The sequence below is a fragment of the Tyto alba genome, unplaced genomic scaffold (assembly GCF_018691265.1).
Source record: "Tyto alba isolate M040663 unplaced genomic scaffold, T.alba_DEE_v4.0 Super-Scaffold_26, whole genome shotgun sequence".
Lineage (NCBI taxonomy): Eukaryota > Metazoa > Chordata > Aves > Strigiformes > Tytonidae > Tyto > Tyto alba.
Window position 1 is genome coordinate 3,993,056 of NW_024881300.1, and position 122,500 is coordinate 4,115,555.

The following is a 122,500-nucleotide window of genomic DNA, read 5'->3' on the forward strand; positions in this document are numbered from 1 at the left end:
CACTTCTTACACACTTATGTGCTGCCATGGTCTAGCTGGTCACCTCTTGGTTATGGCTTTGCAATCAGTTGAAACATCTTATTTTTCTTTTAAGAGCCTGTATGGAACTTGTAGTTTTCTGTTAGCTAAAATGTTGCTTCATCTACTAAAAGGGTCTAGTCTTTTTATAGCTGCTTCTGTTGCTTATTTGGGCTCTGCTCCTTCCTTGGCAGGTTGGGAAAGCTGAGCCTGGGGCTTAAATAGAGCCACTGAAGTAATGCATCAGCCATGTTTTCAGATGTACACATTCCCCTTGCTCTTTTAAGACCTTTATGGTGTAGTCAGCGATCACAGTTTAAGTGCAGTCCCATGCTAACATGAACTGTATTTACTTACAGACTCTGCCACATCTATTAAAAAAGAGGCTTAGCTACCACCAACTGCTGTTTTAATCCCAATTTAGCATGAGATGGCAGAAACCAGTCAAAGAAATTGATCTCTATTTCAAGGTGTGCGTTTGTGTATAAAACATAACCCAGAGGATGGGCGAGTAGCGTGCATTTTTTTTTTTTATTGGACGTTATCTGTGCTAAACGACTGCAGAGGCGGTGGTAGCATTGGGATTAGACCCGAGCCCCCCCCGGGGGGTGTTTGACAGCAGGCCAGAGCTGGAGACACGTGCTCTGAATTGTCTTGCTTGGATGGAGAACTCCGTGATCTTGCCTAAGACAACCATGAAAGAAAATAAAGTATGGGAATAAACAGTGGAGTAGCTGACGTAGATGCATTTTGCTCCAGTATAATAAAAATCGTAATAAAAAGTAGGGTAATAACGAGAGGGTCTGGCTGTGGGCAGGGGGGCGGCGGGGCCCAGCCCGCCTCGCGCCGGCGGCTCGCGCGGCCGCCGCTCCCCTCAGCCGGGCCGCGCCCGCCCTCCCCGGCCCCTCCGGGCGCCCAGCGCAGGGTTGAACGCAGGGTCCTGCCTCTGCCGCCCGTTGTTTTACCCTTTTCTGCCTTAAAAACGAGGCGGGCCCGTCCTTGGGGGGGCGCGGAGGAGCCCGGGGACGGCGCGGCAGGTGTCCCTGGGCCCGGCGGGCCCGTCTGCCCGCCGTGTCGGAGGGCACGGCCACCGCGCCCCAAGGCCTGACACCTGATCGCAGCCAGTTCATCCCCGGCCGTTTGCACAACTAAAGCGTGTTCGCAGTTGGCGTTTGAAGTTTTTCTCGCAGTAGGCTGCAGGACGAATCCCACGTACCTCATCCCCCCCTTTCCCGCCCGGTGGAGGTGAGCCGGCCGGCGGGCTACCCCCGGCAGTTATGGGCCTCAGCTGTGGGCGGGCGGGGCGGGGGTTCTGCCCCGAGGCCAGGAGGAGGGGCTGTGTTGAGGCAGGTGTATTTTAAATGCTGGAGAGCGCAGGTATGGTGGATCACTTTGGGAAGTCAAGGTGTGCTCACGTTCACACCTTAGGTGCGTTTCTGGAAGCAGCACGCACCCGAGGTGATGGCGGTTTGGAGCTGCTCGCCTGCAATTTGGTGGTAGGGGCTTTATAGCTGATGAGCTGCCTTCTGAATCCAAGTGTTCTCCTTTACAAACGGAACATAAACACCTGCATCGCACATCTTTAAATGATGGCTTACATCACTGGAGAAGGCTGGGAAGTTGGGGTAAGGCCTAAATATTTTTTTGTTCTCTTTAATGTATGCATGTATTTCTTGTGATGAAGTTTTTAGACCACGCTTTGTTGCGGAAGCTTTTACGTGCGTGTGGTTTAATGGAATATGAAAAATAAATATAGAAAGTGTGAAGTTTTAACTGTTTCACCAAAGAAGTGAAGTTTGGGAAGGAACTGTGATTTGATTGTTATTGTTAAGAAAGAGTCCTCACGCTCTGTTCATCAATCATAAAACTTGTTTGTCAAGAAGCACTTATTCTGTGGTCACAGTCAGCAAAATGCTTTACTTGCACTTGTGTTGCCATATTATATAACTGAAGAACAGAATTAGCCTTGTTTGTATTTTGTCTCTTAGTTTCATGTTTCTGACCAGTGTTACTTTGGAGATGATACCTTTACTCATCTATTTCTGCTTGCATTCTCTTGATATTGATAGTTTTACCTAGAAATTACTTACATCTTGGTCCATCCCACAGGGTATTCCTTTCCAGTTTAGGAAGAAGATAGTTTATTCTTATTACTTTTGTTTGAGAGAAGGTGGGACTGAAGAGTTTGAAATGGCCATTCTCTATTTTAGTAGTTGCAGCTGTGCTTCCGGATCAGGTTTTTTGTGTTGGAATTTCTTAATCTGCAGAGCAGACAAGTTTTTCTTGTTTATGTGAACTAAGATATTTTCAACCAAGTCTTATTAGTGTAACTCAATTCCTGATGTTTTTAAAAGAAAAAAAAAAAAAAAGCCTTTCAAGACCTTTATTTTTTGAAGTGATATTTGTTTTATTTCAGTCAGTTAAAACAAATCGCAAGGCTTGCTATTTTACCAGTTGCATCCTGTTTTGTACAGATCTGTATTAGGCAAAAGTTCATGGTAATGAATTTGGAGTCTATCGTAGGATCTTCTAAAAGCTAATTGCATCTAGAAATAACCTGAAATATCATAAAGCAGAAAATTCTCCTGATATGTGCAAAGGTTTGCTTGTAGTCAACTTAAAATTTTGCCTTTTTAGATCTACGTGTTATATGTATTTTTAAAAAGTAAATGCAAAATAAACCAGAGGCCTCATTTAATTTTAACTTTTTTTATTTTAATATCATCAGGTGAGAGCTACTATATCATGTAGCTGGACATGTAAATAATCAAATAATGATGGCATGTTAATCTAGACTTGCCACTTGCCATTTTTTGTATTGGTGTGTTTTGATGTTCCTCTTTCACTTTATATACGTGATGAATTTTAAAAAAATATCTAGGTATTTGATGTTGCTTTCTGTGTGCTTGCTGATAATAAAAAGTAGAGCTTAAATAAAATATCTTTTATTCTGTAAATATTACTAAAGTTATAATTTTAAAATAATTACTAATTTTATAATTTTACTATTATTTATAATTTTATAACAATTACTAAAGTTCATAATTTTGTCTACTTAATGTTAGTTTGTGTCCTTGAGAGAATATATTTTGCTGTGTTCTGGTTTGTTTTTTGTTTTGCTTTTTTCTAGTGTTTATTTGGTGGCAGGAGTAGAAGTTTGCAGAATAGTCAGGAGCACTAGTGGATTTTTAGTTTGGTATTGCAATTTTGTTGAACTGTTGGTTTGGTGTTTACTGCTTACACTAATCTTTGCTACCAGCAGATGTCCTCTCTCCATCAGGGTTTGCAAGGGGTGTTCCTGAAACTCAAATGCTTAGGGGCTGGGGAGTTTCTTATTAGTAATTGTGGTAGATGCTTCTGCATACAAAAGCCAGTAAATAGTCTGATGTCCATTAGTCTTAAAATCGGAGGTTGTTATGTTTCCTGTAAAACAGCTGTAAAACCAGATTTATTTATTTTTTAAAATTTATTCTTGGTTTTCTGTTTTAAATGTTTTCCATGTAGTGTGGCTTGTTCATTGTTATCTGATAGGGTTGCTTTGAAATGTACAAATCTCTTTCAAATTGTGAAAATTACAGTAGCATCTGACTCTAATTGGAAAAATAAACTTTTAGAAACTGCTCTACAAAAAGAAATCATTGAAGTATCTAACAATCCAGTGGAAATGGTTGGACAAACAGAATGCTGTAAGTGTGACCCAAATGTGAATATGCTATGTTAGAACTTGAGAAACTAAGGGGCCATGAAATGAAAGGAAAATGGCTCTTTAATCTTTTGTGTTTAAGAAAGAAACAAATTGTATCAGTAGTGTAAAGCTAAGGGTTTATGACCGATTACATTTGGTAGCAAAAAAGATGATTGCAGCTTAAGTTGGACATGTGTTTGACTGCAATGGCTTTCTGCTGGTTCGCGCTTTGCCGAGTGATTTCCTTGCTCTTGGCCCTGCGGTTGGCTCTTGGTTTCCTTGTGCAGTGTAGTGGCCTCAACACTGGCAGGGTTTCTCTCGAAGAGGTGGTGACTTTCTCAAGCCACTTGTTCAGCTCCTCATTGCTGGGGGTTGTAAACCATTGTTGGCAGAGAGCAGCTTTGCTGTTCTTCGGTTTGAATCCTGTTTCCAGCCTACTCCAGATCCACAGCTGCTGAGTGTATCCTGGCGCAGTGGCCAGACATACAGGGACACGGGTGCTTGCCCTCCTGGCTCTGCCTTTGTCTGGGGTGGGGGAGCTGGACCTCAGCATGAACAGAACTAGACTTTACATTTACTTTGCCCCTCCATCTAAGGCCCATGTCTGATGTTCTGAATCACCCTGTAGGTGTTAGTTTCTTCTTGTAAAGAAAAAGCCAAATTGATTATGTAGGTTTGTTTTAATTTTCAGCCTTTCCCCCTCTCTCAGGTCATTTCCTTTGTTTGTATTGAGCACCATGATCTGACAGTCCTCAGAAGTTCTCTTCGCAGGGGATCTCATGCATGTTAGTCACTCTCACATAGTATAGAAAGAAGTATCATAAAAATGGGAAGTGGTTTTTAATGTTTAGTATTAGATTCTCATGTGTAGCTCTGGCATTTGCCACATTTTGGGACTTGTCTCATTTGTTCAAGAGAGAATTCTGTGAAATTAGGAATGGTTAGGGGCAGTGGGGAGTTGTATGTCATGCTTCCGCTATTTAAAAAAAATTAAACAAGCAAACACTCTCTCCCACAACCCTTGACCTTCAAACACGTGAGTTGTCTTTGTAGATTTTTACTGCTTTGAAGCACTCACTGTATTGAGTGTCATGATGTTTCCCACACAGTTCAAGAATAAGTTGAGGTATTTTTAACTCATTTAAAATGTGAAAGTAACAGTAGAACTGTGAGGGAAAAATCATTAGCTCTTGAAGTGAAGAGTTTATAAAAGAAACTTGTGTTTCATTAAAAAAAAAAATAAATACAATAAGCTCATTTGCAAGGTATGTTTTTAAGTGAAAGCATATAAGCCCCTAATTTTTGACATTAGAAATTCTAGTTTTAAAATGCTGGGGTTTTTTCCATGTCTTTTTTTTTTTTTTTTTTCCTGTAAGTGTAATGAGTATCTATTTACTCAGACCTCTGACCCTGCCCTAAGAATGTTGAGGTAACAAAGTACAAAGGAATGATTAGAAACAAAAGAGTTTAGAGAAAAGGTAGCAAGGTTCAGTCAATACCAATAGAATAAAAAATTTAGGCTTATGAGAATGCAACCCACCTTGTGTCAAAAGCCTGGGAACATTCAACAGGGCATTTTACTACTGCTTGTAGACCTTCAAGGATATTCTTCCCTTGTTGAGCAATAAGTAAAAATGTGAACAACAACATGTGTTGCTTTTATTTTGGGAAAGCAGCTTTTACAATAGACCTGATGAATGTACAATTGTTGGGGTTTATATCAATCTCTTATACTGGTCTCTACCTTCTGGCTGGGCTGCTGCAGCACTGACTTTTGAAAGTTTTTTTTGTTGTTGCTGTTTTGTTTGTTTGTAATCATCACCTGCTGTCAGCACTTAATTTTCTGCTTGGTGTGGGAGAAGCTAATGTGCTACTGCCATGGGCCACTTGTACGTGTATATTCCCTTTTAAAATAATTCAGGATGTTTAAAATTCATGCAAATGTAGCTTTAAAAATATCTATTTATGTGCGAAAAGATTGAAAATATTTAATCTGGGTGCTTTTAGAAAGTATGCAAGAGCAAAATGAAAGGAACATTGTTATATTCTTACCACCATCTGCAAGAACAGGACTAGAGGTGGAAAGAAACAACATCGGAGTAACAGGAGAGGAAGAGTGAAATGTATGATGGTGTTTTGGGGAGATGGAAACTTACAGGAATTTTTTTCCAGAAGCTCTGAAAAACTGTTGGAAAAATCTCTGACGTGTGCAATGGAGTAGCAGTACAATTTAGCTTTCTTTGCTGCATTGGAAGATAGCGCTTGTGGGCTTGTCAGGAAAAATAAAATCTTTTCCTGATGTTTTCTCCACTATTTTGCTGTTAGGCATCTGTCTTCATAGGTCCAGGTGTGTACTGCCTGCCTTATGCACAACAGATACAGAGACCTGCAGTGGGAGAGAAGTGAAGGTGTGGAGTAACTGGACAGCAGAAGGGCAAGCAAGGAATAGGTGCTTTCTCGTCTCTAGTCAGGGCATGAGAGGTTAAGTGAGGAAACAACAGTTTTAGTCTCATCCTGAGTGTAACATTTATTTCTACAATTTAATCCAACAAACTCTTATTTAAATATGCTCTGAAAAGTGCGGATCATGTTCCCATTGGATTAGGTGTGTCTTTCTCATTTGATGCAGTGCAATCCTTGTGCAATCATGTATTTTACTGTGAGAATCCCCACAAACTACATGGAATATTAATTTAAAATGTCCTTGAAAAAGTCAGGACTACCTTTTTTGAAAAGCAAGGCAGAAAATTAAAAATACAACCAGTTTTGCATAATTTTTACTGTCACTGAAGTAATCTGTGCCTGATGCGTATAAATTATAAGATTGCTTACGATGCTGTATGCTTGTATGTGGTATTTACCTCTTATATCCTTCTGAAATGACTCATTAGAAGTCAAGTACATCATATTCCTGATGGGATCTGGAGCACAGGTTAGATGAGGGTCTGCAGGCCATGAGTGTGTATATCCTATGCAAGTACTAGAAAGTTGGAATTATACCTGTTAATGCTGATATTACTAGTAAACCAATTCTCTTGCCTGTGAGGAGGAAAAGGCTTATAAGGATGGCTGCTTTCATGTTTTCAATGAAATACAACTTCTGCTTGTCTTTAAGTTTAATCTTTTTGCTGAGCTAAAAGATTGGTGACTGAGAGATAACAGCATGTCAGTGTTTTTATTAGACTAACCCGATCCTGCTTTGTAAGAACTAAGCCCCCAGAAAAAGGATTCTGTGTTTTCAGGTTGTGGGGAAAGTTTTGGAGCTGGTTTGGAAAAGAAAATAAATTACAATGCCATGGGCCTAGACACTGATAATGGCATCCGAGCATTATTGTGCTTAACAATAAGGGAAATTGTGCGTGCAGTGAAGGCAATATTGAGTGGTTTGGGGGTTTTTGTGTGTTTTTTTTTTTTTTTCTATTCACTAGCACCAGGAGATCATCCAATTGTTCTTTTAAAAATATAGCCACTCTGAGGAAGTAACACGGTGGTGTTGTAGTGTAAGAACTCACAACTGAAGTGGGCTTGAAGACCTTCCAACTACCGGGCAAGTTCAATTTTGGATATTGTGGATTTCAGAGGGGTTTTAATTACTGTTGTGCCTAGTGGCGTGGGGATTAACATTTCTCTTCTATGGATTTAGAAGGTAGTGTGATTTTTCTGACTGGTTTTGAACAGGAAAACCAGGTTGGAAATATGCTGAAGAGGCAGTCTGCAGCGTTAGCCAATACTATGGATAGGATGGGCTGAGCTGGAGGCAAAGGACACGACTGCTGTCAGACTAGTTTGGGGTAATTCTGGATGAGCCAGAAATGGTGCAGTGAAGGTGAGGAGAAAAATCAGTCAAAGCACTTTGTAGATTTAACTAAACGAGCTTTGAGCTGGGCAGCTCTGGAGCACAACACAGCCTTAGCAGCGCTGGGTGTAGTTACATCAAAAAGCTGGGCAAGTAGGGATGCAGTTAACAGCCCAGAGGTGGTTCTGCTCATGTTGCTACTCTCATGAGTAACAACTGCTTATAAAATCATGGACTCCAGATTTTTTTTTTTTTTTTTTTGAGATGATTAAGATAAATCAAAGTAGGGGAAAGGTTGCTGGGTACAGTTGCAGTTTGTTCATTGCATGTCTGTCATTGAGCATACATGAAGGTTTAGTCTCTAGGTATAGAATAGGAAGCAAGAGGGAACATGTATTATTTGTATTGATGTAACTGTAAAAAGCACTTAAATTTAAAGGTATAATTACGGAGTTGGTAACAAAGCAGACACCCTTAGATCTTAGAACCCTTGAATTTGTAACTCTGGCATTTGAGTCAGAAATTCTTCAGAAAAGCTGTTACTGAATTAATGAATAACTTGTGAATTCTATTTAGCAAGCACAGCATGTCTCTTCAGAAATTCTTCTAATTCCGATGTATTGTTACAGATTTCAGAAATCTTCAGTTTCATGTTAGCTATAGATATAAAATTTGCAGAATACACAGGAAAAATATGGTTGCTGCCTAACAGGCTATGCCACTAATAGTCGAACTTTAAAAACTTTAAGAAGACTTGCATTTTTTCCTGAATGCTCAAAACCACTGCCCTCCCTGCCCCCACTTGAATGTTCTTCTCTATTGTTCAGTGTACCCAGGAAAAATAAGATTCTGTGGTTTATAACTCATTTTTATTTTTTACCCACATTAACCATAGGGTGTTTTTTGAAATTTCTTATTAAAAACACTCCATCCTTAGTCCCCTGCAGTGGTTGACGGTGGAACACTGACACCTAAGAGACTAGTTTTTCAGTTCCTTTGTTGCTGTAACACACAGTGCTCTGCAGATACATGTTTAGATAGTACTGTGAGTGAGTAGCCATGCTGTGCAGCTTGGTAAGCAATATGACAATGCTGCACTGGAACATACAATGTTGGAGAGAATACCAGTTACCCTCTCTTCTCTCTTAAATGGGTTCTACCGATGTGCTTTAGGAATTATATAATAAAGTTTCATGCTTACTACCCTTCAATCACTCCAAATTTGATAGATGTTTTTTGTGAATGACAAAATCTAAGATCTGAAACTCAATCTTACTGCTTCTTCACCAATGGAAAGGTTTGCAAATAGATAACCATAAGTAACATGAAAAATAATCCAAACTATGCCCTGTCACGGTGGTAGCTTTGCTGTGCTAACAGGAATAAACCGTGGTAGGTTTGGGGTTTTTTAATGTGAAAATGGAAGTGGCAATTTATACCAAGAGTGATATAATAAAATGGTGCAAAAGGAGAGCTTTTGTCCTACCTTTCGATGTTCAAGTAGCTCCTCAGACTGTGCTTCCAGAACACTTTTGTGGCACAGCCTAGACTGTGTTTTAGATTTAAGGGTCTTGCATTTCTTTGGCCTGTTCTTTATATATTCCCTCTTCAGAATATACCCCACTTCTGTATGGTGGACATGTTGTAACCTCTGCAGAGCAAGCTTTTATATCAAGTTACCTGTTGTGTGTTCTTTTTTTTTTTTTCTTGAACCTTTCTTTGACTGGATTGCACGAGGAGGTTAGGCCAGCATTCTGACCAAAGCAACAACCATCACTGCCTGGATTTCCTCTGATATTACCTAAATCTAGGCTTCATTTGTGAAACGAGCTCATGTAGTTTGGGGTGCATTTGAAACATAATTTTAACATGTAGTTTAAAATTATTTTTGTTTTCCACATAGTATTTCAGCAGTCACTAGGATCAGTAACTTGTGATTTTTTTTTTTTTTTTTTTTTAATATTCACTCCCTCCTCCCCCATAGATTGTTCATACTTTGATTTAGAAACACAAAGAAAGAACTTTTTTTTTAATGTTATTTTCTAGGTGAATACAGTAAATGCAGTCCATTTCAGACCAATAGTCAAACCGCACGTATAGCCTTTAGACTCAAATGTATTAAAGTATTGAAGATAATGTTCTCATGATAATGGTTCGTGATGGGAAAGCATTCCTCCCTTTCAAAAAGTGCCCTTGCACTTATCTTACTGCAGTATTCCCTAAAAGATTGCTAATGTGGATCTTTATAAATAATCCTTTCTGCACTGCTGTAAGAGTAATTTAATGGACGTTTCTGGGAGGATGTGCTGATGAGAAGATGTTTATAGGAGGTATCAAGGGGTGCCTGACAAGCTGAGGTGCACGGTTTGGCTTTGAAGTGGGCACTCGGAGCCAAGCGCAGGGCGTTGCTGGTGGTGAACAGGCCGTTTGCCGCTGTGCAGCCTGAGCACACTTTGTGCCTAGTGTTCCCAGCCCACCCACCATGTTCTGAGAAGAGCTCAGCTCTTCAACTCTGGTAAACATTGCTCCAGCTGTGTGAAGCCAGTGGTGTGGCTACAGTAGTTGCTGGAAGGCCAACCAAGGCCAGCCTTAATTATGCACGCTTTTTAGAGAAAATAATTTAAATATTCCCAACAGTGAGCAAACAAAGATTTCCTCTTAACCCTACTATAGTAGGAAGCCTTTTTCCTGAAGGACAAGTTTTTTTCTTTTCAGAATGGCTCCTCTTCCTGAAAGCCCTTGCTGACTCATCAGTCCTACCTGGCTGTGCCTCTGAATCCAGCCCCTTTTGCCAAGTATCTTCTTTCTTATAGAGAGAGATTTCTCTATGCAAAATTCTGCACTCCTTCTTAGACAGACAAGGCAGTAGAGGGTGTTTGGTTTGGTATGGTCTGTTTTTTTTTCCTCACTTAAGTTTTTTGAGATGTGTACTGTTGTAAATTTGGGGATACCAGGAATCTGTTCTGTAAAATTTAATGCTGCCTTTCATAAATACACCTTCACACATCCTTTTCTTTAGCTGTGCATTTGTTTTGTGGAGACAACCAGTTGTGCAATACCATCTTTCAGGTAGTATGTTTTGTGTCAGGGGGAGGCTGAAGGCTTTCTGAGCAGTTGTTTAACATGGCTGGTGTTTGAGGCAATTGTTTCATGTGGTCTGGATGGTTCTGTGCTGTTGTAGGAACAAGAGAGGGACATTGAATTAATTGTTTATATATGAATTATTGATTACTTTTAAACTGATGAAACTGAGAAGGGAAGGACGTGTTGAAATTTTCTAGGGTTCATCAACCACCATCTGTTACTTTATTGAATTTGTTGTTGGGACATAAATAAGGCATTAGGTGAACCTGACTATCTTTCAGTAACAACAGAATTTTGGAGCTGAAAAGGAGGACTGTAAATATGAAATAATAGCCACAGAATGGAGTGAGATAACGCTCTCTAACCTAAGAGCTGACAGGAGGCATTACTGTCTTTGCAGATTAATGTTACAGATAGTATAAGCAGTTGCACAGCACTCCCCTGCACCCCTCCCCACACATTTGCTGCCTAGTAGCTTCCTTCATGAGTACAGCTGGAGCTGAGGATCTGTTGTGAGTGCATTATCCCAACCTGCCTCATCTTGGCTTTTGAATTTGAGTTCCTAACTGGGAGGGTCCGTATCACTGGTCCTTCTCTACTCCTCCCCAGTGGAATCTGATATGGATTCACTAAGTGGCATGGAGGGGGAAAGAAGCAATTATCCTTCCATTAGCACCGTAAATTTCCTCTGGTTTGGAACTAACTTTAAATGGTGAATCTATCTGGGGGTAGGGAGGGAAATCACTGATAAATCTGTGAATGGCTGAAAGTTTGAGTTACGGGAAAGATTGGTGACAGAACAACTCGTGATCAATATGTGGTAAGTTGTCAAATACTGAGACTAAAAGGTGCACATCATAACTGACAAGACTCTCAAATGCTTTATGTACGTGACCTGAAATGTCAACCAAAACATATAGTGAGTTCTGGGAACTGGGGATCACAGTACTTAACAGAGATTTTATGTTATCTCTGTGGGATATAGTGGAAAATAACTTGATGGAATTCAAATGATGATTGCTTCAGAAAACATTTACCTTAGTGGCCTGCACAAATTCAGATAAGTATGTAATACCTACTTGAAACTCATCTGTATTTCATCTAGCTATGATATTTCTTAATTTCTTGACTTCCTCTGATTAATATTAAACACTTGCTGCATTCTACCTGAGTGGAGGTTGTTTCCTTGGTGACTAACATGATTTTTTTTTTTTTTTTGCATTTATTTGAAATACTTTATAATGGAAAGTGAGTTAAAACCAAAACTCTAGCACAAATAGTCTATGATAGTGATACTGAAAAATAAGTATGTCCAAAAGACATCTTGGTCCGTTTTACCAAAGCTTATTCAGTGCTGTGATGTTCTGCCTCCTCTGTGAGCCTTGGGCTTCAAGTATGTATCAGATAACCGGTTCACCGATTAACCCAATAACCAGCAGACAGCCTGCAGTATGGCCAACGGTTACTAGCAGTTCTTGCGGTTATTTTTGCCTCTCTGGCCAATGTGTTATCAGTTCTTCCCTGAGCTGTGCCTTTTGAACTGGGACCTTGTCATGGTTTAGGCCTGGTTGGCAGCCAACCACAATGCAGCAGCTCTCTCTCCCTTCCCCTCTGGCAATGAGAAGGGACAGAGAGCTAGGCTTGGGGTTCAAGATAGGACTGGGATGGGGAAAAATCCCCCTTTTGTGGTCACGAGCAAAAGGCAGACTTGTTGGGGAAGAAAAAAAAAAAACCATACATTTATTACAGACACTAACAACACATAACAGAGTAGGTCAGTGAGAAGCATTGCCACATCTTGAGAACACCTTCCCCCCACCCCTCCCTTCTTCCCGGGCTCAGCTCTGCTCCCGATATCTCTACCTCCTCCCCCAGTGGCGCAGGGGCAGGGAATGGGGGGGGCAGTCAGCGCTGCCACTTCCTTCATCTTCGGTGAGGGGAGTGTCCGAAACTTGTTCCTCCTGCTCCATCGTGGTCCCCCTCTCACAGGAGACAGTCCTCCACAAACTTTCTCTGACTTGAATTCCTCCCACGGGCCGCAGTGTTCCCCACACTGCTCCGTCATGGGTCACTAACTTCCTCTGGCTGGATTCCCTCCCACGGCTGCAGCCCTTCCCGAGCTGCTCCGGTGTGGGACTCCCCCGCATGCTGCAATCCTCCCAGCACTGAATTACAGCAGCAGGGCTGCCTTTTCCCATGAGACTCTGGCCTTCTTCAGGCGCAGAACCTTGATCATCTGACCAGGAGCCACAGGCCATAAATCAATGTCTGCTTCACTGTAGATCTTCATGGGTGGCAGGGGGGGGCCGCCCTGCCGTCTCCCCACAGGGTACAGGGGGGTCTCTGCTCCGGCACACCTCCCCCCTCCTTTCTTCCTCCGTTCCTCCACTGACCTTGGTGTTCATGCAGCTGCAGCAACTCCTCCTCACAAGTCCCACTGCTCGTCACCACGTCACTTCTTAAATACGTTATCGCAGAGGCGCAGCCGATGGGCTCAATTTCCCAAACAGAAGTGGAGCTGGCTTGGAGCTGGGGGAGCTTTGAGAAGCTTCTCACAGGGGGCAGCCCCGATAGCCCCCTCCCCTGCTACCAAAATACTCCACCACTCACTCAACCCAGAACAGACCTGCTCTGTAACTATATCAGTTAGGTGGATGAAGTTCTGGGCAGCTGGGTCACTCACTGAGGTGTCCTGAAGTCTCATTTTATAGATTTACCGTGTGTTAGTGTTAGGATGAGGAATGACTTGCTGTTACCCAGGTTACTTTAACTAGCATGAGTTAATTGTGATTGAGGTTGAGTACTGTGTTTAATCATATTGCTCAGAACAAGCAGGTTTGTTTGTTTTGTTTTTTAATAAAAGACATAGGAGTAGAAATAAACAGACAACACTGTGTTTAGTCTAGTTGTATTTATACTATGTGAGCAAGTTCTCTGTGCAGTAAAGAGCTTTGCTCTTTCCCCTTCTGATGAGCTACTTAAGGGCTTAGCCTTTGTGTCTTCCATCTTTTTGGTGGGACATCTTTAGCTTTTACAGCCATTATTCAAGTCTTCTAGAAGATTTATACCAGTTTAATTTCTCCTGTTGGCCCCCTTCTTCCAGATCCTGTTTGTTTCTTGATTAGGAGACAGTTCGGCCACCCTCTTAGAGTAAAGGCTGTTTTCCCTTCCATATGTATGTAAATGTTTCCACACATTAGTTCTTTTACTCAACTGCTTAGTTTTTGCCTCAATGAAGTGTTAAATTCTCTCCTCTCCCTTTGATGGACACTGCCCCTTGGTGCAGAGCAGTTTCACTGAGGCCCTGTGTTCTGTACGGGCCTGGACAGAAAGCAGCATGCTGGCTGTAGTTATGTGTCGCTAATTACTGGCTCTTGATAGAGACCAGACGCTGCCCACCACTCAGGAGTAGCAGATTTCCAACCTTTTCCTCTTTGTAGGCTCCCTAGCGTTTTCTCATTTTCAAAGCAAGTCTCCACTGAACTCTCCTGCTTTGTTCTCCTCAGCCCTGTGACCGTGACTGCCCTATTAGCAGTGGTATCAGAAATTCGGACTTGGCTTTTGGTTGGAGACATTTTATCTTCGTTAGCTGTCATTCCGTTAGCGCCTTCGGGGAAGGGCTAATTTCTGTCCCTGTTTATGGTCGGCAGAAGGTAGAAGATAGTCCAGCCCTTAATTAATTAGAAGTAGAAGCAGCAGTGGCTTCACTGGAGTTTGGTACAGAGGGACGCTGTGAAGATTGTGAACCTCCTGGTTAGCTGTTTGGTTCACTGCAGGCGTGCCAAAGCTATTTTCCTCAGTGACCTTTCAGCATGTGAGATTTCATCTCCTATGCCTGCTTGCTTATGTTCATTTTGTGGGAGTCATACTGAGAATAAAGTGACTCAAAATATACAAATGGGGAGAAATAATTCAAATTGCATGTGATCCTAAACCTCCCTCTCAGTTGCAAATAGGAAGCTAAACTGGTGTGCCATTGACTTCTCACTTTATGCCCAATGTCTGTGCCTTTGGGAAGCTCATAAAGTATAAGCTGGATTCAGCTATGTGTTTTGTGAGCGTTCGCACCTCATTTTCTAGACAAAAGATGGAAAAGCGTCCTCAAAACTGTGAAAAGATGAGTTCTGTCTAATGGTTTATGAACCTCTTTCTTACCCCTGACTTTTCTTGGGGGGGAATTAGAACAGTAGGCATAAAGATGAGATCTCTACGTTGATGACGTGTTGTAGCAACCCCGCTCCCACTTCCCAAGCTGCAGTTTGTCTTCTAAAAAAAAAAAAAAAAAAAAAAAAAAAAAAGTAATGCTAAAAAAGAGTATGCTGTTAAGAGTAGAAAACTTGATTGTATTTGTATCACTCGGTAGAGTGCCAGCAATACCAACTGAAGATTTGAAGGTGCTTGTTTTAAACAAGTTTGAGAGCTTGAAAACCACTTCCAGAACAGCTGAACAAGTGAGTTCCGTATAACTCCATAATGTGATTGTTTTGTTTTTTAAAAACATCACTACTGATCTTTTTTATGTTGCATGATATCCAGTTCTGATTCTGCTTGCGTTGGCCCATCTGCTGCAGATCTCTACTGTCTCTGCAAAGTGGCCTTCAGTGATGCATAAGCTACCCGAGCGTATTTTGGATGAGAGAAACACAATGTAGCTTAAACTTTCTTACAAGCTGAGAGGACAGATAGAATTTAATTGCCATTTTCATTAATGGTGTTTTTTTATGAAAGACTTAGTCACTGTTTAAATATTTAATGTCACTCAGTATTGTACTGTATTTAGGCCGTGTCTTTCCAATCACTTTTTTTTGTTACAACTGGTAGAATTCCATTTTACTCAGCTAGTCTGAACGTTGTTCGAACTGCTAAGAGTTCATGTACTGCTGGAAAAAATCTTGAGCATGGTGTAATATATGTGCAAGTGATATAAAGCAATGAAGGCACAGTCCCTGTAGGGGGGGATCCAGGAGGGAGGGCAAAAAAGGCACAGAGAAATTGAACAATAAACACCATAACATGTCCTGTTTAGCCAGTGATGTTTAACTCTTGCTTATCTAAAGGATGTTTTATACATCTTAAGTGTTATCCAAAAAGTATTGCTAAGAACTTTGCAGGAGATTTTTCTGTTTTCTGCTATGAAGTAGGAGTTGAGGTTAACCTTTTGTAGTAGTGGAAGACTGCAACTGGAGACAAAGCTGCTCTGTAACTAAAATATTTTTTTCTCTTTGTTTGCTTCTTTTTCTTTTGTGTTTTGTATTCTTATCCCTAGCTAGGGAAACCTTATTGGTCTCCAGTGTCATTTTAGCAGCTGGATTAATTCCAAAGGGTTTAGTCTCAGACAATCAGCATTTTAGACTCTCAGTGAAACTCTGCTGACAGCCACAAAATGTATGTCTGTCTCTCCAAACCACGATGTCATTCAGCCCAGTATTTGGCCAGTGTTGGGTTGCTTGTTTCCTTCATTGTTTGTGCAACTTTTCCGTTAGAACTTCTGTCAGTGGTGAGGTCAGATGGCAATGATGACATTCTTGGCATAGCTTCTTTTTTTCATATCCTTAGAAAAAATAATCCCATAGTAGCACTTAATTCAGTTTCAGTATTGCCTTATTTGTCCTACTGGCTTGATGACTTGTACTCCTTATCCAGCTACTGTGACTACAGCCAGGCAAATGTCACAGGGCAGTATTTGCTGTTACTTGAATAAAGTTACCCGTGACCTCTCATATTTGCTTTCTGTTGGAGATTTTATAAGCAAATTTTTATTCCTGGTAAGGGAAGAAGTGGTGGGAACATGGAATTGCGCAAATGCATGTATCAGCAAAACAGTAAGTGTGTCAATTAGTGCAGCTAGAGACACAAACAATTACTACAAGAGTTTAAGAGGATCACACAGCACAGACCTGAACAGGAACTGTTATGAGTAAGAGGTAGTTGTAAGGACTGATGTCTAATGAGCAGCCAGTACGCAGAGACGCAGCACAAAAAGCACACAGTGTACGTGTTGAATTAGTGGCAGTTGAACTGGAAATCTGCACATGTGCTGTGAACTGAAACTGTCTCTGATTTGTAAATGGTTGCACCTTTATTACGATGCGTTTCTTACAATGCCAGACCCTAAAACTAGAATGTAATTCATTAAATCATAGAAAAACAGTGCTTTGGAGCAGGCTGTGCAGCAGCTTTGAAGGCATGTTTTCAAATGACAGAAGACTGGAAACATCTGTTCTTACATCATACTCACAGAATTTCCTACTTGAAAACAGTGACATACCAACTTCTAAAAGTTTGTCTTGTCCTTTTCCAATACACTGTAGGAAAAACTTGGCTGGTGGATGCACCAGGGAGCCCCATGGAATATTTACAAACAGATCCTTTTATTGCAGTGAGGAAAAATTCACGTTGCATGTAATAGAAGTGGGAGAAGGCTCAGCTCTTCTGTGTTATGTGTGTTGCAGTGCTGTTGCTGCCTTGGCAGAGAGAATCCATCGCGCCTTTTGTACCAAGCTATACTACATTTAGGAGAGCGATGCTGATCTGTCATGCCTTGTCCTAAAAAATCCTGAAAGCCAGTATTAAATCCTGAAGTTATTGTTAAAGCCAGCGCTATGCTGGCTTCAGTCCTGCTACTTGCAGAACATCTAGTATGTTAAGAAGTTTGGCTTTGGAACATGTATGTGTGGTACTAGGTGCTACAGTTGTTAAGGTGTAGAGTTGTTTCATGTTTTCTAAAACTGCTTCATGTTTTCTAAAACTACCTGTTTTCTAGAAATGTTCACGTTCCCAACTGTCAGGATTTTCAACAGTCTGTTCCTTGTCTTCTGCTTTCATTTAAAAGGAGAATCTTTCCAAGTGATCAGTCATTTCTCATTCCACTGACACAAGAACTTCTAAAAGCTCTCTCTTCCCTCCAACTTATTTCATGTCATACCACTGAATATCCAACACTGTGTTCCCAAGCAATGTTTTCATCAATGTCTGTGTCCTATTTAGGTGCATCACTTTTCTTTGAAAATTATGACACGAGCAAAAATTGCAGAAAAGAACAGGCTGACAGTAGATTTTTCTCATACGCTAGAAGTCAGGTGGATAGGAAAGAGTACAAGTGCATGGGAGGATGGAACTGCACTGATGCTGGAAACAAAAGTAGTGTCTGATTATTAAGACAGGTGGAATAAACAAACAAACAAAGCGAACACCCAACAAACAGCATTTGGGGTTCAAATACTCCCTCTCAGTTACGAACTGTCAGAGTTGCCTGTTGGCACTGAACTTCTTGATGCAAGGGACAGGACCTGTCTGATCAGAACTGCTCTTTATTATTTTCAGACTGTCTCATATATATAATTTTCAGGCCCTTTAGCTCATACTGTCCACCTTCTTACCTAGAGAATCAGTCTGTCTGACCTTCGGGAAGCTTCCGTGCTGTACATATTTTTGATTTCTTCCAGACACAACTTATTATACTTTCATTGGTTCCCTTTTATCTTTATGGATAACACAGCTCCTGCATGAAGTGTTTTGTCATCAGTACATTTGTCCTTTTTTTTTTTTTATTTGCTTTCACAGTGAATCTTTCAGTAAGAAAAGATGATAGCAACATCATCTTTTGAAATAATTCTGCAAAGGCTGAGGCCCTTGGGCATCAAATAGCTGATTTGAGAAAGATATGTGTATGTTGTAGATGTCACAAAAATGACTTAACAAGGGTGGGTTGGTTAATGAATGATCTTGCACCAAAACATGGCCTTGCTGAAAAAACAAGCCGTGACTTTGACTGTTCTGTTGTTTGTTTGCCCACCCAGTTTTGTTATTCTCCTCTTAAATGCTTGCATTTCCTTATCACCATATATATGTGATTGGGTTTGAGAGATGTTCCAAGTGTTTCTTTATGGAAGGTTTACCTCTTCCTGCAGTGTATTAAGAGGCCAGGACTAAATTATTAATGGGTGCAGAAGTTAACACAGGTTGCTAAAAGGCTAAACTGTGTACGGGCAGCTTGGTGTGACTTCTGTTTGGCTTGTTTAGGCATGAGCTATTGAAGTTTTTTTCTATCTACGACTGTATTTCTCTGTGATAGACCTCAATTGCACCAACACTTAACTAGGTGTTTTTATGAATAAAGGTGTCAAATGAGAGATGTCATAGAATGACTTTTTTTTTGGAGGGAGAGCCCTTGTAATGGGAGCAAGCACAGACTACAAACACTCTTCCAGTTCTTGCCAGCAGATGTCACAACAATGACAGTAAGGAGGAGAAGTTGTGTTTTTGTTTTCCCAGACAAGATTTAAAGATGATAAACTTAAATAATAATTAATAATAAACCAACAAAATCTTCACTATAAATTTGCAGAAACAACTGAGAGAACTTGTATAGCTCAACTTTTGCTAGCAGATGAATCTTTTCTGAAACAAAAATCATGGTACATACAAGCCTTTGCAAAGCAAGTGTCCTATATTTATTGCTTCTTTATCTAAAAGTCTGGTTAATTTTTTTTCCTTCTGGTCTCTTTTACATGTAGCAAATGTTACTGGTAACAAAGGTAACAGTAGGTTATTGTGAAATAATTAATTTCTTAGAGAATCTTGGCAAATGAAAATGCGTTTGCATTTTGTGTTAAGAATGACTGATAAACATTAACCTTTTTAGTAGGCAGAATAAAGTTCTGTGTAACTTCTATTACTGAAGAAGTTTGTATGCACAACTATGCATGAATTTAAATATATTAGAAATGCTTTTTCATTTCCACATTGGACTGAGTATGCTCTTAATGGCCTTTCACATACCTTAATCACTATGGCAGTGGCAAGTTCCTGAATATTATTCTTATAAGTTAATTAAAGCCAGGGGGAAGGGGGTGGGGTGGGGGGGTGGAGTGTGGGGGGACCAGCTGGAAGAGATCTCAATCCTCACCTAATTCACTACAGTGGACTAAGAGTTGGATTCAAAGCATACAGTGGTATTTTGAGTTAGGAGGGGTGGCAGACAGAGGGGTGGCAGTCCAGAAACAAGCAGAGGGAAGCAGATGATGGCGTAAGTAATGCTGTGGAACACTGTAAGGAAGTACTAGGTACAATAAAAGAATGAAGACCTTGGTTTCTGCCAGCACTTCCTTTGGGTTTGGGTCCTAAATGAACAGAAACTTCTGATTACTCTTCTAAAGGAACTGACTTTAACAAGACTTTCTTTTTCTCTGACTACCCGAAAGGACAAACCAGTGTGTTGCCAGGTAGAAGTGATGTTTTTGTGGTGCCTGGAATGGAGTCAGCTGGCTGCAGGACAACAATCAGGGGTGGCAGTGTGAGTGCCCAGGGTTAGCTGTGCTCAGCTTTAAATGCCCTGGCGTGACTGCGTATCCTTCATCTCGCCTGTCCTGTTCCTGTCAACCTTAGTCAATCAGTCTTCAGCCTGTTTGCATCTGAAAGACTTGAATTGACAGCAAAGTATACGCAGTCAATCCATGGATTATTACTAGTGTTGGTATATGCTAATTATATACTGGGTAATCATACTAGAAAGCATGTGGAAGAGCTTTCAAACTGCTTGTGCTATTTTTAGTAAAACTCAGATATAATTACTTTGCATTCAGTTACTGGCACTGTAGCTACCCGTTTCTGCTGTATTTACAGACAAAACCCACAGGTGAAGGTAATCGGTCGGGACATGCCCTCTGGGGAGGAGGCTCATCCTGAGCTGGCCCCTGTTCTTCCCACCCGTGCTGTGTGGGCAGGAGATCACTGGGGGCTCTTTGCTCCCCTGCTCTCTTGGGCAGGTGCATTGGTAACCAAGGCCAGAGCTTTTTCTTCAGCACTGAATTTGGAACACTTGCACACCTTAATACACCCAAGGATTCCACAGATAAGTAAAAGACAGTGTAACAAAACTGCTAGGTCGATAAAAATCATCTCAGTAGAGCTGCTATCACTGAGATGAGAGACAGATTTTAAGGCCTGAATCTACCGTAGCATTCCCAAAGGCATTTCCCTCAGTACTGCTTGATCAGCCAAGATTTGGCAAATAATTTAGACCTTGTAGGAATTTTACATCTATTTCTGAAACAGTTTAACTGCATTTTGCCTATGATGATATCCCTCCAGGAATGGAAATTTCTGTTTATGATGTGCTTCTTGAATAATGCTTTCTCAAAATAATCTTGTGATTGTCTAATTGAAGTGATACTTGCAAGTAGGAAATCACTAATTATTGTGCGAACTGATGCGCTCTCAGCACTGCTGATCATTCATTAAATGTGTTGCTGGACTCTTACCACAGTGCTTCAAAATTGCTACTCTTCCAGGGGGAATATTAAATGTCCCTCATTTCATGTGTCACAAACAGAGCATAGCTGCTTACCGCTGCATCGCAAATAGGGAGTTTCTTCCTGCTCTGCATTTGGGTCTGCATTTTAAATAAATGACAATGCATCTGCATTCTTTTTATTTATTCGAACACTATGATTTAAGAGCCTAAATGCAAGTTTTTTCCCTTTATTTCTGCAAGTAGCACTGCAATCATAACTTACAAAAATGTTTAAAATACAAAATGTACATGAAATTACAATACAAGGCTCTGTAAACATCTAGAACTTAATCTTTATTGTCCCACATTTTTAAATATAAAACTTCAATTTGAACAATTTCCGAACCTCAAGGAATGACATCCATTATGAGTATCAAAAATAGAGTTTCAAAGCTTTGTTTGTATCAGAACAAAACTTCATGTTATTTTCATTCTTTGGTTTAAAAAGGACGGCAGTTCCCCTGATAACATGAAAGTTTTACTACAGAAATTCAGATTGCTAGTTTATGGTAATTTCAGAAATTACCCCCCCTCCCCCACCAGATGAATATACTACTTCTTAAATTTGTTTTTAGCATTGATCTTTGACCCTCCTTATAGAAAAGCTACCTCATCATTAAGGCTTTCCTTCAGGATAATCTACATTATTAAAAAGTTTTGGAAAAGTACTTGGGGAGAAGAGAGGACTTAAGGGCAAGGAAGTGGATGCCAACAAAATATCAACAGTTGCCGGGTTCTTTTGTTTAATTAAATTTGCATAGTCCAATAGAGATTGTGTGCTTTTTATATCACTAAAATTATACAAGATTAACAGTCTTTACCTACATTATCACACAAGCTAAAATAAAATTAAGACCCTTGTACTGAAGCTTTTACAAGGCAAATACAAAACTGCTTTAGTATCCAAAGGTGTATTTTTTTTACTTAATTTTTAAATAGGAAAGCATCTCTATGTCTACAGGCATCAAGGTATTTAAAGGCATCAGAAAATTTAGTGCATAGCAACTCCGGATTGTTTGGGCTCCTATATTTTAGGTACAGTGTGAATTCCAGCTACTTGGAGAACTTGCAAGGAGAGTCTGTACCAGTAGGATAAAGGAGCATAAATCCCATACAGTATGAAAAGCTTTTAAGTTAGAATTCTCCTACAAACAATGGTTAATGCAAAAGACCCAATACATGAATGAAACTGGAACGTGCCTTGCCACCAGCACACAGTCTGAAGACAATTACATAGTTTACAGTGTTGTGTGGTTTTGGGGGTGGTTTTTGTTTTGTTTTCTTTCTGTGGTGTGGTTTTGTTTTCCTTTTTTTTTTTTTTTTTTTTTTTTTAAGGTATTAAAAACATCAGATGTGTTTCTGAGCATGTTAATCCTTTTCCAGGATCTTTAATGTAAATGAGTAGAGGACAGAGTAAAGCACCATCGCTGAGGGACAATTACAATATCACACTCTTGAGATTACAGCCCTGCTAATTTGTTTCTTGCAAATTTAAAGATTTTCATCATTGAACAATACATTCACAAAAGGATGCTTAAGATTCCCAGCACGCACATAGTGGCCTTGCATTAAGTTGTGTGAAATAACCATGAAACTGCAGCCTTAAGCTGCATTCTTAAAAGGAAGTATATGATAAAGACTTATATTTTCACCCGCTTAATGTATGGTCTATTTAAAAGTTCATAATTCAGCTATTAGAAAGATGCAGTTATAGCTACTTTAATGGTATTGCTTGAGCACTGACTTAAATTTAGGTGTAATGTTTTGCCTGCAAAAGGCTCCATAGAAAGTTTTCCCCATGACTGTCTGCCAAAATGAGCATCAGTAGAATCTGTGTTTACTCTTACAGGTATTATAATTCAGTAATGGTATCCACTTTAAGACCATTTTACTGTAAATTTAAGTCTTTAGTAGTTTTCTGTAGAAAGAGGCATGTGCTCCACAGGTGTTAAACCACTAGCATGTTCACAATTGTCTGAACTAGTTTCAATGCAAATACGTTTTCTACGTTGCAAAATCTTTTGAGTGTATTCAGTCTTAAATTTCATTAGAGCATCATGGCTCCCCCAAATGAGGAACTAAAACTAATGTCTTAAATATTGTGAGGTTCAGTGTATTTCTGATCTTATGTTGCTGCGACTGTTGTACCCTGTATGTTCCATATCAGCAAGCTCTGTAAACGACAGTGTCTTCTGGGGGAGGGAAATGGTTATGGCCTCAGCAGGCAGTTTCAGATCCTCTCCTAGGTTTCTAATCATAGAGGCCTGAGATTTTTAATAGCCATGTAAACAGATTGTTTCAAATGTACCAGATTACGTGGGTAAGGGAAATGCATCCTTTGAGCACATCTCGTGTATTTCTTTGGTAGCTTCTACTTCACACGCTTACAATTAAACATGGGCAAATGATACCACCTAATCACTAATTCACAGTAAATAACTTCTTAGCAAACTGACATTTATAAACAGATTAAGTGGTTAAGGAACTGTAATTGTCATCTCCTTAGCACTTCCAAGTGGCAGGTCAGGCATACGGCATATAAAAGATACAGATGTGATCAAATGATTTATTGCATGGAAAACTTGAATGCCACTGAATTGGTGATTTCAAAACCATATTCTGCAGGGGTAACAGGAACACTTAGATCCTCAGCAAATATGAAAACTTCGCCTGGCTTTGATGTTGCTGTTCTTTAATCTAAAATCCTACTGCTCAAATTTGATTACAAATGTAACGTTCTAAGAAAAAGCTATTTCAAGAAGGAGCCTGTGCTAATAAAGAACAGGAAGATTATCCACAAAGTTATAAAAGTTTAAATTTTGGAATGTCATTTCTATCCCAACACTTTCATGATGGAATGGTCTTTTTGCAGCCTATCAAGTAACATTTTCAGTTTATAAACAAGTGCAGATCTACATTTGGCTTTGCTTCCTATGAATCTAAGAAAGAAAACACTACAGTATTTGTATACACAATGGCTTCCATGGCATTGGCTTCAGATGACAGGTATGATTTGCCACTGGAAGATCGTATTAAAAAAAAAAATAAACAATAGAAGCTTTAAAGGCTTTCCAAAATGACCAAAAGGTGTTGCAAATCATCAGTTACAAACTATACTATCTCTAAGGGAAAGCAGCACACTGAAGATGTGTATTAAAATCTTCTTCCACATTCAGTACTGTGAATATTATAAGAGCAAACTAACATCTCCACACATCTGAAGCACTTACAGTATAAAAGTATTCTATTTAAATGCAAAAAGCAAAGCTTGTTTGTAACTTTAAAACAGTTAAAATATCTGGTGTAGATTCTGTGTGTCCATTTTAAGAAGTCTCTTTACAGCATCTGAGGAACTATAATTAAAATGCTCTGTCTCTACATCAAAAATGTAACCCGCTAAAAGGGCTTTGCAAGGATCCACTGTTCCAGTTCATAAAGGCCACAGAGTTGGAAGCACAGTAAGTCTAAAGAGGAAGAGGACGAAGAAATATTCAGAGAAACTGTTAAGTTTTCATGGACGTTTAGTTGTAAGCTTATCCGTTACTGGATTCCATCAGATATTCTTGTCTCCAGAGATCCAGGACATGTACGTGCAGACTGGCTGGCCACTGTTGTTCCATGTGACACTGAGATCTGTGACATATCTCTTCCTATGATCTCATTCACTACAGTAAAAAAAAAAAAATTAAGAAGTGATTGTTTTTATGATTTTCAAAAGGCAAAATTCATCAGTGTATCCCTTTTTAAAATAAATTTTTCACTCCTACGTCTTGATGCAGTTAAGCAACAGAGGATGAACTTCACTAACAGTCGAGCAAGGGAAAAAATAAAGTCCTAGTTTCTTGTAGTATTACACAGCATTATACTTTGTACTTACCATAATCCATGTTGGAGAATCCCTAAAACACTAGAAAAAAATAAGCACGTACATATTCATATACATACAGATACAAATGAAGGGCAAAGCATAGGTCAGTCCAGTACAGATCTCCCCACAGAACTCGTTCTGTTCAAGAGTGTTACAGGCCCAACAAATAACTAATAACTCTTGGCTCTTTCAAGCTACTTACAGAACTTCCTCAGAACTTGGATTTGCATTAATAGAATATTCTTTTTAATCCTATATGTTTATTTAATCGGCCAGTTTTCTGAATACTTGCATTTCTGAAACTGCAATAACAGAATCTTCCTTAGTTACCAGTCAGCTTTTCTACAGTGAAGAATTAAGATTGACTGATATGCATGTCACATCAGTTTGTGTGCCTGTGTGTGTGTGTCAAACTCAAAGATTAGTCAACTATTACTATTTACAAGTGAGGGACGCCACTGAGTATGACAAAGTAGCACTTAACTTGCCAACCAATGACAATTTTGCAGTGTTACTGTAAAGCCTAGATAACTGACTGCAGCGGAGTTGAGTTTAGCAGAGGCAGTCAGTCATGTTGTTTTCCATGACCGAGTGTCAGTACATACACAGAATCTCTTCTTCAGCAAGACTTTGAATATGCTGAATTGTAGTAATAAGAGAAAAGCCTCTGACATGAGTTTGTTTGGACCTTCTATAAACAAGCATTTAATGGGATCCTTTTGTTGAGTAAGGACCATTTCTAGTAAAAATAATAACTTTGGTTTTGCTAGTAAGCTGCTTCTATTGAAGTCATAACAGATTTGGAACACAGGCTTTTGCTCTTTTGCTCTCCCTTGGGTAACTTCACAAAACAATATTGATATACTTCGCCACCCTTCTTAATGCTTCCTTAATTTTCCATAGCAGGATTTAGCTTTCTACTAACCATTCCTGTCTGGCAGAAGCATAACAAACTCAGTCTACAGGTAGTGTAAAGCGTTCTTTATAAAGCGTTCAACAGTCTGAGCACTGCCTTTTGCTGCAGCAGCAGCATGAATGGGTCCAAGAGAAAATGCAGTAATGTTATGAATGCTCTGAAGTATGTATAATGTGTATAAAATCCAACTCTGAGAACAAGTTTTGTCTATACTTGTTTAGTTTACTTAGGAAAGCTTTAAAATCCCCTTATTGCATATACCCGTATGTAACCATGGAGGAGGTATTTGTTATCTAAAAGTCAATCAATGGCAATGGTATTCTCTTGCATGAATGCAAGGACAGCTTGTTAAAATTACACATTATTGTAGCCCAAAGGTTAAAACTGTTCAGTTGAGCTACGTAATAACCAATTCCCTGGAGCATTACAAGACTTGAAATTTATTGAGCTTCAAATAAATCTCTCATTCAATTAACTTAACAGGCACTACGACACTGAAAACTGTGTGACTACCGGTAGGATACTTTTTAAAGTATTTTTATTATGCCCACACAATGCATAAATCAAGATTTTCATTTTTTTTAAATCGAAAGTTAGATGTTTACTTAGGAGAACTATGCTCCCTCAGTTTCTGTCAGGGCACTCGCCAGCTTGCTCTAACTATAGGCCCTCCAACAGCTATTATCCACTGTATGCTACAGAACAGTTGCTTTGCGCAAATCAAATATTGCAGCTGTTCAGTACTACTAAAACTTTGATGAGCAGTAGCACAGAAAGCAACACGGCCAAATACCTTTTGTATTCTGAAATTATTAGGTGGTTACTTCTTTTAAGTTTTGATAGATGATGTGTACCTGTACTGGCAACATCAGAACAAACTGGTCTAGGTTGTTGCAACATTTTGTAGTTCCCACAGGCAAAGGTGTTTCACTGAGCGGCATGTACCCACGTGGCATTGAATTTTCCTTAAATCACATTACACGGTGAATACAATAGCTGGTCAGGTGGTGTTTTATTTGCCAGAGTTCTGCATAATTCATTATGTAGAGTATTAAATTTAAGTTAAAGGTTATTTTGTGTTGGTTTAGTTTTTTAAAGTAATCATAGATTTGTTTACAAGAAGCTGTTTTATAGCTCTGTCGTACCTTTCATTTTGCCGCTGGAGAACTTGTTTTTGGCAACATTTTTAGCATGTGGGCCAATACAGATTTATCTGGTTTATATAGATTTACATCAGAAACATCTACCGTTTCTAAGGGAAATGCAGTACGCCTTGTCTTCTTTCCGACAGAAAATTCTAGCAGAGTAGTTTTACTTGCTACAGGGATTTTGTTAGGATCGCTAAATTTTAAACCCAACCAGTATTCAAGTGGGCACTTTTAAAAATAAAAAGTAGTATCTAAATTTATGTTGTGTCAGAGCACTGTGCAGGCCTAAATAAAAGGCCAGAATCCTTTTTCTGCTGTCTGGCAAAGATGTCTTCACACTTTTTCACAGACTACAGCCTCCTGACTAACACATCTTCCTATTTTATACTTTCCACGTGTGCCCATTTCAGCTGCGTGGAAGTCTGTAAGCAACAAATGCATGGGGGAAGCTTGCAGACTCCGGAAGACTATACATGGATTTAGATTATGTACAGATGATGGTGAAAATGCTTCAAAGCAAGCAGAGCCTGCGGAAGCCAGCAGCTGAGATCAAAGTGCTCTAACCTTCTGTGCCATGGTAGTCTGGCTGCCAGGTTTGAGAGGCCGGGGCAGGGCAGCGTTGGGGGCCGGGCAGGCAGTGCCAGAGGTGCCTGTGAGGGATGGAAGGGATCCCCCTGGGGACAGCAGGGAGTGCTGCCCCAGCTGCAGGCTAGCAGGTGGAGGAATGGGCATTTAAACCAAGAGAGCAGCCTTTCCAGAGAAGGCTGGTCTGTTAAAGCCTGAAAAAAACCTTGTAAAGAAGCCGTACTGAATATTTACCAAAAGTAGGCAGCCTGGAAGTCCTTTGGAACAGCTCACTGAAGGGATGTACAACTCAGTTTTAAGGCAGCAAATAATGAGATGCCTGCATATGCCTAAATTGGGAAGCATTTGGCTTTATATGAAGGACATCCTGTGTTTACCAGCATTATTGTCATTAACATGGCTTTCTGACAGGGCAGTGGTATAAATTAAAGAAGCTTAAAATCTAAATCATGTATTCAGAAGAAGAGTTAAAATCCTGCATAGATGTGTACAAGACGGAAGGTGAAGTAATGCAGTGTTTTCCTTTCTGTATTAATTTGTGATGGAGAAGACCGTTTTAGTTGAAAGACTGAAGTAGCAATCCAAAGGTTAGTATGTGAGTGCATGACACGTTACCTTCTTCCACACAGGGTCAATCACAGGACATTTTAGTGGTCTGCGATTAAAACTGAAAATGTAATTCATGATCATAAACACAGGTTTTCTACAACGTTGTCTAGCAAAATCCAAGTTCTTAGGTGACAAACTGGGAGAGGAAGGCAATTTCAGCAGTCCTGAGAAAGGGCAGAGCTCCGGCTATACTGATGATGCTTTACAAACAAAAGAAAACATACTTTATGTACTTCCAGACGACCACTTTATCCCGCCTTTCCTAATTTTGACTGGATTACCTGGGCTATGCTGTCCTAGGAACAGTCAGGAAGACTTTAAATGTCCTTTTGCTTAACCCTAAAAGGCACTCAGTTACCAAATAGATACTGGGAAGCCACGATGCATGGCTTCGGTAATACATGTACTTCTTAAATTTCCTTTCTTTTCTCAGCACAAGTTCCTAGGGGAAGGCTGCAGAGCTATTTCAGGATTCAGTAAGAGCGATCTCACATATGTCGTTAAGGCTCTGTGGTCTGTCTGCCAGGTTCAGTTGTGTTGTATAGCTGATGCTTCTGTTGCCTTTTTGAAAAGAGCCAATCTCATGAGACTTAAGATGGAGGTGAACAGTTATGAGAAGGACCTTGACTCTTTCCGTCTACTACCTTTGTCCTGCCTCCTTCCCCAGCTGGATCAGTGCTGTTTTGGTGCCAGGTGTTCTGACTGCTAATCCCAGGCCCTGGGCCTCTACTGTCAAGAGCTAAGGAACCAGAAATATTTTACATACTAAATAACTACAGAGGTCTAGCTAATATTTAGGACTCACTTAGTACCTACTGATCACTTAAAATTGTTTTGGATGCTCAATGTCAATTGAGTGGTAACATCGAAAGTGTTATTGAATATTTTATGTGCTAACAATCCAGGTTGCTGATCTTGAAATAATGACTGGCTCAGATTAGGCACATGCTACACTGTATAGCAATGTGGCAGATTCTTCCACTACAGAAAACGATGCAATACAGCTTTTTTTTTTTCTTCTTTTTTCTTTTTAAATTGGGCTCTAAAATGGAAATTATTTCAACAACTTTCCTATTTCTATTTAATTGACATCTTTGGCAGTTATCCCAGATTTCAGAATCTCAGCTGATACTTTATTTGCAGTAGTTTCACCTTTTTCTTTCCTAATATTTATACATAGTATAAACTGGCTGGTAAATTTATGCTAATAGTTAAAAATAGATTGTGCAGAACAGAATTTAACATGGTGGGGAGAAAACCTCCTGCTACAGACAGATCAGATTGGACCTGTCAATACTGGTGATACTGCAGTGTTGTATTCCAAAGTTGGTTTCTGTGGTTTTGTTCTTCTCTTTCTGTGCTGCATCAAAACCCCATGAACATACTGCATTGAAAAAGCACTGGAAGTCAGCTGGAGGCTCAAGCCCCTATAACCTTTCAAAAAAATTAAGCAGCATACTGACATCAGTACCAGTGGAACAGAGAAGATGATGACTAGCTCTGACTTTTGGATCTGCTGTTAAGCTTGTAAAATGGAAGCAACCACATACTCTGTTTTACGGGGTTGTTCCCACTGTTTTGATTTCACATAGTGTTCTGTTTGCTTTTTCAAGTCCCTACTGACTGCACACATGAAAGACAGCTGAGCCTGTGAGATTGACAGGAAACTGGGCCACAGCTCCTTGGAGGCCTCTTCTCCCCCGCCTCCCCTTTATCTTTCAGGCCGAGGCTTTGGCTCTTGGTCACTGAAGACTTGCACTGAGACAGCTGATAAAGTTACCGCTCCAGCTGTTTGCTGCATGAACAGCCAGACTGTTCATGAAGATCTCTTAAAACTGTTGCAATTTGCAATCCACAGTTTCAAGATAAACTAAAATTAGGTTGAACAGCTCAGCCATTTGTGCAGCGAGTGACACACGTGGCGAGGGGCAGTAACCCTAGCAGCAGCTGTTCCAGGGGCGCTGGGGCCGGGGAGCAGGGCTGACCAGCCTCGTGGGAGAGGTGCTCGCCTACAAAAGATGACCCGTGTGAGCTGATTTGAACAGATCAAAGCTCTTGTGTTATGAAGCGTGACAACATCGTGAAAGCTGATGCTTTCAATAAGTTGCTGAGTGTTTTGGATAAAGTAAAAAAATGTGCTGATGTATAGTAACAAGTTCTTAAAAGAGGAACTGGTGCTTTGATACATTGGTAAGATACATGCTTCTCTCCCACTGGTTTGTTTAATCAATTCTACAATGCCACCTTAAGTTAATCTCTCAGGGAGAGACCAATCCATAATCGGCAGTCAACTTGTGTACCTGTACCACCTTACTGAATATTTTATATTAGAATAAAACCACATGCAGATGTAGCACAATCTCTAACATAAGTGTTTGAAATTCTAACAGCAGAAGTAAAGGCACTATCTTTTAAAATCAAGTATCAACCAAATAACATGCTTCTAAATTGCTCTGTACTTAATTCCCCCTATCTCTGTGAATGCTAAGAGACAAATATTTTTGTGCTAGAGCACAAGGGAAAATATAAGCAACTCCTGAACCTAGGGGCCTTTCTGGGAATAGTGCAAGTGATCTGTTTTCCCTTACAGGAAGCTGGTAATCTATAATCGGCATTTATACTTTCTACAGGACAAGAGAATCTCTCTAGTAGGCAGTTTCCAAGCATTTTAGATTTTGTAGGTCAAAAATACTGCCTGAAAACCTCTGGAGAACTACAAGCAAACCAGTTCAGATTAGAAGCCATTAGGTAGGTAATGAGCAATAGTAGAGGCTGAGGGAAAACACATGATGATGCTTCCCCAGGGTGTTCCACCAGCCTCCAAAATGTGTTTGGCACAGGGCATTGACAGTATCTTGTGGTGAATAGTCCCATTTAGATTTTTCTCCCCAGGGTCTTTATTGTCTGTGCAAAATTCAGTTATCTGCAACTTCCTGAGACAGTAAGTTCCAAAGGCTAACAACATATAGCTGTTGCAATGCTTTTTTATAGGTGTTGAACTTGCTGCACGATTACCTGGTGGCTACTTTTATTATTTTCTCTCCTCAGAAGTATTTTTCATTACCTTTTCCATGCCACCCATTTGTTTTATTGTACTTAGCCTCCTCATTCAGTTTTCTGGCTGCAGAGTCCCAGCTGATTCAATGTAACTTCTGTGCCAAATCTTTGGTCATTCTAGTTGTCCTTAACCACAACACCCCACACAACAGCATGTAGGCATCTGATTCTTTTGTAACATTGGGGACAAGATGTGGGCACGTAACAGAACTATACAGTAGCATTTTTTCATTCTCTGCTGGTTTCCTCAATACTCATAGCATTTATTCGCCCCTCTAAGACTACTTTTAACACTACTGAGCAATTTTTCATAGACTTGTCCATTTTAAATACAAGAGGGCTTTAAATGAGAATAGTTCAGAGAGCTTGGCGCTGTATGTATAGAATTAAGGCAGGTTTTTTTCTCCTTCCCTTACCTTAATTTCCACTCCTTTATAACTAAAGATTTTCTTTAATCACAAGGTATTCCTGTAGAGGTTTCTAGACAGTTTTTGTTTTTCACGCCTCATTAGCTGAGCAGCAGCCATGTCACATTTACCAACTTCCAGTACCCTGGCTCCAAATCAGATTTAAGCAAGCGGTTATATAGCTACCAACATTACACTTGATGGTTCAACTGTTGCTTACTCTTTCAGAGCTCGTCTGGTGTGTCATCTAGTTGAGGTGAGTTGTCACAGTCTGTTTATCCATTTGTTCTGAAACCTTTTTACTTGAGACAGGTCCTGCAACATCTCCCTTTTTCAGAGGGCTTTGGCATGAGAATCTCTAGCTCCTCACCTATGAGCATCAGTACAAAAATCTGTCAAAGTTCATTTATCTAATTTTAACTGAATTCTTCATTTGTCATCTGCCAGCCAGGTTTCACACTTGAACTCATAATTTTAATGTGTTGTTTTTTTTCTGTTTTCTGCATTTGTAAGCAGCTTGTAGTCTCTCACTCCAGTGTAGTTGTACACTTAATCTGAGTCTTCATAAATAGTTTGCAGACTACTTGCAACTGTTTTACCCTTGACCACCTATTTTTAAAGCAAGTTTTATTGTTTTCTTATGGTTCCCCTTTTAAAGTTTGTCACAGCATGTAGTATTGAAACTGCTACAAAATGAAGATGGATTTTTTTTTTTTTTATTGTAATTTTTTTGGAAGCAGTTCCTGTATGCTCCTTTGGACCAAAAAAAGAGATGTTTCCCCTTGTGGGTTCTTCTCATGACTTAGTGCTCCATGAAGCAGTCATCACACGTACCCATTCTATAAAGGATGACTCAAGTATTCCATCAGTGTATTTCCTGCCTTTGCAGATTGTCTGATCTCCTGCAGCACACTAGTTACAGTTGCTCTCCTGTTCAGCAGTGTAATTTATAAGCTATACTCTTCCTATCTTAAGCCTGTAACTTAAATCTGTAAGCATTCTGTGGTACTAGTACAGTTACAGCTTGTCTGACTTGACGCTAATCATTTTTCAAGGTACAGACCTAACTTCCCTGTGTAAACACATCTCTGGCATTAGTACCACACTGACTATCTTACACAAAATACCTAAAACATTCGTTACTTTAAATTTTTAAAAATGCCATGTTTCACAATAGTGTTTCTCAGATGCTAGCACTGGTGTGTAAACATTTTTCTCTCTGGGTCTGGATTTCTGTTCGTGTGACCCTTTTAAAAGGGATCTTTTGGCGTGTGTTTCATTATTGTCAGTTTGGGGTTTGCCAACCTGTGTGTTGCCCCTTAGTTGATGATATTTGGGGGGTTGTTTTATTATTAAATTGAGTTGTCATTGTTTTGAGAACTTTTGATCCTCAACAATTATTCTGTACCTACCAGATTCTGAGTTGCACAGGATACAGAACACAGAAATAATCTAAGCCATAGCTGGTATTTTACTAATTGATTTGCAGTTTCAATATATAAAAATTTCAATTTAGTGTAGGGAGTCCTTTCCCTGGTTTTGCCATTCTGTATAGTAGCTACTTACCTTACTAATAACATTTTGCTATGTAAGGAAAGCAGAACTAAGTATTTTGAAAGATTGTAAAAGGTCAAAACCATGATGTATTTCAGTTTCATGGGCAAAATTAAGGTCAGTCTTGCGTACGAATTTTGGGAGTTTTACTAAACCTATACACAGGGCTTGGTTACTTCACTGTTAATCTCAAATCTACTGTACACTTAGGTATTCCCCTTGAAAAATCTATGGGGAAAGTAAAATGTTACATGTGTGTGTATATATTGAGTAAAAAAAGACAGTATTTTGGCATTTTAGGCATGTTTGTAATCAAGTGAAAAAAACACTTAAAGAATGAGTATAAACACAAACACAACCAATATACCATGAGTCAATTTCTAATATTGTTACTATTTTAAAGAGTCATAGTGCATAATTTTCTTGTTTATATGTGACATAGAAGCTGAAAGCATCTTAAAATAAATCCAGACGATCTTTCCCAATTACAGTGTACATTCAACTAGAAATCTATTTGTTAATCAGTATTCCTAATACTTGGATTGATCAGTAGTGCTTGCCACTGTACTCCATCTATTTAAACTGACATTGCTTTAACTTTTTAAAAAAGCAAAACCATTCAGAATCTCTCAGAGGTAACTGATCTGGCCACTCAACAGCCTTGCTCATACTTGGCTTAGGATTTTCATATCCTCTTCTGTTGTTTTACTGGATCCTACAGCACTCAGGAAGTTCTGTGGCAGCTATATATACTTTAAGTGGAGTTTTTTACTGAATGAGTGTACACCTGGTTCACAACTTCTGAATTTCCAGTTATTTCAGAATACACAGGTGTCCAGTTATAGCAATACTGAAGTATTACATAGCGCTTTTCACTTGTAGATATTAAGACTATCAAAACACTTTCCCCTTTCCTTCATGCTCCAATTTCAAACATTGAAGCGTTTCCGTAAGCAGACTCACCCTCTAGATTTTCCACATAGGAGTTGGACATGAGTGCTGAATGTTGAGTCCATTTCTCTGTTGAACCTGATGGCTGGTATTCCAGGTCAGAGATAAAACTGTCTGTGTCAGAGAAGAAGACAGACATAACTACTGACTGGACTAAACCAAGAAGTTACAGTTCACTCAACCAGGAAGTGACTTTCAGTTTTCTTTTAATAGCACTAACTTTAAATATCCAGTTTCATTCACAACTACTACATATGTTGACATAAATAACTATTTATAAATTATCAGAGTGCCTATTAAAAACAATATCACTTATCTTGTATATTTAGTTACTTTTCAGTTAGCAGCCAGAGCCATAAAGGTAATTGTTTAATATTTTTGGATGTCTGCCTAGTTGTATCATCATGAATTTGATACTACGTAAATTTCACTTTAGTATTTGTGTTAGTTTAGAACGTTCCTCCAGTTTTCTCAATCTGCTTTACTTACTGTGGTCAAATTAAAAGTGCTTATGCCCCTTGATAGCACCTCCACTGAACGAGGTAGGCAAGAGAGTACTAGTAAGTAAAACCTTTATTTTTATTTTTCCTATCCTTTAAACAAAGGAAGCTGTTGCCATAAACAGTGGTTAGCTTCCCCCTTCCTTGTCAGACTATCTGTGCGTCTTGCCCAAGGTACTGAGCTGCAGTCAGGCCACACGCAGCTGGAAGTGTCAGAAAACTATTATCCTGATATAGGCGGCTCTATCAGGTGAAGGCAATGTGAGAAGAAACCAAGGAGGAAATGGAGAACTGTAGAATCGTGTATTTATTACTTGAACTAACAAGCGGGTGTTTATTCAGTTGTGATTAGTGACTACCCAGGGCTTACAAGGGGGTATACTGGGTGGGGTTTGTTTTCTTCTCCCTGCTGGAGGCAAAGCTACAGAGCTGCAAGTTTAGTAAATTAAGCTTTAATACAATTAACAAAATTACTCTGGAAACTGGCTAATTTGTGCTTTCTGGATAGAACCACACATTTGTTCTGCCAGCATGATTTCTAAGCCCTGCTTAGGGATGACTCCTGGGAGAATCAAAGAGTCTATTCTTACTTCCTCCTGAAATTCAAGCAGTTCAAATCACTACTTTGGCTGACTTCTTATGCTTAATTGTTTAAAGCATAAAGTTACATGTATTTAAACAGGAAATGGAAAGCATTTTCTGAGTTTCAATGAAAATGCCTACTGCCATTTTGAGGGAAAGGAGTAGATGAAAGATAAATTCTTGTCAAACAATAGGAAATTAAGAAAAGAACATTTTTCCCACCCACTATGATAGAACCAGCAAGAAAGTGACATTTAAATAAAGATCTAATGAATCCAGGGAGATGGGCAGAAAACTACCTTGGGATGAAACAAATGAACTTTTACCAGCAATCCTCTTTAAAGCTCCGGCTTTCAAAGGAGCAGACAACAAACACACTGACAAAAAGCCTCCAGAGAGAGCAGTGGAGTTAATTAGCAACAGTCTCTGCACCATAAAGTCTGCATAGCTTATAGAGTAAGGATTATCTGTCACTTTAGCAGAGAATTATGATTATGAGCAATTTTTCTAATTAATTTCATACATAGAGGGATTCTGACATTCTTGCGTGTCCTAACAAAGCTGCTGACAGTACTGAGTTTTTGCTTTTATAAATCCCTGCCAAAATGTGTCATGTGTGGCACATGTAACATGTCTCCAGCCAGCACCTTCTGGAATGAAGCATGCACTTGCCTCAGGCACTCAGTATTTGTTGTTTGTGAAATGTGGTAAATAAAACAACAGCCTTTTAAAGTGTGTAATGTAGCATAAAGATTTTGCTCAATGCACACTGAAGTTAGATAGAACTCAAGGTACCAGATAAATATACATTAAAAATACCTTTCTACATCAGAATTTCATAAACATGAGGTTTTTATTTCCTTAAGCAATACTAAAATGTGTTTTGTACCCAAAGAATATGACGCTATAACTATTACATTGAAATAGAAATCAAGAAAACGGACATCCTGTAGATCTTAACTGATCAAAAATTCATACTTTTATGAAGGACCTCTTTGTCTTGGCTCCTCCCTTAAGCAAATAAGTATTTTAAGAAACAACTTTAAAGCCTCAATTATGTATACCAGATTTGGATCAAAGCAGTAAGTCAACTTAAAAATTAGAGTGCTATTACAGATACAGGCAGACCAAAAAGCTGTTAAAGTTACACCACTTGGTTTTCAGGATCTCTTCCTACATGAGTCAAGCAAGTACATGTTTTGTAGCATTATGTGACAAAAAGTTTAGCATGTATATCCTTTCCTACTGCTGCACTGAAGTAGGATATATGGGCAACAGGCCTTAAACTTGAGTATGTATTGCTTTTAGAAAAACAGACAGTAAAAAAACATTCTAGAATGCATGATTGTTTGCAGTGGCGCTAGACTAAGTAGCACAGAGTGGGGTTTTTTTTAGCACGCTTTGCAAAAGAAGTTTGATACAATTGTATGGGAGATCACACCAACTGTTGAGGTTGGGTAGTATTAGCTGTACCCACCTAGGAATTCATGTGTTTCAGAGGACAGATGAGTGAATTGCTGTATTTACAGCTGTAATGAGCATCAGAAAGAACACTACAGATCATGCAGCGCATGCTTTCTCAGATGGAGGCTTTCTTTTGTCAACTCAAGAGAGAACTCCATCAGCTGCATTTATGTGAAGAATCCATGCAGCTATGTCACATTGGTTAGTGCAGTATATTTAGCCTGGTTTTGACTCCACATGACCAGCAAGCAATACAGTGTCAACTTTCTCTCTCAAAAAAAAAAAAAAAAAAGAAAAAGAAAAAAAAACCAAAAAAACACCACCAAAAAAGCTGCCAGGCTATAATTAACCCTCAGTCTTCCTTGCAATGGAGCAGCCAGCTGATTCCATTGGTCTGCAACCAGTCGGAAGGCAGGATGCGTTTGCAATGGCAAACTATCAAGGCCAGGGGTAGGTTGCCTTGCAAGTTGCCATTTTAAGCCATAAGACAGGCTTACATTTAGTAATTTCAGGTTCTAGGCCAACTTTACTGCAAAGTACCTTTCATTTTAATTAACTGATAAAATAAGGCTGGAGGAATGAAATGTTAGGAGGAAGGTAGTTTTCCTGTGCCCATGATATTTATAGTGATATAGACAGACTGAATGTGCCTATGGAGTCACAGCACAAGTTCTGCAGTTACTTGGTACAGTAACAAATATCTCTGTTCATGTCATTGTTATGATGTCACACTCTGCATTTATGTATCATAGCGAAACCAACTCATTTAAGTCATGTTTACCCCTTTCTCGCATGCAAGATAGATGAGTAACGTGGCAAGTATTAAGTGTGAACCCTGGAGCTAGAGGACACGTGCCGCACAGTGTGGAAAGCGGTGCCCAAGTGTCTGAGCATATTTTTGCCAGTCACAAGGGCGTGCCTAACTCCTGGTGCTGCTGCGTCTGCACCAGGCTGTAGACACGCCACTTGCGTTCATTGAATAAGTTTCTAACCTCTTCTAATTCTTAAATGGGAATTTTTTTTTGTGGTAACACAACTAGTTGAGCTTACTTGGAATTAGTTACAAGGTGCTCTGTGGTTCTCAGAGTCACACAGGAAGTTTCGTGTATTAGCTGGTCATGGGCACCTCAGGGTTTACCTGAAGGTCTGTACACAGCAGCAGTCTATCACTGGTGTCCTCAATAGATGCCCTGATGGCACAGGTTTTATGAACGCAGCAAATAAATCCAGTAGAAGATATAGTCATAGCATCCTTCAACCGCTGACAGCCCCAGATGGATAACATCCTTTTCACCCTTCCTCACTATTCCAACCTTTTCCTTTTAGTCTACTACAGTCTGGATCCTTCTCTAGTTCATTCCTAATACTTACCCACCTCTAAAAGTAGAATCCCGTCCTCTTCCAGTACACATCAGGTTCTGCCTCATCACCTTACTCAACCCCAGCATCTCACTGCAGGAGCCTATAAGCTTACAGGAACTAAAACTGTAAACTGCATTTTACTGCTATCTCCATACTGCTTGCCAATATATAGTTAATATACAGAATACTAAGAAAGGAGGAGTTTGAACACAACCTTACTAAACAATTTAAACCAGTATAATTTCCCGAATGCCTTTTTATTCAGAGAGTTCTGCATAGGCTCGAGTTTTTGTCACGCAAATCCATGTTGGACATGCTGCAAAATGCAATGTTTTGTTCCATGCTTAGGAAACAGTAAAAAAAACCCAGGAGTTTGAGATGTACAACTCAAGGTTGAGTTGCACTGGTGAGAAGACAGGTTTTTGAGCTGCTCTCCTCCATAATAACCTAGCCTCCAGTGTTCAGTATTTTTTGTGTTTCTGTAGACCTTCAATGCTGTTTGACAGGATGCTGCCTGCCTTATTTAAGTTGTAAATATATAGAGAAATACACAATACAGTCTTCCTCCAATACTTTCTTATTAGTTACTACTGTGATTCTCCAGAAGTTAAGCTGAAGCTACAGTAAAAAGCTACTGGTAAAGACATACACATTTTCTAGCAAAGATCAGAATAATCTCTGAGCTTCCCAGCTAGAGAATTTATGGAGAGTTATCACAGAACTATTAAAAGGAATGTGGAATGTGTCTGACAAAGTAGACTTACTGCTTTATGTACACAAAACAGTTAGAGGATTTCTAGTTATGATTTATAGTAAATCCACATACTGGGTTTTCTAATCTCCAGCTTTATGTAATGGAGATGCAATGAGTAACAAAATGTAAGAGGATTAGTAGAAGGTCATCCTGATTTGCTGAATACAGCCTACCACAATACCTTAAAAATCGTTCAATACAGTCTCTCATCACTGTAGAAAATAATGAAATCCAAGGTGAACTCACTCCTAAACTGCAAGCCACATGAGATTAAATTTTAGATCAACAGTATTAGAATAGATTTAAATATAAAACTTGACAGTGGGACATGTAAACCACCATAATAGGAGCACATGTTAAAAACCGAGTGGGGAAAGAAAATTAACAAGGCTTCATCCTGTAACTAGGTTGAGCCTAATTTTGACTAGCTTTTTTTTCAAGTAGGGAAGAAATGGGACCTCTACTAGATGTCCATACAACAGCACACAGTATGGATAAGGGACACGGGAGAGGCCAGAAAGGGCCTGTTTCTTGTCATTTCAGCTGCCTTGTTTATACCTGTTTGCAGCCCTAAATATTCTACCATCTATACAGGGCAATGTGAGCAGCCGGGGGGGCTGGGCAGAGGGCAGACTTGCTGAAAGAGGTTAAGGGAAAAATAAGGTCCAGCGTACCAGGGGAGGGGGCAAATAAAGACCAAGAAGCTGCTTTCATGTGGTTCCAGTCCAAACGTTTACCAGCTTGTGCAGATTGCCTGGTGCAAAGACCTAAGCAGAAGAGAGTACCGTTTTTCAGAACACCTTTTAAGTAACAGCATACAGTACAAATTACATTGAAATTGTGTTATGTTTCAACTGCTTTCTGTAATACAATGCTGATAGGTTTTTTTGAGTTTTTTGTTTACTTTTTTTAGGACTACTAACATTTTTTTACTGACTACTGATTTAAAGTCAGTAATCCAGACATGATTTACAAAATTTTCAATTGCCTTTGCCTTAGTGTTTTATTTTGAGATGTTTATTTGCCCTAATTGGTAACCCTTTAAAAACCTATTTTCCGACGAAATACAGCTTTCAGGTTTGATATATTAGCTGGAAGAACATACTGTATCAACTTTCGTTTATGTATGCAATTATGTTTGGATTTTTTTTGTTAGTTGTTGTAACATTCATGTAGAATAACTGATTTGCTATTTGTATAGAAAGTAAAATCCAATTATATGCAAAAGAAAAATTTTGAAATTATTTTTTTAAACCACAGTAATATGTTAGATATGTTTAGACAGGAACCCTTTTTTATAATATGATTTTTTTATTTAAAGCTGATTAGGCAGAGGAAATATTTACTCATGTTGAGAGAACTGAGCAGCCTGTTGCTTGTCACTATGCCCTTGAAGATTTTTAGAACAGCAGGTTTCAGGCTAGACATCTGACTTGTATTTGCATATTGGAAATGAAAAAAACCCTATCGAACCCAACCCCCCAAGCAATCATCAAATGGCAGTAAAAGGAAACTTAAATGAAGGTAATCTCTATGCTTGCAAACACTGTTGCTGCCAAGTGCTAGTTTAGCATTTAAAACCAGGTTCAGTTTTCCATATAGGAAGTGTATAGTTTAATCACCAGTTATCAGATACTGTTTAAAACTTCTATAGCAAGCATTATTTAAAAAAACAAATAAATAAGGCTGTGGCCATTTGACCCTTATGTCACTGATTATACTTCTCTAAACTATTAGCAAGTGGCCATGCTTTAAGTGTGGCTCTTGGAGCTTTTCCTGAGATTTGATGTCTTTTATCAGCATAACCAACTCAGTAATTTCACTGTGTTAAACAATGGAATTACTTTGTAAAAGCAGCTAATAATTATGATGGGGGGGGGGGGGGGGGAACCCCCTAGCATTTTGTGTGCATTCATTTGCATTTCTAAACAAGTATAAACAAACTGCCAAGATGCTCATAAATGCTAAACACTTCTGCTTATACTGTGAAAAGTTTTAACTACAATATTGAGTTGAATTTTATTTATTTCTATGGGTTTTTTTGTGGGGTGGAGGGAAGAAGGATGAGAAAAAGTTGGTTCTAACATGACACTTGAAACACTGGATTTCTTTCACACTCGAACAGAAGTAGAAAATGCTACTTTTTTGTTGCATTCTGTTTCAAAAAGCCTTGCTCTTCTCCCCTCAGCAAGTCCTTAACAGAATCAGTCCCTTCCTTTCTAAATTAAGTTGACTGATAAACAGTGTTTCTAAAAAGAGAGCTGGCCATTTAACTGAAAGCCTGACTACATCACCAGTTTATCTCATTTTTTTCCTAATATGCTATGTTTTAAAAGGCATTTCTTACTCCATTTTCTTACTATTGACTGGAGGTAACAACAGCAAAGCTCCATTTACACAAGGAACAGAGACTGACATTGATATTTAACAGATGGCCTACGCTTAAGTCTTTACAGTACTGCTAATGCAGTAAATAATTACTAGGGATGAATAAAAAAAAACCCAGAACACACCTACAACTGTTAAGGTTATTGTAGAAAAAGGATACCAGTAAGGTTCCCATCATTAATACCAAGCACCTTTTATACACTGGTTAAGGCCAGGCCTTCTGTTCTTCCAGTCTTATTAATGTGACATGTTTTTTAAGTTGTGTTGCATATATGCCTCAAACAGTCTGACATTTAGGATCTCATGCCTCTTTCTTTTCACTTGGTTGGACAAGTTTTGTAAATTAACACTGTCCAAGTATTTGAAGTAGAGACCTTTATAGCCTGGCCTTTAACACAAGAATGTCCTTGTTCTGTTGATGTTTAACAAGTGCATTTCTCAAGAAGGTAGCCAGAGGGGTAAGGAGAAAGCAAAGAGCTACTGTCAGCAGAGGTGATGAATGACGAGAGTGTATCTACAGAATGTCTGTGAAGAGATTAAGACAGCACCAAAATGCATGTGATACATTTTCAAAAAACTAGCCTGCCCTTCAAAACTGGGAAAAATCTTAAGAAACAAGACTCCAAGCTACGTGTATGCAACTGAGCTATATATTATTATGACTTTCACTGAAACATACCACCAAGACAGTCATGAAACTCTTCACATTAATTCCTTGTATATAAGGGGTCAATGTGTCAGTTAATCCTCAAGCTCTGTTTTATGACAAAAACAAAGTCTATGGGGAAATTAGACCAAAGTACTTGAACTGTATAACTACAAATTTACAGCTGATATAATTAGTTTTAAATAAGTCATTGCTTTGGACACAAAACTAGGACTCCATTTTGATGATACATATTTACTTCTGTGAAGAGGAGTGTGTTCTAAACAAAACAACCCTCCCACACCCACTCTGTAGTTTAATGTAGATTATACCCCACTATTAAAATATTATATCCACTTACCATCATCTAGTGTGATGTCTTGTAGTCCTATTGTTTGAAAATTCAATTCTCGATCTTCAGGTTCGGGTTTAATGTTAATAGCTGCCCCATCTGGTGAAAATGGAGATGAATCGCATACGGGATGGTGCGCTAGGGATGATGCTGCATTAAGCCCTCCCAGTGCTGGGCTGTGTGCTTGAGGGGAGTGCTGTCCCGAGTGACTTACGGTGGTTGGCGGGGGAGATGAGGCAGGTCCTGAGCTGGGAGACTGGTAAGGCAGAGGCTGGAGCTGGGGTGAAGAAGGTCCAGACAATGGTGAATGGACCAGAGGGTGGGAAGCTGTTGGGGATGGGGACGAAGCAGATGCTGGATTTGTAGGATGGTATGGGACTTGCTGCAGCTGGGGAGAAGACTGCCCAAGGGACCGACTCATTGCAGGAGGGATGGAGCCCTGCCCAGCGCTTGGGCAGTGGTAACCCAGCGACGGGAGATGAGAGGACGACTGTCCCGAATGAGCTGGGTGTGCTAGCGGGTGCCCTGCTGTACTTGATGTTGACACAGAACCTGGATTTGAAGCATGAAACTGCATTGGTGGTAGAGCTTGGCAGCTGAGATTTATCAAATGAGGTACAGCTGTGTCTTGCTGAAAGGAAATAGTATCAAATCCTTGGCTGGAGGCAGAGTTCATCGGAAGACCAGACTGTCCATTGTATACATCGTTAGACTGCATAGGCTGGTAAGGCGGCCTCACCGGAGGTGCTGATGTTACCTGAAAAGACTGAACCACAGCAGGAGGCAAAACATGACACTCTTCACTTGGACTAAGGTTTCTACCTTGCATATGTGGCAGGTGGGATACTGCTGGGGTCACCATCGCTGGGTATGGTGGCTGAACTGGACACACAAGGCTCCTGGGTGATGTAGACAGTAAATTGTCATGGGGATGCCCTTGCTCTGGTGAAGGCAATTGAGTTCGGATGGAATGCAGGCCCTGGACATTGCTGGGGTGTGGCAGGGCCAGGGATGGAACAGTAGACAACTCCACCTCATCTCTGTGCTCTTGCTTCATTAGAACTAGAAGAAGTAAAAACACTGTATTAAAATTCCAACAATTGTTCTTATAGTACAGGGAGTTACAAACTGCCACACTTTTAATTACAGGATTTTTAACCTACTGAAAGGCACATGAGGAGATACTGATTTTAAGTACAACTAATAGAAAAATGGTAACACTTTTAACTGCTCAATTATTCCTGTATACAATACACTATTAAAAAAACCTGCTTATATATATTTATAGATAAAATGGATTTTAAAATGCTTGTGCAATAGCAGCTGCAGTTATAATTAAACTTGCTTCTTAACCGGTATCATTACTTCATTCCACCATTTAAATAATTTAAATATGGATTTCTCAAAAATATAGCTTAAGATGTGGCTTGTAACTGTCCTAGGAGCTTATTTTCTTAGGAATGGTGGAAAACACAATTAATGCATACTTAGTATAGCAAATACCTAGGTACCATTGCTTGAATTGCACATGAATGTATGAAGTAGGTTATTTTAGAGCACAAGGGAACAAAAGTGATTTTAAATAGCGTAAACTAAAGGCAGTTGGCTTTGTCAGCATACACAAGTTTATATTGATATCCATATCTGACTTCAAAGACTCCTTCGGATACCTGACTTCAAGTCCTCCAAACAGTACTAACGTGTCTGGAGCCATCACTGGTACCTTGTGAATGGTGACTGCCCATAATGGGTGTGAATTTCTGACAAGAAAGTGGCAGACAAAGAAGTAGGCATTGCGTATCTAGTAGTAACCACTTCCTCACACCAAAGGGAAGGGATTAAGATGTTTTAACTACATGTACAGTTAACATGTACAGTTTTTGCTTCTGGCTAAGTTAGAAACTATTTTCTTTCAACATGCTGCAGTGTGTCTAGAGGAGGGAAAAATTCTTTATCTTCCTTGTATCTAAACCTGAGGGATTTTTTTTGATGTTTAGGAGGGGAAATGTGTAAGACCCATTCTTTTATGAACTCACTATCCTCCATGTCATCACTAGGGTTATTTAGAAGAGCAGCTTCCAAGGTTCACCATCGTTCTCAAAGAAAAGTAGAACGCAAATCATTCTGTAAAAAGTATAATGAAGAAACACCTGTCTATAATTCTAGCACTGTAGCTTATTAATCCGAATTTCAGTTTTTTAGTTAGACAAGCTTAAGTTGTTTTACAAACAGTTCACAGCTAGTCTTGCTATCTACCTGTCAAAAGGTACAAGACTGAATTACTTTCTTCAAATGTGTACTTTGACAAACAAAATAAAATGCAACTTTGTAAATACCTGGTGTGTAAGTGAAACGTTGAGACTGGCTTTTTTTCCTCTTGCCATTGCAGAGATAAAACTGCACCTGAACTGCAGCTGTAATGGTTTTGTTATGGTATGGAGGAACTTCAAGTATGATGTTTGCCTATATGAAAGTTGAAACAAAGTTTCTCCATTATCGAATGCAAATGGAACTGCTCTTAATTACAGACAAACTAAAACACTTATTGCAAAAGTAAAACAAACTGATATTTTGAAATTGGTAAACTTCAAGTTTATACATATTACATAGTGAAACAGTACTATAAGCAAACTTCGATTTGGAGACTTTTTTCTTCTTTTAAATACAAGTGTTCTGAAGGTAATGCTTTTAATAAGTAGACACATCATCTAAAGAACGCCTTGTTTATCTGCCAGAGCATAAAAAACTCTAGCAGTTTGGATCACTAAGCTTTTGAAAAAAATTTTAATGCACTGGAAATTATTTGTCATCTTAGCAAAATTATCTTCAGTTTTCTTTTTTCAATTTTCAACTTATTTTTTCATTGCTTTCACAAGCACATTATTTCCAGTTCCTTCAAAGCATCATCTTAATGGCTATTTTATAGTATTAAGCCAATTTAGAAGTCTCCAGTTGTCTGAATCATCCACTGATCTACTTTCTTTACTAAATGAAGTCTAAAATTTCAGAACAATGGAGATGTCTCGTTTCTCATTTTAAAACAGAAAGCTTTCTAAAGTAAGAAAAATTGTTTCTCACCCCTTGACATTTTTCCCTAATTATTTTCCCTTCTACCTCCCACTGAGGTCGTCCATCTGTTGAAAGAAATTTACAAATAATTCAAGCAGAAAGCATTTTCTAAGCCACTTAAATACTTAATCTTAAAACTACTTACATACTTAATATAAAACTGCATTTATTTTCAGTCATAAAGAGGCCATTCAGCTGACAGAGATAAATTGTAAACAAAGTGTACAATATAGAAATGCTTCAGGACTTTCAACACTACAGATGTTGTCTGCAAGTTGACTGCTGTGCAGAAATCTGCATTTTAACAGAACCTGCTGATTACATACAGTTAGATTTAATTCCAAAGGAGGCAGTGTGTATTGCAAGTGTACAGAGGGACTTCCTTCCCCATTTTTCTAAATACATTTTGGAAGGGTAGTTAAATTACTACTAACACTTGTGATTATTCAAACATGCTGATGACAACCTAGAAGGCACCATGTGAGAGATACCGTATGCCATACCTCCAAGCACATACCCACAGGTTATACCTTTAAAACAAACAGCCTCCCCTGAACCAAAAGACCCCATAGTTCCAATAGCAGGCAAGTTGTCTGTGGCATGTGAGGGAAGTAAATCACCTGGGTGAACCCTTCCCTGCTCTGCCCCAGCATAACCCACTATCCTTCATATAACGCTCAGTTTGCTCTGTTACTGGGTTTTGTACAGGTTATCAGGGAAACCTACTGTCTAGCAGCAGTACTTCTTAAAGGCATTCAAGTTGTGTATCAAAACACATTATTACAAAAAGCTTCCCATTTATGTTGTATTTGCTAATAAAAAAAAAAAATCCCACTTTTTTACTTAGTTGTATAAGGAAATAATATGTTGTAGAAGAACTGGACTTGGTTTCAAACTTTTATTTTTATTGATTTAGTTTTGCTACTGTTTTCCCAAAGTTCAAATCAAGTATTCAGGTTGCAGCAATGATAAGTTAAAATTTTATGCTCTCTATATTAAAGGGACAATCCAGGAAGAAAAGGAACACTATGTGTTAAGACAGCTTGTCCTAAATTTTCAACTATTTTTCATGCATTCCTGGTTATGTAATAAATATTAAGATAGAAACTTATATCCGGAAGAGCTACAGAATGTTACAGGATCACAAAGGAATTAACTGAACATCTCTGAGTGACATGCATGTATGTACCTGAGTTGTGTGTGTGTATGCACACCTGTGTATAATACAAAGCAAAACCAAAGAAAACTTGCTAAGCATTCATTATATCTGGTTGTAGTAAACTAAATAGGAAAACTATCTGATAAGGGTTTTTTTTTTGGTATTAAATTCTTTAGTTTGTGGAGTTGCATCTTTATGAAAGTGATAGCAGAGAAGATGAACATGAGTTTAGGAAAAAAAAATTTTTTAAACCTGTACTTACATATAAAGAAAGATATTTTAGAAATAGTCACCCAAAATCTGCAGGTTTCTTGCTTACTTTGAGATGCTAATTCCTATACATTAGACTGAAAAATTGAATCTACCACCCTCCCAAAGAATAATTTATTTCATTTCATGAGATCAGTATAAAGCAGTTAAAATTTTTCCACAGATTTCACTGCATGAAAGAAACACTGTGGCTTTAATACACCCAAACTGAAACGCATGTCTGCAATATAATTTTTAAATCTGCTAATATACAAGCGCAAGCCCGCTGTAGTTCTCACCCATGCCTAAGTGTTGCCTAGAAGGCTAAACTTCGATTCTAGAGAATGAGAATTATGTAATACAACTGACTACGCCATTTGTGATTTCTTGGCAGTTAAATACTTGACCAGCTTGTTAAGTACAGAAATGGTTAATACACATACAAAAAGGTTGGTCACAGCACTGCATATTGCCTCTATTTTACCTCCCTGCACACCTGCCTGTTTATAGATGCACGAGGCAGGCACAGCTGAAGCAGACACTGCACACCAGATCTGAGCCAGATCTTGAGACTTGTTAAAAAATGCATCCCTTAAGAGTAACCTGTATAGAAAATCTTATACAAATATATAGGGAAAAAAATCAGTAGTGTTTTCTAACTAATATTTATTTAATTAGGAGTAAGTCAGTTCCTATACAATGATTAAATCAGATGTAACACAATGATATCAATTCCAAATAGTACATTCCTATTAATTCCCATTGTCATGTTGTCTTTGTTTTTTGCAGTAAGAAAGAGAAAATACATGGTATCGGCTGTCAACAGCATCTTTCAAATACACACAATTCAAAGTTAGTTAGCCTGTAATTGTCTTCCTGGATCAGAAGTACTATTTCAATAATAATTGCCAACCAGCATATAGAACATGTCCAAACTGCAGTTGCAGATTACTACTCGTGATTTAACTTTTTTCATTAGTTAAAAAACATCCTTAATTCCTAAATTCAAGATCAAGTAGTGTTCTTTGTTTTGTTTTCAAGAAAAAAAAAATATAGTATTTACCTTGTCCTTTTTCAAAAAATATGATTTTGGATTCTGGAAGAAAATTGGATCCTGTCACCACCATTTCATGGCCTCCATTTACTGAGCAGCTATTGATGCTGTATTTCTCAATCTGAGGAAGTTCTTGAGCAGATCGCTGAGCTGTAAAATAAATTAAGGGAAAAATTACTATTCACAATTTTAATCATAATGACATTTCTTTTATGATCCTAACTTGAAGAATCAGGGGTGAAACTGAAATGACCGTCTATTCACATATATAAATTATATTTGTATATGATTTATCTTTGTTTCTAAAATTCTGTTGAAATTATAATTACAGAAAAGAAACGCCAAAAAGCCATGAATCTCAACAGTCTCTACTGTTACAACAAATGAAATTTTTAGTTTAGGAATATGAGTTTAATAATTACTTTAGTATTTTATAGACAAAATGAATTGTAGGAGAAATTCAGATTAAGGTCATGTACAATTCCTTCGTGCCAGCATTTAACAAATTAACTCTCGAGAAGTTCAGCTGTTCATTAGATAATACCGTATAAAGACAAGTAATGCTATAGACCCTTGTAAATGACATGGTATTACTTCTTCCTGAAACGAATATTTATTTTCACTGAGATATACCAGCTGCCTCTTCACATATACAGGAACTACTGAAGCTGTTAGCTGTGTGACTGCAGCATGAGGTTTAAAGCCTTAACCATTGTTTCTTCCTACAAACCTTCAGGTTGCCACTTGGCAAGTACCATCTTAAATAAAAACATAATAGTTTTTGGTAATCTACCTCTCTACATACAATGCTTTTGACACACACTTGTCTTACTTACATATTTATATATATAGTTCTGACAATAAATACTGTCAGAATGACAATACTACTGACAAATATAGAAAAGATGAGTATAAATTACGTATAGTTAAAGCAATCTTACAGCATTCAACAGGTATGGAAGCAGTCTGCAGAGATAAGACTTTTCCACTAGGCTGTGGGATGTGAACACGAAACACAAGCCGTACTCTGGTATTCTTCCTTCCAATATCTGTCTCTCCTTTACGGAGCTCTATATCTGAATTGCGAAGTTTCAAAATACCAGCACAATCGATACTGGAGAGAGGTGAGGACGGGTGGATCAGAAGAGAAACGGAAGAAAATTAATCCAACTATTGCCAAAGTAGATCCTGTAAGCTTTTATTTTGTTAAAGAAGAGTGTTTTATTCCTCCCCCACCCCCGTTATGCGATTTTAAATGTCTAAGATTAAAAGTTCTGTTAGTGTCAAAAATGGCAGCAGGTATGCTGTTGAAACTTTTTGTCTTGTAAATGTCTAGCTGCTGCTTTTTTGAACCTTTAAAAGATCATGTGTTTGGCACACTGTTTAACCATCAAAGTTATTTAACATAATAAACATCATTTACAAGGAACGAGACCTATATTTAGTTCTGCCTTGGGAAGGACTAGAGAATGACAGAGGCATAGCCATCAAATCTCAGCTACCCTTCCCCATACCTCATCTGAGACACACGTACTTTAATCAAGTAACATATATATGTAAGCTTGTGAGCAGTGTTGCACATCATTGTGGGTTCAATGGAACTGGCATGAAGTCTGCAACTAGGAAAACTTAAGCTACCTTCAGAAGTCTACATAAGAAATAAATGCGCTACATGAACAAATAATTGTGCTTTACTCTGTTCACTGACCCTCCAGCTGAACGGAGCAGTTTAATCATTGCTGTAACTAACCACTGAACTATTATTTAGCCCATTCTATCTAGCAAGACCTGAAAAGTCGGAATAACACAGCTGCTAAAAATAAAATTAGAAAAAAAAAAAAAATTCCAAATAAGGAAAAGGTCTCCAAGTCTGCCAGAAATTAAATCACCACATTCAATCAAGAAACAAACAACTAAACTGTAAGATGGTATTTCCATAGGGAAAAAAAAGTCTGTCCTTGTAAAATCAAACCAAAATTCTAACAGCCAGTGACCCACATGCAGTTCTACAACTGTGGAGCCATATGTATGTATGGATTGTATGGGGAAGCAGAATCCCAGAACCATTCCTCTATCTCCCTGCCAATCTTACAAGATTCCCCGTCCCTCTACTTTTTCACTTCTGACCACCTAAACATTGGCATATTTAGAGATGTGTCTGTCTTAATGATGAGCCATGTTTGTGGAAAATATGCTATTTTATAAGGTTTTTCTTTCATCTTCACCCAAATGGAAAAAAAAAGAAAAAAAAACACCAAAAAAACCCAAAACAAACAAAAAGACCAACCAACCAACCACCACCACAAACCCCAGAGGCATAGCAACTGAACAGCTAATTTATGCTGCGATTTACCTGGCTGACATATTATTTTCAGGAAGAAGTGGTATTTCCAAAACTTTTGTGCTGGCAATTATTATCTCTTGACTAGCTGTCGCGACTGTTTTTCCAGTGATTCGGTGCACCTGGTAGAACGCATGAGGCCTTAAGTAGCGATCATCTGCTGTTCCAATGAACATTTGGAGGTTCACTGGCTTCTCGCTGTAACCCTGAAGCTGATGAAAAAGCAGATGTAATATTTAAAGTATTAGTTGACTTTTACTGAATTTGTGTGTGCGTAATATAAATACAAAACTAGTACAGACTTAAGAGTCAAGGAGTAGAATTTAATTACAAGCTACTTCAATCTCTTCAGCCATCAGAAAACTGAGTACAGATATCCATCCCCCCAATACAAGTATCAGCAGCAACAATTACCAGAACAAATGGATACTGACATATCTTTATTACCTCTGAATTTCTCAAGGAGGAAAGAATACTTTTATCTACAGATTTTCTACATCAAAGCTATGCTGCGTTATAGGTGCATCTCTGATACTGTTTTTAATCAAAGTCAAATTATCAATTTTACTAAGATATACCTAGTTTCTAGGAATACTAAAAAAGTTAAAGTTTTTTTTTCCTCTACTATGGAATGCAATAGTGAGTTTTATTAAACCTAAGAGGTTTTGTGAATGCAAATGTATTATGTTATTACAAAGAAAATTTAATTCACAGCTAGAAAATCAACTGTGGTTTATTTTTGGCAAAGAAAATGTTGTAAACCCCTGAATTTTATAAATGTTAATTCATGCATTTTTTTTTTTAAACTGTAAGACTTCGCACCCATGCACTCCGTTGTCATAAAACCACCTGTTGCTTGAGCTAACAGGAGTATTTCTAGGCACAAAACATGTTGAAACATCAGAAAGAAACCCCACCTAACTCTAAAAGAAAAGGCTAGTTTTATGATAGCACATCAGTAACATATCATCATCCAGAAGATTAAAGGAAACAAATGTAACCAACAGTAACATGTAAATTTGCTTTAGCCACTGCAATTTGAAATCCAAAGCCCATAAAATATGTCTAACATATCCATGAAGTTTTACTTCACCTTCCTGCAATTGGCAGATTGATGTAGACTGCAAGTTACATAATTTCTAAAAAGCAATGCAACAAATTTGCAGTTCATCGACTTCAACTTAGGTTCAAAATGGAGGGAGGGCCAGACAGTCATTCTTTAAATGTGGTTTTGTCATGTCAATATTTTTGTCTCTAGGGAGAGTTATTTGGTCACACAACAATAGTATCAAAGGTCCTCACCGAACTAACACTTAAAAAACAAACCCACATCAATTTAACCTACTCACAAGAGTAATTTAATGCCAGTAGTCAGCAGTATGAAAAACCAAAGCACACCCGCAAGTCAGATGCACCACTGCAGATCCCTTGTATCTTGATGCACTCCTACTGGCCCTAAGTTTTATGTACACCAAATGAATGCCTGTTTTCTACATTCAAGTTACAGCTAAGACAGCACCTACCAGTCCTGTCGCTTTTATTAGAGCTTTCTCAATCAAGAACAGAAATTTGATTTCCAACAGCAGTCTGGAACTTTAAAGAGCCATTCTCAAAGCTTTCAGCCTTACATGAATGCTTTTGCTGAAGATGTAATACTCATTAATTAATCCATCTAGACACAACAGTGTGGCCATATTTTAGTTAATGTTCTTCCCACTTGCCCAATGAGCTTAAATGTGATCAAGAAGCAGAACAGCCAAACAGTAGACCACATAAGACAAAATTGAGCTTACTCAAAACCAGAACAACTGAGGATTGTCCTTCACCTCTTTGTATCCAGCACACACACACACACAATCTAAAATAATTACTTGAAGAGACACTGCAGACAAGCTACAGCACGTAACTTACTGACCAACAACATAAATATCTTGAGCAGCTGACACAAAAGGCTGATAGATCTCATGTATTATTTGTTACAATCACAGCGTTATGACACTGCTCTCAGGCAAAATGCCCATTCCACTTTAAGTGAATGCAGAGAAAAAAAGGAAACAGTTCAGAAGTACTGCTTCCATAGCTCTTCTGGGCTGGGAGATCTCTAGATGATTACTGCAGCAAGGACACTGTGCTGTTTTTCATGGTTGTGAAGAACTCATAATTCCGTTGTCCTCAAATCTCCTCGGGAGGTGTACACCATCTCCCCACCATCATGCCTTTAAGAGGCCAGTCCAGTTCAACTTATGTTGACTACATTTGTATTACACTGTACGCAGACAACAGATGGGGTTGTGCTAAAGCAGACTGGTTTCTGTCCTTCAACACAATGAATTCTCACCTGTCTTCCCCGATTCAAGCATGCATGGGCAAGCAGAACAAACTGACCTAATAACATTAAATCAAAAAGTCACATCTTCTCATGGGTTTAACAATCCTTACCCCTTCAGACCCTTATTATAATGAAGGAAAAATATCTGCCACAGAAAGCCAAGAAGTCTTTAGAAGTCATGGCAGCTTTTGCCCCATACAACGTCCTGTCCTATAACTGAGGTATTTCCAACTATTTCCTTACCTCATCTCATTTATTTGTGTTTTATATGTATGTCGCATTTGCAGGCTCTTGTTCTATCAACTATGTAAAATCTTTTAGTTGTCAGTGGAGTTCTCCGTACAAACCAACCAAATCCAGAAAAAAAAACAAACCAAACCAACAAAACAAACTAAACAGAAAACAACAAACCTTGATGCAGGATTCCAACATCTTTTCAAATGATTTCTTTGTATTTTCATAATTTCTATGAGTCTGATTTATTTTAGGAGTTTAAAGAAAATTTAAGGACACTTATTAGTTTAGCAGTTACGGTAGACATCTTGTCCCAAGTTCTTAAGCCTGTGACTCCACCACCCATTTTTCTCAGAGTTAAAATTAAATCTTAAAACAATAGAGCACAGCCGAAATGTGACGTCTGTTAAATGTGTTTGCTCTAATACTGGGAATTATATAAATTACAAGTCAGACCTATTCAAAAATTTGATTAACTTCCAAATAGGGTCACTGTGACAAAGCTAATTTCCAGTTAAAGCTATCTTCCCCTTCCTTAACAATGGCCATGTACACAAGAGTTCTAGAGACAGTAGTGATACGAGAGAAAGGGCTGCAGGGAGCGATACTTGCAAAACTAAGCTGTGCAGTCAGTGGAGAAATTGTCCTCCAAAGAACATGAGCTTAATTTAGTGAAGCAGAATATACCTCATGCCAGCAGCTGCTGTGAAACTCTATGGCCATATACTACACTTGAATTGCTCAAAGCCTGGTCTAACACTAGTTTTGCTTCTGTTATTCTTGAGCAAAGGTTCACCTTCCGTGCTTGCCCAGATATGCTATGGAAGGCATCTAAGTCCTCGTTTCTGCAAAGCATGTTGTGGGAGGGGAAGGTGGTGGAAAAGTCTGACAAAAAATGCCCACCCAACCAACAGATTAGTTATATATCAATAGGTTATCAGGCGCATTTTCTGTATGATGCTCTTGTGGTAAAAGCTTGTGTGCTGGTTGACCCTCTCACATCACTGCAGTACATTAGCTATATCGAAGTAGAAATTTGAAACTATGTTACTATAGTTTCAGAAGAAATAATTAAAACTCCACAACAAGACCCCACACAGTAGTACCACCTCTAGTCACTTCCCTCCTGCTTTATATAGTAAATTGAAACAAACAAGAAATTCAGTGCCGCAAAGAAACTACAAGAAAAAAAAAATACAATCCAATGGAATAAACTTTTCTAGCAATTTAGAAGAAACCTATATATGCTATAATACAGAAACATATAAGGCATCTCAATTAAAAATGGTCTGTAATAACATCAGGACAAACCTCTGATAAGATTTCATACATACTTAAAAGCCATGCTAGTGTAAACCAGTCTCAAAACAAACAAACAGGCTAACAAGGTCCTCCCAAACTATGCCAAACAGATGCTTACACTATAGCTTTGTCTCGAATTGCTTTAAAGGATCTGCAATGAAGGCCTGTTAAAGTACTTGAATGTATTTTATATATATATACACAAGGTTAGGCAGAGTAGTAGGACTGGCAAAGTAGCAGAGACTTCATAAATTTGTACTTTGCATTACAGATTTATTGCATTTATTCAATGTTTAAAATAAAAAGAGAACAACATAAAAGCAATGTAAAGCCATAGATACAACCAGTGTGTGCAAATAAATGTGGCAAATAAGTAAGCTGGGGGTGGGGAAGAAAAGAATAACCCCATCTCTCACATTACAGAGTGTAATTCAGGTCCTGATCACAGTGACAGGCATGCATAAAAAGGAAATATATCAGTCTTAAGCAAGCAATGAGCAGGTTGCTGTGTCCTCCTGTTTCCAACAGCCATATTTACAGCAAAAAGACCGTAAGCTTAATAGGCTACAGATGCTAAAGAGACAGCCTTATGTGCTAGCTAAAAGTGAGGCAGCTGGGCACTGTCAAGAAGATAATGTTGATAAACCCAAACAACTAACAAAACCTCCCCAACCTTTATCATACCAGTTTGTGCTTTAGAAACAACAATTTCCCCTTAAACCTTGTCTAAGTGAGCTGACAACTCCAGGCATGACATGGATTCTGCAAGAGTAAAATTGAAAGTTTGCTGCATGTCTGTAACTAAAGAGAAGAGTCTGCAGGGGCCAGTGAGCCAAGGGGTAGGTAGGAAGCGATCCGATAGCTTGTGGAGAAGATGCCTGCACGTCCCCTGTAATTTTTGTTACATAATCATTCAAAGCCTTCAGTGAAGCCAACATGCTGTGCCTAGCTAGCACCGCATAATTAAAGACAGCCCATGTCATACCACTCCCAGGAAGAAAGGGCAATGCTGGATTACTTTGTTAATTCACCTGAAAGTATTCCTACCTTATTTACCCACAGGTGCATTCAGCAGTTTGCTGAAGAGTATCAAAGTATTCTGAAGTTCATTATATGAATAATCCCCTGGATGCCTCTCACTACACAAAACTTTTACATAGTAAGCAAAGCAGAACTTTCTGTCCACCACACTTGGTCCCCACTGGAGACTGAACTATCACAGAATCTGAACTACCTTCCATCTCCTAGGAATGGTGTCATCTCTCCCCGAAAAGAAAGATGCTATTTGGAGCCTAAATTGCCATTACTGATGCAATACCCATCTTGTGAATAATGAAGGAGACCTACTACTCCAAATCAACTTCAAGTCAGGAAGAGTGACATATTTTGGAATCTAAAATACATTTTTTTAAGTACAGTTTTGTTGTCGTACAAAATAATGCTCATTGTTCTTAGTTTCACTGACAATGGGATGATATTTTTTGATTACCTCATCTGCTTCACACACAATTCTGCACGTTGAACAGCCCAAGCAGTTAAGTCAATATAAAAAAATTGCTAATTGTTCTTCAATAAAATTACCTGCATAATTGACTTGAAAGAATAGATACTATGTTCTGTTCAAACACCTAATGAAGCCATGATACCTGTACCTTTAGTTCATCTCAGTAAAGAATATACAATGTATACAAAGAAAGAGAGTGTCTCAAGACAGATGGTGTTTAAATTGACAAAGCAAATGCTGCAGAATCACCACAGTGAAGATGCATTACAGTAAGTTGCTACAATATCAGCCTGCCCAAGATTCAGTAACTTACAGAAAGACAGTCACTTAAACTACTGGTTGAACACTGGGTGTGTTTTCAAGTACACCTTCCAGCATTTACTCTATTAATGTGCAATCCTAGAGCTGCACACTAAAAAAAGTCACTATTATACTTAAAAAAAAAAAAATTACCACTTTCGCAGGAGTAGCGAACAGTGTGCTGTAGACAACTAGTAAGATACTGCACACTGTCACTACTGACCTCTAGAAACCCTCCTCTGTAATAGAATACTGACACACCACCCACTGCTTTGCAGAGGAAACTCAGCCAAGTTGTTTTTGTGTTTCTATATCGTTTCCATAGCAAAGGTCAGTGCATGCGTAAGTTAAACTAAAGCTGGAAGGCTAAAGACTGAAGGTCACTACAGGATAAGCCAGAAGGGCTTCATGCCAAAGCAGTCCCAGCCCTATTACTATACTGCACGCAGTAAACTCAGACATTCATGACAATACTTAATTTACAATTTTTGGCAAATAACTACAAAGAGAGTAAATTAAGGAGATACTTTTTGGATCATCAAGAAGTTGTATTTTATATTAAAAAAACATTCATATGTTCTTAATGCACATATGAAAAATACTTTAAAAAATGTGTAGCATTATAGAGACCATATAGATTAATTTGATCACTGAAGACAGCAGCATTTAAACTTGGAATTCTGTGGTAGTGGTGAAAACCTTTTCCTTGCTATGGAAAGCAAATAGGTCACATTAAAAAAAAAGAGGTTAGCATTTTTCTAGTTTACATGCAAATTATATTGGGGCCATATCTGACTCACATGTCATCAGTGCCATGCTCTATCTAAAAGAAAGCTTGCAACAAGACTTTTTTTTTTTTTAGTCTCTAATATTGAGAAGTTTTACCTCCCCTCCTTTTTGAAATGAAGAGGATTCTGTATTCTCCCTTTATTGATTCAGCCCAAGTACTACCAATCTCTGTTCAAATGTAAATGTTATTTATCCACAAGATGTGATTTAAGACCTGCAACAAGACTTGAGAAAAATATCCAACAGAAAATATACATTTCACAGTAAAGAGGTACTTATCAGGCAATACTAGTATACTTTGAAATAGTTTGCTTTTGTGAACCAAATGCCCTTTGTTTATTTACAAAAAACCCAATATCTAATAGTGTCACTGAATCCAGAAGTGATAGCAGGGTTTCACATGCCTACACTTTCAGACTGAAAACTAAGAGGGAAGGGGAAAAAAAAAAAGGAACTAAAACTTGGGGGGGGAAGTCAGAAAATCATTTCATTATCCAAGTTTTATGCTCCGCAATCAAACAATACTATGACAGTAATGACATTCAGACAGTGCCAGAACCCATTTGATTGTACATTTAAAGTAATTTTCCTGGCAAACCTTCCAGCATTTATTAGGAAATCGGCATGTTTAACCCAACTTTCACTGGGGTTTAACTCTCATGTTTCATCTTTCATGTTCCTTTTCCTTGCTGGTTAATTGAAGATGAAGACTATCAACACTTTAGTGCTCTTTCACCTTTGCACAATTAATTCACTGTTTATGGCATTACTGGATTGGTAAAGTAGGCTGATTAGAAAGAAAGCTTTTACATACAAATAGGCCTCCCTAAAAATAGGGCATAGTCTTGAAATACAAGATACATCGGGGAAAAGTTTAGGATAATCAAGTCTTTCATTCACTGAAGTTAACAACTCTATCTTCACCGAATGTACCAGTATCCATATTAAAATCTTCAGTTCAAACATGAAGAACGGGGAAGGAAACACAGCTGTGTAAAGAACTAAAAGCATTTGCTAAGCATTTACTTCAGACAGATATTTCCTAGGTTTTTTGACACACTGATATGAAATGCATGTTGTAACTAGTTATTTCCTCCTCGATAGTCTTATGGCAGCTGGATACATTTCAGTGACTTCTGTATTCCTTAGAACACCCCCCAAAGTTAAGAGGAAAAGAAGGCAAAAGAGGAGAATGGAGGCCTTGTTATGAGGAGGTAAAAAAAGATAAAGTTGTTCTCCTGAATTAGGTATTTTTACTTCAATTTTGGAAGACTGTATGAGAAACAATATGGTATAATTCACCATGAAACCTGAACAATCCTAAAGGGAAAGAACTTTCAGTCCACTTCCACAGTGTTTTATTGTTGTGGGTTTTTTTATTGTTGTTGTGGGGTTTTTTGTTGTGTGTTTTTTTTTTTTTGTTTGTTTGTTTGTTTGTTTTTAGTATTTCTTTTAAGGCTAAATTTCATTAAAAAAAAAAATAAAAAAAAGGGCAAACCATGCCTTTGAAATACTTTGTCCTCTGAGACAATAGAGATGCAACCCACAAGCTTGGAATCTTTCACACAGTAATATCAAAGAGGCATCAGTGCATGGCTTTGAAGAACCAAACTTTTTCTTCAGACATTTATCCACAGGAATTTCACTTTCAAGTGGTGTGCAGCAACTTTCCTACAGAACTCTGAAGACTGGCAGTTTAAAAGCTGAAGGGCTACTCTGCCAAGCTGCACAGCACACCTACTAACAACGACCTGGGAATAAATGCAAGGGATGACAAAGATCCAAAGGCTTTAAGATTAATATAATTTGAAATAAAGGATACAAAATGACTAAGACCAGTGGTACAATTTATCATTAATTTATCAGCATTTGAACATTTATCAACAAATCAACAATTTATCAACATACAAAGCTGTGAAAATTTTAAAACAAACCATATATCTAAAACCAAGAAATCAGAGTTCAGCTAAGTTCTTGAAAGTCAGACTGACCACAGTCATCCCTTGCAGAGGTGCAATGCATGCTGACCTGTAGTCTGCAATGGACTGTTTCAAGGAAACTTAAAAAAATCACGGAAGAAAACTCCATTCAGATCTATTAGGCAAATACCAACCACTGGCTCAGAAAGTCTAAACAGCACATGGGAATTTTTTCATTATTTCATTCTGATTTTGCAAATGTTGTAATGTTACGAAGAGTTAAATGTCTGATTTTACAATTAAATATGTGAAACAAAAACCAACATCTACTTCCCCTTCCTGAAGTGCAGTACTATTTTCTGTCACTTGGTTATTTGATATACCTTCCCATCAACTGAGAAGGGAAGTGCATATGTATCAAAAAAGCATCCTCCTTCCTCTTTTGCTAAACAAATTTATTGAATAAACCGACTTGAAGACTTTAAAATAGTACAGACCTTTGCAGTTCTGAAAAAAATAGTGAGACATAAAAGGAACAAACTTCAATAAACTATTAGGTAGTGGCACAAGTCCAATTTTAAAGGTCACCAAAGACAAACGGGTCCTGCAGAGGACTAAAGCAAACAAGTAACTGCAAATATCAGTGCCCTACTGGTCATGATACCCTACGTTTACACAACATACAGAGCATCCTTCATGGTTTAAAAACTTGGATTTCTGTTTCTGAAACCTCACTCTTACACACTCCCTACTTGCAGTCAGGATTGAAAGTGTTTTAAATACTGATTTCAGGCATTTTAGCTCAGAGTCCTGACCCATTCTACACTACCCAAATAAGGAGATCAATTCATAGCTGAAATAGTGTTAGACTAATAGTACAACTTCACAGAGCGCAGAATTGCCAGTCACATCTAACTAGCAATCACAATACCGAATCCATCTGCAGTTTGCTTTATATTATTGAAAAAAAAGTGCTATTCCGGAAATGTCAAGCCCCAGTGCTAAATTATGCTATGGACAATGTTTGAACAACCATTTCCAGGATAGAAATAGGTTATTCCAGCACAACCTATAGAAAAAACACCCCATAAATTAGTTTTACTTGGTAGAAAAAAATATCATCGCTTTTCCACATTTTTGTGAAAGCACAACTGTCATCCAGTGTGCCATTTTTAACATTTTTTCATATTAATTACTTCATTTTCTACATTGAGTACTCAAACATAGCAGATATATCAATATAGCTTTTTCTATCTCAGGGATTCTGGAGCAGAAGATGCCTAAATAGTTATCAAACTGTTCTTGAAAGATAGGTATTTTTAGATCATCATCCAAAGGTCAATGTTTTTCCCAATACAGCCCCACTACATGGTTCACCCAGGCCAAGATTTACCTTCTGCCTTTGGGATTTATTTGTGGGTTGTCACCACCAAACAACAGTAGGCAATTAGAGCTGGGATACAGCCCGCTTTCTGGTGATGTACAATAGGGGAGAATTCAAAACAAAAATAAAAATTGAAAAGTGAAAGGCAGGGAGAATGCGAAGGGTCATGAAACATGGAAAAAGCATGCTATTATTTGGCTTAGAAAACAGGGACAACTCTGATATTACACCTGTTATTCAAGTAGTTACATGTATCAGCCACACAGAAGCCCTGCCAAAAGGTAACAGCCACAGAATTACAGGCCAGGAAACATACACTCATTTAGACAATCCTTTGCTAATTTATTTTTATCAGATCACCTCTGACATGCCTTGGTTAGATCCTCTCTTGTATGTTACAGTTTCTTCCACCAGTACTCAGGTGGAGTTTGAGAGGGTTTTTGAGAACACATTCCTGTTTCAGAATTTTCCAAGTAGTTCAAAATTAGTTTAACTTTAGGTCAATTAGTTTACTTTTTCTTCCACTGCAGCTCTTCAGCCATGACTTCAAGCTCTGCAATCACTTTAAACGGAGCTGACATTCAATCCCTCTTTCACAGCTCTCCATTAAACCTCACACAGGAGGTTACTGTTTGCTTGTGAGTGACTAGAAGTGTATAACCATTTAAATCAACTAGTTTTTATTTAACATTTCTGCCCTTTTTGATCTTACACCTTTCTTCAGCTGTTATACTGCTAAGTTGTCCATACAGATTACAAACAATCCTTCCCCTCCTCTGTTACTGCAGAAACAACTACAGTAAGAAATTTTGCTTACGGCAGAGGTACTGATGAATGATTCTATCCTTAAATCCTTTGTTTTATGGCAAAAAGATACTTCTGGTACAGGCAAGTTCTTAATAGCTACCACCACTCCAAACTTGTCTTGCATGCATGGGGCGTAAGTGGATTCTATACAGTGTCTGTTGCCAATACATCATCAATTTTAGATTAAATTACCCTTATCATAGTCCACATCTAGAACTCATTCCCACTATGGTAAATGGTCACAGGACAGATATTCCTTGCACATGGAACGGTGCTAACAAGTAGCTGTTAGCTCAACAGTCCCTCAGTACATCACGTTGTATGGTTATCAAGAAGAATATCATGTAGATGACCTTCTTCACTAATAACAGGACAAAAAGATAAAAAGGAAATACTACTTCTTGTGCACAAGACAGCTTATGGAGTTTACTACCAAAAGATACCATTAACTTTTAAGTACTGAAGAAAACTGCAGAAGTTGACATGAATAGCACAAACACAGTACACAAAACAAGTTTGGTTTAAAAAGAAAAAAGTCATACAAAAGTAAAAATAAACTATCCCTGGGAGATCCTTATCATGTGCCCACCTGCTCTAAAATGCCTCTGTGTTTTTGATCCAAGTGAAGTCTCATGAAAAACCCTGGCTATTTTAGATCTCAGTAAAAACTCATTCTAGCAAATTTTAAGTGTAAATGTTACTTTATTATATACAATTTGGCCTATGGGAAAGGTGGGAAATTCAAGCAATAATGGTAATTCATCTAAAGTCACATGAAATGTGGCAGCTATTTGATTAAAAGGCTTAGTGTACCCATTTATAAAGTACTTTAACTTACTGAATTAGAATGGTAAAGGTAGACAGTGCTCAGAGGCTTTTTATGTCTCCTGACAGTACAATACAAAGCTTCCACATAATTTGAACAACAATGGTTCAACATGCTGCCTTTCTCCTTGCTAGCCATTCTGCCAAGTTATGTATTCATTCCCTGTAAAAATTGCCAGCATTATCTTGCAGATTCTCTACCAAGGTAAAAGAAATTGTTTGAAATAACACGGACTAGCTAGAACATACTCCCATGAAAGCGGAGATTAAAATGATAGGTACCTGCTGTCTAGAACATTTTGCTTTAGAAAGCTGAAAACAAGAGAATTTCATTACAGCATTTCCTTCCTTCAAGTCAGTAGACTTACAAAGCAAAGCATGATGCTCCACTCATTTCATTTCCTCACATTTGGAAATAAGCTGATTAAACATACTCACAAGAGCTGATGCCAAATTTGTCAGGAGCTTAGTCTCCTAGCAACAGGTATGGTATAGTATTAGTAATAGATTAATGACATTCACTAATAGATTAATGACTTGAAGCTATATACTATCTTAAAATCTTTATTTTAAATAATACATCAACTGTAGACGCAACACTGTAGAGGTTTCACAGTTCGGAAATTAAATACTCTAGCTTACTATAAAATAATGTTCAAGAGCAAATTAAATTGTATAGGAAGCAAAAGCACACAGGCCTTCAGGCACCCACACAAGTGGCAAGTTGAACTTGATGATTGTTGTAGGTACCTTCCAGCTGAAACATTCTATTCTTTTCTATTCACCCACATTCTTTCTTGTCTGTGACACTGGTTAACATACAGTCATATCACACAATAAAATGCTAGAGTATTTTATTGCAATGATCACACACATGGAAGCGACTGGTATAAAACTAAGAGCACCAAAAAGAAAAGTTAAGTCAGAAACAAATAGTGATGCATATTGTGAAATGGATTTGTGTAATACGCCTCTGGAAGTGCTGGAAAAGATTTCACTTTTGTATTTAAATAAAGTAATTTTCATCTGTTCACTATTATTTAGCATCTACCTTTCAAACCTGGCCCTTAGCATACTGTTTTTCCAGGCAGCGAGTAAAACGTTGATACAAATCAATGTTTTGTTTCATAACAACTTCCTCCCACCAAGCACAACAACTAATTTCTAATCCAGCTGGAAGAGACCAAATTGCAAAACAGAATATCGATTTTCATTTGTATTCATTTTAATTTAGAGAGGCATAGTACACAATCCATGTGGTTAAGCACGAGACTGTCAAACACATAAATACTATCCCTATTTTCAAAACAGCGTTCTTGTCATAGCAAGGTAATTCACAATTCCAATGCAAATAAATAGTTTTTAAAATCACTGGTTTAAGTTGCATAGGTGACAGATCTATTTTTTCTAACTTGCATCTAGTAATGCAGTTTAGAAGCATCCAGTTCTGTAAGCAAAAGAAAGCCTACATATATTTGTCAAATCTTATAAAAATGAGCAAAACAAGTTCCCGTAATGCAAATATTAGTGCAAGGCAGAAGTACCCAGGGGAAAAAAAAACAGTAAATGAAAACAAAAAAATAAATTGAATGCCATTTGCAAAAGCTCAGCTGAGATTTATTTTGTCAGCTAAAATCTCTCAAGTTTCTGTTCTCAATGATGTGTGTTAAAACACAGTGCCAGCACCTTGGCATGTGAAAGTCGTGTCTACTTGTTTTCCACCAACTAAAGCAACACAATGCTCCACATGAAGAAACGTGCCCAGCCGACTTTCAGATTCCAGTCTAGTCCAGGCATCCTCAGTTTTCTCTAATTTGCAGCACGGACTTCCCTGATAGGCACTTAACTCTTGCTTCTACTGTGCTAAGAAATCTAGTAGGCCTGACAATAGGACAAAGTTGGAGCTGGTTAGGTCATGGTATTGTGATGAGAAGGAAAACAATAAGCAACTTTGTAGGGAACACAAAAATTGGATGAAGAGCTCAGATCAAGAATGGAAATGAAAGGATAAGGAAGACATTCAAGAAGGAAGACAGGATGCAGATAACCAGCCATTTTCTGGAGGGAGGGAAAGGAGAAATACCAAGTCTTAAGAGGAAAAAAGGAGGAATTAAAAAGTTCAAGGAAAGCTATCAAGAGAAGAAACATGGACACTTAAGATTCATCTGCTCAGGGTGCTGGGCCATCTTGTCTAGACGATGCTTTTACCAAGAAAGGTTGGACCAGATGATCCTTGAGGTCCCTTCCAACCTGCTATTCTGATTCTGTAGTGAAAGACTGAGGACTGAAACCCTGACTGCCATTTTACTCAAAAAGAACAGAAAATACCCTGGCCTTGGGGGAAAGACAAAGACAAACCCTGCTCTAACCTTAATGTATTCAGATTAGTGTTGTGGGTTTGGTTTTTTTTTTTGTTTTGTTTTGTTTTTCTTATTTGTTTTATAAATATTTTAACTGTTGTCTGATTTGACTTACAAATGAACAGTTAAATTTTATCTTAACCTACTTTGGGATTAAGATACAGACCATTAAGGAAGATAGAGGTGAATAAGGATGTGGCAGACTGATAAATCAAGACATTTTAGCAAGTCCCACAGTTCCTCAGCACGATATTCCCCATGTCCAGTGAATGAGGGGGTGGGTTTCCTTTCAAGCTGCATGAGCTGGCTGGCACCACAGATATTAAAGGAGACACCAGTGACTACCCCTAATTAATCGAGAAGTCTTCTCAGAATAGAGTAAGATATTTGTGTACACATCTGAACACAGAGAGTCAGAGCTTGTGCACACAGTTACACCCACAATACCAAACCCACACATCTTTCCCTTCAAAGCGAGTATGATGGCAAAGCTCTCTAATGAAAGCCAAGCCTAATTTACTGGACCCTACATTTAATTCTGAGCTCAACAATAACTGGATGGTGTTTGTATTTAAACATTGCTATATGACAATTTACAATACAAAAAAGTATTTAAATAATAAGCTTTAGATGCTATTAGCATTTGGAATATTTAGCATTAGCTGAAGAACCCAGCCAAAGCAACTGTTAATGGCAGGTAGCAGTTAGAGCAGACAGTATACCACCACTCTCTTAGCCACATGAGGACTGCTGTCTGCATTACTGCATTTTCTTGAAACTCATAAAAACTGTTCTGAGAGACAATAAAGCTTGCACAATTCTGTTAAGATGATGGAAATGAGGTCAAAAAAAGAAGCAAACAAGTCTTACTTGCCCTTACAGATAACCAGTCCAAATCTAATGAAGCTAGGTGGTGCCTTGCTTTTTAAGGAGATAGCTACCATTAGACTGTGAGTAATAACCTTTGGTACATGCTGAAGAAGAGTCAAGTTTCATTTACTCCAAACATTTAAGTGAAAGTTAACAGAATTTATAGGTACCATTTCACAGAAATACCCTAATAAAAACACAAACAAGAGGCATTTATAGTGTTCAGAAGCTGTCTCAACACCAAAAGGATGATTTCTGTTTCAAATGAAGCTATAACATATTTCAGTATAACTCCAACTAATCTTATTATCATGACTTTTCTTATCTGCCTCCATGCACACTCCTTCCTCCCTAAAGTTCACATTGAATATGTTAAGTAATACACTGTTACACTGTGAATCCATTCACAAACATAAAACTGCATACAGCATAAAACTGTAATGCGCACTGTAACTGTAGCAAACTAATTTTAAACGTCTAAAACTAACTATTTTATGGAACAAGTTACATTTAAGGGAGAAAATCTTACCCAGGAAGGGCTGTAAGCTTCACACAAGGCAATAATTCACAGCATTGTAAATAACAATAATTACAGTTTAAAAATTATCTTCTATTCAAGAAAGCCAGACTTCCTACCTTCACTACAGGGTGTCCTCCAGTAGATGCTTTTACAGCTCCTCTGCTTCCTTCTGTTTCATAGTGAGCTCTGTGATGAGTTTTAGGCTGGACTTCTATTTTCAGTTCACACTGCCCGTAATGACTTGGTAAAGGCCAGTCAAGAGGTGGCAATGAAGATGTGCTGCAAATCAAGATGAGCACACTATGGTTAAACGAACTATACCATCTGGCCACAGTACAAACAAAGTAACTTCACTGTAAGATACAGACAATGATGTTACTTCTTTATCAAATGATAATCAAATAAGAATAGCTATTGGCCTAAAAACGTTACTGGAAAATTCCAAAATTACAAAATGCAGATGCATTTAAATCTTCAATTAAGTATTTCTTTTGGGGTTGTTAGAGTGGAATTTCTTCCTTCCAACACCTGATTAAAAGGGAGGTACTCTATGACCCCCCCCCGCCCCATAATACCGGTGCTATTCTATAATGCCTTTATATTTATTTTTTTATCCTCAAATATATCAGCAAGTTCTCATGTTTAGTGGGAACAGTCTAAATTCAATCTTTAAGTCATTACATTTTAACTCTCTGCATTATAATCTTGCAGATAGTTGGTTTTGTTTTTCTGAGACTGGTAAGCACTGCATTTCTTAATGATAGTTAACAACGAACACTATGTGATGATCCAAAATTTTAAAGCTAGTAGTCCTAGACAGGCATAAAGACTTACTGCAACAGAGACCTAAAGTACATGCTTGTCTTATCCACAGATTATGTATACCCTTACATACAATAGCAAAGTCACTCCAGTGAAGGAGGAGAACAAAATGCAGTAATAAAAGTAATATGGAAGAACCTCAAAGGGAAATAAGCCACATGGTATCACCAATATTTTCATACTACCCCTTTACCTGCACAAATTTATACGTATGATTCTAATGAGAGGAACGGTCAGATTCAAGTTAGTAATTACCTGGTAGAGCAAATTAATTTATGAACATTTCCAAGTGAACACTTATATAATTGTATACCAAACAAGAACATTTACAAATAAACATAAGCTTCTATTAAAATAATTTTGTACTACCTTACTCTGATCAACAGGCAAAGCAAATTAAGTTTTAAAGAGATGGACAAATATGGGGTTGTATCATCATCTGAGAAAGCTCAATTCTGTTTCTTTCCGCTTTACAGGAAGTCAGGAAAACCCCTACCACCAATCCAAAGACATGCATATTTCTACAAACATCAACTGCCACAGGTCAAAGAAAGACAAATTATACCTTCTGGAGAATTTAGCTAAGACCTATAAAACATATCCACAGTTGAGAAAGAAGATAATGTTTGGACTGAACAAAAAAAGAAAGCTCTGTCTTTAGGAAGTATCTGGATGGACTTGGGCTCAGCCTGCAGCACCATACATCTACCTTTTACTACAAAAATCACTGTCACTAATCACAGAAAAGAGGGAGAAGAAACAGCACCACTTGCTGGCTTCCTCCTATAGGAGAACAAGCTACAAGCCTGTTGACCTGCTGCTTCATGGAGTACCTCTGCTGTGCACTTCAGGAGACAGCTGACATAACACGAGCCTTATCTCCTGAAGCACCTTTCTGAGAGCAATGGGAGAAACAAGAGGTATTTCCCTTTCTTCTTACTGAAAGGAAGAGATGTGAGCAATCAATCATCTCCACAAGCATTCAGTGTACAGCAGACTTCTTCCCCCAGTAAGGAGGTCTGATGACTGGTTCTTCCACACCAGCAGTGGTTATTGGGTAGGAGAGGCCTGGTGATGGCAGCAATGAAAGAGGGAACTGACCGGAATGCAGAGTAAGCCCAATCCTTCCAGCTACTTACCACAGACCGAGGCACACTGCCTAAATGCTACTACTGGCTACCAACTAGACCTTGCCATTCACTTTTATAGCTACTGAAGGAGAAGAGGACTCAAGTCTTCTGTCTGAAAAAGGAAAGAGAATGTCAGGATTAGAAGATACTGAAAAGAGTTTAAAAGGTATGTAGCATGTGAGAAATTTTTCTTTAGTATTTCTGGAAGCCTTTTTTCCCACACCCCATATAACCAAGTATGCTATGTCAAAATAGTTAGTACATACAGACAAAAAATACAGTCCCTAAGAGAACTTGGTAAAACACACACTGCAGACTATATACCAATTACCAGGAGGTACTACTGAAAGTTTAATAATCAACTCAGTCAAGAAAAAAGTATTTGTTGCTTGTGGCCACTCTTCATACGGCCTCTAAGAGGGTTTATACCTTCTGCAATTAACTAATAAAATTATGGAATAAGTTGTATCAGACTCCCATTATCTCCTGAAAAAATATTTGGAATATTAGAACAAACATGAAGACAGGAAAAGAACCAAGTCTCAAGATTTTGTTGTTCTTTGAAAAAAAATAGAAAATATCAGCATGAGAGAGCAAGTAAGCACACAACGCACGTGCAGCTGCCTAAAACATCAACGAATTGGAAAGCTTTCAAAACGGAGTTCTCCAAATAAACTACATGGCTTTTGAGGCTGTGCTGCATCAAACTGATGCTTTCTAGATTTAGCAGGCTAGGGTTACAGCTGCTTCCCTTTGGAGTTTGATGTTGGGTACCCAAACCGTTGTTTCTCTCTGAGTATTTTCCTTGCTGTCTCCATCACCCTCAACTTCTCAGCAGCATTGGAATCTTAAAAAGTTTTAGGGTACACTGTGATGCACCTTTGTGGGAGGATACAAGTTTAATATATTTCTGCTTCCACATTTCACTTTTTTTTTTTTTTTTTGAGACAAATGCTGTGGAGATACATATTGAACTGGATCAGTAATCTAACTTTATTTCATTTTGAAAGGTAAATTTTTGAATCCTACTAATTTACCAGAGCCCCAGTTGTCTATACAGCTTCTTCAAACAGAAGTAGTGGGAGGGAGGCAGAGTGGGAACTTGCTAGTTGGCACAATCACCTTCTGAAAATCACATGAACCCACAACCTTGGACTCTAAATAAAAAAAAAAAAAAAAAAAGAGAGAGAATACAGTCTACAAACTCTTGGAGGTTTGTTTTTTTTTTTTTTTTTGTTTTGTTGTTTTGAGGATTTTTTGTTGTTGTTGATGTTGTTTTGTTGTGGGGATTTTTTTGTTTGGTTGGTTGTTTTTTTTGTTGTTGTTTTTTTTTGTTTTTTTTTTTTGTTTTTTTTTTTTTTTTTTTAAACTCGCCAGTTATTTTATCAGTTGTAAACTGTGCATTGAACTCCAGTGATCTCTGATAGTTCAGAACTTACATAAGTTCAAAATTTAACTCTTAAAATTACCTGGAACATATTTAAGATTAAGAAGCTCAGTCACTTCAGAAATGAGCAAAAATTTGGTGTTACAAAAAGATTTCAGTCTCCTCCAGCTTACACACAGCATGATAGCATTTGTATTATCAGTAAAGCCACCTAACTTTGCATTTAGAACCCAGGTTCCAGATCAGATGCTCACTGTGAGGTTTTTTCAAGTCATTTTAAATCAAAGGATTGAAAGAAATAAGAAACTTTGTTATTTAAACTCCTTCACTTTTCAGACTTGATGGGGGAAGAGCACATTTGTACACACTTCCACATTTTTCATCACAAAATTCTACTTGGTTCATTGTCAAATTACTGATACAAAAGCTTGTAATTTCATCTTTTACAGAAGTTACTCTCGTTTTTCTTATCTTTAAATGAGTAAAAACCTTATTAACACATGTAATAACCTACTAGTAAAGCACCAAATCACATCAGGAAACAGAAATAATGAGTGACAGTCGTTCTAAAACTTCCACTAAATCAAATCCTAGCATGTTGTCGAAACAGCACCAATTTGTAAACCTACAAATGTTCTTCTAGTAATACCATGGTAGTTTTATAATCTGATTAATGCAACCAAGCCTCCAAAAGCTCATACTTCTATCACATCAAGATTAAAGACTTCAGAGAACAGCGCTATTCAAGGAAACTGAAAAGTAAAGAAGGAGCCATTCAGTAGTATCCTCAGGAGAAGCCACTGCATTTAAAATTATCACTGAAGTGATAGTTGTATCAATATTAATTTAACAGATAGGTTCTTCTGCAACCATTATCTCTAAAACAGAACTGATTCAGGCTGCATGAATCGATAGGGAAACAGCTAATGTTCAGCATAAGAACAGCCAAATGTGTCCATATGGACCTCAGTATTCAGACCTGTACAAGTCAGGGCCCAGCTCACAGGCTGACTATGCCTCTCTTGCACAGGAAGAAACAAACCCCAGAAAGAAGACTGCTTGTTTGCACTTGGCTGTGGCCCCACAGCAGTACAGGTGGGACAGAAGGAATAACAAAGCCTACAAGAGCCACTAAAAATAATCCAGTTAAAAACTTCAAATAGTTACCTTCCATTTGTAGCACTCTTCCTGGGTAATTTATGGAACAAAGACCTAGGAGCCTCTGCAGATAAACTGCTAACTCTGGTACCTCAGCTGAAACACATGTGCAATTACCTCAGTTTTAGTCTAATTATCTCCTGCACTCCTTGTTTAGAAGGTTTCTGTGTTCAGAAACCTGATACAAGAACTCATTTTTGTCACTCTGTATGAACATGTCCCTGACTTTATAGTTACTAATTCCAGTAATAACCTTTTGAAGACACCCACTAGGATGTCAAGGTGCTTGTGAAAGTTATTTCCTTAATTGTTTGGAGATTCAGCGATCTCCTAAAGTGATTCTTTGTTGCAACAAAAATAACATTTTCCACTTACAGCTCCTCCAGAAACATCAAAAGGGAAAAACCTCACTGACCATACAATGGATATTCCACATCTTTTCCTCCACCCAAGTTTTCACAGAGATTAACCAACAGAATATCCTGTGACAAGTCAATGTTGTAACACAGCAACCCCCTGAGAATCTCATAACTACAATCCAATACTATGGTCCTTTTTCAAGAACACTTGTAGAGCCAAAATACTGCTGTGGTTGCTCTTCACTACCTAGAACAAAGCAACTTTTTCCATGGTGGAGTAATTTGAGTTAAGAATTTTAGGGCCACTCCCGTTGCCACTGTGGGTTATCAATAAACTTTAAAAATGCTGTTTACAGTTAAAATATCACTGTTCTACTACTAGCAGACCCACAGTTAACTATGCTTTCAGATTACAGATACAGTGTACTGCCAAGTAAAATCTATATTCTATCATTTCGGAACAAAGTAGAGTGCCAAATCACATGTACAGCACAAAGGTCCTATATTAAACACTACCTGAATTTCTCTGGATTCTTTAAAGGTGTGTAAACATTACAGCAATAGCCTAGCTTATTAAAAATCTAAGAGGTTCAAAGTTCTCTTGCTTGTCTCACTTAAACAAGTCCTTATCTTCAAAGTCAGCGATTTGCAAACATTTTCATTTTACAGTTTTGCTAATGTAGCATAGCTGGTGTTATTTCTATTTATCAAAATAAGATAAGTACTTAGCAGACTAAGTTTGCCTATAGTCCACTCACATTGAAAGATTTACTCTTCTTAAAATTAAGACCAAAGTTTCAGTATTTATGTTAAAAATAGACATAATTCTATTCCTCTCTGCTCCCTAGATTTCCAAGAGAAGGATTCAGACAAGACAAGCAACTTCTCCAAACATTCAACCATCTATCACTATATTATTTTTTTTTTTTTATTCTTAGAGAGTAAGCAACATTGTCAGCAATCCGTTTCCAACAGTAGCTGCCAGATAACTGCAGGTAAAATACTCTCAAGCTGTCATTAAGTATCGATCACTAAAGAGATTCCTGAGCTGTAAATACATCTGTCAAAGCCTGTTTGTTCATCACCACTGGAACAAAGAAACTACTTGATACCCTGCCACTTCTCAGTGCTCTAGATTGTATTTGCGACACTGTAGTCTGAAAACAAAGATCAGTTTATATAGTAGTTTTTAAATCAATGTGTAAGTCTAAGAACTCCATAAGGGAAAACACAGTAAAAGAAACTAGGTTTTATTTCAAGGTTTTTGGACATTAGTGAATATTGTCTGGTTATCTACCAGACACAAAAGCAGCATTTGTTCCCATCAGATACTTCAGGGGTCAAAGAAAGCAAGAAGAAATGAATGACTCATTAGGTTTACTACCCTGCAAAGTGCCTGTTTGCTTGAGATACAAATTAGATTCTCAAGATGTACTTTACAGAACCTATAATTTACTGGTCCACTAGCCATTCATGTTAAAAGTCTTAAATTCGAAGAAAAAACAACAAACCTAAATGCAAAAATAACAGAACCATCCTCTTCAATTGCATCATCATTGACCACTCTTCTAACAAAATGCTACGTTATCTACATCAGTGCTGGCCACGTCCATGACGGTGGTTAAACTCCAGAACACTGTAACTGTGGTTGTTAACACCATAAATGTTGATGATCTCTTATGTACTTTTAGTGACAAGTCCTCCCCAATGGTATTATATTGTATTGATTGCTCAGTAAAGGTTTCTGGGTCATCCCTATACTCTGTTTATTCCCCTTGATCAAGATTAAAAAGAAGTACTGTAAAACAGACTTTCTAATTTTTTTTTTTTTTTTTTTTTTCTGGAAATCTTACAACTGAGAACCTGCTTCAGGGGAGACAAGTTGGACATGGAAGAGCTATATACACTGTAACTGATAACATTAATTTCTGTAAAACAAGTATACAGATCACTTGAAAATACTAGTAACGATAACTCGTCTTCCTAATACAGCAGCTTTGTACTTGAGGAAGCTGTCTGGAATCTAAAGAGGAAAATTTTAATAAAATGGGTCAGTCTTGAAAAGCTTCCCAATATTATACAGTTTCATAAATATTTACTAGATAGAAATTTCACAGTTTCAAAGACTTAACGATACACTTAAGATAATTCACAGGATCATACTAACCGCTTTCAGTTGGTGCCTCAGTGTGAGCAAGAGTATCAAATTTAGATATTTGAATATGAAAAGACTCTAGGAAGAAGCACTTTCTTGGGTATTCTTTTAGACTTTTTATAACCTATACTGACATAGACTATCTACAGAAGAAAGTGAACATGAAGCATCTATGCTTCCCTTCCAATAACCAATACAGATTTGGGGAAAGGAGTGAAAGGAGAAGAGAATCTCATTAATAAAAGAATCTGAAGTAACTTTATGCAAAAGCCTAGAAATAGGTCTTACAATGAGATTTAATTAAAAAAACCCTGTGTTTTTTATGTGAGTTAAACTTCAACACTGTATGTTCAAGAAAAAGTCATAAAATCAGCATCTTCATGAAGTGTTGGGGTAATAAGCAAATGGGGTGGTCAGATGTACTATCACTACATTAAGGTCCCCAAAAGAAAGAGATTTTCACAGTGGAGAGGAGGAAAGCATGAGACACAGATAAAGCCATTTCTTATCCATCATTCTGGGGGTAGGCTGGGGTTGGAAGAAAGAGGTATCTTATTAACAGTAACAGGAGTAATAACGTAATAAATAAAATTATCAAATAACTGAATTGCTGAATAGTCTGTAAAATGACCAATTTAATCTGCCATCAAAAGAGTGCTCATCTGCCAAGGTACTTGGTTAATGACATCACAGACAGATACCTTCCCTATTCCTAGATATAGAAGACACCACCACCTGGTTCTTTTTTACCTATTTGAAAGCAATTGTTGCACTGGTTCTGTCCATTGTCACGTGTCCATAGACTTATCTTTGACAAGGAGGCAGAACTGTCACTCAGGGCACATAATACACATATGTTTTTCATATGCTACACACTGACAGATTATGTGTTTCTGTGACCAAATGACAAGCTGTCACCTACCAGAATTGTTTGGATGGCATCTGAAATATGACTAAAACACTCAAAAGCATGATACATATTTTGAAAATTTGTGAAGTATTGCACACTTACAGAACGCCGAAGAAAGAAAACATGGTCAGGACTTCATAAACAAGATTACAGAATTACAAACCCTTAGATAGTATTCAGAGAAGACAGTGCTATCTGCACATTTCACACCATATCACATGTGAGGCAAGTTCTCCCAACTTCTACCAGGAGTGAGTTCATTGCAGCTGAGCGTGCTCACTGCTCAGTCACTTCATATGCTTGGAATCAATACTCCAGTTTACTGCATGCACTACTTTGTACTTGACTACACCATCAACACATTGAAAAAACATATTAATTGTAATCTCTATTGTAATTTATATTACAATTAATCTATTACTATATATAATACATATTAAAGATATAAATCGCAATTAATATCCAAGTCCTTATGACAGTTGAGGTGCTCGCTTTTCATCACTGTCATAAACTATCCAAGTAACAGTGGATCTTCTTGCATTTCATTTTTATTCATAAAATATAAAAGTCAACTTACCTTCTCTACTTTATAAGCATCAAAATTACCAAATACTATATGACAGAGTGAAATGTTTTAACATACTGAAGATGTATAGTCTCATAGCGTCTGTGGAACAGGCTACAACCACTAAGTAATTCAACACTTCACTGAGGATACAGCTGCCAATGCAGGCATTTCCATTAATTCAATAGTCAGACTGTATTTCTGGCAGCAAATATATACAGCTTAATAGTTTCATGTAGTTTTACTTGTGAACAGGTGTAGTCTTTATTGTCTTCTGCCTGTTTGCCCATTTTATATTTAGAAAAGCTCTTCAGTGCCAGCTTCTAAATAAATCCTGACATTTAAAAAAAATATTTTTACTTACTCAAAAAAGTAAAATTGACTTTTATTCAGGTCTGCTTGGTTCTCTCCACTACAAGAAGAAGCAGGTTTAACTGAGTATCTATTTTTGTAACTATTTTGGTCATCCCACAAAAGAACCAGATGCACACCCCACCTTGTTCATGTGCTCTTATGCTTCAGTAGCACTCACCTTTTCTGAACTATGTTAGCCTGTGAGCCAACAAAAAAGCCAAGTTAGGACTGCAGAGTATCCTACACAGATATAATACAATTCCAAAATACACAAGTTAAGGAAAAGTAGATATTGTTGTTTTAGTTAGAATGAAAAGATTGCAGTAACAGACTGAAAAACTTTTAATAACAGATGAGCAGAATGCAACAGAATATTAAAAAAATCCTTCAAAGACAGTTAATGTATCTGTCAACATTGTAGTTTCAGATCTGGTAAAACAGAATTTGCCAGCTAGCAGCTCTGTATCTTTACTGTTAAACTTCACATTCACAAACAGTTATGCAGAAGGACAGTAAAGAAAAAAAAAAAAAGAAATAATAATCACTTCTACTCACTGAAGTCAATACATCTCTAAGGAGAGATTAAAATCTGCAGTTATACAATTGTGTAAACATGACAAAATGGCTGAATAAGCATTGTTTAAATATATTTAGATATTAACAATCTAATCTAGTTGATGACTTCTAAAGAATTTATACAAAACTTCATTTTAAAATTAACAGAACCTTAGTATTAATAAAAATGAGCCTTCTGGGTGACACTGATATATCAACACATAGGATATATTCAGCAGTAGAACTGAGAAGTTCATTGTCAGACCTCAAATGAACACTGAGGTTTATCTGATAGTACCTATTAGAAGTTACCTTTTTGGGAAACTGCTAAAGCTAGGATTCACTTATCGTCCATTTGTTTTAAGGATATTTCAGTGTACCCTGAAAGTAATGGTCTATCTTTCATCAATTTGTGTTTGCAGCTTCCTTCTTAGGTACTCAATTGTAAAAGTTACACCTGAATTTTCTCCGTCAGCTCTCTGCCTTAAACCCACATGGAAAGGGTCAGCTATAGCAATCTTTAAAAGATGACTGAGTGCTTCTACATTCTGCAAGATGGACACCCCTGAGAATATTCATGTACCCAACAGAGAATGAGAACAGGTATTCTAAAACATTTTTTCAACAGCCTTGTTCATCTGACAAGTCCTCAGGAAATAATATATCAAGATGTTAGAGTGATGCAAGAATGATATCTGAATTTGGAAAAAGCCACTATAGAAAGGGGAAATATATAAAAACTAGCATGTTACCATTAAAGCCAGCATCCACTTTTCAAAAAGTTGTACTTTTGAAGGAGGTCCCCAAAAAGAATGCCTCTTCAGTAAGCTTGGCTTACTGGGCAATTGTTAATTCCAGTTTTCTGCTAAGAATTTAGAATTCTGAGAGCAAATGAAAAAAGCCTCCTCTAAGGGCATTTCTGAAACTTGGTCAGAAACATTTCTTCCTTTATTTTGCTTCACTTACTTTGGGGGAAGAGGTGGTAGTGGTGAGGAAAATGTTAAAACCATGAATGTTTTCTAAGTCATTCTTTCTAAAATTACAGAGTGTGAAAACAAGTGCTTTGCAAAGATGACTTTGCAATAAGAACACTGTATTTTGCCATTAACTTTTAGGATTTAAGCTTTGCCTTTTCCAAAATAAAGCCTGTATGTGGAGAATCCTACCCACTACGATCCCTCCCACCAAGAAAGAGGAATTGCTTCATCCACTACAACCTTGAAGAGCAAAGCTCAAGCATTACCTATGGACAGAACGATACTATTTTAATCAAAGTTATTTTAAAATCAATACAGACTACCATGGAAGCACTGACATTTAAACATATAATATAGCTTCTGTATGGATAGTAGTGCTTTACAGATACTACTCTCATGTACCTTTCTTACAAAATGTCCACAGCTCCTACGAGTACCTCCTTACCCCTTATTTTTAAAACCTACTAGAGCAAGCAAAAGGTTCAGGTATCAAATGTGTAATCACAGTATCTGTCCATCCAGCAGCAACGCTGACATTTGATTCAGCTGGGCTCTGCATGTATGCAAACAAACTTTATTTACTTAAAACTAATCCTACGTTACAATGCATCTACTGGATTTTTAAAAGAAAAAAAAAGATGGGTATTTGATATCTCAACTTGCTTTTTCCTAATTACATCATCTACCTGCCTACAAGAAGTTTTCTTTAAGAAGACGCAAAGCATCACTGAAATATAAGCACATTTGTATGTTTATTTAAGATACACAGGAGGTGAAAAATGGAAGCGAAGGACTTACCGAAATATAGGAGTGTGACCAGGCTTTGGTTTGTTCCAAGTAAAGTGCGAAGGAACAGAAAGAAATTGGTCTCCGGGCAAATCTTTTTTCAATGTGTGCTGAGATCCAGAGCAGTCCTCTACTGCAGTTTCAAGTGATGATGATAAGTTACCCTGTTCTTCAGGACAGATATCTATTTTTCCAGATAAAGTGGCAGTCTGATCCTCTGAGGTCTTTCTTGTTTTTAGAGGAATATCAGTCTCTGTACAACACTGAAATGGTGAAAGGCCAGAATTAAGGCCTTGTACGTTATGGATGGAAGTGTTTAGCCATGTGTCTTCTGTTATGCTTCCTCTGGGAGAATGGCCAGGTGATGGAGTTGGAGAATGGTGAGGAGAAAGAGAACCAGCATAGCAAATCTCAGCACTGGAGTGTCGTCGTTTCCCACAGGGGGATGTAGGTCTTGATGAGGGCCTTGATGTTGGTCTAGGGCTTAGCCAATTTTCATCTGTAATACTAGTTCTAGGAGAATGACAGGGAGACTGTCTAGGTGACAAGGCATGCCCAAATCCATAAGGCTGCTGCCAAGATTCATCACTGGGACCTCTCGGAGAACCACCAGGAGATGCCAAAGGAGAGCCAAGGGTAAATCGAGCAGCTGCTTCATTTAGCTCTGAGTCGACATCATCATAAACATGGGAAATGGATTCACATGAGGAAGCATCTGAAAACCAACTTCTGGACGAAATGCTGCTGGCAGGGCTTGGACTAAGGGATGATTCCCTATATGATGGCTCAAGAGGAAGATAGAGATGGTCCCGTGAAGGCCTTTCCATATACTCATTTTCTGTGCCATTTGTGTGCAATTCATCTTCATTGGCTTCAATTCCTTGATGACAGTTAGGTGAAATAGATGTAATTTGAATACTAGGGCACTCAAAGGGTTTGGGTCCACCTAGTGGACTGTATTTGGATTCCGGTACTTCACAAGTTCCTTCATAGCTCTTATGACTCTGAAGCCTTGCAGGTGGTGACAGAGGAGAGTGAGACTGCAATCCATGGCGAGGAATACAAATTGGCTGATTTACAGAGGATGATGGTTGGTCTACATTAAAGATGTATATAGACGCACAGTCATCTGACTCAAGATCTGAAAACAGAATAGAAAAAAAAAAAAAAAAAAAAAAAAAAAAAGAGAACAGTCAGAATGCAATACCGGAAAAATGCCATAAACAAAATCCTTTGCTTCCCAGGTATGTCCCGTTTTCAACATCCTAGACATTTCCCATTACATTAGCTACACAAAATAAAGTTAATTGTTACTTTTAAGTTTTCCCCAGCCATATTCACACTTAACTGACTACAGCAGAGTTTTCTATCATACATCTTGTTTTCAACCAGATACCACAGTTCATACATGTCTTCAGTGGTTGAAAGTATAATACAGATCAAATTAGTTTGAAATCTTGAAAGAATCTAAACTGGAACACTCTATTCAAACTTTATCTTTTATAACCACATTCCATTCATAATTAAACATTTTTAATCATAATCCAGTACAAATTAATCTTTTTGACATGAATAGGACTGATACTTTCTGCAAGCACACTAGTCAATATTTATATCACATACATTGTATTTATCTCCTTTAACACTAGAAAGCATCTTACAGTGACTCAGACTTCAATTAAGGTTATAAACAACCAAAAACATGCAAACAAAAGAGGTCTAACAAAGAATATTATTAAAGGTATTAGGAAGATTTTGAAGATCTTTTTTGGTTGCTTAGAAAACTCTCAAACAGCATTTTTCAAGCGCAGTCTCACAAAGTTGGAGCACAAGTTGTTCAGCAAAAAAAAAAAAAGGCAAAACAAAATATTCTCAGGCCTCACTAACTTATCCAAAACACAGGAAATATTCCTAAGAAAAACAAGCAACTGAGAGGGAGTGCAAATCCAGTTAACAAAATCAGCAGCTTTGTCTTACAGAACTGAAGTAGATTTGCTTGCCCGGCTTCTCAATATTGAATTAGCTGCCAGTATGAGACATTTGTCTGAAACAAGAGTAGAAGACTCTTCCTTATTAAGAGTAGAAGACTTTTTTCTTCTTTTGTAACCATCATGCTTCGACTCTTGTTTCTTTCCCCTTGTAAAATAAAGCCTTCCCTCTATAATCCTGGAGACCACAGGTAGTTCACTAGAGTATATCCCCTCCTAGAAGACAGAATTAAATGTACTTGGACCATCCCCTCTAAAGACAGAAACTAGTCTCAGACTCTGTTAACAATATTGTCTCTACAACCCAAGTAATTTGTTCTAATGCTGACTCACTTTGCGAGCTTTTGACCCATCACTAACATTGAACAACATTAAAATTAGTTTCTAGTGCTTTGTGTGTGGGGGGGTTATTTTTTAAAGGTATTTTTTCAGTGGTAGGGGAAGCATAAATGTTTCTGCAAACTAAAATGCTCCTGTGTCAAATGTGACAACGAGGCATCATGTTCATAGAATTATTTTGCATAAATCCAGACTGGATGACATTCATTGCATCTCTGAACATTAGTTAGCTCTGTTTGTTTTGGGGTTTTATTTTTTTGTGTTTTTTTGATTTTGTTTTTTGTTTGTTTAAAAATTGTTTTTATTGTGAGTAGCAACAGAATATTAATACTTATTTTAAAATAAATCCAGTCTCTGTCACAGTCAGATAAAACATCCAGACAGAAAGCCATGTATTTTAGGCCTTTCCATGACGAAAAAAATTAGTATGTTATTCAAGTCATTCTATTATCAGTTTCACTAATAGCAATCAGCTTAAAATTAACTAAAACAGAAACAAAACAAAACAGCATCTCTCGGACGCAGCAAGGAAGCATTTTTAAATGGAGAGAAAGCATACTTTCACCAAGGAAGGACTATATTCCTCAGACTTTAAAAAAAATAAAAAAAAAAAAAGGCTGAAGGTTCACAGGTAGGGAACAGCTCTATTAGTAACCTATCTATTAAAGGAGGCACAAAATTGCATTTAAGACTAGTCCTAAGTAGTTTTATAAGCACTATGTAATTTTATATATATAACCTATAATGATATCATTAACTACTATTCTATGTGTTAAGAGCATAAAAAATTAGTATAGGTTAATTTCTAAATATGCATACACTAAAAGGATCAGAATACTTAAGGAGGACTATTTTGATATCATACAAATAATTAACAGAAGCTCTCTACATTGAACATTATCAAAACTGCATTAGCCTACCCTGTCACTAGGATAACAAACATTTTTTAAAACTGTAACTGGGGGGGGTCTTTCTTTTTGCTGTCTCCCCACCACAAAACATAAAATGCAGACACTAGTTAGTTACATATTTTCCACATCTATCAGTATATTCACGTGCAAGACCACAGATGTTCTTGTGTCCTAACTCAGTATTAGAGGCACAGGTCAAGGAAATTAAAAAAAAAAATCCTAATAAAAGCTATTGTCCACATACTCAAAACTTCAAAATGAAAGTTACAGTTATGAAAAACTTGAAATAATAATAATAAAAACATTATAGGAAAACAACAGTTGGAATTCTTCAAGTCCTGTACATAACCATTTACTGTCACTAATGGCTTTAGAAACAGTAGCAGCACACTGTTTGTGCTAAAACTCTCACCCTTTCAAAGAGCCTTATTTCTCTTGCAGCAATAATCAAAAAAGATTAAAATATTTAAGACAATTTGTCCACTTTCAACATCACTGGGATTTACAAAATGCAGATATACATTCAGAATTTAAGTTTCATATAGGTGAAGTGGAGAGATCAGACTACCACAGAATTATCAACACCAGCTGGGAAGAACTGGGGGAGAGATGGAAAAGGCAGAAGAGCACTCTTCTGACTCAGGCTTCTTTGGTTCCTCTCCACAACAAACAACTTCTAGTGAGTTTGGCACCATGCTCTCCCATTACCCCTCCCCAGCAGCATACACACACACACACACACACTCAAACAGGAAGCAAGAAACCTAGAGTAAGAACTATTCATCACCAAGCCCTCTAACCAATTCGAAGAAACTAGTATATATACAAAGGTGAATATAACTTGGGTGAAAGAAATGGTGTCAGGGTGGGGAGGGAAGAGAAAAACAAACAGCTGACAACCCTTAAGATGGAAAGAAGTGACAATAGCTCAAATCCAACATAGGGCTTCAAGAAACCAAAGGGTAAAAACAAACCTCAGGAAAGCCTCATAACAGACAAGTGCAAGACAAAAAAAGTTATGGAGAAGACCAAGGCAAAAAATGGAGTCACGGAATTCTGGTTACTTAACAGGGCAGCTACTACAGCCAAACAATCCTACTGGGGAAGGAAAGACAGTAAAGAACTGAAGTTGGCCAAGTCATGAGGCCTTCACTGACCATAAAATACAAGAAAAAAAAGCATTCAAGAAACAGAAACTAGGTCAGATAACTAAGGTAGAACATAAAAACTACCACAAGCACATAAGGGACAAGATGCTAGATAGGATAGACACAGCAAAATACAAAGACCAAGAGAAACCGTGACATTCACATCAAAAGCTTGTCATGACCCTGAAAAGGCAGGTGTGTCAAATGCTTTTGCTTTAGTAAAGCCAACTGAGTAAATTGCTAACAAAGTTAACAGCAATGAAGAGTAAGGAAAACTGGACTAAATAAAAGGTTAAAAAGTACTGAAGAATTATGTGCCAATAAGTTGAACTTCAGTTTTAGAAAAAGTATTAATAGTTTATTTGTTCCAGTAAGCATTTAAAAGGAGTCAGGGAAACAAAACAAAAAGTCAGTGTTTGCTAAGAACAAAACCACGTCAAAAAAATGTTGTTTTATGATCAAAGGAGGTCTTCTGGATAGCTAGCATAGAAAGAAACTCAACTTTGTTTTAACTTAGTAAGACTTTTAACACTACCATGCATAGAGAAGCCACTGAGTCTTTCAACATTTAGTGAAGCCTTCTTCCCCACCCTGCTGAGATCAGGTTTACAATTGAGGGATCACAGAAGTTCACAGATGCTCTATATTCACATAGTGCATACAAGCTATATAAAGTTCCAGACTTCCACTGCCATCTTACATCAGGCATCTGTGTCATCCTTTCTCAATGAGGACAAGAAGGTCTGTCATTTTGAATGTACATTCGTGACTGTCTAGATACTGACTAGTCTACAGAAGCTCCTGTTCAGTATTAAAACAACGCTGGCTCATCCCTTACTAAACTGCTAACTACACTTCAACATAAGCTGTCTAACTGGAGAATATGATTAAATACTATCCAGAACAACTGCTCCTAACGTACACTTTGCTTGCTATTTACTCTATCAGACTGCACATTCAGGACTAGCAACGCTTGCCCACCAGTTGTTCACTCCTCAACGATGTACTGGCACATGCATATGTGCAGCTGTGCAGCGAGCCAGATTTCTCTACAGAAAGAAGGTCGATTACTATCAAATGTCTGAACACAAGCCCTGTGCCAAAATTATCCAAACCACTTTATTCTTCTAGGTTTGTAAGTCCATAAACAAACAGGTTCAGACAATAGGAGTCGTTATAAGTACTAAGGAAGTGCAACACAACCTAGGTCTTATAAAAATACTGCGAAAACAGGATCAGTAATCAAGTCCTTTAAATAGCATGAGAAAAGACTTGAGCATTGCCACAGACATCATGTGTGTTCTCAGGCCAGTCATATAATCTGTCTTCACTCCCAAACTTTAAAAAGAACGACAACCTCTTCTGGTTTTCAGTTCTGTCATGACAGTTACCATTCCCCCTTCTGAACACGAATCAAGAATGCCACAGAAAGATCTGTAAATAAGAACAAAAAGCATACGCATCTCTATTTGTTAATGTCATTATCCCACTGATCTGCAGCAGTCCATATATTTCTTGGGATAAAAGAGGAGTCCAAATCTTCACAAGGAACCCAGAATACCCAATAGTCATAGTTTTCCTTTTGTGCACTTAAAAAGTGCAAACTGTGAATACAATTAAAGTAACAAGATGGAGCAGGGGAAAAACACATCCTTATAGACCAAGTTTAGCAACACACAAAACAGTAGTGCAAGCTTAAGCTTTCAGAAAAGGATGATTTACAGGAACTGTCATTTTATGAAGCAGTTCTCCCCTCTTCAGTGAGTTTGTGCTCTGTTTCATGGTCCTATCAGATTACTCAAAAAGGATAAAAATAAATTTTACTTCTGTCAATCATGGATGCTAGAGGCAGCTCTGTCATGCCCATCAGAATTTCACTCATTTTCTTGTGTTATGCAAGAATACTGGAAGCGTAAAAGAAAAGCAATCTTATCAACAGCAGGAGCTCATCAATGAGTCTTTTCCAAATTCTAGTCTGGATGAGTACTCATTATCCTTGGTAGATACGCAGAAGAATAATGAAGCTGCACTAGTTTCGGCAAGAGAGTAATACAGCATATCAAATGTTTACAACTGACATTGCATAAAATAAGAACATACTGGCTCTCAGGGCGTAGCTACAGATTGTGTTTTTCTCAGCAGCAGCAACTACCCTCCCACACACACTCACACACAAAGCGGGAGGGGAAATAAGAAGAGGTATTTTTAACCCAGATGATTTTGGCAATCAGATTTGCAGCGCACTAACGTAAACACCTGTATATATAGAGCGGATAGTATAGCAAGCTTTAGGACATGGGGAGAAACGAGCAACTGGGACAGAAACTGCAAGTGTTTTCACTATCAAATAAAAAAGTAACAAGTAAACCCTTAGGCCACAGCCTGGTATGCATTTCAGCTAGAATGGCTATCTTAGTGTACATATAGCTTCACCCCAAAATAACAGAAATAAATTCTAAAGAGGGAAATAACAGTCACGAAATTTTGTTTGGCATGTAAGAAAAACAGACTAAATAAACATGAAAATCAAATGCATCTGCTTAAGCCATAAGCACATTTCAGAAAATTATGTAGTTCTGTTGTACGCAAATGAAGTTAATCTAAGTTAAGGTTTTCTCCTTTTTTTAAAAAACACAAGTTCTCATAATCTTTCATAGCAGAGTGCTTTGAGATATGTTGATAAAAAGTGATGTACAAAGCAGGTAAAAAAAAAATCCAGCTTTTAACTGTAAGGTTCAGCAAGAATTAGTCATTCTAAATTCAGTTATGAGAACAGAAAATAGCAACCGGAAGTGCAAGGCAGTGTTTATACCTGGGCCTTCTCCAGCTCTCCTAGTATTTCTGGTCAATTATAAAGCATGTCTTTAAATGAAAACTTTAGAGCTTGCGATTCAGTATTTAAGGAATAATCAATAATGCACATAATACGTTAAAAGAGAAAAATATTTACTTTTTCCTTTCAAAATGTCTAAGTTCTATGGGCTCCTCTTTGCTTCCTTTTTTCTCTTTGGGCACGTCATTCAAGAAGTCACAGTATTTTACTGCCCAGTACCCTTGTAGATAAAATGGAAACTGTTGCCCTCCAGTTTGATGAAGCCTCATTTGTCATTCAGTGCTAGAAAATCAGCTTAACATGACCCAGTAGTTCAGAAGTATTAAAAAAAAATACACTGTGGTCTTAGGGGAGATTCTTAAAATGACACAATACAGCCGTGCAGCAGTTACTAACATGTAATATTAACAGCCTATTTGTCACTGCTATCCTGAAGATGAGGTACATTATTCTATATCATCAGTTGTTAGAATCTGTAACTGCAGCCCTGCAATCCCTGCATCTGGTATGTGTAGACATGGGAACTGGGAGAAGACTGAACCCTCCAAAACTGGTGTGTTGTGCTTGACCCACAGGAAGAAGACTGACTGTAAAGGTAAGCGAGAACATTAGGCAACTACTGACTGAAGAGAATAGAGGAATTATGTGCTATACTTGCTAGGTGAAGGTTTGTCTAGATTCTTGGTATTGCAGGCCAATTTATCATCTACAACCTAACTCATCCTTTGTGGGAGCAAAACTAACGGACTCCATAAAAGGTTGCCCAGTTATTCAAAGCTCTGGTTTATGCTTCATCTATAAACTGAAATCCTCACCTAACTACCTACATGGATGCCTTTACCATTTATCAACTTCTAACACCAGTGAGCATGCTGATAGCAACCTGCTCCTTCATACAGAGACACATCCAGGTTTACAATCTGCTCCAGTGCTGAACCAAGCACCGAGCAGAACCCAGGTTTCCACAGTCAGAATGTCTAAGTAGGGCAAAACAAGACAGGAGTGTGCAAGAAAATGGATATTGTAGTTTATATAAGAGTATGGTAACATAGGCTAGGGTCTTTGGGAAAATCGGTAGAGAAGGAATGCAATAAGCCAAGGCAGGAAGTTTGAGTGGGGAGAGGTTACACAGTAAGAGGGAGATCAAAATGCTTCTTTCTATTTATCAGAGCATAACACAGAGGCTGAGAACTGGTATTGATAGTATCTGAACAAAGTAGTTTGGGAACTCTTCACCCCTTAAAAATTACACTGTACTTCTGTAACATGACAGAGAGCAAACCATTCCACAGAAGACAATCCAACCATACAGTTAACTCTGTATTCCACATTATTAATATTACAGCTTTTCACCAATATATTTTATAACACCACTTCAATGCAGTCTTAGGTGCACTAAACTCAAAGGCTCTGTACATCAAAGGACTGAAATGAGCCAGAATGATAATCTGAAACTTTGTTTTCCCAGCTGCTCACATGAATGTAGAATCAGAAACACCTTGAATTCACTTCGTGAAGATTGACATAGTAAGCATAACAGGCAGAAACAGGAATCTAAGAAAGGGGAGGCTGAAGCTGAGCACAAACACCGTTTTTTCAGCAACTTTTAGAATAATTCCCCAAAATACAAGGGAGACCATACTACCACATCTCTCAGCTGTGCCCCATGCAAGCCCTGCAACTTTCCATCTCTTCAGAGTCCTAAATACCTTGCATTTATTCCAGCAGGAGTAGAGGTTTCACCACCTACTGTACCTAATCAGCCTAACCTCCTGCCCCCAACCAAAAAAGCCAGGCAATTTGAAAGTCAGTAGCATTTGCTCTCAAAAGCCTAAATTTGACAAATGACACTTATGGAATACAGACACTCTGACCTAATTTAAAGAAGCTATGCAAAATACAGAATGTTGACAGATTTTCTTAGTGGTTCTTCGGATTAAACCACACATTCTCTTGTGGCCTTGTCACCTGAGTACAGTTATCCCAAATGATACCGTTAAAGCCTTTTGCAATGATACAGTTACTCCATCTCATCTCCTTTATGTCCTCAGTTTAGGGAACAACTACTAGAAAGCATCTAAGATACACATAAGTAGTTATAAATCATTGTAGACATTATTACAGCCCATTATGCAGCCATGAAAAGCAGTGAATCATTGTCACTAACAGTTAATACGTGCACTGTGATTGTGTTATTAGCTGGTCTTTCTGGTTTTTAGAGTCTGCCTTCATTTTGGGTATGAAGATACAAAGGGTTACTCTGTAAAACAGCTTTGGTGAGAAGGTAACAGTTTGTGCCCTGTCCCAGCTACAATCAGTCACAATGCCATTTCCCCTCCAGCACTGTACAAATTCTGCTTATCACCAAATTTATGTGTAAGTAGTCTTCCCATTTGTTTATATTTACCAAAAACATTAAAAAATCCCTAAAGGCTGGGATTAAAAGCATTTCTCCCTGCATTTGTTGCTAAAAAATCAAACTTAGCAGCCACTAGAAGATGAAGACTCTCATTAAGCAGTGGATTCAACATTACTTGCCTCCTGCCGTCTTGAATAACCTCATACGTAAGAAAATGGAAAGATCTTGATTTGAAAGGACCTAAGAGTACATCCAAAGAGGAACATTTACAAGATTTTGAAAATAACCTTCTCCACCAACCTGTTAAAGATCAAACAGAAAAATCCAACTCTGTCCGGCAACTTTGCTATATTAAAAATATCTGTCATTTTTAGAATTGATGACTAATCTTCAAAAGCTTCAAAATGCAGTCAGAGAAGCCATTTTTAAAACAAGCAACCACTATTAATCTAAATATTAATATGAACAGTATGATTCTACATTTCTGGGTTTAATAAATTAGCTGTTAATTATCTGCTCATGTTTCTACCTACAAATGTCTTTTATGAAGCCTCAAATGAAGTTTCTGTTTCTCCTTTAAAAAAGCCAAAACACAACACAACCCAAACCCAAACCAAACCCAGATTTCTATTTTCATTAATTTATTGCTGAAAGATCATGGGTTTGCAGTCAGATGCCCAGAAAATTTATTTTTCCTTCCTTCCCCCAGGTACATAAAAGTGAGGACTGGGCCTCTCAAAGAAAACTGATGGAAGTATCTTCTCTTCTGTTACACCTATCATCCTTTGCCTGAAAAATAATCACAAGCATTCAATGCCACCGAGACATTTAATCAGAAGAGCCACGTGAATGATTAAGTTCAGCTGTTCAGTTAGCTCATGAGATGTGCAGGCCACAACACAGGCCGAAAGCCTGCTTATCAACCTGTTCTGCAGTTCTTCAGACTTAAACTCACCTTCCCTGAATGACTTAAAAAAAAAAAATAGCGGAACTGTTCAGTGTTCTATTTCGCCAGTATTTCACAAGAACACTCATAGATGCGTGTACTCAAGGTAGAAGAGAATGCTGGCTTGTTAATAAGCTTGCTCCTGCCTTGCAATTTTACTTAGCCTTACTGATCATTTCACTCATCTTAAATTCCACTGTCATTCGAACCCCCCATGGCATGCCTGGACAAATGCAAGGACTTGGATGTTGTTTTACAGGCTGGGCTTACTGCCAAGGCTGCTCCACGTACTTCCCGGGCCCACTAGGGCAGCTTTAGGCAACAACTCCCGTATTTACATTATTGCTGTGAACAGCCAAATTGCTGCTTACTACTGACCCAGGCCCAATCTACTCATTTCTCACACATTCAAATCAACATTACTTATTTGGCCACCCTTCAAGTGGGATATGATAAACTGCTTGTAGTTGTACAACACAAACAAAAGGAAAAAGACCATCATGTTTTAAGCAGAGGGCTACCTTTTACTTTGAAGAAAAAGACCTTATTTATAATTTTCAAAAATATGTGAGATAAAAGCATTAGCACAAATGCTTTTGTACCCTGCCCATCTCCCACATCCCAACTCTCAGGATTTGTTTTCATTTGCACCATGCCCCTACTTCAGATGGGAGAGGAGGAGACAGAGGGTGAGGTGTGACTATGAATTCGCACACAAAATAAGTGACATTTTGCCAAACTGGGGATCTGTTTCAAATCCCTGCACTACGTAGTGACTCACTACATAGTGATTCTCAATGCACTGTCTAGTGATCCAAGAATCATATGCCAAACCATAAAAGTTATGAAATTAGATCAGGTGCAACTACAACTGCTTTGCAACAGCACCCAAGAGAGTTTGGTATTTTTCCAAATGGTCTCATCCTGATCAAGCTTTATCCAAACAGGCAAGACTTCAGTTAGCGAGCATACTGTGAAAAAAAACACAACATACTAAAACACATCATCTTCCCAGGATTACCATCTTAATCTGTTACTCTTAATGGCCAGCCACCTCTTGACTCCACCGATACCAGATTTTACTTTAATACACATTTGCCTTTGGTTCTTCCTCAGTGTCTCTACGTTACCTTTAAGTCACGAGGTTCTTGTCACAGACCCTCTATTTTAGGTCAGATGCAGCTGTTTGATTTTCCCTCTTCTCCTCCATCAGCAGATTATATAACCACAGCCTATGACTGATTTGCATTGTGTCCCTGCGTGTCCATCTTTTACATGCACAGATACCAGCATTCACTAGCTTGTAAAATAAAATAATAGTAACTAAATTTCCCTCAAGTGGCGGTTCCTATCACAATACCTTTAATGCTCAATATCTAATAAACAAACAAACATTTCTGTTTAAAAGTATGATTTATGTTTAAGGGAGAAAACAAAGAAATGGACTCAAGGAATGTGTCCATTCATTCCTTTCTTAAAATTGCACCAATCGATCCATCCTACCCTTAATCCACAGGAGCACTCTTTTGTATAGAAGGTGTTTACAGACCAGAACAGACAGCTGTATTTATATGGATGACTCAAATTATACATATTAACCACAAAGTTACCATCTTGTGCAAAGACTTTCTCTCCTACCCATTCATATAGGCAATCAAATCTAAACAGAATAAATACTTTTATAAGGAATAAAACTTCAGATGAACCAGAGAGGTGTGCAAGATGGTCGGTGAAAAAGACTTTAGAAGATCTTGCCTCATGAGTTTCTCTTACTCAGCTAAGGAAAGCAAACTTTGTAGCAGTCCTAGATCAGTAGTATGTGATCACAAAAATTAATTTCACCAAAAACAACCCTTAGTCAGCTCACAGCTCAAGTTGACAATTATTGCCAGCCTCCAGACCTTAATTTTTCACTCAGCCTAATTATGAGACTGCTCTTTTTCCTACCACAACTTGACTTTCTTAGTATGGCTTACTTCAATCACCATCTTAGGGAAAAGAACAAAAAGTTCAAGTACACTGCAATCTTTTGTGAACAGCTTAGGCTGTTTTCTACTCTACCAACAATCCCTGACAGCAATACCTGTCATGAATACATGTTTAAGAAGTGAAGAATAATAGTTTACAGATTAATGATCAAGGCAAAGCTGTAAAGACTACTATTGTGCTAGTGTTTCAGTACAAATAATTGGTTTTAAGACTTTCTCTACACATCTAAATTAAATTACACATACATAGTGCCAGTTTTTGCTACAGAGGACTCTGCCTATCTACTGAAGAAAAATTCAGTGCCTGCTATTGCTTCAGAGCACTTAACGCATGGGCAGGAGGTAACTTCTGAGCAGCCCAAGCAGCTCCCAGATGCTGGTACAGAAAGAAGGTCAAGCATGGAAACCTTCAGAAGAAAAGATCAGGTACTACACTTTGATAGTCACAATGGCAAAACATGTATTTCAATCTTGATATTCAGTAACAGCCTCAAGCCTATAAGCTAACAGCTCTAAGCTACAGGAACAAAACAAAACAAACAAACAAAAAAAAAAAAACAAACCAAGCAAACTCAAAGGAGAACAAGAGTATAGAAGTTTTCAAATAAACTAAAGATGCAAATTCAGATATACTGTCCTTATGCAGAGCAAGGCTCCAGCTCACAAAGATGTTTTGAATTGTCACTAAATTCATCACAGAACTGGAATATTTTTCATACTTTTCATACCATACTTCTCAGGAGAAAAATAATAGAGATCGTGAGATTCATCTGTAACAAGATTACTAAATATTACTTAACCAGCTATTAAGTCACAGGAAATATGCAGAACCTCTTTTCAGCTTGTTTCATAGTTTCCAAGAAAACAAAACAGATATTATGAACCAGAAGTCCAAGAAGGGTATTTTTATCAGTACTTTTCAAGCAGTCACGTTTTGGGAAAAGAAACAAACTTATCAAGAATGATTATTTATATTGAAATATAAAATTATTTCTCCTCCTCTACTTCATAACCTGAGAACAAAAGGTGGGTGCTATTGTGAAATGTCACATATTGCTCTGTTTTACTGGGTAACAAAACCTTAGCCCATCTTTCGCTCTTAGAAGACTTAATCAGAAATAATAGTAACATTTTAGACAGGTTTCTAAAGAGCAGTACCAATAACTCTTCCATCAGAATTCCCTAAGTAACTAAATAATTCATTTTCTGGATATTGAACAGTTTGCAGCCTCAAATATTGAAGCCAGTCCTCATTTCACATACCAACAAGAAATAATTTTGGATGTTACAGAACCTTACAAGATCCTAGATTCCCAGCTTAGTACTACATACCCCAAATTCTTTACAGGCCCTTACTTTGAGGATGCAGTATACTGTTTAACAATAGTGTGAAGGTCTTAACACTTAATAAATTCTAGGTAAACTTCCCAAAATTATACTGAATAGTATTGCAAAACTGAGGGGGGGAGGGGGGTGTGTTGTATATGTGAAGGGGATGGGGACACCATTAGAAAAGTGTTCAAGTGTCAAATATTACATCACAAACATCTCTTCATTAAAAAGACCAAACATGGTGGCACCTCCAACACATTAATTGACCAATGAATTAGCAACATGACAATATATTTTAGTAGACTGTAAAGGACCTGAACAATACTGCAATTCAAATGCCTACTTAGCGATTTCTAATGCAACTGATAAAAGGTGGCAAGATGCAGTCAGATGCTACTGCAACTAACCAGTTTTGGAAGAAAGAATATACCAATGAAATTTGGTTCCCTTCAGAGTGCTCTATAGCATTACCTTTGGGCACTAAAGACTTGAATTATTCTGTCAGAAGAGATGAAGCTCATTAGTACCTAGAACCGTACCACCTGTTTTGAGTGCTGAACACTACAAAATCGAGTTATAATTTTTTTCTTCTTTGGAACAAGGACACCAAAATATCAGAGAAAGAGAGCAAGACTTAGCAGAAGGTGCTTAGTACCTAACTTCCACTTTAAAAGTAGCTGAAGAGCTTTCTACAATCTCTTACTTAGCAACCACCTGAGCAAATTTTTGTTTCAGTTCACAAGCCATATGAAACCAGCTATCCCTTTGATTTCCAGTGAATTATGCTGCAAAGACTGCAGTATTAGACTATAGGCTTTCAAGCACCTTTAAACCGTCTTTGATGCATTCCCCTCTGCAGCAGGAACTACAGTTTTCTGAGCAAGCACACAAGCAATACTGCAGAATATTAGTCTCAATTCCCACCACTTAGCAGAAAACTAAATATCTTAGTTGTACTATCCTGCAAGCTACTGAAATTGTTCTGTATAACAACTCAGATTCCTAGTTGATTTTATGTCTCTTACTGTCCTTTTAATGTCATAAAAAGGGTAATCCACTGCCTGGGACTAGAATTTTCTTAGTAGTTCAGAAATCAAAAGAATATTAAATTAAAGAATAGCTCATTTTATTTTTTTAATCAAAAGCAAGAAAAAGATAAAACATATAAATAGATACACTTACATTTGTACATACATAAAAAATAAAATCCTCAAACACTGCAGTAGTCTCAGCATAAAAGAAAACACTAACATAGATTTGCATATTATTGACAAGTTTATTTCATAGGACTTGGTACTAGACACTTCTTTCGCAAGGATGCTAATCACAAACCTCCAGAGATACAGCATGAAGCAAGAGTTTTCAAGTGTTCTCCATGATCATGGAAGACTTAGTAATTTTAATAGTATTTATTGCAAATTAAGGAACTTTTACGTGTGACCGACATGTTTTATTAGTATATGTTAGAAAAAAAATACCCTTACGCTTACTTTGTTGCACAAGGGACAACACCATTGAAGCAAGCGATAAGGGATTATGAAACATGTGTTTTAGGGAGATCTAAGAACTTTTGTTCATCTAACTAACATACCTGGAAAAGGGGAAAAGGAAAAAGATCTGATTTCCAACATGTGTCCTCTCTTATATGCAATCTGGTTCTTCACAGGTAAAATACATGGGCAGAATTAACAGCTAAACTCTGGCAATCCTTTCAATGGAACACTTCAAGGCAGAGACCTATTCTAATCCTCTCCCCTGAAGACCATATCTGTGCACAGCAAGCCAAATTTATGTGAAAATAGTAGAAATAGGGGTGTCATGATAGTTTTTATTGTAATTTGTTAACATTCCCCACTGTTTTCATATGGTGCTGTAATGCATTTATTTGGCTAGCAGAACTCAGGTCCCTTTCCCAAAAGCACCATCTGCTATTCCCTTAAGTCGGAAAATAAACAAAAAAAATGTCCCCTTATCTGAAGGAATCTGTAAACTAAGTCTTAGCATCAAAAAAGTTAGATATTTTGTAAAAAATTAAGCCGAGTGTTCACACTGGATTGTATACAGACTGTAGCAAACAATTATTTTTTTAGTAATCAACTTCTGCAGACAACCGAGCCAGAGAACAAAACAACATGGCTGCATCATTTAGCCTGGATACAGTCCTGTTTCAGAGCTATCTTATCATCTAACCAGTTAGACTTAAGACAGCGCATTACCAATTAATACTTATTTCAAGTAGGTCAGAGTAAAAAAGCATGCAGCCATCGAACTGTGGGACAGCTACACACGGCACAGCGGGCTCTTATTGATTCCCCACACCATAATTTACAGGGAATGCATTATTTTCTGTGGTTTCAAGAAATAAAAGCTCTTTTAAACGGGATTTTCATGCTCCAGTACTACAAAAGAGAATAAAATGGAAGCACTCCGAAACGTGTGTTTACATCCGTACGGATGGACCCGAACAGCCACCACATCTCAAGACGCTGTTTCGCCCATCCACACACGCACGTACACAGAGTTTATAAGAACACCCTGCAGTAACTATGATGCTTTACATACGGGGAACAGTTCGGTTGGAACTTTTCGTCGCAACAGCCCCGACCAAGTCTCTACCGCAGCCCCACTGAGAGGTCGTTTCTCACCGCGCTACGCGGAGCGCGGCGGCACGCCGAGCCGCCCCGGGACCCCCCGCCGATCGCCCCGGCCCGGCGACCGGGACCCCCCGCCACCACCTGCGCCAGAGCCACCCCGGGGCCGGGCCGGGGAGGGCGCGGAGGGGGCAGGCCCACCGGATCCAAGCCGTCCCCCGTCTGCGCGACCGCCGGGGCCTCCCCACCCCCACCCCCCCAAAAAAAAAAAAACAAAAAACAAAAAAACAAAACACCGCGCCCCTGTGGGGGGGTAGTGCTGGTGGTGTGTGCGTGTCCTCCCGCAACGACTTGAGTTTTCGGGGTTTCATTTTCCCAAAGAAAGTTGCAACGGCGGCGAGAGGCCCGGCGCCGCTGGCGGTATCGCCCCCACCCGCCTCCCTCAGTCCCCGGGGCGACTCGGCAGCCCCCACGTCCCGCCACCGAGGGGAGGGGAACGGCGCCCTGGGGCGGCCGCAGCCTGAGGGAGAAGGGACGCCGCCGCTTCCCGCCTGGCGGCTGGGCAGGCGGCAGCCCCCCCCTCTCGCCTTACCCAAAGGAAAACAGGAAGCCGAAGCCCCCCCTCCGCCCGTTCCCCGGCCCCGGCCCCGGCCCGGCGGGAAGGGAGCGGCCGCGACCCGACTGCGGCGGAGCGCACCTGCAGGCCCCAGCGGCGGCCCGGGGCCGGGCTGCCCGTCCTCCCCGAAGATCAGCCTGAAGTCGAACTCGTCGGTGGCGCCGCAGTTTGCCGTAGTCATGGGTTTGGCCGACGAAGCGAAGCGAGACCCCGTCGCCCTGCCGGGCCGCGCCGGGCTCCCCGCCGGGCTGCGCTGGCCGCCGCCGCCGCCCCTCAGGGCCGCCTCATAACACCGGATGGCGCCGGAGGGGGGCGGGAGCGCGCGGGGAGGCGGTGGCGCGAGCGGTGCCTTTGGCCCCAGCGCGAGCTCCCGTGTCCGGGCGCCTTCTGTCACTCAGGGGCGGGGGCGCCTACTACGGGCCCCGCCCCCGCCCCGCGCGCCCGCCGGCCGGCCCCGCCCCACCCTGTCCCGCGCCGGCGTTTCCCACAGTTGGGTCTCTCTCTCTCTCTCTCACGCGGTGACATCAGCGACGCCTCGTGACCCGCCCCCCTCGACGCCCCGGAGGGAAGGAGGGGAGGAGTGCCTCGCGGCAGAGTCTCACGTGGCACGGCTCTCCGCGCCACGTCACGCGCCGCGTCGCGCGGGCTGCCGGGGGTTGTAGTTGGTTGGCCAGCCCGCGGCGGTGGGCGACCAATCCGCGAGAGCCAGCCGGGCCCAAAGGGGCGGGGCGGGCGCGGGTGCCACGTGTCGGCGCGCGGGGGCCGCCGGGGCCCGGCCCGCACTCCGCGGCAGTTCCGCGGCAGTTCCGCGGCGGGGCCTTTGGCTCCGGGCAGCAGCAGGCTGAGGTAACTGCCGCTGGCTGAAGGACTCCGCGCTGTTAGCACTTACTCTTCCAGGCTTCTTGGAGACGGTGGCGGGGAATCAAGTGTAACGAGACCAATGAAAATACTTCGTAGCCACGTATGGCACCGATGAAGGGAGCCGAGCAGTCATTAAGAAGAGAACAGAAGTTTCAGAATACTCTGCCTGCACAATAACGTACCATCACCTATTGTTTTGCTTCGCATTAAGGTTGAAAGACAAATAAAAGGGGAAAAGAAAATGAGTTGAAGTTGCTCTCGTAGGAGAAGCATCTCTTCAGAGCAGTCGATGGCAGTGTCAAGGCCATAATTGGCCTGATGCATCTGGAATTTGCAGTCTGGGAAATCCTAGAGCAACTTAATGAAACCACCGCTGGGTGCTGTGGAATTACGGCGGGGTTAATCCTCAGTAGATGTGATCAAGGAAGATTTTAGGTTTGTGTTGAAACTTGGGCATTGATTGTGGTTAAACTGTCACTCACAGCCAGTCACATTTGCTTACAGATAGTTAAGTGATATTTACGGTTTTATTTATGTTACAAACTCTGAAACTCATTAACTGGAAATATTGCTATATCTTTTTAAAGGGCCGGGTTTCATTACTTAGTTGAAAAATTAACTAGAGTTAGCGTGTCATGACTCTCATGCCATATGGAAAATATAGGTTTATCTGTTAATATTATTTATTCATAAATAAATTGTTTCTACACACAGGGTCTTTTTGTGTCTGTTGCTGTTTAGATGGCTCCAAACAGGCATGGCACAATTCCATGCATGCGTTTGTATCGAGATGTTCTCTTTACAGACTGTGAATGGAAGTGAGAAAAGAAGGCTAGCATGAAGAGAACTTGGCTAAAGTTACATTGTGACCTTGCAATTCTGCTGGAAACAGAAAGCATCATTAAAATGAATATGCAGAACGTGGGACAGGAAGAGTTTGGCCAAGTGAAAATGGTAAGCTGCTTCTAGTGCCCAGAATACAAAGCAGCTATATGTTTATATTTTACTTAATTTTCTAATGTACCATCCTTTCTGTTGTCACTTCCCACAGCACTAGCTCTTTCTTTACCTAAAATCCATGAGCAACTACTCTTCCTACAATACTTAATCCAAAGGTTGATGCTCTTGTTAGGGTAGCCAACTCCTTCTTGTGAAGGAAGCCCGAACTTTTATAAGCAGCTCACACCCAGTTGGCCTGTAGCCTCTTTTTACCTCTAAATCCAAGGTCATGTAGCAAGACAAGCTGGAAAAGAATGTGTAATTGGATTAACCACGGTTACAAAAAACCCTCATGCATTCTTGAATGAAAACGGGTCTATGATGAATGATTCAGTAAAACATACTATATATAAAATGGCTCTTAGCTGCTAATTTTTGTCTAAAACCTTTTGCATAATCTTTTGCATTTTCAAGGCAGATAGATTAGAATTTGTGTTACTGTTAAATAAGTGTTGTGTCAGATTACAGCACGTGGAGTAACCATAGCAGTTTCCTGTTCTGCTATACCAGCAGATTATTCATTATGCATGTCCCTGGAGAAAAATACAACCAAACTTGTTCTCTCCATAAAGTGAAATTGGAACACATGCAAACAAGTATTTGATCCATGTTCTTTGATAAAATGCTCAGAGTATATTTCTAATGAATATACAAAATTTAAAGTATGTATATGATTGTCTTGTTGCTTCCCCTTAACTGTAAACCAAATCTTTTCTCCCATGTCTGAGGCAATATTCATTCAGAAAAGTATGATGCATGCAGGTCATTAGGCAGTGCTTTTAGTCCTGCCTACAGCTGTCAAATAAAAAGGACTAGATATCCTAAAAGTAATTAGTTATGACTATCTAGCTAACAAGAATTTACAGAATATGTAAAGGTGGCATTGTAAGCAATTAATAATAGTTATTTACAGTAATCTTTATAAAGCTTTTTACATCAAAATCAGATATATCTCTGATTTCACAACTTGCATTTCTTGCCAGCAATATCCTTTTTGTGTTGTCTTCACCATATTTTTCATTTTGCTATCTCTGTCTTACTGCACCAAAATGCACATCCTTTCTGCGTTTGAATTAGTAAAATGAAAAACACCTTCAAACCCTCTCTATACAGCTAAAAAGTTATTGGGGTGTGACTGAGAGTGAGTTGGCAGAAGCCCTAAAATGACTGACGTGGGCTTACATCAATTGCCAGGGACTTATGTCAACTTCTGCGCCTGAGGTCCACGGCATTCACGGCTGATTTGGCTTTTGTTTTCTGTTGAGAGATGAAATGGTGGCAGTAACGAGGGCAACTTAATTTCACTTGTGGTTTTGTGAGGAGGGGGTGCTTTTATTTATTCCTTTATTTAACATGCGTAGGTGGTTTCTGTCCTTGCTGCTTTTAGGCTGTGTTATTGCATCCAGATGGGGATACACCTTGATCTGGTCAGAAGCTGGAGTTATTGCATGTGCCTTGAGAAGGAAGGAACGCGCTTCCTGTGGTATTTGAATCCTTTCCAAAGTGGGGCTATTTTCTAGGCGTGTTGTGACTTTCGGCTCCAAAACCTTAAGGGCTACATTGTGCTGTTTTATTTTCCACACATCATCCTATGCTGGATAGCTAGGAATTCTGGATCTGCAGCCACATCCCAGATCTGTATTTGTCTTGGAGTAATAGGGATTCCTCCCCCCTTCCTCTGGGCAGCAAATCAAACCCAGCTGTGCAATTGTAGCCAGAATAGGCTTTGGAAGAAGCATGGTCAGGCATTCGTTCTGCATGATTCAATAAACCAAACAGCCTCAAATTAAGAATATAACGCATAAGGTTATATTTCATGTGCTTGATCTTGTTCCCGTTTGTGGTTGAATCTGGACCCGTTCAGAAGCCACACACACCAGTGTGGCATAGAAAGGGCAGATGAGGAAGCAGAGAGAATGACTCCTGGAATCAGCAGATAGGGTTCCTTGGCTGCTTCTATGGTTATGCCTTTTCCAGCTGCTATTGAAAAAAGCATGAGCACAAGGAAAATTTTTTGACCGCTGTGAATGTATACTGACACACTTAAACTCATTTGCAAATGGCATACAAACAAAATTATCACAGCCTTTATGTCTCTTACAGCTAACAAGGCACATCCATTTTATAAGCATGCAGAATGGTGTTATGAAAGATACTATTTCAGTATAGAGGCTACGTACAAGACAGTTAAATTCAGCAGTCCTATAGGAAAGGGGCTTGCATTCTGCACAGAAGGTCATAGGTTATTTATATTTAATATGTGACATCTGGCATTTTAAAATAATTTCCTTGGCTAATTACCAGTGCCTGGGTGAAATGTGAAACTTCGGCCGTTGGGGAATTAAAAGGAAAACAAAAACAAAAGGAGCTTGCATAGCATTGGAAAGTTTTGTCGGAAGATTCGGAGTTGTCTTAATTCAGGCATTAGAATACACGGTAACAGGAAATAGAGTAAAAGGGAGTAATTTGACTGAACTTGGATAAATTTAAAGTTTTCAGTGAAAATCCACAGCCATCCTTTTAAGACGACTCCCTGTGCCATGACGGTTAATCACAGCACTCCTATCTAGATCTTGTGCTCAGAACTTGATCAATGGGGCATTTGTAATAACAAGATTACAAAGTAAAAAAAAAAAAAAAAAATTGCCTACAAGGTGTGTGTTGACAAAAACATACCAACATAAAAACTTAACGAGGTCACAGTCTCACTTAAGCATTTTACAGTTTTCCCCAAGAAGTTTCATCACCCTCCTAAACTTACTGCAGTCATATTAGTACACTTTAATATATTTTTCTTCTATATATTTTTACATTAAACAATCATTGCTTTGCTTTATTGTTTGTTTAACATTTTGCTGTGCAAAGCAGACATTACTTCATAAAGTTTGCTGCTGCTGTATATTTCTATAGTTTTATGGAGCAGGTTGGAATCCTCCCATTTGGAGGTTACCATCTTACATGTTAAAAGACTAGAGGGTCTAGAAACCTGGCACTTAACCGCAGGGCTCTCTTCACAGACTTTATATTCATAGTATTTTGATCTCAGATCATCAAGTGAAAGCAAAGTAAATTTATCATCTGCATTATTACTGATATCAATATATAAGGACACTCCAGGCATGAGTATTTGCTTCTGAAATTATTGCTTTTACAGATACCTTAGAGTCTTATTACAAAGCCCAAAGTGGTTTGTGAGTGAAATCAGATGACAAGCGAGATCGCTACCCCAACAAGAACAAACTCCTTTAATGCACAGTGATGTTTGCATAAGATAAATATTTGTGGAAACTCAAATGAGGTTTCATAAAAGCCCTCAGGCTTGATACCAAACTAAGGTGGCATTTTACTTACTTTTCCATATTTTAACTTTAATTTTTGACTGTTCATTAACCAGAAGACACTCCTCTTGTACAGGACTGGGATATAAAAAACACAGGTTCTGTTCCAAGCTTCCAATTTCTTGTAGTCTAATTTTCAGACTTTCTCAAAGTGGCACAAGTAACTTGCTATTTATATGGACACTTAAAACACTACCTTAGTTTCCCTCTAAGGTGAAGATAATACAGCTTCTGTTGTACTTTTTACTTAGGTTGCAAATGCCTCTGAGTAAGGACTCTCAGGTCTAGAATACTTCTTATACACTGTTTCTGAACAGTCAAGCAGCCTGGCTAGGTGATTTGGGCTTATATTTCTCTTTGTACTAGCAAAGGGGAATCATCATACTACTGTTACAGCACCCCAGTCCCTGAGCCTTTAGCTATTCTATTCTAGGATCTAGATCTATACATACTATGATACTGCTGTGACATGGTTCTGTTTTGTTCAGGTGTAATGCATGTGCAGTTTCTGATGTCCTTTGATTACTTTAGATATAACGACAGTTTCGTGTGCTTAAGTTATTCCTCCTTATATATTGTAATTTAATCAGTGATATATATCCTTTGCTTATCAGTAAATTAAGGTTTACTTATCAGTATATTAATTGTCTTCAGGGGTAGCAAAAGATTTTTTTCCTGCATTACAGCTTTCCACCATAATTCATAATAAGCAATCAGAATAAATGTATTCCTAACATTTTCTTGATAGGCATATTCCCAGATTCCTGTATGAAGCCTGATAGGCTCACTCTTCAGAAGACAGAAGGATTGTCAGCCTTGTGCAAATCACACTTTTGTCCTTGACTCCAATCATACTAAGCCAACATAAAACAATAGGTTCTAATGCTGCAGAAAACTTCAGAGGCTCTCTGGTAGTTTGGATTTTAGACTTTCATCTTTTCTCTGTGGAACTGGATCCATTTTGCAGTATGTAGATCACATATACTCACACCACTTGCTTAGTCTGTGCCTAATGACCTTTCTGACCCAACCTCTTAATTTAGATACAACAGGTTTCACCTGAGACACAACAGGTGTTGAACACGACTGCCCTTTCCCAGCTCTGGCAGGTAATTGTGTGTCTTTTTTGCTGTGATCCATTCCAGTATAAAGTCAAGCAGGCCAGCCAGGTGGTTTACATTTATTCTTTCCTTTGCATTGGAACAGAGGCAGTAGTTTGCATTAGCAGAGCTTTGCCACTTAGTTTTTCAGTTGAGTTTCCACCCAGTTTGCTGCCTGGATTGCATGTAAGAGGGTTGATTCTTCTTTGACTGAGCAAGGGCTGGGATGTTTAACTACTTGATTCAGTTACAGAATCAATCCTCACTACAGTCAGTCATCTGATATTATGCTGCTGGTCCTAGTCCTTACCTTTCTACCTTAACACCTTTCCAAGAATAGGCTTAGCTGCACCCTCTGGCTCATTTTATGTCAGACTGGATTGGGATAAAGGTATTGCTGTGTATTAAAAAGTTATGGAAAGTAGAAAAGACAAAACACAGAAAGGAATCACTGATTAATACTATCTCGGTATTCTTCCAAGCTGGAGAATGATCTGCTCAGTTAATGAAGTGACCCTGGTCAGCTCTAAAAGAATATTACTCAGTAAAGGTTCACCCATTTAAAATGAATTTATTTTTCCCTATATATTAATTAATCATATATATATATAAAGAATGGTTTAGCTGTTAATTTACATTGAACATAACAACAAAGTTTCAGTGAATGCTCACATAAAATGGATTTTTAACGTGTTCAAACTAGAAACCTTATCCCAAGGATTCATGTCATCTAGTCAACAAGCAAAACAAATCGTATAATCACTTATCAAAAAGGACACAGATGTCTGAATATGCAAAAATCATCTGTCCACAAATGCAAAATAAAATGTTTGACCTGCTGCTTACTCCTTTGGAGACCAGGGCCTGGTACTCCCATATGTTAAGAAGAAATAATACTAATAAACCACGAGGAGGTAACTGATGATAAGCTACAGAACAAATATTTTCAGATTAAGAAAACCAGTAAGAGAAAATGCTGACCTTGTTAAAGTCAACATTTTGACATTATTTGTTCAGTAAATAATTCTATGAGGTCTTTTCCAAACGTAAATAGGTTATCTTCCCATTAAAAAATGAAATTTGTCTGAAACAGTTGTATAAACCATTACATTAACAGTGATTCATGTTAAAATAAAGAATGCATCCATTTTAAAGCATGATACAGACTTTCGAGCGGTCAAAATATTTTTCACCTATATTTCATTGCATAATGTCCTTCTGAGGCATTAAAGTTGCTTGGGTTTGACAGACTGAAGATATAATTACATGTACAATATGTTATGTGCCTTTATCACTGAAAATATTACCTAGTTTACATTGAAAGTGTTCAAGACTGCACTGCTTACTAGTAACAAATTTAACTATTTATTTTTATTCTTACTCAGTTTGATTTTTTTATAAAGGATTTGCTGATACCAAGGTTCACAATCTGTTAATTGATCAGAAAGCAGCCAACAACTGTGAAATGTATCATTAGAAAACTGCTCAGCATGCAGGCTACTCTAATCTGCTCAATTACATCTAGTTTCTGTCATTGTTAGGAAAAAATGTCATAGCAGTTACATCCAGAATGGTAGTAACAACTGGGAGACAAAGAATGTAAGGTAATGGAAACAGGTTAGCTCCACTATTAAGGCAAGTGTTTGGTAACAAGTAGTTTAACATCCCTAAATAAAAGGTACTATACAAAGTTAAAAGTTTTTTAGGGTGAAAGTAGAATGGAAGACAAAATATGTATTAGAGAACCTTCATATACTTTATATGTAACGTCCACAAGGTACATATAACACAACAAAATTATGTTTTGTCCTTTACAAATTAAGTTCCTTAAGCAAAACCAAGGAGGCGAGGTTTGTAAAAGATGCTGGGTTGACAACACCAAAGAAAAGTAATTGCCACAAAACCCAGTTTAGGCAGCAAACTATAAATGAAGCAGTGCCCTACATTGTGACCTCCAGTGAATACACTTCCACAATCGTCGCTCCGTAGTAGGATGACTGACATTTGCAATAATGATATCAGAGATGGAGGTATTGTCGTTATATTGACACCTGCAGACTAACACTGCTAAACTATTTATTGGAAGCAGATTCTGGTCAGAACTGATTTGATGTAGCTTCAACCAATATCCTGAAGATTAGAAGATGCCATATACTTCTGCAAACCTTCTTCAAGGCCTTTTCCACAGATTAAAGACGGAAACAAACCAGAGTTTCAGCAATGACTGCTATGAAACAAGTATCTGGGTGAGAAAAAAGGCAAAGCCCCTGAAGATCTAAAAAAAGTCAGAACTATTGCAGGGCACAAAGTAAAGTGTTCTTTCATAGGGACATAAATGTATCTTTAAAACCTCATTTTGATAAAGATAATACAAAGGGGGAAAATTCACAAGAAGAGCGAGATTGATGACAATTTGAGAAAGAAAAAAAATAATCAAGAAAACACCAAGAAAGATATTCCAACTGGGAATTCATTGAAATACAAGGAAAAAAGCTTGAAGATTAATGTTTTTCTTATTCCGTCTCCCTTTACTCTTTCTTTTCTTATAGACTAAAAGCCAAGCAAAAAGATGGACCATTTTTCTGGGTAAAACATCTACCGCTGATACAGCATCTAACTTTTATCCTATTATAAACAAAGAAAATAGGCAGACTGTGGATATAACAGTTTTAATATAAACATCTAGAACAGAAAGATGTTATAAGAGGAGGGTAATGTAAAGAGATGAGTAAATACACTTGCACATAGGCACCACCAACAGTGTCCTCCGCAGAACCACAGCAAATAAACTAATGAAAATAGGCGCCATGTATACAGCTTCTTACCTGCTCAGCCACTGAGACAGCAGGAATAGAGGGCACCAGGCTAAAATCCAGGGTAGGACAACAAAAGGCACATTTTCCAAAGATTACAAAAGTATGACTGCAACACTGTCACTGTAAATAGACGTTGGTGGCACACTATCTGGTGATAATAGATATCAGGATGGTATCAGCCTATTTCCTATTTAAATAAAACCAAACATGTCTCTTTCCCAAGTCTCCTTCAGTCTGCAACTGAACAGTCCAAAATGTTTTCCTGAAACATGTTAAGAAAAAGATTTTAATCAAGGGGCAGGTCCTGAGGAAAAACATGTGTTTTAACAATAATGTGCATAGTAGTTATATGCATTTGCTTAAGTATCTCTTAGAGCAGGAGGTTATGGGTTGAAGCAGTTAAAGTGAAAGTACATCATAAATACAGGTGAAAATAAGAAATTAATTAACCCATTAAACCACCAAAATGACAGGTTTCCAAACAAAAGGCTGGAACAAAGTTATTTTTCTGAAAAAATATTTTAATACTTATAAACTAACCTAAAATTATAAAATACAGGGAGGTGCTAGTACTTTCATGAACATTTCAGCATTAACTTAATAAACCCTTTTGCTGAACTAAATGTATCCACAGACAAGAAAAGGCAAGGTCTCTGGAATCTGTGACTTAGTTTTCCATCTGAATTAAAACATATACATCTTCTCCAGTTTTGCTCAATTAAAAAAGAAGAAACAATCAATCAGCCATGAAGTGGTTTCTGCTGGGCAGGGATTCAGCAGGAAGTAATCAGCAGAACTGTATGTACCCACAATCAATAAAAAGCATGACTTTTTTAGCATGTAGTAGCATTAAGCTATCCTGATGGCTTTGACATGCTTTTGCTCAGCAAAAAAATGCTGAAGAGAACAACAGCTGCCCTTCTTGGTGCTCTCCTGCAGGCAGACTCTAATCCTCTGGGTTTATACAGTTGTTCAAGAAACATTAAAAGGAAAAGCCTCCTAAAGCACCAGAGGCACCAAATGGGAAACTGCTAGCTCAAAATTTTGCCTATATTAAGAAAAACTGTATTTTATGCTTTTAATATTTTTACAGTAGCACCTTCCAAAACCAGTCAATATATTAAAGATCCATATCACAGAATACTGTTTCATATTTATTATCACAAAGGGAGGGGTGTGTCTGCTACAGCATGACCATAAACTGGAAATTAATCTTTTCCAGTCAAGACAGCACATGAAAGTTATTCGTCTAGCAGCTTCCGAAGTTGTAAACCCAGTTCAACTGGCTACCAGGCTCTGACTGTGCTTGGTACAAAGCAATTGGTATGTACCAGTGAATCAGACAAAAGATCAAACTAAAAATAGGTCCAACATAGGTATTTATATACCTTCAGAGAATTAAGAACAGTCTTACTGTATTTTTTGGACTTTTTCTCATTGGGAATGCCCTAGCAAGTTATACTGAGGCTGTTATAAAATTGATTGTAAATGTTTAAAATTCAGCTTTAAAATTAGAGTAGAAAACAATTGTAAATCAAGAAATGCTAGGGTAAAACTTGAAAGAAACCCAAACTTGTTAAGTTATAGAACTTCATATAGTATATCCAATCAATGTTAACTCTTTCCTATAGCAGTCCTTTAGTCAGAAAATAAATTTGATCCCTTTTTTATTATGATTTTAATCTGGGATTATAATCTCTTATTACAGTAAATGATGTCAAACATTTGATATTAGTGTACAGTGTCCCTGGTGTCAATAACTTAGTGAAACAGCTAAAACTCTTCTGTTCTTGAAATGTAACATCAATTCACCGTGTGAGGCTTCATGTTAGGAAATAGTAGCTGTATGTGGTTTATATTGCTAAGAGAATCACAAATAAGAAAGATCCTAAAAGGAAAGGAATGGTTGCCAGTAAGCTTTACAAGACCAAAGGTTAAGTAACTCTCAGAACATGAGGTTATGGGTCAAAGTAGTTAAAGGAAAAATAACCCAGAAATACATTTCAGAATATGAACTAATTAACCCATAAAATTACCAGAATGACAGGTATTTCAACAAAAGGGTGGGAATAATTCCTTTTTTGGAAATCTACTTCAATATTTATAACTGGCCCAAATATGACCAAATTAAAAATGAAATTAGAATGGTGCAGGATTTAAATTCCATTGTACTTAGTATCTCTGCATTTCTCAGTAGTGGCTCAATAACTGAAGAAAAACAGTAGGCTTAAAGGGAATTTTTAATGTCTTTTTCTGCTTCAGTTTAGGGTGTATTTCTGTAACACCTTAAGCCAACCTAATTTACAGTTGCCATAGCCTGGCTCTCCACCCTACCCTTCATTGCTCAGTGATTTGTGCTGATGTGAGCACTGTGCAGTAAGTCAGCTCAGGGATTTGAGCCAGTTAAAAACTAGCTCACCAAAGAAAGCAACTTTTTGTCTCGGTTCCCTGAACTGTCTCATTATATGGTAGTGTGAGTGGCACAAGGGAGGGACCTCGGCTAGCTCAGTTTCGTGCATGTTTGATATAAGGTCCTAGAGAACCCCAGGGACCATCACCTGTCCAACAGTCAGTGGCTAACCGTCTTTATATAAGCCCCATAGTTCACAGTCTAAATAGTGACTTAAACTATAATTAGCTTTAGGTTCCAATAATACGGCAGCCAGTAAATTAAACAGATGAAACTTCACTAAATCTGATACTTCTGACAAGGGAACAGTAACATCTTTCAGCAGAAAGTCACAAATCACCCACCGTAACTTGTTATAAATTGTGAGCTAGAGCCAACACAGTAAAGGTGCGGTGAGATAGCTGCACCAATCTTAACCCTTCCCTATTATGGAAAAGAGAGCTTCTGAATGCTTTCTCTCATATGACCCTCAGAGAACTGACTTAACTCACTAAACCAGATGGAAACCTCTCACTCACTTCTGCTGTGTTAATTTTTCTGCCTGGGGCAGTATGAGGTGGGAATGGAATTACTTTCTTTTGGAAGCTGCTCAGCTCAGCCTGCTGCCTTTGCCTCAGAGGCTATGGTCTGATGGCTGCTGGCTTCCGTCAAGAGGTTACCTGTCCCAGACACCTACACAGAGAAGCAGTGTACACTCCCTTTTCAGTTACAGTTAAAATAAGACACATTAGCCCACACATATTAAACAGATCATCTTCCTTAACTCCCTTTGAAAATCAGGATGGAACCTGTATCTTGGTCATAACTTTATCATCTTAGTTTTCTTTACCAACAACCCACCTGCCTATGCCCCAGAGCCAGTTCTCTGTGGTATCTTATGGGTGTGTACCAGAACACTCTCCGTATGCACCTATTTTGCAACGAGGCCACAACAGACATGTGAAAGACAGAGGTTTGCATATAGCCCTTTCCTGCTCCTCTGCTGCGCCTTCTACACACCTTCTCCATAAACAAAAAAACAACCAACCAACCAAAAAGTAATTTGTACCAACTATACATACCCAGTTTCAAAAAAAATAAGGTACCGATAAGGATGAACCTGTTGCTACAACACAAATTGTTGATTGCTTGCCTTGTGCCAAAGAGTAGAGAGAGGGAAAAAAAAAAAAAAAAGGCTTTACAAGATGAGGTATCTGCAGGTTGTATCAAAGAACATTCTATGGAGAATGAATGCAGGACAGCAAATGCACAACCACAGGTTTCTGACCTACAAGACTTGCAGGAAAAACCAGCCCACATCAGGTACAGTACAGAGATGACTGGAATTGGTTCAATTTGACTGAATGCCAAGGCACACTCTCATCTAGGGAACAGAGCCAGACCTGACCCCCTTTGCAGGACCTTTGTTGCTCTTTTAAACATGTATCGTTACTGTGCCAGATGACAAACCAAGGATGACATTAATTTAGCCGTTAAAGAATAATCAGCAAAAGAAGCAACACTTTGATCCACACCCGTTAGTCAGACTGCCATTAATGCCAACCAGGTATATTAAGTATAAAACTTTAACAACATTTTCATCAATTTGAATAAATAATTTAGACTACGTGATAAATTATAACAGTAAACCCCCTCCTTTACTCATTTATACTTAAAATCAGCAATGTAGCCATTAAGGTAAATTGCAGTTATAACAACAAGTACTGGGAAATAAATTTAATATTTACATCTGTTCATACTTTGAGACTACCAAGAATATGATATTAGGCAATACCAGCTTAATGGTTTCTTCCTTCCCTCTGCACCATAGAAGCATGCCATCTGCTCAGCTGTTTGGGCACAACCGTTTGTGAGAGCACCCTGTGAGCCAGACCAAGGGAACTGACCCAGCTTCATTCTTTATTTGGGGGGAGCGGGGGAGAATTGTTTGGGTCAGGTAAGTTCCCTGATCTGTTCCACAGCGTGGCTCCACGAAAAGCTGTGTCAGCACAACTGTTCAGGGAGGGTGGAGTGGCTGCAATAAGCAATGCAGACCAAGGATATCCTCAGTTAGTTCTGCTGCCAAATGCTTTGTGTCGTGAGAGGAAAGTGCAAGAGCAGTACTTAGTCACTGTGCGTGCCCACGAGGGGCAACAGCCTGAGAGAAGCACTCCAATGCACTGCTGTTGTAACAGGGTTCTTTACAAATGCCAGTAAAAAACCTGTGAACAAGTACAGAAATGAACAGAAGGTATCTCAAGGATAAATGTTGTGAACACATTGCTGTCGAGTGACTTTGGAAGAAAACCTGTGACAAGGCTGATCAGTAGTGAAACATGGAGAAAGTAAGTCTGAAAAGTAAATAATGGGGTTTATTGCAAGTGATAAAGACAGGGCTATTGAATTATTTGCTATAGGATTTTGTCTGTTAACCTTAGTTTGAGACATACATTTTGCATTCAGTAAAGAGAAGAATAATCACTTCAAATGATCGTCAGAAATAAGTGATAGGCAATAGTAAATCATCAGGAAAAAGACTGAAACTTAGTTCAAGTAAGAGAGAATCTTTAAAGCACTCAGAAAACAGTTCATCAGCTTATCCCCCTTCCGATTCATACCAGTAACTCTGAAAACAAACAATCCACTAGGGATGACTGTTGTTCTAAGCCATGGCCCTTATGAATATATTTTTTAGTCTCAGATATAAGTAAGAGCTACAAAAGGTTAAAAAATGTGGGTATAGTTCAGATAAACATCTAAGAGTTTGGAAATTCATCTGAACGCTTTCTGTCAGAAGAAAATGTGCTTTAAGTCTCGTGAGAAAAAGGCTTATTTGTGATGTTGCTGGTACTTTTATTTCTGTTCTCAGCTGGAATATGATGAGAGTAGTCAACTTCTTACATGGTGTTTTGTCTTCGAGAGTTGTGGGGAAAAAGTTCTGCTCTAAAAATAGAAGATTACGGTGAGACTCTTATCCTATGTAAACTGACTTTGCCTCTTGTTACTAAAAGAGACAATGGGATGGTAAAGTAAAATTTTGCTGAAAGCTGAGAAGTTGCATGCAGTTAAAGAAGAAATAATTGTTTTCATTTTACAAGTTAAAAAAATCCCCACATATTCAACTTGAAAGACAATTTCTGATTTTTAGTTACATAGCACTAAATCAAAAATGCCTCTCTTAATTAACTTGAATAATGACTCTGACAACCACCAAGTCCTTACAGCAGTGCCTTGAAATGAAGCTTGACTATATACAACAGTAGGACTAGGGTCTTAGCTATGGACAGAGTAAGTTGTCTACAGTAGATAAGTTACTTCCAAAAACTAAATTTCATTTCCAAAATGCCTTAGAAATTCATCAAGTCTTACATTACAGGTCAGTGGGATGTAGTCTCCAATACTAGTTCTGAAAATGGAATTTGACCATTTAAATTACTTAGACTTGTTGAAATTTTTTACCAACAGCTTTATGTGACAAATACAGGCATTTGCAGGGACAGGCTGTGGTGTACATGTGCACATAAATTTTCACGCTGTAGCTCCAGCAGACTGCTCTACCTCGCCAAAGGCAGCTAGAGAAATAGCACATGACTTCCATAACGGCAATTCTCCTTTTTGACAGATCGGGTATTATTTTGCTGAAAGAAATGGGTATGGTTTATACTTCCTTGGACTAGCTTTACTGGGAAGCCTTTAACAGATTTCTGATGTCACAGACACCCAAGTAAACCAGGTAGCTAATATCTGCAGGACATAGTCTGATAAATACTGCTTTTGTCAGCAGTGCTGACTTAAACCACCCTTGCCTCCAGGCTCCTGGGTTGCCTTCCTTTTCTTTCTCCCTTGTTGCCTCTGAAACAACTGTTTGGAGGGCTGGTGGAAGGGATGTGGACAAGAGGTTGTTTTTAACCTGTATCAATACCCTAATCTGTTTTATCACAAAATCCCATAAACAACAGTACTGCCACAACTGAGACACTGACAAAGATGTGGGGAACAAACAGTTCGGGATTAAGGAGCACTGACACAAGAAAAGGTGTTCATCAAACTACAGCAGCCATCCTGACTGAGCATAAGATGTTTCTGCTACTTATCTAGGCAGCCAAGTAAAGGAGGATTCTTGGAAAGCAAAAAGGTGTCAGTTAAAGATGGCAACAAAACTTGTCCTTTAAATAATAAAACTCTCCTTTGAACTAGAACCATAGGCGTACCATTTAAATGGTCTGAGTAGAATTCGGTGACTTCCTTGCAAATATGCACTTTTGGATGCTTCTTTGCAAATCCATGCTATAGCATATTTAGTAAATGTGCAAAACTGGGCTTGTTTACACAGGGCTTGTACAGTAGAAACAGTTCTTATTAAAATTTCAAAAATTTTAAAGGGTCATATCTCTCAATATTATGTATTCAGAACTCCTAATTCAGCTAGCATTTTGTCTGTGCACAGACTACATGACACTGCCATTTTTTTCCAAAAAAAGAACATCCATCTATAATTCGGATTTGTGTTATGAGGACCAACGAGATACCCACTTAAAAATGGTCACACACAGTTAAGATCGCATTATAATAAACTTACTCTGCTTAGTCTTCAAGGGGGTCTCCCCTTCTCCCTCCCAGCTCAGACACTGTTGCAGCTGCATACTGCTTTTGTATGAACAAGCTTGTTGTTACTGACTCTTGCAGTTTATTGGAAAATTAAAAATTAAAATATGCAGACTACTTTGTAACCACACATAAATTTACAAACTTCCAACATCCAGTATGTTTGCCTATCCCCAAACCAGATTACACAATACAGGCATTTGTAGGGAAAAATTCATAGACAGATTTTTAAAGGCTCTCTAACACTCAGAAAAGAACTGTTAAGCAGCTGCTCATTCCCCACTTTTATGAATACAGGGCTGAGTTATTACTCCATATAATACAGTACTTGTTTTGGCATAAGGTAGGAGGTAATCCCTAATGCTTAGTCTATTTACAGGTCATATCTGCCTCCCCAGTGATACTGCCAGAGCCTGCCAAATTTTCTGAAGAGCAGTGCGACTAGACTGAGTCCCTTTCATGTACTGACCAGTGTATATGATCCCTATATAGAATCTCTATAAAGAATATGCTTTCGTTTTAGAGAACAGAGGGACATTCTTGTTTTGCTCCTCCCCTCCCAAACCTTTCCCTTTAGAACTGACTCTAGGTATTCCTGCATGTTTGGGGTTTTTTAATCTATAGACAAAAATATGGAGCCAGGAGTCAGATGAAAACTAAAATGCAAAAATCCTTTTAAAGGAACTTCAATCTTATCTAGCTTTACATAGATGTGGTAAGAACACGGAGATTTGAGCCAACTGTATTATTTTTGCCAATCTGCCTTAAAGGTCAAGAGTGAATAACGTCAAAAAGTTTATATAATTTCCCAGATATATGTTATATGGGTCACAGATAACAATGTCTAGTTTGTCTGTCACCTATCTCAGCAGCTGTAAGAAGTTCCTAGATTCATCAGGAAGACATATTATAGAAGATGTCATCACCTCGTTAGTTTAGAAAATAATAGATTCTCAGGAGCAGCATCAAAGAGTACTGAAAAAAGGTTAGTGTGGATCCTGGAACAAGTTGTCTTTCAATTCTTTCCCCTGAACCTTTGCCTTCTCCTTACATTTTTCCATCTCTTATGCTCTTTGGGACCAGTCCAGTATGATCTCTCTGCAAACCTTGGCTTCACTCATAGCCAAGTAAAGCAAAGGATCAGGCTCATTTGCCTGTCTGGAGCAATCAGAACTTCAAGTTTATCATTCAGAAATCACATGGACCGTAAACTGAGCATTTATTTGGCCTCTTCTTTTTTTTTTTCCTTTTTTTTTTCTTTTTTTTTTTTTTTTTTTTGAAAGAAGAATTAGTATCACAAGGCACCTTGAGAATGGAATTTCTGTCTTCCCTGCCTTGATCTGAGAAAGGAGCATTACTGAACTTGAGGGCATGGTCAGACTTGTGCAGACGATCTGTGTTAAGAGGTGAACTCCTTCACACCACCTGTAGTGCCAGTCCTCTCAGATCTGCCAGCCTGACTGCACATGGAGCCACTCTCTAACCTGGTTCTGTCAAAATAATCTGCTTTTTGTGGCAAATGATCAGAGAACCATAGGAAAGGAATGAAAGAAAAATGTTACTTTTCATTGGCTCCTGTTAGTCTAGGGACTGGACAAGGTTCTCACTGACACTTGGTTACCATGGCTATTAATACCTTGAAACAAAAGTGAATGAATACCATGATTTAGAAGAAAGGAGCAAAATTTCACTAGGAAACCCTAGGAATATCATAGGAGTAGGCAACTGTATAGCAGTTTCTTTAAAGAGAGAAACTGATGACCATTTGGAAAAAAGTCTTTATATTTTAACGATCTGTAAAGTTTAGCCTCTGGCAGTTCTATTTTAAAAAATAATCTTTTACAATTAAAACCAGTTAACTCAAACTGCTGCAAGATGAAATATATTTGATCTCTTGTCCACGTTTTGAATTGCCACAACTTTTGTTTGCTGCAGACAAACCCCCCTCCAAATATTAAATGCTGATATCTTACATGCATACAGAAGAGGCGCAGCATCTGTTATGCAGTCAAGAAACAACTCTGCCTTACTGCCAGGAAAGACAACTCACTTTGCACAAGAACGCCAGTTCTCTGTTAGCCATGCAAGAATCCACTTAGTTTCCATTTCAGCTCATTTGTAGTTGCCAATATCTACCCTTTAAATACTTACAGCTGCCACTTCTGTGTTGAAAAATTATCTATTTTCATCTTTCATTTAGGAGTGAGATACCGTCCAAAGCATCTGGTGGGGCCCTGGATAGCCCAGGATCTATATAGCTTGGTTCAAAGTCATCCTAGATGAGAATAAGAGTGTTTCCTGAGTGGTTCTTCTGGCAGCAGTGGCCCTTGCTTATCAAAACACTCCACCCGACAAAACCACTCTATTTTGCTGGCTTTTTTTAACCCTGAATCAGTTCACCAGTCTACTTTGCCCAACAGTTGTACACATAGTTGCACTTGCAGAACTGAGAGGGTGATGCGGAGGCAGGAAGAGATGTCCAGGGTTACTTTTGTAGAATTAAGTTCACAGGACACGCTTGTAAAACTGACTTGACCACACTGTATCTGAATCACAGGCAGAAGACTTCAGCCTATACAGATGCTAATCGAAACCTTTTCCAAAGCAGTAACTCCCTAGACAAACATTTAGAAGTGTGCTGTGGATTCAACAATTATTTCAAAATATTCTTCATTTTCAGGAAACAATAATGGGAGAGCAAAAGAGATAAACCAAGGTATTTAATTTTAAATTCTACACTTGACTGAATTGTTTATCAGCTGCCATGAATCCCTACTGTGGACTAGCAAGAGGCAATACAATGTCTACACTTTAACAGATAAAGATTTCCCTAAAATCACAATCTACATTCATAAATGGAGATTTCCCTCACAAACTTGCATTGCTGCCACATGCATCAAAATTGATGGGTGTTTATGGGAATTAATGGGAATTACAACTATTTTATCATTAAATAATGCAGATACTGGCCCATGAACTTCTCCTGCTGTGACTGGAAGTATACGTACACTGTAGGCATTTTTAGAGCTACAGCTCATGCATGCAGGATGGCTATAAAGTAGCTGCTGCTAACAACCCTTGCAGCAGTGCATGATGTTCTACAAAACTGAGTACATACTTGAGAAGTTTAGCCAGCTCAGATCTGTTTTCGTTTGGCTGTTCTGCCAGTAGCCAGTCATTTTAACAATACAACTTCAATTACATGGAAGTAACATTTGTCTTAGCTGCTCTCAGAAATCTCAGAACTTGCAAAGCAAATTGCTTCCCAGTGTACAGTGTTCTTATTTAGAAGGGCTCTACTGCCATGATTCTCACCATTTGTAGTGATAATTTGATGCAAAAAATTACAGCTCCGATTTGACTAATAAGAACCCTGTCCATAAACAAGATCTACAAATGCAAAGGTTAGGCTGCCAGGAGGTACTTCTCTGGGCCTGAAGCTAACAAGTCTGTAGCTCTCCTGACCGTTCCTAGGTGATAACTACTGGCTTAACCAGGACCCATTTCCCCTCCTTTGGCACTCTCCATCTCCAGGTACCCTTTCTTGCCTAAGTGCCATCACTAATACTTGTGTGGATCCAGAGTGAGTCAGATAAGGGAACTGATTCACCTGAAAAATAAAAGCAACCATAAACAAGTGTCTGTGCTGTCACAATGGAAGAAGTAGTAAGCAATGGAGGTTGCAACGAGAAACGGGAGACAAGGACTTGATGATTTGGTTTGAACCACAACCTAGTATATGAGCCTTGATAACACACTGTCTCTATGCTAACAGAGGAACTGAAACTGTCAAGGGATGAAATTACGGGTGAATCTGAATAGCTCAATTAAAGAGCACAAAACAGACGTCAAGTCAGCTTTCATAGTCCCTTGCCTTAGTTATATCTCCACGCTTTTCAAAAAATAAAGTGTTTAACATGTTTGAATTGAATGCTACAGTAGTTTATTTAGTAGCTTTCAGTGTCTCTGAGAATTGTGTTACTGGTTTCAAGAAAAACTAGTCCCAATATTATGATGACAACATAGTTTGAACACTGTAATTCTAACACACTGATGAGACTGAAGGGACAGGCAGCAACTTCCTTAACTGATGGCCATTCAATACCCCTTTTTGGCATTCTTCAGTTCCCATCCCAGTAAAATAGAATACATTTCACAAAAAATCTCATGCAATCCCCAATAAGTACTGGATACCAACTCCTTCTTAAGCACACATTTAAAAATTTCAAACAGAAAAGGGCTTGAGGCTGAATTCCTCGCCCAAATAGATTTTAAGTTTATGAGAACTTAGATCCAAAGTATGTTACTTTAATCCATCTAATTTACCCAGTATTTCATCCTTTATAAGTAATTCAATCTAAAGTTTACAGTCAACTAGCAAAAACTTTTTTGTTCTCCATTTTACATCATCTCCTGTCAAGAATCATATATAAGAAAGTATGTCACTACTTCCCATATCTGCAGTGGGTAGATCTGAATTTGGGACATTATCCAGCATGTCAGAACCATATTTAAGTCAATAAAAGCACTCAGGGAGCTGCTAAATCATTTTACTCTGACACTGATATGGCTTCATATAATCTCCAGATCTCTTCATATAAGCTCCAGATCCCTGACTACTTCAACTTTCTTCTCACTGGTTCATCCAGTAACACATTCTTTAAGTTGCTTTATATGAAGTTTTTATTTCTCCCATGTCTTGATTATGATGACTCCACTCTGAGTCCCTCAACTTCCTCCCTCTTTACCACATCCATCTTTGCCACAGAGATCACAAAAAGACGTACTCCAGCTTCTGCTCTACTCTTGTAGAAAATGGGTCAGTTGGCTTTGTGCTCCTCCCTACCTTCCACCTTTCATATACAGTTATATCCTGTCTGCCCTACCTTTCATGTTTGTTCTCTTAGATGGTAAATTCTTCATAGAGAGTGCTCCATATACTCTTAACACTTGGCCTATTTTGGATGTTGCTATAATATAGACAACAAAACTACATTCGACACAGACTTGAACTTCATCTCCCAACCAAAAAAAAAAAAAAAAAAAAGAAAAGAAAAACAGATCAACAAACCCTGTGCATAATTGCTAATGTTTTTAAGTCATAAAAGTATTGCTGGAGTCTATTTTTAGACGTCATGTTAAGTTTCACTCACTTTTGATAATCTGCATTTTCCTTTCGTGGAGTTGTTTTGTTTATAGTTTAGAAATTGTGTGTTAGATCTCACATGATGACCTTTAAAATAAACCAAGCTTAACATCTTGATAGCCACAGTGGTGTGGGAGTCTAAAGATGTGGTTGAAGATACTTGTTTCTCGTTAGGAGGAAACTAATGACAGATCATGCCACTTCCTCACTTATCAAGGAAGAACCTCTTGGTGCTAGTTTGATGTTAAACTACAGCAGTTCATGATGCACTGTGGGTGTATTTATAATAGAAATACACAGGTTGTTGATAGAGCTCATAACTGCATATTGTTCTTTAATGGCATAATCTATACAAATTAGCAGAATAAATTTTATAGCTTTCATCTGCTATGTAAAGATTATGAACATGTCCACAAAATACTAAGCAGTCAATAGATGGGAAATATATTGGATAGAAGTACACCAGACTTTTCCCAGTTCCATTTCCTGAATCACGAGGAAGCATAGCAGACAACTGCACATCCAGTTGGTCTGTATTTTCTCACTACACTAATTTTTGTGCTAGTTTGCATAGAAGTGTCAAAGAATTAAAATTATTACATTCTTTCAGGAGATCAGCTACATCATAGACAGTAACAGTACCAACTCCACAGAAGCCTGTATCACTGACCCTAAGCCGTGATCTGAAGATATTGTACTTGAAAAGACTAAAAAAGTATTTTATTTGCCCTTTTCTTTTTCTGCCAGTGCTGTTTGTGCTGAGGTTGTCAGCTAGATGTTTCATGTTAAGAACTGGACTGTAACCAGCAGCCCATTCCACGTTAGTTAGAACATCCTTGCTACCTGCACAGGTATTATTGTGAGTGCAGGTGCTAGAGCAAAAGGCTCCCTATCCAGTTATGTTTTCCACCTTCAAATTTCATCCGAGATATTCTTGCTGCGGTGCTGTTCTAGCCAGTCTTTGCATGTCAAGCAAGGAACTTCGAGTGGTGACTGACATTTGGTGGCAGATTTTGCTGGGGCCAGAGGTGGTGGCCACGCTCTGCTGCCTGCTGTGCCCCTGTGCTAGATGCCCCAGCTGAAGGGATATGCACATGCTCTTGATGGCCGCAGTCGCGGTGTAAGGGAGTAACATAACAAAACCCAACACTGACACCCCTTGAATGCTACCGGCTGTGCACTACAGAAGCCAAGGAAGAAATATTGGTGCTGTTTAATGATCTCTACCTACAGAAGCAATCATTGCCAAGCAAAGATGGGAAGACAACAGATACACTTCTTTTTTCATCCCAGCTTAAACGCCTACTTGAATGGAAATCAACACATGCACAATACTGTCCTAGTAACTCAGGTGAATCCTCAATTAATTTTAGTCTACAAAGGGATGCAAGAAAGGCTTGTAATGGAAATTCAGTGATTAACAAGGTGACTATGTTCAGATAAAAAGATTGGTTGGCTTGAGATGCCCACTTGAAATATTGAGGTGAAAGAATGGTATTTACAAAAGCTAATTTTAGCTTAGTGATGCTAAGAAAACAACTGAGCAGAAACTATTCTGAATTACCATTTGTAGACCCTCTCTTCGCCACCCACACTGACCTGAGTGAAGAATAGCCTCAATATGCTAAGATTAGCTTTTGCCAGTATCCCAAAATCTACTAAAAAGTTTCAGACAACTTTCTCTCTAAAGGTTGAGCTACATGTAGTAAAACTTAGTTTAAATTACAGTCATTGAAAAGCCAACCGAACTTACTAACACAAGAAGGAATACAGTTAGCTGCTTTCTGGGGGTCTAGAATCCTAAAACAAGTTAAAAAAAAAAAAAAAAAAAAAGGAATATCACTGCATACCAAACTGAGGAATATCCCTTCTATCTGCTGATAGGCACTTTTATCTTTGCAACCAGCAGGAATAAACTACAGAGCTAGGTGAGAATGCTGGCCTTGGAACAGAAAAATTTTCCATTGGCCCTGAATACTCCGTTTATAATATATTTAGAGGATTAGAATGTCCAAAAACAAGACAGCTACTATGTTGCCTCTCTCATTTTGCCAGAGGGGAAGTTTTCATGGCTTGAGGCTCAGGTTTGACTCCCATAAACACTGTAAAACTTGTAAAGGAGGGCGTTCACTTTTCATATACGCATTCACACAGAAACATCATTATTGCTTTGTTTTGTTGGGCTGTACAGGATGTCAGTCCAATGAGAGCATGCCTGTGGGGTTCTAAAGCACAGGGGAAGTGAGAAGAGTGAACTGTGTGGGCGAAATGTTCTCTCCGACCAGGTGATGATCCGGTGAATTCACAGGCCGGGCTGAGGGGGAAATTGTTCTCATAATGGCAGTCTCACAGTGATAGGTGAAGATGTGAGATGTTTTTTAACAGGATGAGGTTAGCTCTTCCTTTCATGGAAACACATCAACCCTTTCTGGAAAATGTTCTTTTCATCTAAATTACTTTTGTTTGTTTTTTTTTTTTTTTTTAAATTAAGATGTATGGCAAAAATAACAAATCTGGGGTGGAACAAATCTGTTTGTCTTCAGCGTATTTCTCTACAGTAAGAAATGAAATGGAAACTCTGTCCTCCATCATACTTTGAGCTGTGTTTGCTTCTGTAATGCAGTGGCATAGGGCATCATTTTAAATAAATGTTACACATTTTGTGTCTAACAAAGAATGGAGAATCCTTGTATTATGGACTCACAAGAGTTTATATTCTGAATTTGAACACTGCAACATTTGTCATGCTGATAAAAGTTAATGGGAGAGAAGATAATTTATTAAATCTCTATTAATTCACTATTCACAATGAAGTATTTATATGGCCTGAGGGCTATAAACATTCTAAGTACTACAACTGTTTTCCATACTCAGACAGAGCAAAACATGAACACTGGTATTAGCTGTAACAAAAGAATGTCACAGAGCAGCAAGCCAGTAAACTAGAATTACCATGTCACTGATATGACAGGTAGGCATCATGGTCTAACTGTACAGTGATTTACTGGCTTAACCCTACAGTTTCAGTATTCCAGCTCTCCGAAATCATATAATTCTGATGCCCCTGTGAACACTCCATCTGCTGTTCCCTCTCACCTAAGGATCTAAACACTGAATGTTCGATTAACTTGTGAAAAATAATTATGAAAAAAAAGCACATCATATGCCATAGAAGGGAAATAAACGCCCACTTCTGCTGAAGTGAAACTGTCCCATATTGGTTTTAACACTTTTAAGATCTCGTGGGTTTTGTGGTTCATTATAGGTACCTCTACCCAGACATGTTTACTTGTGTTCTGTCTAGTGTCCAGGATTTGGCTCTATTGCACCACAGTTAGAAGAAAACAATGACAATGTTTTCAGCTTTTAAATTGTTTGTTGTATGTAACTAGAGCAGATACACAGACGGCCAGGAAATTTGCTTTAAATTTTATGATTCAGAGAGCTACTGAAATAGTGAAGTACGAAATGGCATGTCTTTGCTGCCTGAGAAACTTAAAGAAAATGGCAGTAGTTATTTTTTTAAGTGAATAAACATGCAGTGAATCAAATCATGTAAGTCACTGAGAAGCTTCCCAGTGAGGTTTGATTAAAGCCTGATGTTTTTTTCTGATTCACAAGCAGAATGTTTTCCAACACTTGAAATTAAAAAAGGTAAAAAAGTACTAGCTTTTAGTTTAATCTCTTTGTAACTCGCTTTTCTCTGACCACAGTGAGACCACCTATGACCAAATGCTAACAATCCTTGCTAACACCTGTGCACAGAACAGACAGTGGCAAGCATACAGGCATGCAGATGCAGCATTCTAACACTGCACAGATAGTTCTACAAATCAACAAAAAACTTTACTAGGAAAGGTAAAATGTTTATACAGCTTTAAAACAGCTAAAAAGTACAGATTTAAGAACTGTACTCAAATGCAGTTCTTTCAGCTCTACACAATAGAACACTAATCAAAAAATCCATGTTTGCTACTATAGATAAGATGGTAACACATTTCAGTTACAATCACCAAGCAACACTTTTTAAAGGCGGTTAAACAGGAAGCTCATTTTTCGTATCAAACACAATGACACACTGAAGCATTAACAAATGTATGGAGACTATGAAGGAGAATTAAGTTAAAATGAGTAGTGTCAGATTTCTACTACAGTGCTTTGTAAACTCTCACAAGAGGATATCTCTCAGACAATAACTCTAAAAATGGAAAACAGAGACTCTCCCACCATGCCAGGGCGAGGGAGAAGCATTTATTTATTTATCCAATAGATATTTAACCAACAGATTCACATTAACTCCTACAACACAGTTTCATCTGGGAGCTAAGTGAACACCACAGATGTATATTTTTAAAGTCTTCTCTCATAGAAACAGAGGTTAATGCTCCTTTGAGTAAGGATGACTGGACTAGACTCCCTCTGGAGCTCTTCAATTCTTCTCCTTAACTGACCTAGGCAACTGCTGTTTAACAATAACCAAGGCACTCCCTCCTCACCAAAGGCTTTGCATCTTGCTTTTAATGTTTTTCATCAGCTTTGTCATCAGAAACTCTGAATAAAAGCTTCAAACATCATCCTCCTGCACTGTAGTATAGATGAGAACTGAAGCCTTACAGGCCATCTCATTAACATAGCTTCTCGACTCAGAGTCCAAATATAAGCAGACTCCTGTTTGATAAGGCAACAGCTCTCAAGTACATTGAGCTTGTAGGTTTGATTAAAGAAGTGGCGAGAAAATGCTTTGGTGAATGAAGATTTCTTTCTAGTGAACACCTGTTTGGGATCTCTTGCAATCTTGACAGTTAACGTCTTTGAAAAGTATGCTCTTCTGCAGGTCATAAAGGGTAAGTAGAAACCAAACCAAAACAAAAAACGTCCTACCTTCCCCTCCTCCCCCAGCAACCCAAAGCATGCTTCTCTTTGAATCAGACAGCAGCTGAGCTGACATGTGGTTCACTTGACAGCTTTCTGAAATTGCAGTACTGGGGAACTCTAGGATTTTGATATTCAAACTCTGTATTTGTACCGCCAACATCTAACCTCACATTCCAGGGCGGGGTTGGGCTCAGAGCCCGGGACATTCCAAAAAGCATTCCAACCAGCAAGGCCCAGGAGGTAGCCCCACAGTGAACACATCCATGCTAAAAAGCTAGTAAAAATATCTTTGCATTCCCATTCACATTTCTAATAAGCAGAATACATGCAGGCTACAGGGAGAGGAAGTTACAGTCCTCCCCATACTCATGGATCACCCTTTGGCAGGTATCATTATGAATCATCTCTGCAGCACCAGTATCAAGAAACAAAACACAACTGCTTTTTTGTTTGCTTGCTGTAGCCTTATGACAGAAAAGACACAGTTGCTTCACTGAGTTCTATAGGATTAATAGCAAAACATTTTCACTAAGCAAATATTTACAAAAGAGCACAACTTTGGTTAGTATTGACCAAGTATCATATTCACACCACATTTAAAAAAAAAAAAAAATTAAAAAAAAAAAAAAACAAACAAAAAACAACCAAACAAAACCAAACCAAAAATGGATTCCTGAAGACTGAGACTAAATATCTTCCAACCCAGCTGTGGTCTCAATTGCCACCCCATGCAAGAATGCAGAAGTGCAATGGCTGGATCGTTAAATACTGCTGAACTCAGCATATCTTTCTGGAGAAAAAAAAAAAAAAAAAAATCTGCCACCTTCTGTTTATGAAAGGTACAGCAGAAAAGAGAAGCACAGGAGAACCTCATATAGATGAGTCACCAGGGTAGTTTGCTCTTTAAAACTAATGTGCATAGAACAATTTCTGCAAGGAAAGCACTAGTTCCTGAAGTCATTATTTTAAAACCAGTGCTGAGAAGCAAACATACATAGTAAATACAATTATCATATCTGTAGAACTGGTTAGGATGAACTGAATGATCAAAGTTGGATAACGAATCACACATGAGTTGTAATAGAGTTAAGAGGAATGAGGGCATGTATCAAAATCATTAAACCAAAACATTCTAACATGCACCACACATATATACAATTGCAACTCTTCTTTAGTTCTTGTTGACACAGATGAAGGGTTCCAAGCATGTTACGCTTTCTAGCCATTTGCCAGAATTTACAGCCCTTCTATATTTAGCACTGAATGCTCATTCCAGAGTGACTCCTCACTCTCATTTTCACATGCTGTTTGACCCAGCTATAGCCATCCATAAACACAGTACAGACACCCTCATTAATGTGTACAACTATTACAGTGAACTAAGAGAAGTGTAAGCGTTACTGACCACATCATAATTTAAGTAAGGATTTGAAAACATGCACTTAGTAGAAAACAGAAACACCTCCCCCCAAAACTTTTAACACCCATTTGATTTAATATAAATACAATACATATACTTCACAGACTAGTGTTAACATAGTCTGAACTATAGTTCTATATGTAAATATAATTATATATATGTCTATATATATCTCCAGTATTATCCAGTTCTCTCCATCAACCAAAACAAGGCACATACTCTGTAATCTAAGATGATTAGTAAAGCAACTACATGCTAGAGTATTCATATAAGCTCTGTTTCGGTATCTATCTTCAGCTGTAGTTCCCTGTGAATTTTTGGCAGCATGCTGCAGAAATCTACTTATTCGCTTAACATAAAACCAAATTTTACACATTCTCAAGTGTCACTGGAGTCACCTATCTCTCACCATAAACATGTGCTCTGAATTGCATTTTAAAATCAAGGGGTGGAAAGAAGCCATGTGAAAAGCCTACACAGGCTACACCTCACTAAGGAGGCAGGAAGGATGCATATTCACATCATGTGACTAAATATCAGGATTAAAAAAATAGAAGGTACAGATGCTGTTATGAAGGCCTTGGCTCCTATACTGAATGATCCTACCTCTTTTATAGAGGTCCTTATCAGGAGTGGTAGACTTTGTTCTGACTGATTTTTGGGGGGGGCTCTTCTATGTGCCAAGAGAGAAATGATGTCCTCCCCGTGGTTGGCTTATTTATAAATTGGTCCCAATCCACTGTAATTTTCACCAACCCATGGTAATTGCTGCCATACAAATCCTCACTGTATTTAGGCACCACCACCTATAATAATCAGGATTTATCCAAAGAGTTTTAATTTTAGACAGACTATGATGACGAGAGACAAAGCCAGATTCTAAGTGGCAGGACAAGAGACAGTGGACACAAATTAAAATACAGGATATTCCATGTAGACACAAGAAAAAAAAAAAAACAAAACAAAACAGTTTTTTTACCATAAGAGTGGTCAAACACTGGAACAGGTTGCCAAGAAATGTTGATACGCGAAACCCAGCTAGACATAGGCTTGTGAAACTTGCTCTACTTGACCCTGCTTTGAGCAGGGGGGTTGGATGAGGTGATCTCCAGAGGTCCCTTTCAACCTCAAACATTCTATATTAAACCTTGCAAGCCACGCTGCTAGCAGCACCTAAGAACGATTTGATTATTCTATGAAGGCTCCAAATAGTTCTGACAAAAACTAGATACCCAGGTACCACTCAGAATAGCAAAATAGCTACTTCTGAAATTGCTGATTAATACTGCAAATTCTTTTGCAGCTTCAGAGTAAAACCCAAACACTAAAAGTTAAATCAAATGTAAGTGTATTTAACTGCATTTACTGCAATATACACAATGAGCAAGAAAAACTTCTTCTTAGACCATATAGATTTACTATAAGTTATTCTGATATAAACAGCAAACATTTTAAATAAGAATACATATATATTTAATTTCACAAATCTGGATATTATCTGGTGAGATATTGTTCTTCCATTGTAAAGGAATGGTTTAATGATGGCACTATCATCAAAGAAAGGAGATTCACATTTTTAAATAAGAAGACTACTTATGAACTACAATGCCAAATCAATTACATTCTATACGTTCTTAATACAAAATTTTAGAGATAATGGCATGATATCTCTGTTATTTTGTTTTCAGACCAGAACTGATAATCTGA

The 122,500-nt window shown here is 38.4% G+C and overlaps 1 protein-coding gene across 3 annotated transcripts; it reads right to left on the reverse strand.

The window, feature by feature from the left end:
* Positions 1 to 21,007: 21,007 nt before the first annotated feature.
* Positions 21,008 to 93,708, reverse strand: NFATC3 (nuclear factor of activated T cells 3). Of its 3 annotated transcripts, XM_042797423.1 has the most exons (12): positions 93,326 to 93,708; positions 76,206 to 77,334; positions 65,152 to 65,314; positions 49,905 to 50,104; positions 48,493 to 48,665; positions 47,561 to 47,701; positions 45,099 to 45,154; positions 44,357 to 44,483; positions 42,030 to 43,082; positions 39,309 to 39,401; positions 33,985 to 34,086; positions 21,008 to 24,542 (listed from the first exon to the last, which is right to left on the reverse strand). In XM_042797423.1, the coding sequence occupies exons 1-12, from the start codon at positions 93,423 to 93,425 to the stop codon at positions 24,418 to 24,420; spliced, it is 3,462 nt and encodes a 1,153-aa protein (XP_042653357.1). In that variant the 5' UTR covers positions 93,426 to 93,708; the 3' UTR covers positions 21,008 to 24,417. The 3 variants fall into 3 exon arrangements, with proteins under 3 accessions (XP_042653357.1, XP_042653358.1, XP_042653359.1); XM_042797424.1 differs by lacking the exon at positions 39,309 to 39,401; XM_042797425.1 differs by lacking the exons at positions 33,985 to 34,086; positions 39,309 to 39,401.
* Positions 93,709 to 122,500: the final 28,792 nt, after the last annotated feature.

Excerpts from the sequence above, each read along its gene's own strand:
- NFATC3 (XM_042797423.1), bottom strand. The coding sequence starts at position 93,425 with ATGACTACGGCAAACTGCGGCGCCACCGACGAGTTCGACTTCAGGCTG. Across the intron at positions 45,155-47,560 it reads ATTTTTTGAAAAAGGACAAG|ATGGACGACCTCAGTGGGAG; the intron begins GTAAATACTATA and ends TTCTTTCAACAG. Across the intron at positions 43,083-44,356 it reads ACGTTTCACTTACACACCAG|TTCTAATGAAGCAAGAGCAC; the intron begins GTATTTACAAAG and ends TACTTCTTCTAG.